General features: G+C 45.5%; 1 protein-coding gene and 1 long non-coding RNA gene across 2 annotated transcripts; one reads left to right on the top strand and one right to left on the bottom strand.

The window, feature by feature from the left end:
- Positions 1-24,607: 24,607 nt before the first annotated feature.
- On the bottom strand, positions 24,608-30,256 carry ZFP36L1 (ZFP36 like 1 zinc finger CCCH-type). The gene is made up of 2 exons (XM_078659584.1): positions 29,978-30,256; positions 24,608-27,192 (listed from the first exon to the last, which is right to left on the bottom strand). The coding sequence occupies exons 1-2, from the start codon at positions 30,032-30,034 to the stop codon at positions 26,221-26,223; spliced, it is 1,029 nt and encodes a 342-aa protein (XP_078515710.1). The 5' UTR covers positions 30,035-30,256; the 3' UTR covers positions 24,608-26,220.
- Positions 30,257-35,960: 5,704 nt separating this feature from the next.
- On the top strand, positions 35,961-93,629 carry LOC144780986 (uncharacterized). The gene is made up of 3 exons (XR_013600852.1): positions 35,961-36,085; positions 88,517-88,896; positions 93,036-93,629. It is a non-coding gene; the product is annotated as an uncharacterized LOC144780986 (long non-coding RNA).
- Positions 93,630-144,179: the final 50,550 nt, after the last annotated feature.

Here is a 144,179-nt window from a genome sequence, read left to right as displayed (position 1 = left end):
AATATCTGTCTTTGAACCGTTAGGTTTCAGAGACGATCCATTCATCCATCCTTGAATTTCTGCAAGACAGTTGTAGAGGTCTGATGGTTCTTGGTTTGGGTGAGATAAAGACACCACTAATTGTGTGTCATCAGCGTAGCTGATGATTTTCACTCCGAACGGGGTGACAACCTCCTCCAATGGGGACATGTAGACATTGAATAATGTTGGGCTTAACGATGAGCCCTGGGGCACACCACATTGGAGGAGGGTTTCGGGGGAGCGGGTGTCATTCTCCCAGACCTGAAAGGAGCGGTGGCCAAGGAATGATTTGAATGATACTGTACTGAGCGTAAGCTTTTCTACAAGGCAATCATCAGGCATAAATGACAAAAGTATGCAAAATTACAGTCGGCAAAGCAAAATACTATCTCACCTAAGAGGGTTTACCAAAGATTGTTACAGTGCAAATCATCCATACCCATAGCTTTTCAGTCCGGGTAACTAACAGCAATCTGTGAAATTTCTTTTAACAAAATACATATCTGTAGTCTTTAATACAGAGGGATAACCATCCCCTCTTAGATGTCTATTGACTTTAGCATATGCGTTTGACAATCAATATGTCAGGCCTACTGCCTTTATCATATCCATGATCATTGACTTGCCACTATAACTAACTCATTACTGCTGTGTTGAGTTAAAGCATACAACTTCAGCCCAATCAAATCCTCACTCAGGCAAACCAACATGGGGTGGAGCATAAGCCCCTCTCTTACTTGGAGTCTGAAAGCTCTTTTTTGTGATCACATAAGGTTCAACAAAAGCTGTGCTGTCAAGGCCGAATACAAAATGCATGCAGTAGCGGCGAGCACGGACCGGGGGTGGTGGGCTGGGGGTGAGGTAAGGGGATTAGAAAAAAACAAGAAAAAATGTACCGTACCACATCGTTGCTCCATTGTCCTTCCTCGGGCATGGAACAGGAAGCAGGCAGCCAGGCTCCCCTGACCAATCACAATGCTGCAATGCAGCGTTGTGGTTGGTAAGCACCTAGGCTCCCGTGACCAATCACAGCGCTGTAATAACATTAAGTTATTATCATTATATATTTCCTTTCTTTCACTGCATCAAAGCAGTAGGGCGACGCTTCTCCGCCTTAGCGGAGGAGCCACCACTGAATGCATGTGGATTACTAAAGTTAATGATGGAAAGGGGATCTGTGCTGCTGCAGACAAAAACAAATACCGTACATAATTTACTTATTTGAGACATGTTAACTGTGCCATGTGCATGCCCCTGAAAGTTCAATCTGTCCCATTGTAATCTAGATACTGTATGAATGTAAGTGAGCCTTCCCCAGACAGCCATACTGCTGCTAGATCGTGCAGCTAGATAAATAAACAAACAAAATGCTCACAGCTGTGTGTATGGAAAGTAGTTTTTTAGGTCTCGTCCTTTACCATTCCGAAGGAATGGGAAATGGCGAGAATTCAAGTGCTCGAACTGATTGTCAAACCACCGCATTTTTTCGTGGCGTTTTCTTCAAGTGCACGTGGCCACAGGCACGCGCTTTTGGCCCATACACTTTCATGGCCATCTGTTCCTCAATGTCCCTCCCACCCTTTGTTTGATCTTGCCCCGAGTTCAGGCTAATGGCCCTCCCCCAGCACAGAGCGCGCATCGCGGCCGCACAGCACATCAAAGGGCTTCTCCCAGCGTGTGCTGTGCGGCTTCTCCTCCCCTAATTATGTGGCCGGCCGTACTTGTGTTTCCCGGCCGCTCTTGTATTTAATTAGCAGCAGCAGCATTTCTCCTGCGCCAGGCCACATCAAAGGCTCTGTGCCACTTTCACCCACACAGCAACACTTACAGACACGCAACGCCACTCACACCCACGCAAGCCCACTATCATCCACGCAACACCACACTCACCCACGCAACGCCACTCACCCAAGCAACACCACTCACACACGCAACGCAACTCATCCACGCAACCCCACTCATCCACGCAACCCCACTCATCCACGCAACCCCTCACACACGCAACGCCACTCACACACGCAACGCCACTCACCCACGCAACGCCACTCACCCACGCAACGCCACTCACACACGCAACGCCACTCACACACGCAACGCCACTCACACATGCAACGCCACTCACCCATGCAACGCCACTCACCCACGCAACGCCACTCACACACGCAACGCCACTCACACACGCAACGCCACTCACACGCAACGCCACTCACACACGCAACGCCACCCACGCAACGCCACTCACACACGCAACGCCACTCACACACGCAACGCCACTCACACACGCAACGCCACTCACACACGCAACGCCACTCACCCACGCAACGCCACTCACCCACGCAACGCCACTCACACACGCAACGCCACTCACACACGCAACGCCACTCACAGAGTGCAGATTGTGGGTGCAGATTGTGGGTGCAGATTCAGGGTGCAGATTCAGGGTGCAGATTGTGGGTGCAGATTGTGGGTGCAGATTGTGGGTGCAGATTCAGAGTGCAGATTCAGAGTGCAGATTCAGAGTGCAGATTCAGGGTGCAGATTCAGAGTGCAGATTCAGAGTGCAGATTGTGGGTGCAGATTCAGAGTGCAGATTCAGAGTGCAATGCAATAGGTCTCGTTTTAACGCAAATTTAAGCTATAGGCCTTGTAAATGACAAAGCCTTTTATTTATGTTCCAAAAACCAGAACGCAAAAATAAAGGGCATTATCATTTACAATGCTAATAGTTCAGACTCGCGTTATTGCGAGACCTATTGCATTTCCAATGCTTGTCTTTGGAAGCACATAACTTCTGCCCAATCAATATATGTGGTCTGGGTCTACCAACGTGAGGATAGAGCGAAGTCCCTTCTTCATATTGCTCCTTGCAGCTGTTTTCAGTTGCTTGCATATGGTCTGGCGACAGCAGCACAGTCAAGCCAGACCTCAAAAATGATTTTTAAAATGTAAGTATACGATAACAAACATTAACTGAACCTGGGCATTGCAATAGTTGTAACGCATCAGAGCTGCAACAGATATTTTGGGTCTAGTTTGAAGTTACATGCACAAGTTGAAAAATTAGTTAAGCAGGACAAAAAGATACACGACTCAAACATTGACTAGGACATCTGCAAATTTTATGAACAGCATGTTTATTGCCAGAATTTTTTTTTTGTGTTCAAATCTTTTTTATTGAAAAGAAAGGCATAAATGAGAGCGGCAATACATCCTCAGTATCCATATGAGCATATTAGTACAATGCCGAAATAAAGATAGGTCAACACATAGGAAACGATACATGAAATTATACATGAAGTAAAATAAGAAAATGAAACAATACAATAAACATCGTTCAGGGTTCATAAAAAGGTGATCGCCAATAACCAAACAATAACAAACCATCATCTCATTATTCCTTCAGCACACAGTTCCGTATAAGCATTTCGATTAGAATTAGCCCAGGTAATACCATGTGATATCTTATCAACCCTGTAGAGTAAGTCCATGGTTATTTGCCGATACATTGAATATCGATTCAGTCACCTACGCATCTCATGGTGGATCGAAGGTAAAGGAGGCCTCATCTAAGGATAGCCATAGTTTTTTATTGGTGACCTGCCACGGTGATGAGTGCAGCGCGGGATTATCAGTGCCTCTAATGCAGGACAGCCATTCTCTCCAAGCATTAAAGGAAACCCCAGTTGCTGTCTTCCAGTTGCATAAAACAACCTTACATGCTAGCGTTAGTAGAAGGTCCAGAAGCTGTCGGTCATGGTCTCCCCCCACTGTCGGGTCTATGGCTCCCAGGATAATATAGATGAATTCTCTTCTGGGCTTTATGGCAAAAACGTGTTCGACATAATCAAAAATCTTTCCCCAATATGTTTGGAGCATGGGACAGTTGAATAACATGTGTGATAGGTCACCAGTACCCAATGAGCAGTTCCAGCATGTTGATGTGTCTCGAAGGCCAGCTTTGAATAATCTCTGTGGGGTCCAAAATGTTCTGTTAAGTATCATATATTTAGTCTGTGATAGTATCGGTGACACTTTATGTGTAAGTGCTGATGCGTGTATCCTGGTCCAGTCTATATCTATGCCGGTGTTATTCGGTTCTGTCTCCCATTTGAGTTCATTACGCCTCATTGCTTTATTAGGCGTCGGAGCAAGTAACTTATAAATTTTTGAGACGAAGTGCCCTGAGGATTGGACGCATGGTAGCATAGATTGTAGCCAGGGTGTTGCTAATTTAAATGTGCGTGTAGATAGGGCTGTTTTGAGTTAAGGAAGGCGTAAAAGTCGATCGGTAATAGGGAGTGCCTAGTCTGGAGAGTCGAGAAGGGTAGTGGCATATTATTCTCACAGAGGTCTGAAACCACGTTGATACCTCTGTCCGACCAATGGTCCCACATGGGGGGCAAACCATTAATTTTGATCAATGGGTTGCGCCAGAGGGATGCGGAAGCAGATTTGTGGATCTGCAGACCGGTCTTGTGAACCTGATCTAATCGCAGGAGGGCCCTCTTGGTATTAAGCATGATGTATTTAGAGTGCGGCAGGTGTGAAAGGTCCATTGTGAGTGCAGCAGAGAGCGGGGCCTTGCCCATGATGGACTTCTCAATATCAATCCACAAAGGAGTATAATTCGGGTGTTCAGCAAACCAGGACGCTCCTTGCTTACAGAGAAAGGCGGTCTGGTAATTTTTCAAATTTGGCAAACCTATACCTCCTTTAAGCTTAGGGAGTTGTAGTTTTTTCATGGCAATTCTGGGCTTTTTCCCTTTCCATAGGAAGTCCGTAAAAGATTTATCTATTTTATGCAAAAAGTCCTCCGTGAAGGTCATGGGGAGCATACTCGCCATGTAATTTACTAAGGGGCTGATCATCATCTTTAACGTCTCCGCTCTACCCCACCATGAGAGGAACTTCGGCGACCATCCATCTAGTAGTTTTTGTATTTTCTTATAGAGTATATCCTCATTAATTTTTAGGGTGGTTATCAGGTCTTTCTCGAATTCCATACCTAAATACTTAAAGCTCTTTGGCTGCCACGTAAGCCCCGAGTCACCCAGAATATTTTTGTCACACAGGTTATTGAGTAATTTCACTTCTGTCTTATCCTTATTCAGGGAGTACCCGGAGACACATGAGAATTCTTCAATTGTGGATAGCAATGCAGGAATGGCTTTATCAGCTTTTTCACTTAAGACCAGCACATCATCGGCGTAGGCCGTCAATTTAATTGTGCATCCTGTGAATCTAATTCCTGGAATTTCGGGGTTCTCCCTTATGTAGTACAAGAAGGGTTCAATAGCTAGAAGGAACAGGGACGGGGATAGGGGGCAACCCTGTCGTGTACCTTGTTCTAGGTGAAAAGGGGAGGAAAAAGCACCACCAGCTCTCACTCTGGCAGAGGGACAGGCATACAGGGACATGACTAATTTAGTGAAAAGAGGACCCAGATCAAATTTGTGAAGCACCGCATTTAAATACGTCCAATCAACCTTGTCAAACGCTTTTTCTGCATCCAATGTTACCGCTACAGTAGGTGTGGCTAAAAGCTTTGCCTTTTCAATAACGTGAGCCAGAATCCTAGTATTATCGCTTGACAACCTATTTTTCAGGAATCCCGCCTGTGACGGATGTATCAAGGACGGTAAAACCTTCTGGATGCGTTTAGCAAGAATCGAGGCCAAGAGCTTGCAGTCTAGGTTGATCAGCGAGATGGGTCTGTAGTTTTTCGGCTGTTTAGAATCTTTGCCTTCTTTGGGTATCACTGCAATTATGGCTTCAGCCATCGTTCCTTTAACTTCTCCTGTAGTGCTAATCTCTTGGAATACCTCCAAGAGCGGAGTAGCTAGGACGTGGGCGAAGGTCTTATAAAATGGTGCCGTGTAGCCATCCGGCCCAGGGGCTTTCCCTTTTTTGAGGGATTTGATTGCGGTAACGACTTCCGACTCAGAGATCGGCTCATTCAAAGACCCTCTTTCTATGGGACTGAGTGTTGGGAGTGTACAGTTTGAGAGATATGTCTCCATTTTTTCTTTGTCAACATGTACATTCTTAGCATATAATTTCTCATAGAATTCTCTGAAAATATTCGCAATTTTATTGGGATCAGAGCTCGGAGCGCCATTGCCGTCTAACAGAGAGGTTATGGTATTTTTTTGAATTTTAAATTTGAGATATGCCGCTAGTCCTTTTCCTGCCTTATTAGAGTCACAGATTTTAAAACGCTTCCGTTTATCAAGCCAGATTCCCGCCTTTTCACTAATAAGTTTATTATATGTATATTTCTGGTTGGACAGTTCAATTAGATCTTCAGGGTTTCTATCATTCAGGTATTTGCGTTGGAGTGTAGAGATGTCCTCCTCCAATTTCAACAAGACCGCAAGTCGGTTCTTGTTAATTGCAGAGGATATTTTTATGATGATCCCTCTAATGGTTGATTTAAGCGCCTCCCATCTCATGACATCCGAAGTGTCCCCTTTTTTGTTTGTAGCTAAGAAATCCGTGATGGCCTGGTCAATGGCATCTCTGTGTTTCGTGTCACTAAGAATAGCTTCATTAAATCTCCACATAGATTGTCGAGTGGTTGGTGTGACATTGGAAAGTGTAAGTGAGACGCAAGAGTGATCAGAAACCAGTCTGGGGGCAATGTCCGAGTTTTCAACTCTGGCCAGCGCATTTTTAGAGACGAGTATGTAATCAATTCTCGAGAACGAGTCATGTGGTGGGGAGTAAAAGGAGTAATCTCTTCCGTCAGGGTGTAGCAAGCGCCACGTATCTACCAATTGGAACCTATTGCATAATTTCATGAACGCTTTGTGGCTTTACCTGGGCGAAAGGCGCACTTGGAATCCCTATCTAATACTGGGTCAAATGGAAGATTGAAATCACCTGCTAAAATGTGAACTGCCGTGTCAGGGATGGAGTCAATCTGTTTTGTGAGGCCTAGCCAGAAAGACGGATCATGGGCGTTAGGGGCATATATTGACGTGATGAAAAACTCAGTATCATCTTTAAGTAATTTCGCCGATACCCACCTCCCTTTCGTATCCATGGTGGAGGAAAGTATCTCCACATTCGCAGTTTTTGCTACAAGCATTGCCACCCCATTTTTTTTAGAGATTGCCCCAGAGCCTATTACCTCAGTGTAGTACTTGTTTCGTAGTGTGTGAAAATGTTTCGTTTCTAATTTAGTTTCTTGCAACAGGGCTATGTCCCCACGTTGCCTACGTAGATAGTCAAGTACCTTCTGACGCTTAACCGGCTGATTTAGGCCTTTCACATTCAGCGACAATATTTTAAGATTAGCTATGGTTGTTGTCCCTATTGGGGTATCTACAACAGGAGCCATCAATTATGCAGCGTCTGATATCGTACCATAACACATTTGTATACAAGGGATTCAGATCTGAGAAAAAGCACCATACGTTTGACCCTACAGGCATGGACATACATTTGACATATCATACATTTGATACTATAGGCAGTAACATAACTCGCATTAATCACAGGGCTAGCAATTTTCTGAGGTACTGTGCGGAAGTTTCGGAATACAAAATAATACAGCACGCAAAGTGTGTAGAATAAACAAAAAGGGAAGAAAATAGAAAAAGTGAGAAATCAAACCCCCCCCCCAGTCCCCCAAACCACCCTCCTCCCTCCGCCCTTCCCCTAGTCCCACCCCTCCCTCCCCCATAGGAAAATAGGAGCATGGCGACTCGGGAACGACCACGAGGTCACCACCAAGCAAGCATAGTCAACAAAATTTAACGTTTGAGCTGCTGGAACAATCGCAAACAAGAGAGCTAGACAGCTTCCAATAACCATCAACAGGGTATAACAGTATGCAGCTTCACTTATAAACGCAATATCTTGAAGGACAAAGAGCCATTATGACTAGATCTAGAGAAAACTAATCGTATCTTGGTCTGTAAATATAAGACAGACAGCTTCCAGTGACCGTAAACAAGGTAGAACAGTAGAACAGTAGACAGCTTCATTTATAGACGCACTATCTATAAGGGCAAGGAACTATTATGAGTAGATTGAGAAAACAACACGAGTGAACAGCACCCCATCCACCAGCTGGAGACCATTTTAGTGGACAATGCAGCAACAGGCATCAACTAGAACCAGCAGACATTATTAATAAGCATTCAATAATCATTTAGAGGAACATGTCATTCCAACCCCACAGCACAGTAGAGTAGGCCATTGAATACCGCATGACACTAACAGTATGGGCAACACGAGTGCACCTGCGGGGTGCAGCAAAGAACATTTAAGATTGGATAAGGCACACATTAGAGCAGTGTATATTTGTGATTCTTATGCAAAAGGGAAATTTACAGGTCAACCAAGTCCAGTGGCGCCTGCGGTTCCATCACCTCTCTGATTCAAGAAAGCGACCTCCATGTTGGTCTCCTCCTGCGTAGAGAGCAGATGGCGCAGCCTTTGTGGGTCAGAGAATATGTGAGTTACCCCTCTTATCGTCACTTTGAACTTTGTCGGACCAACAAAACCATACATGAAACCGAGTGACTTCAGTTGTGGTCTCAGTGCAAGAAAACCTCTCCTTACTTCCATCGTCTCCTTACTGTAATCTTGTGAGATGTAAATCTTATGTTCTTTCCATAGAACATGATTATGTTTGCGAACCAAAGAGAGGATCTGTTCTGTGTGCTGGTATCTTAATGGTTTGCACACTATCGCTCTCGGTCCCTTTTGGTCTTTGGTTATCCGTCCCGGAACTCGATGTGCTCTGTCAAATTCTAATGGTTGAGTAAACGTGAGATTTGTCGCTTGTGCAAACCAGGTCTCAAGGAATGGGACACACGATCCGTAGCTGTCTTCTGATTTTTCTGGAATCCCGAAAATTCTCAGGTTCCCTCTTCTATTTCTGTCCTCTAACTCTGCAATCTTCTTTACCAGATGGTCCGAGCATAAGGTGAGATTCTTAAGAGCTCCACAAATTCTCCGCATCTTCTAGTTTACTGATTCTGCTTTCAGATTCAGTCATTCTTGAATTAATATCTTTAATGTCTTGTCTCACAGCTGCAACCTCTTCTTTGGTGGACCTAGCCAGATCTCTGACTTCATCCAGCCTATTCAGGATAGTGTCAATAGCCTCTGCCATATCTTTCTTACCTTTGATCGGTGTCGGTGGATTAAATTTCAGGCGTTTAGGGGTTTTGTCATTCTTTTCATCGCCCATTGTAGTGTACGGCAGTATACGTGCTGGAGGAATGTAGAGCAACGGCACCAATATCTCAGGCGCTAACCTTGTATCAGCCCTGCGTGGTTAACAGTGATAATGTGGTAAGGCAGCACAGGTGAATGACAGGTCAATAGTAGAACAAGGAATGCACGCACTGGTGCAGGACTCCTATTACATCGTCCGCAGGCCCCTTATTTGTGATCCAGGACAGGAGTTTGCTGTGCGCTAGTCGTCAAGCAAGTGGATCCCCAATGCATGCATCAGGCAAGAACATAGATGTAATGTCTATATATATTAGCCTTAACCGCTGCTTGATTGTGCCTGTGTTCGCTTGCATTCGTCGTAGTTGCTGATAGAGCACTTAGATTTATGGCAAACACACTTGTGACCCAAATGCATGGTCTGGGCAAAGTTCAGTGCTTCAATCATATATTTGGCAAGATTCAATGGATCTGAGCATATTATTCATTATAGATAGTGGCCCGTGAAAACAAACATCTCTGCATATCCTTGTAAATTGGCTGAGGTGCACCATCAGAACACCGTGCAGCGATGGTGTATATTCAAAAACACATGAAATTCCCAAGAGCCAGGTCAGGCGACATCATGGGCACAGATCGTGTAGATAGGGATATGCAGATCGGTAAAGTCCGCCATTTTAACTGATCGCTACCTTCTCTTCCCTTTTTTGTATGTGTGCACTATAATGTCATTCGCCTGAGCATGTAACATCCAGCGATCTGAGTAGGAGTCACCCACTTCGCTCTTACTGACGGTGTGGAGTTTGGCCGTTAGCGCGAAGCCTTCTCATCGGAGCTCCGTAGGCGGACCGGGGAGCCTCGTGGCTGCAGGCGGGTGAAGGCTCCATCAGCAAGCGCGTCCTCCGGCGGTGAAAAGGAAAGGCGATTTCCACAGCTCCTTCCGAGCGGAATCGCCTCAAACCTACATCGCTGATTAATTACGCCTTCCGACGCTCAGTTATGCGTTTTGGGCTCAATTAAGCCCGTCCAGCCGCTCCTCCTGATCAGGAATCGGTTGCCGCTTGGAGGAAGACCGAAGCTACGCCGCCATTCCTCTGGCGTCCAAGCCACGCCCCCTTATTGCCAGAATTTAATTTGAATCAAATATCTCCAAATGGCAAACCGCCAACCTTGAAATTTGTAAAAAATGTCCTCAAAAGTGGATCGTTTTGTCTGAACTAAACAATTAGGATGACCTGGCAATGCAAAGCGGCGACTCTAAGTCACTCTCTTAAACCACAATACATGCCGCAATCGTGCTCATAACTCTTTCGGTAAGAGCAAGATAGGTGAAACACTACTAGCTCCAGAGGCAATCAATGATAATCAGTTATCCAAGATTCCCAAAAATGTAGTACAACCTCTGAGTAAATTTTTCCAGCCATATCCAATGGGTCGGTAATTAGATGCATATAACCTTTTTCTTTTCTTACACGGTGGAGCAACATGGCTTCTCCGGGTATTAGGTGTTTCGTCATTTATGATACAATATTTAAACAATAAAGCTGAGGCCCATAGAAGTGGATTTGTCTTGGGATCTCGATGAACTCGCTCAGCTTAGCACGATATTTGATCAATGGTGATACGTTCAACAGGTCTACCAAATTTTCACTTACTGTCACCCTTGTTGTTTTATCGACATTGCTTGCCTCACCAGTCTGCAGTAAACTACCCTGTTTGCCATATAATGAGGCAAAATAAGAGCAATATTCTGCTCTGAAGAAAAGGGCCGGCATCTTACACACATTTTCTAACCGTTCTAGCTGTAAGAGATCACAAGTCTTCATTTTGTTGTTATGACAGTTGGATAGAAATGCTTTCTTCCTTTCTCTTAGTTGTTTTTTTTAAAATGCTTAACGTATTTACCTTCTTATTTATCTGCCCAATTGTCCTGACAGATAACCAGCCCCTACTAAATCCATTTACCACTGCAGGCCCAATTGACTTAGGTTCACTAGATTCCTAACTTCACTTTAAATTAGGCCCATAGTCTAAAAGGAAAAAAGTTCCTCTTTTTCTACTTGTTAGGTTGCCGGACACTGCACTCCTTAAACAACCAATCTTCAAAGCCAGATTAATTTCTAGAAGGTCAAGCATTAAGCTACTCCCCCTTCGTTTATCCCATCTTTTATTAAAAAATGTCCTAATAACTGCACTTGTGTGTTGATATCATCAATCAGCAAACATTTGAAAATGTGTACAATATGTCTTGCAAATTGTGCATTAAGTCACTTAAAATAGCAGTACCAAATATATTGCAATATAACACTTCCAAATATGTATGATCAACATTAAAATTCTATTAGGAAACCGCAAACGCAGTATAAGTAAATCAGTGCAATGTATGTTTAACTTTGAACCAACCAATTGTTATGTGATCTTAAAAGGGTGCAGACTTGCAGGTAGGAGGTAAGGTCCTAAAAGCCTAAGTAAATTTGTATGGGATTCAAAATGAGAAAAGGCCTGCAACGTGCTTTCTCGCAACAGAGTGATATCCTGGGCCCCAGCTTGTGACAATTATAGTAGTGGTGAATGAGGACCAGAGATGGTGGATGTAGAGGGTGGCAACCACGCAGTTGAATATATCATTGCTTGGATCCCTGAGCAGGGAGGAAAGATGGGATGAGCACTGAAAGGCATCAACCCTCCAAGCTCTGGGGCCCGGGCATCCATGCTAAGATGGATGAGTTGTCTCACTGCAGTTGAGAAGGTAAGGGGGGCATCTGGGCGTTCCTGAAGCAAAAGGAATGCAGCAACATCTCTAAGTGAGCTTGAAGCTAGGTTCAAGGTTTGCACTACAGCACATGCCCTTTGAGGAACCATTGGACTCCAGGCTTCCTAGATAAAAGGAGTGCAGTGAAGTTGTCAAACCGCAGTTCGAGGTAGGTCCTGTTTTACTCCGGCACCCTTTGGGCTTCAGACGAGGCAACATAAAGTAGCCATCCATTCCTACATTTGAGGATCACTGGAGGGGACATTCAACCTCTACAAAGATATGTTGGCATGTAGACACCTAGAGAGCCTAGACTACAGTGCACAATATGCTGCTCTCCTCTTCCAAAGTGACGGCAAACAGTGAGCTTCGATATCAAGTGGTGTCGCACCTACCTAAAATATCCCCTTATCCACCTGGGGGGAGAGATCTGGAGAATTTAAGTGTCATAAGGTGGCAATTGACAATAGGAGCCAACCAGAGCACATAGTCCATTCCTTGTCCATAATTGTTCTCCCCAAAATCTATAATGGATCAGGGCATTCTCTTGACCATGAGCTTTGCAAAATGTGCAGACGCCCACCTACCTTTAGATGCCTAGACATGTCCTTACGCCCAGGCTGTCCCTCTCCAGAGGCATGGGCTGATCTCCACCCCACTCTTTTTTTAAATGGCTCTTTTTTTAAATGGATGCTATTTTGGTGAATCTATTGTGCAATCAGAAGCAAGTCCAGCTTGCTCCACAGTAAGGACACAAAGATTCATGCTTCTTCCATGTTTTTTTCTTCTGGAGCTGTAATAAATCTGATCATGCAGGAATGGCCAGAGCGTAGTTTCTTCTTGTGGTCATGTGACCCATGCAAAAAAGAAACAGGAGCCTACATAATGAATGTTGTATATGCCTATAATTAAAAATTGGCTCCTGTTTTTTACAGATATATTCAACAATGTAAATGGACACAAGCACCAGTGTAAATTTCATCAAGACTGTCACCGGTGCTCACAGTTCTACCATGTTTCTTCTACTGAAATAGGTCACCGGATACCAGTATATACTTCTGTAGAAGCAACCAGATTTTTTTTTTTTGTGAAAGATTTTAAAGAAATGAAATGTAGATTTTAGCCTAACTTACTTCGCAGGGCGTGGTCTTAATCATTTAACATCTCAACGACAATACAGGGCTCCCATCTTTCTATCAGCAACCATGTTTTACTAAGCTGCCGGATCTAGAAAGCACTTCACCTGGGAAAAGCTGAGCACCTGGTCGCCACAATCAAGGCACTCACATTGGTAGAGGCACATCCCTTGCCAGAGTGGGTATCCAGAAGATTTATAAAGAATGCAACAATTACCTCAGTTTCCACCTTTCGTCTTTATTGGAGCACTTCAGAAAAAGACAAAAAATACTCAAAACCTACATGTTCATGATCTTTCTACATCTTAGAGATTTCCCCTTCAACTCACCGGCTCCTTCCAATAAGATGTTGTTTTATTGTATATTTCTCTCTTCTACTGACTTAACTTCTCATTGCAAACATACCTGCTCACCATTCAACTGAGATATGTAACTGGTGGCCATGCACAGTACTCTACTACCCTACTGAGTAAGGTCTAAGGTCTACTGCCTTTCTGGATAAGGTCTGCATTTCTATACAAACCATCCAAAAAAGTATATTTGATTTAAATCTCTTACTGAGAGCAATACCAAGTATCTAATTAGTAAGAAGAGGCGCTTTCTATGCAGAGTTTCCCAAACTGTGAGTCGGGACTCACTGGTGAGTCGTAAGCCGGGCGGCTGGTATTTGAAGGTGGTGGGATGGCAAATCGCAGGGGCGGGGGGGGGGGGGAGGGGAGAGAGGAGGGAATGAAATTTCAAAAAATAAATACAGACTTACCTGTTTGCCGCTGCCGTACGCCGTCGCCTCCTCTCAGTCCTCTTGCCCGCTTCCAGGGCACGAAACAGGATGCACCTGGCTCCCAGCCTCCTGATAGCCAATCACAATACTGCAATGCAGCGCTGTGATTGGTCTGAGCGCCGTGGATCGGCATTCAGCCAGAGAATGGGAGGCTGGGCATGTTGCTCATGCAGCCTGCATGGAGAACATACAAGGTGCCCCAGAGCGCCGGCTAAACATTCATGCACACTTTAGGGAGGGGACATGGATGTCCCCTCCCCCGCTGCAAAGCTGTCGGATCAGGCAAAAATAAGATGATAATAACTTAGAGATATTTTATTTTTCCTTTAATAACACTGCTTAAAAGCAGTGAGGCGACGCTCCTCCACCTTAGCGGATAAGCCGCCACTGGTTGGAGAGTCAAGCAATAAATAAAGCTGCATTTAACCCGTTGGCTGCTTTGAACTTTCTGCTCCAGTGCTGAACGTTCGAAGAAACAGGTGGGGCCGCGTCGGCCAACGGACGTGCGCAGCACTACCAAGGTAGTGCTCGCGACGACCGTTGGCCGACGGCAGCAGCCAACGGGTTAAATTCAGTATTTGTCTTGTCACATTTGCTGTCGTCAAAGACAGGTCAAATATCAGTCAATGTCTTATGACAAATTGCTATGTTTTCTTTTTAACACGGGGGTTGGATTTACAAACTCCTCTCACTTTGCAATCAGAGGGAGCAAAGTAAAAGGAATTATGCAACAGTCTTGCTGGGGAGTGTGAAAGGAAAAACTGGAGGATATAATTTTTTGTAACATAACGTCAGTCAGTCAAAGTTCTTTATTCGGTCAATTTAGGACCATAAAAGCACATATTAAAATGTTCCATACATTAATTCCAAAACTACATGATTAAAAACATACATAAAGCCAGTTCAGATGATAATACTCAGATGGAGCATTTAGGAGAGACCATTCAGGAGAATCATAAAAAACTTTTTAAAAAAAAGAATGAGACAATTTAGAATAAAACATTAAAGCACATATATAAAAGTCTGGACAGAAATGTATTTTCGGTTACCTGCAAAGAGCCCAAGCATGCATATCCTCATACCACTGGCCCCATATGTACCGTCTGAATGGCATTTACTCTTTTATAACATCTTATTATGGTGTTTATGGCCTAGCTTTTTGGCGAACCAAAGATTGCTTCACAAAAAGCCACCATCTAAGTGATCTTTGAGTAACTAAACGGTCATAGGTCAGGTTTGCAGCGAGTAGAAAAACCCAAATAGTTAGAATTAGGAATCTTAGTGATCGGGAGAACAAAATGTAAATACCTATAAATGAACTGTACACATTCAACAGTTAGGAAAGTAAAAATATCTGATGTGTGTGGTGTGCAAATTGCAATTGTATTTATATAGCACTTAATACTCCTGACAAGGGGTCAAAGCGCTTTTCGGCGAGTAGCACACTAATCCGGAACCCAAAAAGGATTAATATAAGAAAATATGAGAACATTTGTGTGGTGGACAGCAAGTCTGTTAGTTGGATTGAATAGGATAATGGAGGGATAGGAGAGGGAAGAGTCTAGAAAGTGTTATTTGGGAGATCATAGTAGTAAGATTATAAATATTCACTGAAACCAGATTTCCACTTATCAGTTGTGTGCAATGTAGTTTTATCAGTAAAACTAAGTCTGTGCACATTTGGTGGCTATTTCAATGGAAAACGCGGTCTGCAAATGATCTATTAAATCTAGGTGGGTCGCAAACATTTATTGTTCTAAAAATTCGGCCAGTTATAAAAGGTTTGGGAAGTACTGTTCTATGATGTTTAGCACTCTGTTTTCTGGTAACAAACGCTCAGTCGACCTGTGTTCACTTTGCCTTGACAGTGTGTGTAGCCTAACCTGCAAATCAGAGATGGAATGGAAGGAACCCATTCAGTGGAAGTCTATGAAGGATCTGGAATAAAAAGAAAGATCAGCATTTCCTTTCAGAGCCTAGTCAGGATAGTCCTAACTTTCCAAAGATTCTTGTCAGTGGTTCCTCGGTTTGCCACCGGAGCATGGGGTGTGGATTCTAGGCCAACTGACTGTCGCTAAGCACTGACAACACAGCAGTTTCTATGTATGTTTACAGTATTTCTATAGCGTTGACCTAGTTAAAAGACAGTGGAGCACTCTACAGGGTCAAAGACAAGCCTAAGGTCAACAAGGGATACAAGAGGTACCTGGGTTTGTGGACCGTTAATACATTGTGATGTAGTGTTCCATCAAGAGAGGTATTTTCAACTCTTTCCTAAATTGAAGCAGTGCCGGAGTGGTATTGTTGGATAAGGAGATGCTGTTCCGGATCCTGGGTGCATCCATGGAAAAAGCTGCCTACTTTTTTTCCCTTCTTTACATGTTTTAGTCTGCAGTCTGATGGTGTCCTGGCTGCTGGTGTGCTGAGAACCACCAGAGATTGTGATCTTGTCTGCAAGGTATGTGGGGGTTCTGGTCATGACTGCTTTGTAAATGATAGAAAGGGTTTTGAAGATGGTGCAGGGGAGCAAGGGAAGCCAATGGAATTCCATGAGCATGGAGATGATGTGATCATATTTCTTCAGGCTCTGGATGAGACATGCAGCAGCATGTAAGATGCCCTTAACTGGTGCCAGTATGGAGTCTGGGAGGTGGTGCCAGTGTGGAGTCTGGGAGGGCAGGGAGTGGGGAACTGCCATCATCTAGATGCAAAAGTATAATGGCTTGAAAGCAATTCTGAAGCCACTTTCTAGGACATGTGGGTTCATTTTCTCTAGAAAAGAGCGGCTGTCTTTGTGGGGTCCAGGGTGAATCCAAATTGCTTGGCATTTGTGAGAGTGGAGTTGAAAGCTGTCACGGTCTTGGTCATTGAGCCAGGTTTGTATTGTTTCTTGTTAATTCTTGGCAAGTAACAGGAATTCAGTCTTGGGTGGGTTAAGCTTTATGTAGACACGGGACATCCAGGCCTGGATGATGTGCAGGCAGTGTTTCGGGCTCTATTGTGTCACTCTCTTACCAGTGATTGGCAGATTAAAGAAATCTAGAGGTGGGGGTCCCGCGTCCTTGCTCCTGCTCTCTGAGGCACACGAATCACAGAAAAGTCTCCCCGGACCAATCACAATGCTGCAATGCAGTGTTGTGATTGATTTTGAGCGTCCTGGTTCGACGCTCAACCAGGGAATGGGGGCCTGGGCTTGTTCCCCGTGCAGGATGTAATGCAGCCTGCATGGAGAACGGGGAAAGTGTGCTTGACTGGTTTTGTGCACTTAGAAGTGGGCAAACCACTCCTCCCCTGCCCTGCTCCGAGGGCAGAGCAACCCCACCAAGCAACAGGAAACATGAAATGATAACTCAAGGTTATTATCATTTCATGTTTCCTTTGCAGTGCACAACGGAGGAGCTGCCCCTGATGGTATCAATTTTAAAAAAAAGTTTTAAGAAGTTGATTTGAGCTAATGATTGAAGTACTGTAAGAAAGCTGCGTCTTCAGCCGAGTATGGGAGGGATTTCTTATGGGTGTCCAGTATAGGTACAGAAGGGCAAGATCCATCCCAGATTTTCAGAACAGACACAGATCCTAAGTTTACATACAACGCATCTAAACAAACGTCATTTACATAGACAATAGCCTTGCTGTAAATCAGCCCTGGGGCAAGCTCATCTGGATCCAAGCTGGACTCTCGAGGGTTAAGTTTATTTTCTTCTTTTTTTAGACAACCACTGTTCATTTGGCACCAACTATAATTTATAATACTGTATGGCCCACACCAAACTTTCACAAGTGAACACTGAAACAGATCCACGACAGAGAACCACTAAAATGATGTCACGCTCCTTTTCAAAGTCACCCTTGGTAAGTTCCAAGACTGAAATGCCAATGTCCCTTCGGTCAAATGCAGTGTTTGTTTTCGTTAAACATTTGGTTTTCCTATTCCAGTTTACTTTTCATCCCACAGTGTTCCTGACACTGCACTTATAGCTGCACAACCATAATGTTGTTTGTTCAATGCTGAAATAGCCTGCTTGGTCAATTTGCTTCTGGGCGGAGGTTCAGATGGGGGCAAAGGTTGCTGCTCACAGAACAGATGCAGCATAACTAACAAACAAGCCTACAGAAAATGTTATATTGCAATGTGTTTAGAGCATGCTTCTCTACTAGGGTTTGTAATAATTTTAATTAACTCAAATGAAGTTTTTTGCGAAGGAGCAGTTAAAAAGTGGCATTGCAGAAAAATGCCTATCCTAACACAGAACTGGCAACTGTAGACCTTTTTGCCCTCATGTCTAGAAGTTTTGCATGATTAGACCTCTCAAAACGTACTGACTTCAAAATAAAAAATGTAAAAAAAAGTTGCTACCGTTCTTGCCAAGCAAACTAAAGTGAAATTGTGCAGACGGAAAGAGGAATGTAGCTCGCCATAATAAGAAATTATTTTCGAGCAAGTTTCCAACATAAGCCCAAATGAGCACGGGCTATAGAATGGATTTCAAATTATACGAAGTGGATGAATTTATCTTGTCTGAATATCCCTAAATTTTGGCATGGATTCAGCTCTCCTAGACCTATGTTTTACACCCATGCTTTGGCAGGGATTCATTTTCTGAGGGAGAATGGGGTTGCTACCCAATGCAGATATTTGGCAGAGGTCTACAATTCAAACGTTATGTACTAAGAAATATAAAGAGAAAATTAACTTCCAAAGAATACAGAAACTTAACCTAACCTGCTCACAAAAGAAAAGGTCCACAATTGGCCAATGTGATTTCCCTCCCTGTGAGGCGTGTACACTATACAATTCCTGTACCTGACATTCGTAGCAAGTAAGTTGAAAAAAAGGTGAACTTGGGAGTGCAATATGCTGTGGGGAATATATCACCAATTACATAACTTCCTTCCCAGCCTTTCACGACAGTCAGCGAACATAGCTTGTCTATTTTATTTCAATTTTGCTTCCTACTTATAATATTCAATATGCACAGCTATCCATGCAACAGACAAGATAAAACCAAGAGTAAATAATCTACCAAGCCATTGATGGGCTCGCTACCTTTTGAAATATTGAGAAGGAGGCAGAAGAAATTCTGCAGTTGCTTATGGTTTGCAGGTGGGTGGTCAACATACATGGGCCCTTTGGTTCAGTGCAAGGGTCGGGGGTAGGGATACAAGAGTTGATCTTTTTGTTCTAGATAATGCCAGACCATGAGCCACATGAAGGCCCAAGAAAAAGATCTGAGATACACCTTTAAATCCCACAGCAACCAGCACACGGCATTACTGAACATTATAAAGACAGCTAGCTTGCAATCTACGTTTTGCTCTCTATTGAACATGCAACAAAGATATTGGTTTAGCTAAAGCGACAAAGACTTGAGAATCCGAGAGGCGTGCATACATGGTAACCAAAAACCAATTCCCCACAACCCCTGCTTTTCTTAAATACTACTGGACACAGCTCAGGCAGCCAGCGGGGTCACATAAGAACATTTCACTGGCATCAGTAGTACCACTGAGACCCAGTGTTATTACTGGATATTGCAAGTAGGGCCTACTTTGTAAAGCCATTTAATCACATTCTGAGGGATGCGACAAAATGAGATAGGTTCTTCATGAGAATGCAGGTAAAACTACAGCTCTTTCAGCAACGAGGAATTATAGCGCATCGAGACATACACAACTAGCTATGCCATATTAACCTACATTTATTTGCTAGCCACAAGTAGGGTCGTTTTTTAATCTGGGATTACAAGTATGAGGCATTTTGTAGAATGGCAAAAAGCAGACGGTGGACGACTGGTGCTGCTAGCAATTCACATTGGTCTAGCAAGGGATGGCCGACTGGGTGTGGAGGGGGCGACCGGTATGAGGATTGTCAACTTTAGAATTTAGACAGTGTTCCCACTCTGGTGATGGCTGTGTGGGGCTAGTGTGCTTAACCTTTGGATATAGAGCTTCAATTGGGCAAAATGGGCAGCTTGCAGTAACAGTCCTGCCACCATATGGCAGAAGGTTACCAGCTAGCTAAGAGGGAGCAGAAAGCAAGAGAACCCTAAATAGCTGTACATCTCAAGGGGGCCTAATCACAAAAAATCACCTTTTGCACTGCATGCGATTACACAAACTGAGATTTAACCCATCGCCGAATTCTGGAGTAGCAAACGTCGCTTATGTAACCACCTCATCCAAACTCTCTAGCTTCTGAAACCTTGTACTCGCCAAAAAATAAAAAGCAGAGCTGGCACAACGTGCTAACTTTGTGTCAGACATACCTGCTTTTGGGTGGCAATGCTGAACCAGTCAGTCTGGAGTGTTTGTATGTTCAGACTATAGTGATAGGGTGTTGACTTTTCTTTGAGCCCTTGGGCCAGGCAATTCATGCCTCTCAAAGAGGCCTTAAGCATGAAATCATGCGTCTGCCTCTAAATATGGCAGAACACGTTAGACACAAGCCAGTAACCCATATAATGTACTGCATTTTAGGTACGAATCAGATGCTATTACCGGATGTAATTTACTTACTGAAACTTACATTACCATAGGAATTAACTTACTTTTTATTTCCCATACTTTTTGAATGCTTTTTTGATGTTCTCACAATAGTGGTGTGCACCCGTAGACTTGTAAATGTCCAAATGTATTATTTTAATAGAGTAGTTGGTAAAATATGTAAACAGACTTTGGTTTTAAAGGTAAGAAAGTGGAAAGGCGTCAAAATAATTATTTTCTTGCGTCAGATCTAGAAGACCAAAGAGAATTAGAATGTTGTACTGTGGGGCTCTGCGACCGTTTAGTGGTCATTGCAATCAAGCACAAGGCGCCTAGGTGGCAAGTCTAAAAAAATAAATAAAATAAAAAAAGTTTATATCCCCATTAATTGTGGGGGCTGGGGGTGTGGTTAAGGAGTGTCACATTTCACGTCACCGTGTGGGCACTGGAGTGAACTAAAATAGATCCTTATTTACGCTGACAAACAAGCAAACTAATTTAATTAAAATGACAACATGCATCTGCAGTTAGAAACTGGAAGAGCCGGTTTCCTCAGACTCTGCCAGGTTTGTGTTAAGAGTAGCGAAATGTAGGCCACCACTGATCGACGTGGCTTCTTTCCTGGTTAAAAGTGTTTCACAACTCCAGACACGTTGGTCATCTCTAGGTAACCCGAGACACCCACATTATGCATCGTTGCAAAGACGGCCTTAATTAATAGTGTGTGGCCTGTAATTATCATCAAGCAGGGCCTTCACTTATCTGCCCCCACACCTAAAAAAAAATAAAAAAAATTGCAGCCACAATTATTTACTTTTTAGACATTTACTAACTATATTAATTAATTAATGGAAAACGTATGGCTCATCGAGGATTTTTTTTTCTTTGAAAACCTTGAGCATTTCGCGTCACATTAAAATGTGTTAAGGTATTTCTCCAGGACAATTTATGCTTTTGTCCATGTGAAAAACGAGTTCCTGTGAAATAATCCTTCTCTCACACACTTGAACAAGGGCTTCGGTGTTTTCCCACGTTCTGCACCACGTGTGCCAGTTCGTTTAGGGGTGAATTTAGAACGGCGTTGGGCGTGGGAAAGGCATGGCGAATATTCACATAGTCATAACCCTTTGTGGCGTGTCCAACGTACGCCCAGGAGAGCCGGATGCAGGCTGCATTTTAACGCTGTCCACTTAAGGCACATGCAACTAACCTGCTGTGCGAGTGGCCTCTTATGCTTAAAGTTTGGACTAGATCCGCCCCTGCTGTGCTCGACATCCATAGTGCCTCATGATAACCTCTGCACACTCCAATTTATACTTATTTTAACGTTGTGCAAATCATGCAAAAGTCGAATTCCCAGCTACAATGGAAGCATTTGGCCCGACGAAAAAGTACGTCTGCTCTGTGCAGTTTGTATGTAACATGCCCCCCCCCCACGTGAGTGGGGGGGGGGCGAGGGGAACGGTGGATAAGAGAAAGGTAGAGCGAGCATCATGGGATTTTAATACCCATGTATTTAGAAACCCAGTTTGGTGTATCTAAAGGAAAGGCTATTTATCCATGTCTAACCACAGAGCCACAATCTTCTGTTGTACCACGTGCTGCTTAACAAAGGCAAGCCTGCGCGCACAAGTCCCTCCCTTAATTGCACTGCAATTGTGTGTAATTGTTGTGTTCTGAGTAATGGTTCTACCACACACCGAGCGGGGTGTGGCAACCTGCAGAGCAGTGTTCAGACTCCCCTACATGGCTCGCCTCCCCGAATAAAATGGGGACATAAAGAACAATTAGCAATACCCAATACTTACTATAATTTCCCCAAGTATTTCCATGCTCCGTGAAATTGAACCATCCCAATCGGTACATAAAAACGAGTGTAAACAACCTTAGCCAGTGATGCAACGCCGGCCAATGAAAATGAGGTTTCTGAACTAGTACAAGAGTTTGGTGCGAGTCAGCTGAAGGCCTGTTGGCTCACAACTTTAGCCATAATGTAATTGTGCACGCCAGTAGGCGTGTAAGTTCATTAAACTAATGGGAAAATCAAAAATACCTGCGCAAGAAAGAAAACAAAAAGTTAATATTTTGGGATAGTCCCTTTTTAGCAGTTCAGATTTGGAGTTCTACAGCTCCTGGCCTACACCCTTAAAAGTGAACACCGGTTTCATTGTGGCAGACACAATTAGTTTAAAACAGTCCAGAGGACTTTGTGTGCACATTTATGGCAAACACCCAAGAAATGTTAAATTACATCATTCCATCACCAAAACCTCAATGATTTCAAGGTGTGTGTCAAGAGCATACCACGCTAGGTCTGTGAGCCAGTTTCATGCGGAATTTTGGCATTGCCTCAACATACAATAGGATTATTGCCTCTGCCTGCAGTTTCCCGCCCAGTTGACCTGGCACAGGATGGTAACAGATCTGGAAGGGACCGAAGACCTCATGTATAGATTATGCTGAAGAGCCCACAAGCTAGATTTGCCCACCTCTAGTGTCCACACTTCACAGGGCGAAAGCTACATACAACTGCCAGACACCTACCGGTCCTTCCGTGTCGCCACCAAGGGTCACTAGTCTAGGGCCAGCTCCACAAGACCAGGCCTTAACCCTGCTTGTCCAAACCCAGGCTCTCCAGGTAGCTTACCTCAATGGCAGACACTCCAAACTGACTAATACACCTTGAGTAGCTAAGTCCTTCAGGCGCTGTACCCCCCCCCCCACCCCTGCGCTCACCCCCCAGCACGGCGGACCCCTCACCACCAGTCACACAGCTGCATATGTAATCCCTACCCGTAAACCCCGAGTAATTTGGTCAAAAGTGATACCTCCAAAGTGGCACAACCAGGAGCAGGTCAAGGAACAAGTAGGCAGACTGGCATCCAAGCAAAGACTCAAAGGCAGAATCGAGGGCTGTTCCCAGGATCATACTAGGTTCACCCCAAAGTCATGCACACTTACAGATTTGCACCAGTACACAAGCTGCACTACTGCAATTCATAGGACACCACTTCCACTTTTTCCTAGCTAAGTAGCACCGTTTACGTTAGAACAGCATTTGTGATGGCAGGTCACTTACTAAAGAAACCCCACTGTTTGAATTCACTCTGAACCTGGTTAGATTGTGCCCACAAGCGGAACCCAGGACTAGACACCACATCAGCATCCTTCTCAATTTCCATCAGTTATACATAAAGCACAAACCGGTTGCTTGGACCACACCAGATTCCTGGAAATGTGGGGTTTAACTAACCAGAGTTGCAGGTGGATCATTAAGTGAATATAGGAAATTATTCCTGGGGCTTTCTTAACTTATTTTTGACCTGGACAACACTGATGGGTTGTTAGAGATAAATACACACACAGAAAATTGAATTCCAACAAGGTTTCAAAAGAACAGATCTATTCCACAAGCACAAGTGATGTAGTCACCTTGTCAGTTCTCCTCTTGGCCAACAGAGGTCTCACTCAAGAGGAGCTTTCGGTTCAGTCCAGTTTGTGCAAAGAAAGCCAGCGTTCAAGGCGTGGTGTCCAACCTTGGCCCCTTAGTTTTGAAAGGTTTATAGGATTTTAGTACTTTTCCCTTTAAGAGTGCGAGCCAACAATTGTACAGAAGTGCACGAGAAAGGCCTGGTTATAAGCCAAGAGGGTAATCTATGAATTGATCGCTGGATCATAGAGACTGAACTCTCAATGGGGCAGATTTGGAAAAGCGTGTGGTGTGTAGAGGTACCATCCCACAAAACCAGACCCACATATGGAATTTGCTAGAAGACTGTGGCTATCTTGTCTCACAATTTGAGGGGAGGAAGTTTAATCATTCCCAGTTTTAAAGCAAAAATGAACTGGTGAACGAAGGGATCTGGTTAACATTTGGGGGAGCAAAGACTAGAGCAGCCTCCTAGCCCTAAGCAAAGTCTCATGAGAACGCGAACGTTTAACTTGGTACCAGTTAAACAATATGTTGCAACTGAAAGTAGTGTACAGCACTCACAAACTTGGGTACACTTAGGATCAATTGTAAATTTACAGAGGGTTGCCGCCCCCCCCCCCCCCAAAAAAAAAGGCAGCTGCAGTGATACTTAAAGATGCAGCGAGGAGACTAACTTAAGATGAAGGAAAACATGCCCCTGGGATCAATGGTAGGGTTTTTGCTACAGGCCGTTATCCACCATGGAGCATTCTTACTGAAATCTACATTAGCAAGCAGTGAAAGAGCTTGAAGAAAAAAACAACTGTCCAGCATTCTTGAAAAACATGGGGTTTATTGATTTAAACTGCAAACAGTCGTAACAAAAAGCTTTCTCTTAAACTCACACAAAGGAAAAATGTAGTGAACAGTAACAGGGAAAAAAATACATTCATGTTTTGCTTCTTATGGCGCCAGTCACGTTCACCTCTACAGGGAAATTTCCAAACTTGGAAAAAAGGAACGTAAAGACAGGATACTGCGGTTTGGAATGTCTTCAAAATTAGGCACTTTTAGTCCATCAAGGCTTTCTTCCCCCAAAGAAGCTATACAAAAAAAAAAAAAAAACTAATGTCTTGTGCACTGTTTTACAGCACAGCTTACATACATTCTACAGCTCAGTTGTAAGCGGCCTAGGACCGACAACAGGGAGGGAAAACATACATATATTTATATATAAGGCAGTAACCACATTAACTCAATTTGCAGTCCAACACAATGGCGGCAGAAGAGGATGGGGCGACAAAAAACCTAAAAATAAATAAATCCAACACGGTTTTCGCATTTTTTTAAATTAATTTTCATTGTTTTTTAAAAATAAAATAACCAAAAGTGTAGTTACAAAAAAGTCATTGTAGTATAATATATTAAACTGTGGGGAGGAGGGAAGGAAAAAAGACACTTCACAATCTTAAGATTAATATGGAAGATCATAATTTAAACATAAAAGAATATATTCTATGGATTCAGCAATCCCGATAAATATGAACACAATTACAAAAAAAAAAAAAGCATATGTTCGGCAATAAATACGTTTTGATAAGTTAAATAAGCTTTTTTATATTGTTGTGCAGTGACAAGCAAAATTTGTTCTCCAATTTTTGTTTTTGAAAGTTATACAAAATTAAAAACCCAGGAAAAAAAAAAAAGTTGGCGTGAGTGCTCTAAAGATTGGCCTAAAAGTATTCTAGAGCATACCATTAAAGCTGTCTTTCTAATGGATCTTGTTTACATTTTTCACTTGGAATGAACCGCCCATCCACCCGCCCCCTCCCACCTTTTTTTCGTAATGAGATCACATGTCTACATGGGCATATTTGTAGCACCAAAAGTCTGAGTCTTTACTCCATTCTGGCTGTCTCCCTTCCTACCCCCCACCCCACATTCATTATTTAGTCCACACTTGAGTCAACAATTCCAAATCCATCCACAGCTTTGATTTCGCTCTTGCAGACCAGGCAAGACATGTTCAAAAGACAGGGAGTTGAAGATTAGGTGGAGGGGAAAGAGGGCTGTCCACATACCAACACCACCACTAGACTTGGCAGAAACATGGCCTTACATAGGGAGAGGGTAGTGGCAAAAGAAGACACTGTATTCATCATGGCCAGTGGAGGGCGCTGCTGTTCAGGAACACTTTATTTTCAAGTGCACGTTGGCGCCCTCTAGCGCTGGAGAGGTAAAATTGTCCCAGCAATACAGTCTAATCAAGGCACTAATTGTTTTTTTTGTAAACCATTTTTGTTGCTGGTGTTGACACAATTTGGCACTTGCGTTTCAGGCCTCAGGCAGGTGGACCACTCTCAGCTTCTAACCCCCTCGACAAAGATCAGTTCAGCTTAACATTGTAATGGGAAAAAAAGGCGGGAAGAGTAGCAGGGAGGCAGTTTTAGTCGTCGGAGATGGAGAGTCTGCTGAAGATGGGAAGGCGCCTGTTGGAATCGAGGGTAGGCGAATCAGAGCCGCTGTTGCTGCTGGAGCTGCTCAGGTATCCTTCCTGGTCAGAAAGGGAGTCCTGGGGACTGGGAGGAGAGTCAAACATCTGGGGGGACTGAGACATGGGCCGGAAGAGAAAGGATGTTGGGGAGCCGGGCATGTTTGAGGATCCCAGAGGCAACTGCATGCCCATGCTGGGGGCAAACAGGCTGGCCAGCTCCTGGCTTGAGAAGGTAAAAGGGTTGCTTGCGCAGTTGGGAGAGTTGAGGAGGTCTTCGGTGCTGAGGGCCGGTGGCGGTGTGATGGAGGTGGGGCTGTCCAGCAGCCCATTGGCGGTGGGGAAGCCAGCAAAGCTGAAGCTATGCTGGAGCCGAGGCCTGTCCAGCTTTGAGTTGGAGAGCGAGAAGGGCATCTGATCCCGGCTGGACACTTGGCGCCTCTCTTCTGCATTGTGGATGAAATGGCACCTTGGCCCATATGGGCAAAATCCAATGGTATGGAATGTGCGACAGAGCTCTGTCTTGTACTTGGGGTGGCGGGTAAGGCTGCGCAACTCATGGATGCCATGGGCAAACTGGCACTTGTCACCGTACTTACAGGCACCGTTCTCCTCGAAGGGCCGGCACAGCTCTGTCTTGTAGCGGCTTGAGTTGACCTGGCCACCAGGCTTCTGTAGCAGCCTCTCACCGTTCTCCGAGAAGGAGCGGTCGCGGAACTTGTTCTCCTTGTTGCCCATGGCGGTGGAGCAAGGCTCTATCTTGAGGCTGTTGAGGAACTGGTTCTGGTTGAACTTGGGCAGCGTGATTGAGTGCCTCCTCGGGAAGCCCACCATGGCTGGTGTCCCCACAGCCTTCCTGTCCAGCAGAGAGGCATTGCTGTTCGTAGGGTTCATGATGTTGTTGTTATAGTTGATCATTTTATTGCTCTGCAGAAGGGGAGAAAAGTACACAATTGTAAGAAGCAACCCAAGCCTGCAACACCCAACACACCTCAGACCATACACAAAACCAAATATAACCCACAATTAAAATGCCAATTATAAACATAACCACTGCCCAACTCATCACACCAAAGTGTGAACTACTCCTATGCAAGATATTTTTACATTGTACTACTGTCAGGATGAGTTTGCTGGTCAAGCACACAAGTCAACTCCATTACTCTTCAAACAAACTTTTAGGAAGTGAAGAGATTGAACGATTGTCACCCCACCCAAGTCATTGAAGGGACTGCGGATTGGAAGGAGGATCACAATTAAAAAGTAGGGGGACGACTTACAGTCAAAGTCCAAAAAAAAGTCTAATTTTTTCCATCCAAAATAGAGAAAATTGCAGCTAAAATGGTTTACACAAGTTTCAGCTACCAGGATGAGGATTTTGAGCCATATAATACAACTTCTATAACCCAATAGTCCAACATCAATTTGCAGTTACTTTTTCCAGATAAGTTATCTCCCACAGGTCACTTACTACAAGGAGATGGGTTACACCTGGAGTCAGACTGAAAGAAAAGCCCAGGACAGAGGTGTCTTAAGAATCCTGGTGGATGGCCTGTACCCCAAGAGGGGTAAGAGGCATAAGCAAGCACAGGTCATTTCTAATTTCCACTTAAACAAAGGTATTGGCCAAAAAATGGTCTTTTCTTGACTGTGTGAACAGTGTGGGCTGACCATGTAAACAAAACCCACAATCGATCCCAATTAAACAAAATCAAAAGCATACAACCTTCTTAGGGTCAACATCACCCTCTCATCTCTAAATCGTGGAAATAGATTGTTTCTCGATATTTAGATCAGGGACACTGCCAACCCCACCCAAAGGGATAGAGACATGACTCCTCGTGCAATACCTAACAGTCAGAAATAAAGTCCACATTTAATGTTACAGAGAGAAGTCAGAACTAGAACAAAGGTCCGGCCACTGATAGAGTAGGAAGCAATGCCAGTGTGTGTGCGTTTTAAGTGTGCCAATGACAGCGAGGGGGAAGGGCTCTTTGTGCATGCCACCACACAAACTACCAACCACTCTACAAACTACCAACCACTCCAAATGATCAACAGCCTCCAAGACAAACAGCATAATAGTTGGATATCGAATCGTAGACCACGTTTAGCAGCAATGTGCTGAAGAAATCTGGCCTTTAAAACGTTGAGAAGCCTACGTTATTTCTACCAAATATTGAAAAACATGCGTTTTGTTTTTAAACACAGACTTCGAAAGTTGAGTCGTGGTACAGTTTAACAAATGTTGAAGCTGGTTCTGATCAAAAAGGAGATCAGTACACATATTTCAAGAATGCGTTCCATTCCCTAACATGAACCCCGAGATTAGGGTTGATATTTTGGGGCCACTTGGCAGCCCGTGAGGCCTTTTACTCTAAACTTCACAAAAAGATGTGCTTCGGGGGAGCGGTGGTAAGAGTGGCTTGCACGCAGGGACAGACAATCAAGGGATGCTAATAATATGGTAGGTGCATTTGCTAAGAGAAGGTGTGCCTTTATTTGAATTAAGGCGACTATTTACACCCCTCACTCTACTCTCCTTCTGTCCATAGTTAAAAGGCAAGCCCCTCTCGAGAGTCACCCTAAAAACGAACATACTAATAATACCTCTATAGAGTGCTGTTTGCGTTCTTGTGGAAACTGTGCACCCCACATTAAACACAAAAAACAAGCCTAAATGAACAGTCTCAAAGTTTCCGAGCAGCAGACGAGAAGCTGCTGGTAAAATGAAACAGAAAACCTCTTCCTGTCTCTAATACAAGTTCACAAATACCCACCAAACTTGCAAAACATGTAATAAGTCCTGTCGAGTGATTCACTAGCAAAAAAGATAAAGTACTGCAGAGGGAAAATAACACACCCAACACCCCACTACAAGATTTAAAACGTCATGCCAGTAGTTTAGAAATGTGGCAATATCTAAAGGAGCACCATTTCAAATAGGTAGTAAAAAAAACAAAAAAAACATGCAGAAAGTGGTAGGTACATTATATTAAAACACAACAATAAAAAAAACATGCAAACACCTCCCAAATGTACCTTGAGGTTTACTGGGAAACCGCGTTTAGGACAATCAACTAAAACTGCCACATTTTAATACAAACATAACCGGGTTGGCGTTTAGAAAAAATACACTACTAACCAGGGAAAATAGCCCCCGAGATCCAATTAGAATGAAATAAATACATACTAGAACAACGATAATATTGTCACCAACAAAACGGCAAAAAATGAACAAATATTGCACAAAATGCTGTAAAACGTAAAAATACACTCCAACACATTGCAAAAATCAGTATTGGTGGATGGGGGGTGCGTTTTTTGTTTGAAAGATTTTAACACAACAAGTAACACAAGCAAAGTTTATAAAACTAAATTGAAGCATTTTAAAAGAGCGTCCTTTATATTCCATGTACGAGAGACCATATCAGTCTCTACACCTTAAAGATACTTTAAAATGGTTTGTGTATGACAAAGAAATCCGGCTCCTATACCGTTAAGAGACCAAGTCATTGACAGTGCTTAGAAACGACAGAAAGGCGACAAAGTTGTATATATATAAACTTTTAACTTCCTATAGACGTGTCATGGGCGGCGGAACGTCCACGCTGCTAACATGAAAAACAGAACAGCAAAACCCTTCAGTCCAGTTTAAGATGAAACAAAAATCTAGGTTTAGGGATTAAAGTGCATTTAAAGTTCTGTTTACCTTGCATAAAACTTCGCTGAGGTCGAAGATGGTGGGCGACATCAAGGCCGTGGACATGTCTGCTTTAATTTTACTCTCGAAACAATAACTTAAAAAATACAATATATATATAAAAATAAGAAAATCACAGTGTTAGGGAGCGGGGGGGTGACGGCCACAGAATCCAGCTTCCCCTTTTCCTCCGGTGCTTTATTTTGTAAATTTCTCCCCTTCCTCCAGCGATTGCCTGGGACTCTTAGCAAAGCTCCCAGTCTCTGCTTAAATGCCAACTTATAAAGTTTCGAGTCTTGACGAGGGCGGGGCTTTAACTCATTTAAATGAGGAAGGAGGCAAAGGGGAGCGAGGAAAAAAAAAGTGACTGACACAAGAGGGCTGAATCACCCACCGCACTCTCAGAAAGGAGAATTAAAAAAATAAAACACATAAACACTCACACGCCTGCATAAAAAAAATAAGTCATTGGCACGACTGTTTTTAACTTTGAAATCTCCCCCCCCCCCCCCCCTTCTAACTAAAGAAGTTGCGTCCAAACTGTGAAAGGGGTTGCATATGCAAGCTTTGGATTTTTAATTTATTCCACCCACTGTTCTGTCTGCCATTTGGGGAGAAGGCGGGAACTTTTTTTGCAGCTTAAGAAAAGAAAAAAAAAAAAGAAAAAAAAGGGAATAGAGTTCGGCTTTTGCTATGCCCTTTAATTCACATTTGCTTTCCTCGGAGACCTTGCCAGATCTCTCCGTCTCTTGTCCCTTCCTATGTCGTTTGTTCTTTTTTCCACTTTTATCGTATTTTTTTTCGTAAGAGTTTTGGACATGCTTCTCTCGACCGCCATTGGCCACTGCATTAATCGAGTTAATTTATTTTTCTATATGAAGAAAGCACAGAAGTCATCAAATTCCTGAAACTGGACGTTTCTTATAACCTTTTTTTTGGTTATTGCTTCCTTGGAAGTTGTTTTAAGTATGTTTGAGTTCCTGCAGAAGAGGAGGTGTGTGTGCCAAACGTGGATTTATTTCGAGTTTTAAACCAAATAGTGTCTCAAGATTTCTTCATTTTTTTTACAGACGTTTCCCAACAGTAAGGTTCAGCGTACTTTTATGTTTATTTCAAAGAACTAGCCTTTCCGGTTAAGGGGTAGGGGAGATCGGAGAAACCTTACGCTGCTCTTTGCGCGGATATTTCTGCAACAATATGGGTATTTTTCAGCAGTTAAAACGCATGCATGATTTCCTTAAAGTCGACCAGCTGGACCCCTTCATGTCGACACCCTATCAATGGAAGTTCGATAAATTCGTAGGAACCCACATGCTGTGACGCCTCGTAACTTAATGCTTGAACCGTGGACCTGAAGTATTGCGGTAGTTAAAGTTCTTAACTGTGCGACTGCGCGTTTTGCAACTTTAAAGCGCTATATGCCGTGCAGTTTCAAGTTATTGTGCAGTTTCAGGTTATTTGCAGCCCTGGTTTGGATGCAACCCTAAGAAGCAGCAGCTGGCCCCTTTCACTACTGTTTGCAGTCTGTCAGCCCTTCCGGGAAGGAGGGCTTGTTTATTGTTTTTATTTCCTTGTGGGGGTGCTCACTTGTAGAGCTGGTCTCCCCCTTTCCTGTTTGCAGAAAGGCCATGTATATCTCCTCCCCTAATCTCTTTATATTCTTTTCACTCCTCGTTGCAACCCTAGATGCGCCCCTCCCCCTTTAAAAAAAAAAAAAAGTATAGAAGTCTTTAGCTTGGTTCTGTACAACTTGTTGCACTCTCTTACAGCCTCCCCCAAGATTGCAGCAGATGTCTTTTTTCCTGTAAAGCTATTAAGATTTATTTATTTTATTTTTTTTGCTGCTCGCTTGCTCCGTCCCCCTTTCCTGTTTTTGGCGGGATTTGAAGCTAGGGTAACGCCTCCCTGGGACACATGGAGTGGAAACGTGCCAGTGGGTCTGTTATTTGGTTTAAATACATATCTCCCCTGGATCGCCTTCATTTGCATCAAAAGTAACAAGTGTGCAACGGGGGAGGGGTTAAGCTAAACCCCCCACCGCTATCTAGAGGGAGGGGAGTGAGGTTAGAAGACGGGGAATGCCACTGCAGAAAGGTCTAACTGAAAATAAAGCATCAGACAGCTGCGTTACCTCTGGACAGTCATTCCCACTTGTTTCTTTTAGGCTACTTTCTGAACGGAAAAAATATATATATTTTAACCAGGTATTTAAAAAAAAAAAAAATAGAGCTCTCTCTCTCCTCGTTCCCACACGTTTTCCATTGACGGTTGGCTGCTTCTCTTAAAGACGTGGGGGAGGGCCGACTGAAGTCGTTAAGCAAAGGAAAAAAAAATCAAGCTGTGTGTTACAGTGGAACAAAGAAGTGCACCCCCACGAGACACACTTATGAGGAAACATACTCGCGCATTCGCCTTTAGTTCATAACCTATAATGTTATTTTTTCTTTTCCTGTTTTGAGACTACGGTGGGTGTTGCAACAGGCTGCAGGGTGTTTGCACAACCGAAACATGATGAAAAAGCACAACTTTGCACGGATGCCAGGGGTTAAGTCACACGCAGAGCAGTTCAGGAAATCACGAGGCGCATCTAGAAGTTGTGCGACCACGGAACTTTAGTTCACTACTGTGTCAATAATATACACATACACACAATTTACTTTTACCTCATGTAACTTAACGTTTGCTTTTGTACTTTGTTCACTTGTAATTTTCTCCTCATGTATCATTAACGTTTCTATTGTGAAGCGCTCAGACACCTTTGGGTAAAGTCCGCGCTATATAAAAACGCATAAAATAAATAAATAAAAAAACGATTGCACGTTTTGGGTAGAAAAGTACCAACCCCAATCCACTGCAGAAATCGGGACCACTAAAAATCTGATAATCACAGGACATACACTGGGATTGTCAGTGACCTTCATTTTAGGGAGCGTTAAACGTAGTGAGGGTGTCGCAGCCTGGTGGTGAGTTGTGGCTGCACTGCCGCCGGCGGCAGACTCTGCTTCACATGAGCTGGGACTGGGAGCTGAAACGTGTCAGGCACAGCACTGGTTCAGGCTGGTTCGCTATCGACTGGCTGATTGTTCAACCCCAGCCGCCGGGTTTTCATGTTGTGCTGCTTTCGAGAGGTCTGTACTCAGTGGTTTACCCTCCCACCCCTTCTTTTTTACGTCCCCTGGGGTGCCCAGAAGCATGCGCTTCGTGAAAGAGGGGGAGATGGACGTGTCAGATCCAATCAAGTCTCCAAAAGTAATGTGCCTTAAAGCGGCATTAACATTGCACACGCTAAACGTGAGTCGTCTTTCCAACAGGACTTGTTTTGGGGGGAGCGCATATGCCGTCCTTCAATTTAATTCTGTATTGTGAGGATTAAGGAACATAGGCTCGTACTCAGCGCTAGCCTTTCGGGGGCTATTGGCACCCTGCTGTGACCATCTGGAAAATTATGGATTTATTTCCCGCCGGTATGTTGATGGGCTATTAGGGCGCCGGCACGGGCCGGGGGATTTGCAGTGTGCAGTAATCCACACGATGTTTATTGGCTTCAAAGGGCATCGCCCGTCGGAACCGTGCCCTCTGTAAACAACAGATGCAGCCGCCTCTCGGCTACAGCCTACTCCCAGGGAATGCTAAACTTTTGGCGCCTAAGACTTTTCCAGAGGTTTATTGTAGATGGAAAATGTACATATATTACAAATTAAGGAGTGGAGACGTCTACCCAGGACTGCTCACTTTTCCATGGTATACATAATACCATGGAAGCAATAAGTACGCGTGCAATAATTGCATACATGATGGTGACTAAAACTACAAATCCCATAATGCAGTTTGCTGTTAGCTAAAACGTCGTTATCTGTGGTTTCTAATATATGCTGCTTAACCCAGTGCACTGGGGCCACGTTATAGTGGCCCTCTTGGAGTCTATGCAGGTGAGTCCGTGCTCTTCACACAGGAGCGTCTTAAGTATTCCTTTCACGTGCTTAGAAGCCCTGTTGATCACACACATGCGGAGTTATGGGCACACACGTGTAGGACACTTGCATGGAGGGCGCAGATCGTGGGCAAAGGCCCTTCCTTCCCCGTGTTTACTAAACACAAAGGGTACGACCGTTTCGTTACTTATAATTGCCACTTTTCTAAAGCAATGTTTTAAAGGTGCACATGTTGTAACTTCACAGGTCCTAAAGCGAGACCACCGAATTGCACGGGACATGCGGCTCTAAGAATGAAGGGGCTGGCTAGCACAATGTAAACATTTTAGGAACAAGGAGGGGTGGGCCCTGAGCAGGCAGGATGGGTGGCAACCTGATCTGGCCTTGCCGCCCCGAGGCCAGCCTGGCCCGCCCCTCATCTCGTTTGCGGACCTCCTTCCCATAAGTACAGCGCGTCTTCTCACAACATCAAAGTTCACAGGGAGTACTACAGACGAGCACGTGAAAAGGCCCAGCACACACCTTGGCTAGCCACACGTGTTTCGCTGGAGACCGTTAAATGCAGTGCCCTGTGACACTCGTGCTACCACAATGCACCCAAGCAGTAATCCTGGCACAATCAGTAATCCTGTCTCCCAGTACAGAGCACCGAATTGTGCATTGTCACCTCACCTCTACCCTCAGCAGCCAGGTTCGTATGGCGCAAGCCGTGCACTGGTGCAGGCAAACTCATTATGCTGCTTGTGCACCTTGAAATGGAGCAATTCTTTATATCCTTCTGGCTCCATATGAACCAAAACTACAACTCCCAGAATGCAGTGGTGTAAAAGTATAGTACAGGAAGGGAAAAGTGGTGTCCTGGAGCCATTTTGTCAGTATATGTCGAAGGCCTGAGCACTCAAGAGGGGTGGGTGGGCGGTCTAGTGCTGTTTTTTTTTTTTAAAGTTTACATTCTGGCACATGACTTCTTTTTACGACTGTTTGAGTGAACAGTGCTGCAAGCGGACGCTATCGGCTCCCAACCACTGGCGGCTCTCAAGTTTCACGCATCCACGGTTTAATTGCCTATCTACTCCACATGTTAACTCAGCATTCTGGGACTTGTAGTTGTCTTTGGACCATTCTAGAACTAGAGGTTAAAAAAAAACCCGTATGGGCAATTTATACATAGTCGTGCAAATCTCAGATGTCTGTCCGGCACCCCTATTTACATATTTCGAACCCCCTTTGGGTCCTGTTCATTGGGTGGTGGTTATCTACCCCCACTAGGTCACGCCACTAAGCGGGCCGCTTGCAACGAGTGTCTTGGGGTGCAGTTTTTCCGCGGGCATCTGCTAAAGTTTAAGAGTTCGTAACACATGCCGCACATCTGGAAGGCGTCCCACCCACAGCCATCGCGGTGGCAAGTGCCAGCCTGCTGCGCACACGCCTGGCCCTCGCTGGCGCACGCTACGGGAAGGAAGGTTCTCGAAGGCCTGGAACGCTGCTGCTACCAGAGATGGGTGCTCCTGTTGCAGAATGAGCCCACCCACCCAATGCATGCCCGGTGCTCAGTGGGACCCCCACCCCCAAGAACGCAGCCAGAGTTTCACCAGGACACGGTCTGAAAAAGATGATCAAACTACGGAGGGGTCTTATCGGGGCCACGAGTACTGGGGTCTGGTGCCAGCAGACATGGGGGGAGGGTCCTGCCCGCTTCCTGCCCCCCGCGGCCCTGCATACCCGCTCTTCGCCTCTATAATTAAACCTCTTTTAATTATCAGCTCGGACACGTCACTTCAGGGACTTTCCAAGAGTTGCCGGAGCCAGGCCTGTCCTGTTTAACCCGTGCAGCGCTGCAGGCATGGCTGAGCAGGGCGGACCCGGGCAGGCAGCAGCACGAGCCGGGACGACGCTCCTCCACTATCTCCACCAAGCTCGACCCTTTCTCTTCATCCACAGGGCTGCTCCCCCCTTTCCTCCACAGGGTTGCTCCCCCCTTTCCTCCACAGGGTTGCTCTCCCCTTCCCACCGCAGCGTTGCTCCCCCGCAGCCCAGCACCTCGCCTCTCCCTTCTTTTCCAACCCCCGTTCCCTCCACCCCAGCACAGCTTCTCAGCTCCTCTTACCTGCCTAACCGAGCTCCGAAGATTAGATTCCTCCTCAGCCCTTCGCTCCGCCTCACAGCCATTTTAAGGAATTATGGGGTATGGACACACAACTATTCTAGGAGTGCTAATTACAATATTTAGCCTTCAGAATTGTTTATAAATTACATAAACATAGAAGACAGACTGAATTGTAGCCCACACATGTAGAAGAAGAAAGACTAAAATTGCAGCTAAATCTACGTTGTATTAAATCTGACTGTAACACTATGTCGGGTGTGTTTAAGCTCTCGCAGGAACATTGAATGTTAATGATATGTTTTATAGACATAGGAAGAGCGGCACTTTAAACTTTATTTTTCTTGTAGAGTTGTTTATGTTTTACGTATCTAGGCGTGCTAAGTTGTATTGTAGAGACGGGACCCTTGGAACGTTCCAATTTGTTTTCTTTATCTTTGTGAAGTTTACAAAGCTGCTACACGTTTTGATAAAACTGGGCAGCCCGTTCTGGTGTCAGCAAACTGTTAGGGCAAATTTTTCTGTCTGCTCCGCACAGTGTAAAGTTTCACCAATGCCTCCCCCCCCCCCCCCCCCCCCCCCCAGCGATACCCCATGCCTTTGCCAAAAGGCCAAAGGCAGGGCAACTGCAATTATGCATGGGAGGGCCAAACTAAGTATGCGGCATGGTTCAGTAAATTATGCGGCAAGAAAAGACAAATTATGCTACTCATTTTGTGATAGTATTACTTCTTTATTTTTTCCTTTTTCCACTCGTTAACACTGTCTGGGCATTGGTTGCACCTCATAAGTGCCAGTATAAACCCCGAGTTTATCAATAGGCAACAGAAAGTCAGCCTTTGCAAGTGGCCTTCCACTACATAGCAACACGTCATTTTGTTTTTAGTAACTCTTGAACTGTTTGATCTACAAACAATGTTTTTAGTAAAATCTGCAGATTATGCAGCAGGCTATGATTAAGCGGGTCAAATTTATAATTGTGCGAAAACTTTGCACCTGCACACTCGCATAATTACTTTGGACTGGTGTGAGGTAAAGACTTGCTACTCCCAAATGCGAAGTTTACCTGTTTAACCACCTCCCCTGCTCTCGCCACCCTGCCAGTATAGTCCCAGTACGTGGGGCTGATCTTCCTATTCATAAAGCGGGCTGCAGTATCCTAGTACAAGTAGGGTAAAAAAAATATATATATCTGAGCAGGCATTGTTCATAATAACTTTTCTGCTACAGGATGACCTGCCCATGGATGTCCTGGAGTGGGAATGGGAGGTTGGGGGTCAGGTGTTCTGGGAGCCTTGCTCCCAGGCTTTTTTGGGTGGGGTGCCAGTATAAGGATTGCAGATGGTCTATTGTTCTAGGGGCAAAAAGTGGAGTTTAAATGGTTAAGCAGTAGAAGGTCATAGGAAGGAAGTCCTCGTTAGGGTAAGTAGGCGGCACTACGATTACCTTAGGCGATCAGTCAGTTAGTTGCATACTTTTCTGTAGTTAGGGTTGATGGGTCAGGGATGTGTGGAAAGCTTGATATGGTGACACTGGTGCCTAGGGGTAGTTGTTAAATTGTTGCTGATAAGAAGGTGCTAAGTGTAGTGCACAGGTATATTGATGGATTGGAGGCCACTGTGAGATTGGTTACGATACTGGGTGAGTGTATCTGCTGGAGGGAGGGGTGGGTGAGCAGGGAGGCTGGGAGTTTTCTGAGTTTAGTTAGCCAAGAAACAGGTTATTTGAGTAATTCTTGGGAGAATACATACAGGGGTCAAGGGATAGTTCATTGGGAGTTGCTTTATAATGTTGAAGGGTAGTTTGTGTGTGTGTGTGTGTATGTATATATATATATATATATATATATATATATATATATATATATATATATATATATATACATACACACACATACAGTTTTATCCTATGGTATTGGAGTGCCTTCCATGAGCACCAGTTACATTACACAGGGACACATTCATTTTTTGTAGGCATGGGAAGATTACGCGATTTGCCCAGAATCACAGGATGTTGAGCCAAGAGTCCAACTGGGTTCCCCAGATCCAAAGTCGGCAGCAAAGTTTGCAGAGTAAGTCTTACTGAGAGACATTGCTGTGTATAGTGAGACCTTAACGTTAGTCTGTAAGACAATTGCTGAGATTTATATAATAATAATAATGCATTTTGTAGAGGGCGACCGCTACCTCGCACAGAGGCGTCCCTGCGCTGAAACGGTCAAGCAGACAGGTGAAGTGTGAAATGTGAGGGGCTAACCTTGGCTGAATAGCCAAGTCTTTAGTGCTTCCTGAACTACCGTTCGGATTGGGTTAGGCGAAATCTATCCAGAAGGGAGTTCTAGAGTCTGGTCAACAACACTGAAAATGTTCTGCCTCCAATACGGGCTTTTGCAAATGGAGGGACACAGCAGATTCAAGGAGTTCGATCTTAAGGAATGTTTTTGTTGATGGGGGAGAATGCGTTTCCTGATGTAACAAGGGCAAGTGCCTCTCAGGGCCCTGGAATTATGAAAATATTTGTTGCTATATGCACCTATTTCATACAAGTAGCCTTTTTCACACATAATTGAGTAGTGTGGTTACTTGGGTTACACCATCTCCCCTGAATCATCATTATATCCCTTCCATGTGAGATCTACTTCTCAGCAGCAAACCATGCGACGCGAGGAAGCTTGCATGTTTCTACAAATTTCAACATTTCCCCAACTTCACATGTATTAGCTGCTGGAGTGGAAACTTTGCTGAATCCTAATGTGCACCACAGGATGGGCAAAATGCAATTGTTTCTTGGCAACACAGCAGCAGAGGCATCTTAGCTAAAATGATGTACTGAGCCTGTACTTGGTTTTATTTGTTCCCTTGGCAGTTTTTTAATGGGCATAACAATTACACTAAGTACATATAATGATATAGGTATGCACTGCCATGTTTGGAGAGGGCCGACAAACCAATGTAGAATCGCACAATCCTTTAAAGGAATTTACTGTGTAATAGTGACCCTGCATTGTGCTGATGCCCAACGTTTGGGCAGTGAACGCAGTGCCAGATTGGCCATTTATCCTGTCAGGGATTTACCCAGGTGGGCTGGAGCCATTGGAGTTTTTTTTTAAGGCCAAGGCCCGTTGCTGCTTCCCGAGGTTTATTGCAGCTGGACCAGCAGGGAGTCACGTGAGATAAAGGGAGTGGACAGAGAGGGACAAGCAAAATTGAGAGACAGAAGGAATAGGTGGTGTCAGACCTGGGTTGAGGGGACACATTGTAAGTAGGGGTTGCTGGGCCCCAGCTATGGGGTTTGAGGTTGTTTGCCATTGATGTGCCCGGATATTTCCTACTGTGGCTCTGCAGCCTGGGCCAAGTTCCACCCCATCAGCACTTGACTGTCAGAGGTAGCGATGGGGAGCAGTCACAGGCTGCTCTGGGAGGTAATTTGGGGGTGCTTGAGCTCAGAACTCAGCAATTATTCAGCAGCACAATAACTGATTGTCCATCCCAGTACTTAACTTTCAAGTAGATAAGTAACTTACTGTACATTAAATTATACAGTAGGACTAAATATTCCAAATTGGAAAATATATACGATGTAAGTTCCTGGCACTAGAGTAGGACAGCGCCTCTTCCTGCTTGTGGTCCAGTCCTCCTTTATGGCCCGGACAGTACCTTCCTTGTTTATGGTTCTAGCCTGATTATGCTTCGGTTTGGATTACCCTTGTGTTAGCCTTGCAATTTTATGCTCATGGGAGTGCTGGATCTTTTCTGGTCTGACTGATGCCCTTCCCGGCTGTTCGGGCTATGATCAGTGCGGCTATGCGCAGCTGAGCTCGCCGATGCTGAGGCTTCGCTGGCTGCCTAATGGACCATGTCACCAGGCATGTTGAGGTCTCAGGTCGCACATCAGCACTGGTGATGCTGGGACTGGGTGCAGGTTCAGTGGCTTTATGGTACGTCACCGTTTTGCAATTCAGATGCAGTGGACAAGCCACACAGCAACTTCACAACTCGGCTTCAACGACTCTGGTCACATAAGCTCATGTCAAGCCAGAACGTCACGATTCCCAACAGGAATCACACTGGAGAGTATGGGGCGATTTGCCACCAGGCACACAGATCACTCTATCCCGTCCTCTGCGTCTGCTTCAGCACTAGAATATTGCTACACCTTGCAACTCCAAGATAGTCACTCCGCTTCCACGGTTAGCAAGCTCCTTCCCTCTGTCAGGAGGCAGGCTTCTAGGTGTTTCAGGATAGGTAATCTGCTCTTGCAGCAAGGGGTGAGCTCAGGTGATGTAGCACTTCTCTGAGTAATCTGCGGAGCACTCTCTTCCTTGGTCACATTTGGTCCCACTTTTATGTAGTCAAAGCAGACAGGAGATATGGATCCATTCTCTGCACTTTCAGAACTGGTTTGTGCTGGTTCTCCTTACAATTGGCCTCACCAGGTGCTCTCCAGAAACAGCCTTTGTGTAGACTAATACTCCTCACAGCAGGGTAGTCTCCAGCCTGGAGTACCCATATTATAGGCACAGAGGTGTGAGCTTTTTGCATCTGGTTGTCATCAGTGATACTAAGGAGCGATACGTGTAAAGAAATAAGGCTTCATCTAAGAGGGCCTCTTTCACTTTGAACAGCAAATACTGCAGTCCAACCCTTCACTCCAAGGATCTACCAAATGTCCGTGCTTCAGGAAGACTGATCAGCAGTTCCACTCGCCAAAATCCCTAATCCAACACTTAATCCTCCAGGTGGCCCAAAACGTTCCAAACAACCAACTGGCATCCACCTCCAGCCATTGCAATTCTTCCAAACAATTTTCCATCCATCCCAAACTGCTTGTTCTTTGCCCGTCCCATTCCTGCTCTTTGACCCTGCCCATCTTTCCTAAATCTAATGCACGCAAATACTTGGTCAGAAGCCCTTTGCCTGACTAAATTGGACACGCCATCATGGAATGATCAAACCTTTTCTAAATGGTGAATCGTCAGCTCACCTTCCGGCCAACTAAAATGAAAGCCTACCAACTCGTGCCGCCAAGCAACCTGCCACAGGAAGTGCTTAAAGCATAAAACTGCCCCTACACATCACTTGTCCTCCAACACTCCCCACCCCTACTCTCCCAGCTACCTAAGAAACAACAAAAGCTGCAGGGTGGAGTATAAGAGAACAGACAAGCTGACCCATCTGACCGCAGTGAATGATCCCACAGGAAAGGCAGACCTTCACCATGACCTGACAGGAAGATCCTACTATATCCCCACCCCTTGACCTCTCTGACCTATCATTATTGTGATGTTAGCTCCACTATCCTGAAAAAGCCAGAACATGCCATCCTGACTGCCATGCTGCACCCCCGCGCCCATTACTGAGCACCACTAGGGACTGTTAGATATTTTTATGCCAAAGCCCTGATGGTAGAGCATTCAACTTTAAAAAAACAACTATTTTCTTATTCCTGCTTTTCGTGAGAATAAGCAGGACCGAAATGCTCAAGCATGCAGTGCAATATGCGTTTACTTATGCACCACATAGAATTCCCATTTTATCCAAAAATGGAACTTTGTCCCCAACAATAAAACGTTGAAGCGAGTGGCTGCAGTCCGGCTTCTAAGCACTCCAGGCTGGTCTTCTGCCCCTTCAGCAGGAGATGAAGATTTCATGCAATGTTCTGTCACCTCTGGGAGACTGGCTGTCAGGCAGATACCAGATCAAGAATTCACCAGATCAGCGTCCTTTGATTATTCTACAGAGCACTACCTGGCCATGAAGGAGTTGAAACTGGAACAAACCGGAATGGTGTGAGTCCCACTTCTATACACCTATTTCGGACAAGGGTTGAATATCCACTGTCTCATAATGTACAACTGGTTTGAGGTGTTTCTAATTTCAAGTGTCTTTTCAGGCTGCTCTCCATTCAAAACCTTTTTGTGGAGTGCATGTAGTACTGGGGCTGTCTGCAAACTGGACGACCTACAACATAGGCAAAATAAATCGCATTTTTTCCATACCTAACTGCAATCAGCCCAACTAAAACAGTATTTATTTAAGACACAAATGGTCCCTATGGGGGAAGTGTAGCGCTTGACCTCCCCTCCATGGCAATATTTATCAGGAACCCTTCTCACAAGTAAGGCTTGTTATGCGTTTAGTGCATTTCTTGTTTATTCACACATGAATCCTGTATAAGGAACTAGGATACTCACTAATTTCAATATTATAACATGTGCTCCAAATTAGTGATGGCGCAGTGAAAGTGAACAGAGTGAATACATAATGTGTAAATGTTATATACAAATATATACATGTGACTGATATGGAACGTATGATGTTGTATACAGCACTTGTACTGAGTGTGAGATCCACAATCAAAATGAAAACAGCCCATAGTAGAGGTTTTGTTGACGTTTCGACCCACAATGCTAAATTAATTGGAACTGGGCCCTCATCAGGACAAAGTGTTGTAGGAAGCACCAGGCAGACTGTGGCCTGAGTCCTACAGTCGTTGGTGTGTCTGGCACAATAAGGACATGGTCAGGCTTGTTCTGGTAAGCAAACAGTTAATGGTAAAATATGTTAGACCGGTTGGGCTGAAGATTAAGGTTTCCGGTATGCTAACTCACATGCATAGTGTGTGTCATTTATTCAAACATGATCTCTCTGGCCCTCAATCGAACTAGCGGCAAAAGGAATAATAATTTTCATATGCCCTTGCGTGCAGCGTCTTTAGGCATCGGAAAAGAATAGTTGTGCACAACACGCACACGCCGATCATGGCCGTTGTGTCCAGCTATTCCATTAGACCATTGGAAGCATCCCTTAAAGCATTTTAAACTGAATTCGTTTAATGTTTTGTGCAGAGTGATGACAGTTCTGTGCAGGGTGATGACTGACAAGTGCTTTTCAACGCTGCGATTCCTCGCTCGTCTGGAAAAACTGTCAGAAATCGTCAGGTTGAATAACAAGTAAATGCAGCTGTCATCTGCCCCCATGACATGCGAGACATCTTCACCTGAGCATGTTTTTAGCCAAGAGGGGCCAAGATTGTGGGGTTTGTAATCTGGAATGCAGAGCTCTCATGTTAACCAGCTCCATGCACGAATAGCTCATCCATTCCAAGTGTTATCTGTAGCATGCTGGGATTTGTAGTCCTAAAATCAGGACAAGAAGTGTCGAGAATGCAAAGAGAAAATCTGGACTGGATGAACTAACCGCTCGTGGACCTGGGAACCTTGAAAGCTCTGGGAATGGTTCAGAGATGTGCAGACCTCCGGGCAAAAGTTTGCTACTGGAGTGCATACATCCACAATTAGAAGGGCAGTTTGTCAGGCCTGTCATTTTAATTTGGGGCCACCTAGCACCCTAAGGCGGAGGCCTTACCTCTCCTTAAGTAAGTGCTGGCCATAATTGTAGCTTCTTTGTAACATAGTAAATATGACCTTAAAGTCCCAGTATGCAAAGTGCTGTTTGGTAAAAAAAAATAAACTGGGAGTGATTGAAAGTGCTGTCCATAACTGGGACCTGGCAGCTCATACTTCCAGTCTGTGCTTCCTGGGCCCACACAATTCCATATTCACACTCACAATTAGTGCAAATAAAAAGCACTGTGTCCTTTTTGCACTTTTATTTATAGGGCCTTGGATATTTCGTGGTCGAGCCCCAAAGGCGTGTAAGAGTACTCATAAAAGTTCTGTAGTACTGCTTCCGGAAATCTTCATCTCACAAATGCTTTTGTGAATGGACTCCAACCGCCTCACTATTTTCTAGGCGCTGTTTCTTTAAGAAGTCCTTGCCTGCAGCCCAGCTCGAGGGACTTGTCTGCCTGCAACATTCCCAGTCAAGGAAGTAGGCTGTTGTTTTTAGTTTGAATTACCTCCCCCCAGCTGGCTTACTGAAAATGTTTGCTGCAGGGCTGCCAGCCTGCGTGAGTGAGATTGCAAATGCATTCAGGGGAGTCTGGTTTTACGTTACCCTCCGCGACTGAAACCGGCACAGATTCCTTTTTTCTTTTTCTTTTTCTTTTTTAAATGGTGTATGACCCACATAAACGATTTGCTTGAGGGCAGAGAGGGAACTGCTGTCAGAAATTAAATTTAGCGAGACGTGTCAGAACTGTTAGACAAGCAGTTAGGCATTTTTGGGTTTCGCCTGCCGAAGGCTGCGCTCTGCGCAGCTCTTCAGCGCAGGTGAAATCCTATGTCGTCAATAAGGACTCCTGGAACGTCCCCCGGCTCTCATTGGTTAGCTCCATAAATGGAGGCTAGCCATTGAGTGCCGGATCTGTCCATCAAGGCTGGACCAGATTCGGGGGCGTTCCGGAGATTTTTTTCCCAGGGCGGAGTTACGTTTTTTCCCGTTCCCTCCCCTTTCACTGAAAGTGAATTCAGATGCGCTGTCCATTCCCGCCCCCTCCGTGTGCCTTTCCGCCCCCCTTGCTGTCCTGTGCACATTTCCCGCCCCCTCCCGCCGTCCGTGTCCTCTCCCGCCCCCCTCCCGCCGTTCGTGTCCTCTCCCGCCCCCTCCCGCCCCCTCCCGCCGTCCGTGTCCTCTCACGCCCCCAGCGAGTGCCCACCTCGCGATTTCTGCCCGCCTGCCTGCCTAGCGAGGGCCGCCGCGCTGCCCGCGGCGACCCGGAAGTACCTGGCAGGCCGGCCGGCCAATCCCTTCGCGGCCGGCCGGAAGTCCCGCACCCGCAGCCCGGGGGAGGGAAAGGGAAGCCTTGCTGTTTGCCGCTTCCCCCTGCCTGGGGGAAGCCTTTGCCGGTGTTGCCGGTCTCCCATGCCTGGAGGGAGACCGGAGAGGAGCCTGACGAGGGTGGAGCGGAGGGGGCGCGGGGAACACTCCGTATCGTCAAAATGGAATGTCACGTGGTGTACTGCCGGGACCCGGTCGCAACTTGTTCTGTTTCTGTCCAGGAAGTAAACGCTGTCCAAGCTAGAGTGAAACTGAGGTCGACACTCTAAACGGAGAGAAGGTACATAAATCATAGCATAAAGAAGCAATGCATGCCATATAGCGCCGTAGAGGTAATTACAGCAAAGTCACCTATTGCTCAAGTTTATGTCTGGCACTTGCATGTGTAGTTAAAGGACTGAGCATCATTATTGAGAACTGCTAGAGACGCTGCTGCGTACGTTCAAGTTCTTGCCAGTTGCAGTAGACTTGCGAGGTCCTCCATAACAGATGTTTACAAGGTAGCCGAGCACAGGCCAGACATTAGATTTGTAAAGTCAGTGACTGTGACGATAACCAGACACAAGTTTTGTACCCGTTCGCAGAGGCCATAGTTGACAGTGGAGGAGTTTGTAGCATGTTTAAGAGTTGTCAAAAAGTGTACATTTGGAGAGATGACTTACGAGTTAATAAAGGGCCATTTACTTGCTGCAGGAGGTAGTTGAATTTAGTTTATTGGCTGCTGCCTCACCTGCAATGAGTTCGCACTGCAATGAATCCCGTGACCGACACCGAACCAATGCATCGGGCGGCAGGCAAGACCGTGACTGAACATGGTCTGGACTCACTGCAGTGGCTGTCACATGGTGGTTCATTCGCAGTTCGCCTGCCCAGAACACCGCCGGGACCCCTTACTGTGCAGCTAGCTGAGCCGGCCCAAGCGAGCCTGATGGCCGGCGGAGATAAGGCACAGAGATAGAGGCAAGCCAGGAAGCTGGGTTGTACGAAATAATAATTGCAGCTGCACTCGCTGGTCGCTGCTGCAAAAAAGTAAGTGTGCCTAGCCTTGGAATGAGGGGCTTCATTCAGTTGCTGACGGGCTAAGGCTTAACTTAAGTGTCCCATATAATGTGCTTGCACGCACAAACGACTTGAGACAATGCATGCAGCACCTAGTGTGCTGCAGCTACTAACGGACACCATAGCCGACCTCTCCGGCGGTGCAGGAGTCAGTCGTCACGTGCATCTGCAAAATGCATTCGGAGCCTACCTAATTGGCAATAGCCATGATGAAATGAGCGTTGATTTTTCCAGAAAGTCGAGCAAAATAGCATTACGTTCATTCAAAGTGCTCCACCCGTGTCTCTAAATCCAGCACCAGCAACATGTCGGAGTACACTTTTATTATAAAACAAAATAAACATGTAATAGACTTTATGACACAAGATAACACACTCTCTTTTAATTGTATAGAACAACTACCTATCATGTGTGCCTCAGCCTCACTCTCTTGAGGCTTGCCCAATGCAGTCTGCGGCAGCTCGAGTTAATCAGAGTCAGCTATTGTGGACTATTAATTTATGATTAGGAAGCTGACTTGCCTCTGAAACTTGCAGTGAGTACTAGTAGAAATCTCCAGCAGGAGAAATACAGACTCAAGAGCAGACTTCTGCAACTGAGAGCTCCTTTTATTAGCGTCCCTCAGGACTACAAATTGACTGTCTGATCGATCGCTAGGACAGCAGTGTCTGCAGTCTGCAGCCGGTTGAGCAAGTTAGTGTTTTGCAGCAGTTTTAAGATCTTCTTAAGGAGTTTCTTGCTGCTCAAATGAGTGTCATTAGATAGATAGATCTATGTAGCTCAGGCGCTTAACTACAGAGAGATGCATGGAGCGGTTTCCATACAGGTCAAACAGCAGTCTCTGTGCGACCTAGCCAGTTGCATAACGGAAAATGAGCATTTTCTAAAAGTGATGTGTGCTTTCCCAACATAAGAAAGTACCTTTTCAATTGCCATAACTAAATACCAAGCATCTTCTCCAGTGCAAAATTTGTGGCGGTGGGCACCAGCAATCATTTTTGGGCAGTGTGTGCGTGCATGTGACTGCTCCAGAGTGTGTGTGTGTGACTGCTTCTGGGTGTGTGTGACTGTTCCAGGGTGTGTGTGTATATGACTGCTCCAGAGTGTGTGTATGTGACTGCTCCAGAGTGTGTGTGTGTGTGTATGTGACTGCTCCAGAGTGTGTGTGTGTGTGTATGTGACTGCTTCAGTGTGTGTGTGTATGTGACTGCTCCAGTGTGTGTGTGTGTGTGTGACTGCTCCAGTGTGTGTGTGTGTGTGTGTGTGACTGCTCCAGTGGGTGTGTGTATGTGACTGCTCTGGTTGTGTGTGTGTGTGGGGCTCTGGGTGTGTGTGTGTGGCTCTGGGTGTGGCTGGCACTGGGTGTGTGTGGCTGGCTCTGGGTGTGGGGCTGGCTCTGGGTGTGTGTGTGTGGCTCTGGGTGTGTGTGTGTGTGGTGGTAATTGCTGTCTGCTGAGCTCGTCCGTAGGGTACAATAGTTCTCACATTTGCGAGAGATTAAGCTATTGGCAATGTAAATGACAATGCCATTTATTTATCTGTTTTCAAAACCAACACATAAATACAAATTTTGTCATTTACAATGCCAATAGCTCTAACTTCTCCAAAGGCGAAACCGTTGCATTGTAAATGCTTGTTCATGACTTGAATCGAGGAAACACCCACATCTTATACCTAAAAACCCTTCCTTGTCTAATAAGATGTTTTGCCTCAGTTATAGGGTGAACAGATTTAGAGAAACAAAAACCGGGGCAGGCCAGAAATAAAAGTAGGACTACAGTCGTACTTATATAAAAGGCCTGTTCAAGTTTTTGCGTAGCCTTGTAAATTTGTGCCTGTATATAAGGTAGGCTTGTAAATGTGTTTGTGTGTATTTATATGTATATAGGCATATGTGTGTGTGTGTGTATATTTATATATATATATATATATATATATATGTGTGTATATATATGTGTGTGTATATATATATATGTATGTATATGTATGTATGTGTGTATATATATATATATGTATATATAACATGATCAGTGCATTGGGTAAAGCTCGTGGCAGGAAGATAGGGACACAGAAGGGCTAAAAACAACGTGCGACTTTCCTGAGCACCGGACCACCGACATGTTGCACTGTGGGACTAGTAGTCTCCTGTATTGGCACCAGTCGGCTAATGGGAAGCAGGTGAGGCTCCTACACAACTGTGAGGAGGAGCCTATTTCAACAACGTGAGATGGGGAGCACGCATTGTGGACAGTCGCATCTGATGAAAGCACACGCTGAAACCGGTCATGCAAAATCCATAAAGTTACCTTTCTGAATCCCGCAGCGTCCTTTGTTTTTCTTTCACCGTTTGGGAAGGAGAAGTGAATGCATTCAAAGCGCATTGCCTGTGAGCGCACAGAGGACCCTTCCGCTAAAAGATGGCCACGGATACATAGGCATCATTTCAGAGTAACCAAGGTATTGGACTATTTCCGTGACCCGCCACGCTCGTTTACCTAATGCCTTCAAGCTGCACTTGCACTGCGGACCCAGATAACGGTTTGAAACACTTTTGAACATGATCAGTGCAATGGGTAAAGCTCGTGGCAGGAAGATAGGGACACAGAAGGGCTAAAAACAAAGTGCGACTTCCCTGAGTACCGGACCACCGACATGTTGCACTGTGGGACTAGTAGTCTCCTGTATTGGCACCAGTCGGCTAATGGGAAGCAGGTGAGGCTCCTACACAACTGTGAGGAGGAGCCTATTTCAACAACGTGAGATGGGGAGCACGCATTGTGGACAGTCGCATCTGATGAAAGCACACGCTGAAACCGGTCATGCAAAATCCATAAAGTTACCTTTCTGAATCCCGCAGCGTCCTTTGTTTTTCTTTCACCGTTTGGGAAGGAGAAGTGAATGCATTCAAAGCGCATTGCCTGTGAGCGCACAGAGGACCCTTCCGCTAAAAGATGGCCACGGATACATAGGCATCATTTCAGAGTAACCAAGGTATTGGACTATTTCCGTGACCCGCCACACTCGTTTACCTAATGCCTTCAAGCTGCACTTGCACTGCGGACCCAGATAACGGTTTGAAACACTTTTGAACATGATCAGTGCATTGGGTAAAGCTCGTGGCCGGAAGATAGGGACACAGAAGGGCTAAAAACAACGTGCGACTTCCCTGAGCACCGGACCACCGACATGTTGCACTGTGGGACTAGTAGTCTCCTGTATTGGCACCAGTCGGCTAATGGGAAGCAGGTGAGGCTCCTACACAACTGTGAGGAGGAGCCTATTTCAACAACGTGAGATGGGGAGCACGCATTGTGGACAGTCGCATCTGATGAAAGCACACGCTGAAACCGGTCATGCAAAATCCATAAAGTTACCTTTCTGAATCCCGCAGCGTCCTTTGTTTTTCTTTCACCGTTTGGGAAGGAGAAGTGAATGCATTCAAAGCGCATTGCCTGTGAGCGCACAGAGGACCCTTCCGCTAAAAGATGGCCACGGATACATAGGCATCATTTCAGAGTAACCAAGGTATTGGACTATTCCCGTGACCCGCCACGCTCGTTTACCTAATGCCTTCAAGCTGCACTTGCACTGCGGACCCAGATAACGGTTCGAAACACTTTTGAACATGATCAGTGCATTGGGTAAAGCTCGTGGCAGGAAGATAGGGACACAGAAGGGCTAAAAACAACGTGCGACTTCCCTGAGCACCGGACCACCGACATGTTGCACTGTGGGACTAGTAGTCTCCTGTATTGGCACCAGTCGGCTAATGGGAAGCAGGTGAGGCTCCTACACAACTGTGAGGAGGAGCCTATTTCAACAACGTGAGATGGGGAGCACGCATTGTGGACAGTCGCATCTGATGAAAGCACACGCTGAAACCGGTCATGCAAAATCCATAAAGTTACCTTTCTGAATCCCGCAGCGTCCTTTGTTTTTCTTTCACCGTTTGGGAAGGAGAAGTGAATGCATTCAAAGCGCATTGCCTGTGAGCGCACAGAGGACCCTTCCGCTAAAAGATGGCCACGGATACATAGGCATCATTTCAGAGTAACCAAGGTATTGGACTATTTCCGTGACCCGCCACGCTCGTTTACCTAATGCCTTCAAGCTGCACTTGCACTGCGGACCCAGATAACGGTTTGAAACACTTTTGAACATGATCAGTGCATTGGGTAAAGCTCGTGGCAGGAAGATAGGGACACAGAAGGGCTAAAAACAACGTGCGACTTCCCTGAGCACCGGACCACCGACATGTTGCACTGTGGAACTAGTAGTCTCCTGTATTGGCACCAGTCGGCTAATGGGAAGCAGGTGAGGCTCCTACACAACTGTGAGGAGGAGCCTATTTCAACAACGTGAGATGGGGAGCACGCATTGTGGACAGTCGCATCTGATGAAAGCACACGCTGAAACCGGTCATGCAAAATCCATAAAGTTACCTTTCTGAATCCCGCAGCGTCCTTTGTTTTTCTTTCACCGTTTGGGAAGGAGAAGTGAATGCATTTAAAGCGCATTGCCTGTGAGCGCACAGAGGACCCTTCCGCTAAAAGATGGCCACGGATACATAGGCATCATTTCAGAGTAACCAAGGTATTGGACTATTTCCGTGACCCGCCACGCTCGTTTACCTAATGCCTTCAAGCTGCACTTGCACTGCGGACCCAGATAACGGTTTGAAACACTTTTGAACATGATCAGTGCATTGGGTAAAGCTCGTGGCAGGAAGATAGGGACACAGAAGGGCTAAAAACAACGTGCGACTTCCCTGAGCACCGGACCACCGACATGTTGCACTGTGGGACTAGTAGTCTCCTGTATTGGCACCAGTCGGCTAATGGGAAGCAGGTGAGGCTCCTACACAACTGTGAGGAGGAGCCTATTTCAACAACGTGAGATGGGGAGCACGCATTGTGGACAGTCGCATCTGATGAAAGCACACGCTGAAACCGGTCATGCAAAATCCATAAAGTTACCTTTCTGAAACCCGCAGCGTCCTTTGTTTTTCTGTCACCGTTTGGGAAGGAGAAGTGAATGCATTCAAAGCGCATTGCCTGTGAGCGCACAGAGGACCCTTCCGCTAAAAGATGGCCACGGATACTTAGGCATCATTTCAGAGTAACCAAGGTATTGGACTATTTCCGTGACCCGCCACGCTCGTTTACCTAATGCCTTCAAGCTGCACTTGCACTGCGGACCCAGATAACGGTTTGAAACACTTTTGAACATGATCAGTGCATTGGGTAAAGCTCGTGGCAGGAAGATAGGGACACAGAAGGGCTAAAAACAACGTGCGACTTCCCTGAGCACCGGACCACCGACATGTTGCACTGTGGGACTAGTAGTCTCCTGTATTGGCACCAGTCGGCTAATGGGAAGCAGGTGAGGCTCCTACACAACTATGAGGAGGAGCCTATTTCAACAACGTGAGATGGGGAGCACGCATTGTGGACAGTCGCATCTGATGAAAGCACACGCTGAAACCGGTCATGCAAAATCCATAAAGTTACCTTTCTGAATCCCGCAGCGTCCTTTGTTTTTCTTTCACCGTTTGGGAAGGAGAAGTGAATGCATGTATATATATATGTGTGTATATATATGTATGTATATATATGTATGTATATATATGTATGTATATATATATATATATATATATATATATATATATATATATATATACACACGCATTTAGACAGCTACATTTAACATTATCCATGGCAGGGCCTCCACCCCGAGTTCCCTTCCTTCCTTCCCACCCTGTCTCACATCTGCTGGCAGCATGCAGCCGACCCGACCTCCTCCTGTGCTGCCAACAGAGAGAGATAAATTGCTCAGTTTTTTCAGTCTTCAGAGGTACCTGTGAAAGGAGAGCATACATTTCAATTCTGCTTTGCTGAATTGCCTGCCCTTTGTCTCAAAAACTGGGACATGTATTTAAAATGAAGAAAAGTGTTGGAAGGCCTGGACAGTTCTCCAAAAACTGGGACTGTCTGGGGAAGTCAGGATTCAGAAAAATGTACCCTGCTTTGAGAAACAACTAGGGACGAATTCCATTACAATATGCAAATTCTCCTTGTTGGCTGTGAACATAATTTGCAGAGCTCTATTGGTCCATGCGTGATCAGCTCAGTCCATTAAAATCAAAATCCTTTGCATTGTGGGTCCTGTAGTCCTGTTTACCCCATTATAAAATCAGGACTGCAAGTCCCTGGACGCAAAGAATAAACATTAACCAGACAAACTACTCATGCATGGACCTGGGAAATTTGAAAACACTGAATTTGGGTGTAGGGATGATGAGGTTATCTGACAATTCCTTATCACTCGCGGGCTTTCGTTAGCAGTCCCTTCTAGTCTGGGAGCTGACCTAAAGTAATAGTAACACAGATAACAATGGTTGGTGAAAGGAAAGGTGGGCCCAGGGCAGGAAAGAAACCTGGTGATCTTAGTGCCAAGGAGGCTTTGGTAACCCTAGGCAGTAATACCAAGACCCTTCTACAATTGTTTCTCTTCAAAATGTGTTGTCTTTTGACTAATTGGTCTAGAGTTCCTACTAAATGTTTTCCTTAAAAAAAATATTTGGTGTAATCTCATTCTTCCACCTATTGGAAGTGATGCTCTAATTGTGTCCTGTTAGTAAGGGTGGAGTTGACCATGCAGGTGCCAAGGAAGGGTTCAGAAAGCCATGTATTGGTGTTTATTCTCAAACCGGGGCGGCTGTGGCTGGTCTTAAATGTCATGTTGTGTTTGTCTATTCTAGAACCTCTACAGAGCCATGGCGGTGGCTCAAAGCACAGCTGCTGATTAAAGAAGAAACAACTGCAAGGGAAGTGGCAATTGATAGGCAAAGGGTACAACTTGAAAGCTGATAGACATGAAACGCCAAGGCGTCAACTAATTACAAATTCTTGAATTTGTTAACAAATTTCTTGGGATCAAAAATCTGACTATGATGGGGACCTAGGTTATTTCAAATGCAGGCACTTTTGGGGAAATGGGTGGATTGCGGAGGCAGGAAGTCATGTCAGTAACGTAACTGGGGATCCCTACTTAATCCAGGTCTGAGAGTTAGCGTCTCCAATTTTTGATATACCGGAGAAAGTACTGGAGGTTGATGGGACACAATCTTTCAAGACCTAGGCTTTGCTTATACAAGTAATTGTTTTCTGGTGTGTTTGTTCATTGGATCCGATTTGTTAAATGAAAGTGCAAGACAAGAAATGAGATTTGCTGTTGACTTGGAGTCATTGTTCGAGGTATACCCAAAGATTTCAGAGGTTTGGGAATGAGAAATCCAGAACTGGCAATGTTTTCCTATCTGACATCAGAGCAGCTGAAAGGCAGACCATGGAGGTGGAGATAAAGCAGAGTTGGCAGGTGGGATGCTATGGTGACATGTCTCTTGTGTACCCTTGCGCAACACAGACCTTGTCCCTCGGTGTAAAAGTCCCTCCAATGATAAGCCGCTGTAAAGCCGAGATGTTTGATTTGCATGTGTGTGGACTGCACTGAGATAACCAGGGCAGTTAGCTGAACCATCTGCAGGTAACCCTTTATGCTACATGCTGTGTATAAATCAAACCTGAGGCTGCCTTATTGTTTGCATGCGCTTATGCCCTAACTCAGGTGGTTCATTTTATGTCCATCAACCGAGTGGGAATTCCGTGGCCAGTTGCAAATGGTTTCTACTGGGCGTAATTAGTAAACCTTGTGCTAAATAAGTGCTGCGAGAAAACTAAGGAATATTTTGCCACATAAGTAAAATAAAGAAAGAAATAAGCACCAACAGGGAGTTTCAGAATGAAACTGGAAACAATTGCAATGTTTTTTTTTTCATTGCGATTCACCTAATGACAAAAAAACATGTAATTCAGTATAAACCATCTGTCCTATGCTGCAATCATTTTGTTATGGCCGTGGTTGCCCCTCTCTGACTTTCTAAATATCTATCCTTCATTTATGACTCTGAGCAGGACATGCTGCCTCTGAGGTAGTCAGAATCTTTGGGCACTTATTACCTCACCAGGTCCTCAAATCTCATCACTATTAGAAGATTGTGGTTACCTTCTAGGAATTTTGAGACTGTTGGTTTCCTTTTTGGATCACAAACAAAAGTACATCAGTGCCTAATACATTTGTCCAATCCAGCCTGGATTTCTGCAACTCCAATTAGGTAGAACTCCCTACAATATGTTTTAAAGGAACCACTGGTTTATACATACATCACCCAGGTTCCTCTGTGGGAAAGTGGGGGCAGCCTGCAACTTGTCCAATGCCATCTTGGTAAAGGAAGGCCTCACACAAGAAGAATCTGAGAGGAAATGCTTAGGCATAGGTGGCACTGCCCTGACAGGGGCATCCTGATGTCTGAGCCCGTATGCCGATTGACCTGCTACTGCTTCTATCTAACTTCTGCTTCTTATTGCTGTCGGCTTTGCCATTGGATAATCTTGTATGGACCAGCCATGACCTTCATGGCTAGGTATGGCTCCATGCTCAGTGATTTGTAGGTAATAAGCAAAAGCGTGCATTGAGGAAGAAGCTATGTAAAGTTCTCTTCCTTTGTACCTTCATGAGAGACGATGCGATGCACCACATGCTTTCTGGAGGAGGTCATTTTATTAGTAAGTCAAAGTTTAACGTACCAGAATGCCATCTCTGGCTTATCTATTCATGAACCAAACTAACTTTTAAGTTGTAAAACATCCATTTACCTACCCCTAAATTCAAACCAACCTGTACAGCTCACTCGACATATGCTCCCCTTTCGCCCATTTAATCGCTTCCTTCAACCCAAGAGTTCTCAATCTCACATTCGCGTTAGTCTCCTGAATCGTATTATAACCCGGTGGTTTTCTCCACTGTCCTTCTGTTCCTGCTTTCCTTAAAAGAAGACTGACCATCCATCCTATAACTTCACTTTTCGCTTAACCCACATGCACATTAAAGATCTTAACCATGTTATTGCATTCAAAGCCATCCTCAACTGATGGTAATCTGCTCCACTTCTCCCATTTACTTTATTTTTTATGCTGAACTTGTCTTGCTTGCCTCTCAACCATGCTCTGTCTATCATTTCGATAGCCATATTTCATCACTAACGCCTGAGATAGGGGCACCATCATCTAGACTGATAACATCTAACCAAGGCAAGTGCTTTGACTCCAATCTGGTCATGTGTTTGCATCCCAGTCCCCTTTCTTCTGTAGAAATGCCATACCTCTTCACCCACCTTTATACCACTCCGGGTGGTAACATTGCTTGTAAAACCCCTGATGTTGGCCAACATCGCCATATCTCTTTCGGTCTATATTCATGGATCGTAGCAGGGGTGCAGAAAGGCAAAATAAAACCTTTGTGGACTCACCCATTTCAAACGCCCCTCAGCACCCCTCCACCCCACAATCAGACCACCTACCCCCACTACTCATCGCTGGCGCCAACCCGTCTTCTGCATTAGATAGTTCCCACCCTATGAGTGCATGAAGTAATTTGTAAGAATGTTGAATAAGAAGCCAGATCCTTGTCATAGTAAGGAGTGAAGAAGCCGATCTATAGATTTGGTTAAACAGGTCAAGGACAGAGTCCTTTCAGGTCTCACAGCAGTGACCATGTCTTCTAGCTCATTTTATGGCACTCTCGAGGTTGAATTGTTCATCATCGTTCAAAGTCCTCTGGGTAGTTCTTGAGTGCTTGGTTGCTGGCCAGTATTGCTTATCTTCTCACTTGGCATCTCGTTAAGTGCATCACTTGAGAGGGCCTTGTGTGGGTCAGAAATAGGAGGGATAGGAAGAAACCTCCATGGTGAAAGATGAGTTGCGTTGTTTTAAGACCAGAAAAGCAGAAGGGAAGGAATATCACAGTTCTACCGCTAGTGGAACATACTTGGAAATAAGTTTTAGAAAAATTGAGTAGTAGGCTGGGAAAGTCTCTGCAGTGGGGTCAGACGTACTATCCTTACTAAATCTCGCTTTAACTACAGGGAAGGTACCTCAAAAATTCGAAGAAGCTATAGTATTCCCACTGCCAAAAAGAACTGGGGCGGACCTGAGCAATCTGAGACTTCCGACCAATCTCCCAGCTGCCTTTCCCGATGAAGGTCCTGTAGCAACATGTACTTAAAACTGTCTCACCCTTCCTGGAAGAACATCAGTTGCTACATACACGACAAGCAGGCTTCAGGGCCCACAACAGCACTGAGTTGGTGATGCTCTCAGTGCTGGATGAATTGAGGCTAGCAGCTGACAAGAAGATCCCCTCAGCACTGATACTACTTGACCTCTCACAGCGGCGTTTGACACGGTGGACCATGCGCAGCTGCTAGCCGTGTCCGGCGGCTGGGAGTCGGTGGGAGGGTACTTCAATGGATTACTTCCGTTCTGGAAAACCGTCCCAAAGAACCCAACTTGGGGACTGCAGGTCTAGGCAGGGTGTCCTACACTGGGGGGGTCCCACAAGGCTCAGCGCTATCCCCCCTGCTATTTAACCTTTATCTTCAGCCGCTGGTCGAATCACTAGCAAAACTAGATTGTCAGGAGTTCAACTATGCTGATGACACCCAGCTAATAATTTGAGTCAATAACTGTCCCCAAGCTCAGCTCAATGTCCAGAATATACTACGGTTCACTATGAATTATGAATTGGATGACCTCGAACTCACTAAAAGTGAATCCTGTTAAGACAGAGGTGTTGGCCCTAACCACAGAAGCCTCACCCTGGTCAAATCTTTTCTGGCCCCAAGAGCTCAGTACCACCCCAACACCAGTACTAGTTGTAAAGAGTCTTGGCATCAAATTAGATGCCAAACTTACCCTAAAAAATCAGATGTCAGCAGTGGTGGGGAGCTGCACAAATCTGCTGCCACAACTCCGAAAGATTGGTACCCTGCTGTCATTTTCTACCATGCGCACCGTCATGACAGCCTTAATACTGTCACTGGACTATGGTAATGCAATATACATAGGGCTCCCTGAAAAAATCCTGGGGAAACTTCAGGTAGTCTTAAATGATGCAGCAAGGCTGATCTCTAAACCTCCAAGAAGAACACATGCCCCACCCCTGCTGTAACAGTTGCACTTGCTCCCTATTAGGCAGAGGATCAGGTTCAAGGGTCTGTGCATTGCGCACAAAGTCAAATCTGGAATGGCAACGAAATATATGACAGACCGCCTGAAGTCCTATGTGCCTAGTAGGCACCTTCGGTCATCGGAGGCCAGCTTAGAACCACCATGGGAGGACGGGCTTTCTCAGTCGTAATCCCCCAGGTCTGGAATAAACTGCAGGTTAATATACGAATGGAAACTGTGTTACTGCCATTTAGGAAAAAACGTAAAACCATCCTGTTTACTGAGGCATTCGGCTAAACCCATTCAGTGCGCTGACTACACTTCGGACCAATGGACCTCGGTCCACGCTACCAGCGCCTAGAGACCTATGGTGATTGGCGCTATACAAATAACAATAACAAAGTGCTTGAGGCTGGTGAACATGGTTCTAAGCAGTGCTTAATTTCTGCTGGTGGGGGCCACGCGCTTTTATTTTTTGGGGACCGACACTTATTTGTTTACATCAGACATTTCCAGAGAACAAGAGAGGGAAAAACACAAAAGGGGAAAGACCGAAGTGAAAGAAGGAAAAACTGCCACAAAGGGAGGAAGAAGGAACCTTCAAGAGTGAGCTTAAAGGGACAGGGAGTGTCTGGTAGTCTATTAAAGAGGCATGAGGTGGATTTAAGATTACCGGGCTTATTGTGTAGTGCGCAGACGGTTAATTGCACCGGCTGCTGGCTTCTGAGCAGCGCTTTGGACACCAGCACTCTTTCTTTTGCAAATTAAGCAATGAATCTAAGTATAGGAAAGCTCATCCCAAACAGGAATTGTGGGCCTGATTTAGCAGTGTGTGTCACTAGCTCTTGACAGGTCTGAAACTGCAGCTTCTGACTTTTATCCCATCGCATCATGCACTATTGTGCGTCCCTACCTCTTGACAGGTCTGAAACTGCAGCTTCTGACTTTTAACCCATCGCCACACGCAAAATAGCAGAAGTGCTCTTTCTTGAAGGAGCCGCGCCTTCTTTTAACCCAGGGATGCCCACTATGGGTCCTCAGGGAGGTGGGGGCTGATCCTTGCTAGATTTTCAATATTATCAATGAGTATGAAATTAATTCCCATATATGTCCACTCTAAGTAAATGCATCTTGTTGTAACTCTTTATTGTAGCTGTACTTATGTAGTGCTTTGCGGCGAGTTGCATTATACTCCGGAACCCAGGGTTAGCGGTAAGAAACTGGTAGATTAGTAGAAGTTTTTTCTTCTTCTTCTTCTTTTATGTGGATTAATTTGAGTAAATCTATAATATTTGTGCTCATTGAGCTCTCATGCATTTACTGTATTGTTTTAAAATGGATGGATTCATTGAGGTGATTCAGTAAAGGCAATGTTGTATGCTACCTGGGTGCTTCTTGGCATGCAAGCTTCTTAGAATTTAGAATGTTCTATCAATGTTCCTTGTTAGAGGTTCTGTGAGAATCAGTTGGAGCCTGACTGTGCTGGTTGCCAGTCTCCGTGGTTGTTAAGCTGTTCCTCTGATATATGAATAAATCCTGATCCTGGAACCAAACATACTTTTGAGGACCTGGTTATTTCACAACAGGCAAGATGTGAGGTGTTACTGGGAGTGGTGGACATGTGCGCCTGTTAGTTGAATGAATAGGCTAAAGGAGGGAAGAGTTTGGAAAAGGTGTTTGGAAGTCCATGTTATTCGGAGAGGTTTGGGAGGAGTCTGAAAGTGTAAGTATAGAGACCTACTCACACATCTAAATATATAGCAATATGTATGCACACATAAGCATATTATAATTACGCAATTGTATGTACAAGGCACTCATCCCAATCTGTAAACACCCATAAGTATATACATACCGTAATATTTAAATGCTCAGACATTACCATATGTGTAGTTTATGAATATATATTTTTTGATCTAAATACATTGATGTACACGTGCCTTCACTATAATCATATTTACAAACTGAGACATATGTGTATTATCATAGAACTGATTATTAGTGTACAGTCACTATAAATTATTGGCAACATGAAAATTAGGGGACCAATTCTTAAAGAACTCCACAAAAGTGCACCCGCAGGTGTATGTTCTTGTATTCATGCAGATTCACTACTTTCAAGAATTCCCAAGTTTACAGAAGTAGGCCTAGAAAAAGTACACTTCTCAGACGTTAGTGAATGACAAATAAATACATTGCAAAGACATTTTTCTCTGTCTAGGTGTCTGGAATAACTGCACACGTTTTGTTCAAACTTTGCTTCAAAAACCCGGTGCGGCGCACCAAATTAATGGGGATCTCTGGCAGTTAAGGTGCTAGGAAAGAACAATGCAAGCGGCCATCCCATTGTTGCGCAGTATTATGCTCAGCAGTGACACCCTGCTAACCAGTAAACCACCTACTGTAGCTGGCTGCTAGATAATAGGGTTCAAATATAGGGCCCCCGGATCCCTTTTCCATTGGCAGTTTTGATTTTACTAATGCCACTCAGTTTCTGTTATGAGAATATCTTGTGAATCAGGCATGGACCTGGCCTTCCTGTTCCAACCCTTGAGGTAGCTGCTTAAAATGAACATTGAATATTCATTCTGACAATCTCTGATCCCTTCTGAAGTGATAAGTAATTATGTAAACACCTGTCTTAATCCCTGACTAAAGAAGTAAACAGGTATTATGGCACTGACATTGGATAATTACTGATTTATTTGTAAATTGTCATTGCTAGGTGCTTTTCTAATGGATGCATTTCATTAAGTAGCTATTTTAAGTTAAAAAAAAATATAATATAAAAGTATGAGACTGTAGAAGACACAGGATAAATCTAAAAACAGCCTGTTCCAGGGGAAAAAGCAATCAATGTACATGTCAGCTGTTCGTGATGGTGCAAGACCCACTCCTAATGTCCATCCAGGAGATGCGGTGAATGTCTGCAGTAGGCCTGAGCAGAGTTCGCGAAGTTCTGCAAAGTGACCAAAAACTCTGCTGCGCTACACGAAGTTCCACAAGCGGCGACGTGCATTAGGTCGTGTTGTTCGCACTGATTTTTAGCGCCAGGTGTTTGTCCCGCCCTGGAAAATCAGTGTGGACGTCACCATGCTCAATGCAAGCGGGCTGCTGCTTCTTTCGCCGCTAGAGTAGAATTTCTTCTGGAGGAGCAGCTTCCTCAAAGCGAACGGAAGGTTTCTCAACGCGAGCTGGAGTGGCTATTCGCGCCCACCCGCATTGAGAAATCTCACTGGGAGGTGGTCTGGCGTAAGATTTTCCTCGCTAACGCTCACCAACCTAACGTTGGCGAGCACGAGCAAGGAAAAAATTCTGCTCTGTTTTTCGGAAGTCCGCGCGCTGCAATGTGTGGGACTCTGCAAACTCCGCAAGCGCAGCAGAATTTCATGTCCTGGCCTAGTCTACAGCACCAAAAGTTTAATTCCGGTTATCCTTTTTGGAGACGTCCAGTGAACAGGATACCTATTTCGGTTCTGAGATCTTTTGTGATATTATTCCCCAGGCGGCTTCTCAAATTTTGAAATTGTTTGTTTGATAATTAAGTGCAATTATTGGACTGGACAGCCTTTGGGTAGATTGAACACTAAATAATAAATCCGTATTTGTAAATCGCGAACTACTCACCCTTATAGCTCTCAAGGCGCTGGGGGCTGTCGTGGAAATTAAGTGAACTATCGCCCAGAGTCACATGGTGCTGAGCTGAGCTGCCGCCGGAGCCGGGGATCAAACCGTGTAAACACTCTACTCCGAGGTCAGCTGCCCTGGCCGCTGCTCCACACCCCTGGAATGCATGTGTGTACAGGCTTATGGGCTCAGGACTGGTGTGTATGTGCTGTCATTCACATCAGCCAGAATATATCAACTCTTCTCAAAGGCCTTTCACACTGAGCTATCACAGTCGTTATTTGTTGACACGTCAGTCTGTGAAGGAGCTCAGGAGCCTCAGGATGGTAACTATTGGGTTGACACTTGGACACGGGCCACATTGTGCAGTGGCAGCGCCAGGGGTTTTTCTGCCGCTAGAGGGCGCACATCCATGACCTGCACTTTCTCGACCACTGCCAGTCTCCAGGCGAGGCTACAAGTTACGTGAGAGAGGCAGCTTCCGTGGAAAGTCTGTTTCCTACGCAGGCATATTTTAAGCAGCTGTCGATGATATTGTCTGTACTAATAATGCTCATTTCTGAAATTAAAGACGGATCGAAGTCTCTGCAGTGCCTGAGTGCCCAATTGTGTTCCAATTGGAGTGAGTATCTCTTCGACGTCTCTCCTGATGCAAATTCCAGTTTCAAAAGGTTTTTCTGGATCAGTTTGCTGGCACACGGGCCTCGGACAAGTACAGGATGCTCTGACAATACTGTGGTTTCGCTTTGCAAGTGGGTAATGGAGGATTGTGTATATTAGCTGCTACTGAATCAGAGATTTAGCAGGGGAAACCACAAAATAAACGTGCCACGACGTTTTTAATACGCCCAATTTGTAACATGAAAAAAGGAACTTTCCACCAATACAGTCAACCTTCTGTGTTTAAATGGCAGTGCACCTGGGCCAAATGCTTTACTATCGAATTTTGATTCATATTTCGGACCGTCCCCCTCCTTCCCCCCCCCCCCCCCCCAAAAAAATACCAACAAAAAAATCAGTTCATGCCAGGCCAATAATTGTTTCACAATCTTCAGTCTAATTGAATACCTTTCAGGGCGTATATGCAAACATGCAGCGAGTATAGCTCTGCGCCTGACAGCTTGTATAGCGCCTTGTAAAGAGAAGGGTGCGCACGCGGCTCGCGCCGGGTCGGCGACGCTCGGATGACCAGGAGTAACCTGGACCCGGGCGGCCCTGCTTCTGCGTTTATCTGCTGCTGACGGGCACGGCGGGGGCAAAGGTCTGCCTGGGTCAGCAGGCCTCTCTGCCCTTCAACGTGCCAGTGTCACGAGCAGGGTGTTAAAGGGCACGTCCCCGTGACCGCCTCAAAGCACTCGACTTCATGGGGCTACCACTAAAGCGCTTTGTTTGCCATCTTAGTGGCTTATGATTTGGGCTCTTCTGAGTCAGGTGTCTGCTTTCCTCTGAAGTTTTCATGATATTTAATACAGTAGTCCACAGTTAAATGGAGGCCTAGACGGAGATGGAGAAGACCCACCCCATCTTTTGTGGCCATTGGTACGGTCCGCCTCTGAATTGATTGACATTGCAAGGGGAGTGTGAAGGGGTTCTTCGGTGTGTATTTTTTATGTGCCTGCTCTCTCCTATACTACAGTTTGCTACATTTGAGATAAATACACTAATCTTGCAATAGTGCTCCGTAGTACTGAGGATAAACATAAATTGGTTATTAGCTCTAGCAGTGGTCTATGCTGGGGGCACAGTGGGTTTTTGGCCATCTTGGCGAGGCATGCGCACATCTGTTTTTATCCACCTCTGTGCCTTGGGTTCTAGTGCTCAGGCAAAATGTGTTTTTTAGGTAGGTATGTTTTCAGGAGTCACCGGAAGAATACATACTTCACGTGTCTGCAAGAGGACAAAAAATATGCAGCGCACAAACGTGCCTGTAGGAATGCTACATTAGCCCCTGCGAGATCTGCCTTCATATCTGGGCCCATTGATCTGCAGTAAGCTGGTGTTATTAGAAAAACAACTCCTAATAGTAGGGTAACCGCAGAGGCGCCAGGTGCTGTAATGCTCCAAAATGCCCTGAGCACTGCACAGAAAATGGCCTGGTTGCGAAATTTGCCATATAGGCTCTCATTACAAGTCGCCGGGAGCGCTAGCTCTTGTGCAATGGCACTGCGGTCCACTGCACGTTTTGTGGGGTGTTTCTGGGGCTGTCATTACAGGGTCCTCAAACTCTGGACATAATAATTCTGGGCCCGAGCTGCGGGGGCTACAGACAGCTGATGTGCCCAGCACCCGCCTGCCTCCTTCATACTTTCATCTTGGGTGGGGGTAGCAGAAAATGCTCCCCCCATTTGAAGGTAAATTCTGTTTTTCCTTCTATTACCCTATGCCTCCAGACTTACCACGCTACCTTCCCCAGCGCCGAGAAAAAAAGCTCCAAGCATGAGGTACATTTTTGCAGATTTGTACGTGGGAGGGTGAAAAACGTGCAGTTGGATCTAGTATTACCAGGTCTGCCTGTTATTCCTCATTCTGGAGAAAAATAATTACCCCGGTATCTCATGGCGAGATACTGGCCCCGGTATTTGTCGCAGAGACACCGAGGAATTCATAATGAGGGCGTAGTACTGTCATGTCAGTTAGCTTTAGGTCTGGCTTTTGTAGATCATACTGCAGCACAGCAGACAAGGTGTTTGTTTACATGTGCACATGCTGGTTGCTGGTTGCATTCACATATGTGTGTGCTTGGCACTTGTAGTCATTGGAAAGCGCATGGCGTCGGGTTAAGCCCCCTCCCCCTCTACCATGCACTCTGTGTTTTTTGTTTAGCCTAATCCTACCCCAAGGAGCTATAACTTCTAGGCACACACTGGCAGCGCAAGTGGCACACAGAAGAGAACGCATCCATGCGTTTTGCCGTGGCCTCAGCTCACCCACTGGACTCAGGTTATTCCAGTTGATAAAAACAACCCAAGTCTCGCCGGTTACCCCCAAATCAGATCAGACTCCCGGCGCTTCCTCTCACAAAGCCCCTGTTTGTTGCAGTGAACTTTTAGCACGATGAACGCACATGACAGTCGGCAAGATGGTCCAGTGAGTAAAATGCACACTGCTGACATGTAGTGATCGGTGGATCACGGGTTGAGTCTCAGCAAGGCCAAGTCAGCCTTTCATCCGTACAGGTTGGGTAACTGAGTAACAGTAAATTCGGCAATGACAACATCTGTTCTTTTGTAGACCTTAGAAACAGCAGTTATTTTATTTAAAGAGCTATAAAAGGAGTTATTCTTATTATATATAGTACAATAAACATAGCAATTATGAAATGCATGAATTGTTTTGGACAGGTGCGCGTGCAGAATTAAACATACCTAAGAATCACTTCCGGAGCATTGCACAGCAAAAGGGGGTCTCTAGGAAGAAGGCATGTGTAGCAGGTTGGGAGAAGTGGCACGTGTTACTACTTGCCACCCAGAACTTCATCACCTTAAAAGCCCTCCGTTGACCTCCCATCCACGTGCTCAGGGCTTGAAGTGAGATGCAAAAACTGGGGGGGGGGGTCTCTCAAAGGGGCTGTTTCTGTCATTGCATCCAGATATATGACCCAACACGTAACATCATACCTACAAGTCACGACTATTGATTGGCCTTGCCAATGGTTCTTAGTTGCATAAGATAAATAAGCAGCAACTATGGCTTGTGTATATAATATTGAAAAGGCTTCGCTTAAAGCCCCGGTGACACCACGACAGTGTTGCTGCTCCTTAGTTTCAAAAAGAGAAGGGAAATCCAGAGAGAAAATGACTCCATTTAAAGGATTTCCCTTCCCCTACAAGGCTAACCTGGCATGCTGTCACTTCATCGACGTGCCTGCTGTCACTGCAGTCCGAAAAAAACGGACCGCCTGTGCCTGGCACAAAACAGATCCCGATAGAGACAGACCCCCTTTACAAAACTACCGGTGCTCAGCACCGGTGAGACCCGGCCCACTTAAAGCCCTGCACGTGCCCCAAACCACGTGTTATTGTACAGCACGGGACACCTACTCTAGACTGGACATTACTTGGTGTTTGCTTGAAACCAGTGAGGCTAAAAAAGCTGAGACGTTCTGTCCACTGCGTCCACTTGTATCTTTATTTTGGGAGACAAATACCCTTGGTACTCTCGGTGAATATTCGGATGACCACCTGCTGCAACTACGCTTCTATAGAACAATTTTGCAGCATATGGCATTCTGCACATGTACATAGCTGCTGTGGAGCATTCCAACTAGATTTTTTTTACGACAGCATTTTCGATAGGTGCATCATATCTTCAAGCTAGAATTTCTACGCACCAGGCAGGAAGCGCTGTATGCATGTATATGTTCACTTCGGGTTCTACTTTTAGTCAGTTAGGTCCTGATTTCGAGTTCGGCGGACGTTTTACTCCATCCACAAATGACGGATATTCCGACATCCATATTACAAATGCATAATATCCCATGACACTTGCATTTAGATAGACGGGACAGCCGTCACCTTTGTGACGTATTTACTCGTCTGCCGAACTCTCCAGATCAGGCCCGTAAGTTTTGCTGATAAGCATTGTAAATCAGCATTATGTCCACTAGAGGGAGCCAGTGCTCATCAGAAAAAAATCTGCCAAAATAACAGGCTGTGGAAGAGATCTGATCATTTTGCATTTACAGAAGCGGAGACGATGGTGAAAATATATTGCTGTAGAATTATCACGAAAGTATATCACATTTTCAAATATTTTCCCCCGTTTACAGTATTCTTTCCTTGACTGAATTTCAAGGCGCGTCTAAATAGACACCTCATTCCCCTCTCCTACTTGCAATATAACTTTGGAAATAAAGATATTTTGGCCCTGGTAGAGGGTCACATTTTGACTGCCTTTTGAGTTTCCATTGGGCTGAATGCATTTTAAGTGGGATACGGGAAAAATACAACACCAGATCTTAGAGTGATTAGGCGCTCACTGCTGGTGTCTGTAACCCACACATGACTCGTTGGTTTGTATCCTGGCGGTGCCATATCAGAAGTCCATACTTAGAACGCTGATAAATTGAGCAGCAAACACACACAAGATGATGGACAGAATGTTGCACAATGGCAAAACATTCACCCCCAGTCACTGGGTTTAATCCATCGTTATGTTTTTGCATTTGTCACCCCGAGTGGGACGGGTATGCTCAGACGTGAGTCCCGTGCTCTCCTTGCCAATGGAATCAAGCTATCCTGGCTGATGAAGGCTGATAGCCAGAAATCGGTCCTAGTGTGGAATTTTAGTTTATGTACTGAACATCATCTGCGCCATCTTGCAGACTCACGTATGAACATACACGACAGCCATTCTAGGTATCATGGTCTCCCTGTTCACGATCGATCGTTGGCGCACTTCCCTGACCCTGTAAGCATCCCCCACGCACCCTGACTGCCCCCGCTCTCACATGCACAAGTCATAAGCCCTCCCCTCCCGCATGACTCTGTCTCTGAGAATCACACCCCGCGCCTGACCAACACCTCCTTTCCTTCCATGAATACCCCTCCTTTGATGACCCCGACCTCTGAGCCTGATTGTCTGCACGGACCGCTGGTCATCCCTCAGCCTGAGGATACAGTTTATTGCTCACTACTGTATGCACTCGCTCCTCTTCAACGGAGCTACTATTGATCATGACCTCCCCACCCCATGAGATTCGATCAGGCGCACACATTCCAAAGGAATCGGCAGAACACTCAGCTGCGTGATAGCCCCCTCCTATTGTATGAGGGGTAAGGGCCTCTACTGTTGTCATATGTTGGAATGGGCCGGAACTGGGGGGGTGCCGGGGATGTCATCCTCATACTTCACAATGTCTTTGTTGTAATAAAGAGCGTTCACATGTCTTAAACCAGTGTATAAAAGACCAGGCCTCAGAGAGGCTGAGTGAGCACCTCGAGACGATACCTTGTTGTCCGATCTGACGTGTTCTGCTCCGTCGGAATAAAACGTGTTTCCTGTCTTCCTGTCTCCAGCGCCTGCCTCTTTATTGGATAACTTCGTTGGTATTCGAGGCGTTTAACGCCGGGCAAATTTAACTTAGGAAGCATCAACTAAATCGCCTGACCATTTTGTATTGATATTCATCAATTGGCGCCCAACGTGGGGCCCATCAGCGACACGTGGATCCAGTGGGAGAGGTCCCGACGACAGAGTGAATGACTGCAACGATCGGGAGAGCTCCTGTCCGATAGACCCTCGTCTGACAGCCGATCATCTGAACTCCACTGATTCCGAGCAGACCTCTCCCGAGTGATCTACGGTCCTGACTGGGAACCACCAGGAGTGCCGCGGTAGCAACAGAGAGTAGAGGACGATCGGGCGCTGGAAGCAGAAGACGAGAAACTGTCCATGCGGTCCAGGTAAGGTCGTGACACACGACGAATTGCGAAATTGATTGATTGTTTTTATTGATTGAAATACTAGTATTTGCTTTGTCGCTCTCTGAGATATTCGCTGCCTGCAAACGGGGAGGAATAGGAACATTCTATCTCCCTTTGCGGATAGTGAAGGGTAGGTAACGCGGACTTTTGTCCCCCATTGTAATCTGCCGTGCCTATTTTTCTCCCCATTGATTGATTGTTTGATTGAGCATTGAATTGTTCGAAGTTGGTTCTCTTAAGGATCTTCTCTGCCTACAAACGGGGAAGAATAGGAATATTCTCTCTCCCTTTGTAGAAAGTGAAGGGTAGGTAACGCAGGCTTTTGCCCCCATTGTAGCCCGTCGTGCCTATTTCATTCCTCATTGATTGATTGTTTGTCCAAACATTGACTGTTTGGAATTGGTTCTTTTTGGAGGTATTCTCTGTTTGCAAACAGCGTAGAATAGAATATTCTGTCCAGCCTTTGCAAGTAGTGAAAAGATAGGTAGTGCAGGCTTTTGCCCCCATTGTAATCCGTCATGCCTATCTTCTCCCCATTGGTTAGTAGTTGGGTCAACCCGGACCGCTTATTAGAGATGAACCATCCAGCTCCATTGGAAGGCACCCCTAATAAGGACATGTTCACTAAACAAGGACTAGTCGCTATAGCTTATAGTAAGTTATGGCATAAATATACCAAAAGGGACCCCGAAAGTCAGTGGCCACTGATAGGTTCTTTTGATGAAAATAGAATAAAAACGTTGGAAGCAGCTGTAAAAATAAATAAGGCAACGCCCACTATGCTCGATAGTATTGGCATGTGGCGCAAAGAAGCAGAACATCGAAGGAAAAGAGAAGAAGCAAAAATAGTGAAAGAGTTACGAAAAGCAGCCCATCTGGCCGCAAAAGAACTAGATGAAGAAATAAGAAGAAAAGAGGAAGTTAAACAAACACAAGAATCAGGACTGGCAGGCCAATGCCCTGTCAGGACCCCCTCTACGCTCTACCCGGAGGTGCCCTCCAAACAACGGGCGGACGACGAATTACTGCTAGGCCCTCCGATTATCCACATGCCCCCTGCCAGCCTCTGGCACAGCACCTGCCAGCTCGGAGTGCGGCCAAGGGTGACCCTAGCGCTAGTGCCCCGGCTCTTACGGCCTTCGCACCAGCCACAGTGGTAACAACATCGGATGAACTCGAGACTGGCAAGCAGCTAACGGCCAGATCAAATAGGTTGAGCAAAGACGAGCGGGATGGGATTGACAAGATAGCAAAGACACTGGTAGAACGGAAGGAGAGCGAAGAATATACGATGAATATGCACAATTCACATGCCGGTAGTCACAGACGGCATTTCATTTTACGGTTCAGCTACCACACCCTGAACGCATATGAGGATAGGTATCAGAATAAGGGTCCCGCTAAGCTGACGGCTCTATATAGAAGGGTCGATGTTGGAGATGGGACTGAGAGCGATGTGACGGACCTCTTCATGCAAACCCTTGAAGTCTTCCGCCACCTCGTGGAACAGAAACCAGAGGTCAAGATCCCAGTCCCTGAGAGGGTTGAGCCCCCATTAGAAGCAGCCAACACTATGATGCCTATTAGAGAAGCCGCCCCCTACTGGGTTCCCCCAAGAGGTCAGGGAACAAACGATGATATCAACCACGCAGACGCAAAAGGGAGGGTTGTGTACAATTGGGTTTACCAACCATGGGATCGGCAAGATATTTTAACTTTTAGGCAGACCCTGCCTGATTTGAGAAAGAACCCGACAGCATTTTATACCGAACTAGGCACAGCCTTGGGCTCAACCATAATGACTCTATCGGACATTGATTTGTTTTTCGGGTTGTGTCTACCGGCCGATGTGTGGAAGCAAATCCGGAAGGCCGACCACACAGATCTGTTCGGACACACCTGGAAGCAACTCATTGAACTAGATAGGCAGCGAGAGCCCGGAAAGAAACCTGTAAAAAACATACTGGAACTCCCCGACAAAATAGTGCAGAAGCTAAAAACGTTGATCCCAGAGAAGAAGGTAGACTGGTCGGTAGTCACGGCTTGCCGTCAGAAACCCCAGGAAGACGTATCAGAATATTTCTCCCGATTTGAAACGGTGTTCTCCGACTACAGTGGCCAAGACATGACCACCGCAACCGGACAACACCTATTCGTGCAAAACTACGTAAAGGGGCTATCGCAAGAGGTCTCCCAAAAGTTACAGACGAGCGAGAGTAGTTGGGGAGCCTCCAAACCTGCAGCTATCCTTCAGATGGCTCAGTATTACGAACACCAAAAGAACGAGAACGAGAGGGCGACTGAGAGAAAGAAAAAGGACTTAAAGGAACGAGTGATGATTGCTCAATTGCAGGGAGTGACTACAGGAAGGGAACGGTATAGGGGAAACTACCAGTCGAATGCCCCTAGGAATCCGCCCCCTAGAGACCGCAACCCCACACCCGGTGCTCCACGAACTGACCTCGATGAGAACCAGTGTGCATTTTGTAAAGAATTTGGACATTGGAAGTCTCAATGCCTGGCCCTTCGGGAAATGATTAAAAATAAAGAGACAAGGGACATGACAAATGGCCCCAAAACTGGAGGGCAGGGGCGAGGGCAGACCCACGACACCACCAACGACCGACCTGGCAGACCAAACACATTTGACCGCCCCCGACAGAATCAGTGCCAACAGTTCGACTGCAACAATGCTCACGACTCTGCATAGGACTGCCAGGGGCAAGGGAGGGATCCAGTCGAGCTCTGTGTTGACCAGCAAGGTCCTTACGTCACTGCTAAGGTCCTGGGTACAAAGTCTCCATTCTTGGTAGACACTGGAGCAACACGAAGTGTATTATCAAAACGACTGATTCCAAGGGCACCCTTGTCTGGCTCACACATTACATCGATAGGTTTCGATGGAACGCCCTCCACTAATCCCCTGTCTGTACCTATCCCCTTTGACCTAGGAAACAATCCCACTGACACAACATTTCTACTCTCCTCCAACTCCCCTGACGCCATTATGGGTATTGATTTACTGAAACATTTCCGAGCTACTATTAGGTGTTCCCCAGACGGAGTACGAGTCATCCTATACGACAACCCGAGCATGTCCAGATCCCGCCCCGCACGACATATGTACTCTATAACTAATGCTGACCTATCCTTGCTCGAGACTCTACCCCTGTACCTATGGGCTAGAAACGACTCGGATGTAGGACGAATGATGATCGATCCTCTACACATAACTGTTCGACCAGATGCAATACTCCCGAAACTCCCACAGTACCGGATATCGCCCGAAGGCGAGAAGGCATTGGTAGCGATTATTCAGTCCTTGGTAGATGCAGGAGTGGTAGAGGAAGTGGTTAGGAATGTCTGCAATAGCCCTATCCTACCCATTATTAAGAAGCAAGGTGAGGGAGATGAGAAAGCGTACCGCTTCATCATCGACCTACGAGAAGTCAACAAAATAGTGGTGCCACAGTACCCCGTGGTCTCAGACATCACCACCATTCTGACCCTCATCCCGTCCACTGCCACCACCTTCACCGTTATTGATCTCAAGAACGCATTTTTCTCTATCCCCATCCATCCAGACAGCCGTTATCTCTTCGGCTTCACTTTAAAAAACCGTTCGTACCGATTTTTTAGACCTCCCCAGGGCTATACTGAAAGTCCCAGCATTTATAGCCAGGCCCTCAAAAGACAGCTGGACGCTGTCCAGCTACCGGATGGAGTGGTGTTGATCCAGTATGTCGATGATATCCTTTTGGCGGCCGACACCACTCCACTTGCAATCACGGCCACTATCCAGCTCTTGCACTTTCTTGCGGAGAATGGCCACAAAGTCTCCAAAAAGAAACTACAGTTTTGCCAGCCCCAAGTGACATACCTAGGCCATCTCCTGTCCAAAGAAGGGAGGAAACGTACGCCCGACCGAATCCAAACCATCCTAGACACCCCCATCCCAAAAACACAGAAGCAAGTCCGTTCCTTGGTAGGCCTTACCTCTTTTTGCCGACAATGGTTACCAAATTTCAGTCTCATTATAAAACCCCTACTTTCCCTGTTGGCCAAAGATGTCCCTTTCCCACTCCCTTGGACCCCCGAATGCCAAGCGTCCTTTAAGGAGCTGCGGGATGCCCTTTGCTCGGCACCCGTCCTAGGAACGCCAGATTACTCCAAGCCCTTCTCCCTCTTCACTCACGAAAGGGAAGGATGCGCATTGTCTGTTCTAACTCAGCCCATCGGCGCCAAACAACACCCTTGTGCCTACTTCTCTGCCACTCTTGACCCGGTCGCCAGAGCTTTACCTGCCTGCCTTCGAGCGGTAGCCGCTGCTGCTGTCTCTATCCGCCAGAGTGAGGGAATTGTACTTTCGAACTCTCTCACGGTATTAGTACCCCATGCAGTTGACACCCTCTTGAACCAGACCAAGACCCAACACCTGACTAGTGCACGACTGACAGGGTACGAATTGACTCTACTTGCCCCCCACATCACGTTGAAGAGATGCACGACATTGAATCCTGCTACACTGTTGCCCTTGCCTGAAAATGACCCCGATGTGCCCCCCACACATGACTGTGTGACCCTCACGGACGAACAGACTAGGAGTAGACTTGACCTCCGAGACATTGCTTTTACAGACCCTGATGGAGAACTATGGGTAGATGGCTCTTGTATCGCTTGGTGAGCAAAATAACGATGGATTAAACCCAGATTTTTGACTGGGGGTGAATGTTTTGCCATTGTGCAACATTCTGTCCATCAATTGTTGTTTTTGCATTTGTCACCCCGAGTGGGAAGCGTATGGTCAGACCTGAGTCCCGTGCTCTCCATGCCACTGGAATCAAGCTATCCTGGCTGATGAAGGCTGATAGCCAGAAACCGCTCCTAGGATGCTTGATTCCGGTCCAAGGAAGACATGGCTTGGCAGTTCAGGCTGGACTGTTCCTATGAGGCACAGGGTCAAGACTGATTTGCATATGGCCATGTCTGAAGTGGGGTGGCTTGGTGAGCAAAATAATATGGATTAAACCCAGATCTGTGACTGGGGGTGAATGTTTTGCCATTGTGCAACATTCTGTCTATCAATTGTTGTTTTTGCAGCTGATAAATTGAGCAACATCACATTCTGTAATAGTAAAGTGACACACACAGCTCTAAAAAACAGCAATAGCGAGCACTTAATAAGTTGCAAGGGATTCACATCGCTGAAAAACAGCAGTCACAAGCATTTAATAAGTAGCAGGAGTTTCACAGCTCTGAAAACTTGCACTAGGAAGCATTTAATAAGTAGCAAGGGTTTCACAGCGCTGAAAAAAAGCAGTCACAAGCATTTAATAGTTACCTATAAGGGTAAACCCGAATTAGTCACGGACCTGGGTATCAAACGGTACATAGGAACAGTGGTCCCAGTGAATAGTTTAAAATACATTGAAAGAAGAAGTGCTTTTCTTAAACAAAAAGAATAAACCAGAATGAAACGTTGTTTACTTAGTGCACAGTGTTATTTAATCACACTGGGCTCATAGAAAATTCATACATTTGTTAGGACAGTGTTAATAAACGGGGCCCCAGGAGGGGAGCGGGAAGGTAGGGGTGTGGTGATTTCGGGTGAGGATAAGGGAGTGACAAATAAAGAAGTGATTCATACAATATGATATTTACGCGACAGAGAGGCTCACAAATGAGCCAAGTTATTCACATTATAACAATACTTCCAAAAGCCATGATCACATAACAAAGAACACAGTGATTAATCGCTGTTGTTGTCACTGGCTAATGTTCTCAAGTGTCGACGTTTCGACACCAATATGATTGTAGGTAAGTTAGTCCCTTATGATGGGGTCTTCCTCAGGACAGTGGTAGTGAGACGGGGAGATGGTAACCTATTCATGCGTAAGTCAAACATGCTAACTGGGCATGGCTGATTTCAGCTTTGTTTAGGCCATTGTTGATGGTGTCGAGGAGGGACATCCATTTGCATTCCCTTACATCTAGGATACTTCGATGTTTCCTCCCCTAGGTCCCAAAGAGGCCTTTTTAAGTATTAGCCAGCATAGTTCATCAGCAACCCGCATGACCAACTGGTAGAATACAGCTTGGGCAAGGAGGAGTCTGAGAGGAGTGAAGCCGAGCAGGAAAGGAACTGGAAATGGGCCAAGAACGCAGGTACCATCTTAGACAGTCTAGGGGGTGTCCAGGACAAAGAGGACATGAGTAAGGGCCGATGCCAGTACATTTGATTTGTCTCAAAGGATCCAAATGTCTCTGTAGCTTCTGGCGCATCATCCATGCCTGACAGCACTAACAAACAGAGCAACAGTGGTGGCTCCTCCGCTAAGGCAGAGGAGCATCGCCCCACTGCTCGAGGAGCAGTGTAAAGGGAAAAATAAAATGTTATTATTTTATTTTTAGTGACGCTTGGACTGACTTTAGGGGCTGGGCTCCACGCATCACAGGAAGGATGAGTGGCTGTTGCTGCGCCTAAAGTGCGTATGACGGTTTTGCTGGCTATCTTGGGACAGCCGAACAGTCATGCACACTTTGCACGTTCTCTACCGGCTGTATTTCACAGCCTGAGTGGAGCACATGCATGCACAGGCTGACAGTCACCGTCTGAGCACCGAACCACAGTGCTCAGACCAATCACAACACTGCTGCCATCGTGACAGCAGCATTGTGATTGGCTCAGGGGTGCCTGGGAGCCTGGGTACTTCCAGAAGCCCGGAGAGCAGTAGGACAGAGAAGAGGCTGCGGCTGGTGACCAGGCGGCGACGAGCAGGTACCTCTTTTTTTTTCTCTAACCCCCCACTCCTCCTCACTACGGTTCCCTACTGGCTGCCACTGCATAGCAACACGCCTGTTACAGACCCGTTTTTGTGTTTGTTGGGGAGGGATCTTTGCCATGCTTTCACCCAACATTGTAATCCTCTCAAGCAGGCCTACACTCTTGCACAAGTACCATGCACCAGCCACATGACCTGATGGTGGGCCTTCAAATGAAACAACAGTTAACTGGTCAGATGGACATTCAGGAGTCAGAACCTGTATGTGTCACTCTGTGTAACTGCTGCACAACCCTGCTCCACCTAACTCACCGAGAGGCACACAACATACCTCGTGCAGGTCAGCTGCTCATGGGAGTCTGGAGTGCCAGGTTCTGGTAAGCAGTACGTAATTTGTGAAATTATTAGAAGTCCCAGCGTTGCCGAATGCCGGGCTGCTGAATACCAAGGCTTCGTAGTTTTGATTCCACTTCATGCCTCTTTCTACCACCACCCAACACTCACTTTCTTTTTATCTCACTGTTGCAGGTTTTTTTGTCCCTGCTATCGCCTTTCTCACTGTTTTGCTATTCCTTCTCCTTTCCGCCGCTGCTTGGCCTTTCTCTCTGTTGCTCTGGGTCAAAGCATGATTATAATAACTACCCAGTCTAAAAAAAAAGGACGCCAGTACCCAACCACCGGCACAAATTAAGCACCGCTATGAGGTAAAATGAGAGGTGTCGATTCAAATGACTGATATGGAGAATGTCAAGTGGCAGTAGTCATGGTGCACCAAACATGGATTACTTACGTGGGCACCCCCATTTCCCAGACTCATTTTAAAATGCAAACATTGTTAAAAGTAACCAATATTGACTTGGCATGATTGACAGGCATTTTCTGTTGTACGGCTCAGAAGCAAGTAGTGAAGTGATATTACACATTATTTGAGCTGTTATGACATCATAATAAGTGGCATCACATGACCTTGGAAATTATGACATCATACAAAGTGCTGTCATTACCTCTCAATATTCCGAGTAAGTGGGAAAAGCCTTACAACAGTGAGTTCTGATACCCAATAGGTCATCATCATAAGCGACACCGTCCTAACTCCTAGTGACCTTGGATGGTGTCTTGAATATTGTTTTTTGTAACACTAAAAGAATGACGCAGTTATTCATTAGCTTCCGCAGTGGGGGTGTTGGGCAGCTGCATCTTCATCTCTTAATCATTGTGTAAAATAGAATTACACAGCTCATCAAAAGCTGAGAATTGTCCTGAGGAAAAGTGTTCTCCTGATCGGCATCATTTGTACCGGAACTCCATTGCTTTTTCATTGACATCTCGAGTCAAACACTTCCACACGACCCACCTGATCGTTTCTGCTGATGCCAGAGGAAAATTCTAACTGACATGACAAAAACCATCTTGCGGCCTGCATTTCTGCCCAGGAACTATCACACACCCAACCCCCCTGTTCTTTGCAGTTCACCAGAAAGCCACGAGACACTCACACCCTGTGTTAATTATTTGTTTTCCATCTCCTGCTCCCAGCCTGGTAAACATCCTTGACACCGTGATCAGGTTATCTGGACAAAGGTCTGACTGCTGGGTCTTGATCATGATAGTTAAACAATGACTTGAAAGACCCGGCTTTGATCAAGCTAGTGGACAATGACCTGAAAGACTGAGCCTTGATGAAGCCAAGTGAACAATGATTTGTGTACCAAGCTTTGACCAGGTCACCATCTACAAACATCGTCTGGATCTGGTTATCAACTGCAAATACTGCCTTGATTGAACAATAAACTAACAGCCAAATGACTGAGATGAAAAAGTATAAAAGGCTTGTAAGCTGCAGAGTGAAGCAGCAGCCTCCTCTGTCTTGCCTCTGACTAGCTTGGGACTCTGTTCCATAGCCTGGGCTATTTGAATAAATCTGGGTTCCTCCTGCAGACGAAGGCTCCTGTGTCTCCTTTTACTACGTATGAAGGGTATGGAAGATTTGGGCGGTTCCCCTGCCGCCGAGACCCAGTAAGTAGGTTATTCCGGTTCTTCATTCTGGCCATATTACTGCTTCTGCAACCACAAGTGACAAAGTGACATGGCAAGGGCTTAGAGGACAGGTATTTGTCACAGAGGCGCTGTAGGAACATAGTTTCCAAAAGACAACTTGACCACTGATTGTATTGCCTGGATGTCTTATGAGGAGGTCTCCAAAGATGTGGCCATCGGGAAGTTGAAAAATAATGTCGACCAGGAGTGCGCCACCACAACAGAAAATTACAAATAGTTTACATTGCCAAAGCAGAGAAAATTTTCAGTGGTTCATGTCCATGCCTGTAGTGCAATTTAAACTGAGGTTCACGGCAGGTGAAACATAAGTACGGACGAGTGGCGTACCTTTTGAAGAATGTGTGAATACAAAAGACGTCACCCCCTCTGAGACCAGGATGCGGGTATCCCCTAAAATGTAGGGAATCAAGTTTACCCCGTCCAGTTTCAGGTAGGATACACCTGGGTTAAAAAGGTAGCTTACACTTTCTAGTATTGTGTGTTAGTGACTAAGCGAATAGTGCAAGTATTCTCTGTCGGTGACTAGGGGAGTCACAATATCTAATTTTAGGGATCCAAAAGCCCTGAAGAATGCCCCAGACTGTATACGCTAATTGATATGGGCAGAAACATGTTGGCAGATAGCAGATGGATTTGAGTCATTACTCTCAACATACCCATCCGCGTTTAGTAACTAGTCATACTAAGTGTCCTGCTGAACAAAGGTAATAACATAGAAATTCTAAGGTATTTTTTAACTCGATCTGGATCCCCCTTTTTGCTTTGTCTAGTAGTATTTATCTAAGTAATCTCTCCTTCCGGTACAGTCTACGAGGAGGTTGAGTCCTCCCTGGTGGCATAGCGCTACCAGGGTGGGGTGAGGATACTGATGATGAAGCATGATACTATATGTATGTGAGGTTTCCTCTTCCATAAAGGATTACTTTTCCTAGATAGGAGGCACCATTTCAGTCACTTCCATAATCTGGAATCTTGTACTGGACCATATTCTGGTATACAGTACACCACTTTCTTTGTTTCAATTGCCACTGTATTCTTACTTGTGATTGATTTAAACCTGTGTGTTATACTCTTCTCCTCTCCACATGTTGTGTGTTTTGTGTATAGAGCATATGCATTCCCTCCAAGGCACATTTGGCTGATTTACTCCATGGATGTCGATTTACCAAAATGTCAGGGGTAGCGGAAGTGACACCACACACCCTTTGACCTGAATGACTTCACAGAAGTGACATCATCATGACCTTCAACCCTAAATCTTCCCACGAAGCAAAGTCACATAATCTTGATTAGATTACAATAATTTACATTGCTGAAGTTCCATAATAAATAAATAACTAATATAACAACACAAATGTCTATTTTAGATACCACATATATTAGGGTGCGGTTAACATATGCCAGGGGAACCTTACTCCTTTCGCTCTGTATTAAAATAAAATATTATGCAGTTGCTATGTGTTCATTTTAAGAATATATAGTACCACAAAACACAGAACTGTACTGGGAGCCTAAATTATTTTAAGGTTTTATTCAACAACGTATTTTTTCATGTGTTCACAATAATGAAACATAGCAACACTTGGTTTAAAAATGTGCGTTTCATCATGAGTGCCCGTTTTATGCCAAAAATTATATAGAATATGACATTGCCAGAATGTTGCCATTAGTGTTTTCCATATATCATGAGTGGTTCCCCTGACATTACCTCTAGTATGTCAGGGCCAGCATTTTGGGTGCCAGCTCCCAAATAAGGCAAAATTGTGCTCCCTTATGTCAAGAACTACTGCCAATGTGCGAGTCCTAGCATTGTGTCATGTGCCATGGGTGCCCCTTATGCCAAAGAATTTGCTCCAGTAAGCTAGTGCCAACATATTTCCATGGGTGTTCCCAAATGCCAAGTGTTACCTCTATAGTGGATACCATCAACCTCATAACTAATACTAACATTTGCACATCCAAGATTGTGTACCTGATGGTATCTTTGCTCACAGCATTATGCGTAAGATCTTCATGTAGTAAAGCTCCTTTGAAAGCATTGATCCCACATTTGTGGACTAATGTCTAAATATGGCAGTGTCAAAGAAGTCTACTAGAACATGAGATCAATGGAACCTCATGAACTTAGAGTTGTCCTCCAAAATGTCCCCTCTTCTCATAAGACACCATCACCAATGAAGGCGAGATAATGGTGCAGGGACAAGGAAGACCCATTAACTCGGTGCTTTGGGGAGATGCTGAACAGCTGACTTCCGACTGACAGCATAAGGTGACCTATACATGGCTGGGTTCAGTAAAGGTTATTGAAAACTATTGCAGCCCGTTAAGTTGGATGGCTGAAACTATTATAGATACATTGAAAAGGGATTAGGATAATAGGTTAGGGATAAGTGATGCAATATGATTGGGGCTTTCTTAACCTTCACCCTAATGCACATGCGCGGTGAAATTGTGGTCCGATGAGTGGTGGCCTATTGAACTAGGACCTGTCCCCATCCCGAAACAGACTGTGAAAAACCTGGGAGTGCTATTCGATCAAGCCCTTACATTCAAGGATCATGTCAACCAAGTTGCCGGTACATGCTTCCGGGCTATTGGACTTCTGAGAAGGGTGTTTCCATACCTACCAGACATACACAGAAAGACCTTAGTCCAGGCATTAGTTATCAGCAGATTGGACTACTGCAATGGCCTTCTTTTATCAACTAACGAAGGCCAATTGAACAAACTGCAGGTAGTCCAAAACACGGCGGCAAGGTTGGTTCTCAATGCTCCACCTAGAACTCCCTCCCGCCCTCTGCTTGCTGAACTACACTGGCTCCCTGTGCGGCAACGCACAAAATTTAAAATCCTGTGCTCCATCCATAAATGCCTGATAGGTAGGGGGCCTAAATACCTTACTAAAGCGTTTCAACCCTATGTCCCTGGGCGCGCACTACGCTCCAGCAACCTACAGCTATTGCAGGTACCCAGAATAAAAAAATCCAGACAGGGAGGCTGTGCCCTGGCACACACCGGTCCGGTTCTTTGGAACTCTCTCCCTCAGACACTGAAACAAATCACTAATCACCTGTCCTTCCGTAAGACCCTTAAAACTCATCTCTTTACTGACAGTTAAAAATATGTTTTTCACTCAGTCATTTCGAGCACGAATCTGCATAATCTATGTTCCTTCCACAGGCAAAAGCGCGGAGATACCCCTTCGGGGGTCTAGTCAGGCGCTATACAAAAACATAAATAAATAAATAAATAAATTATCTCCTGAGTTGTTTACCATAATCTTGTTCATTCTGATCCACTTTTTACTCAAACAATTATTGCATAATGACTAACCGTATAATTGTGAAATACCAATCACTGTGTATGAGTGTTGATTTGCGGTACCAGGGCTGGACTCCTTCTTATCATCATCTGCAGATAAGAGGTCATTTCACAGGTTTATCTGACTCCTAACATACTCTGTCTACCAGAGCATCACTCCCTAGAGGAGGGGCGAAATACACCTGCTAGTTCTCCTTTTCTCTGAAAAGGGTACATTTCCTTTTCGGGTTCTTCAGATGGGATGCCAATAATATTAGGGTGAACACTACAGTCCAGTAAAGTAACTTTTGCTACGGTGTCACATGGTCAAGTTTCCTAGTATTAAGACAGTCTTGTGGCCTGGTTTGAACAAGGTGTTGCCTGTATGCCAAATATATATGGTGTTACAGTAATCAATCCATTCTATTACCAACACTCATGTTAACTGCACTCTTTGTTGAGTTTCAAGGAACGTGATAATTTCCTGAAGCATGGAATGTTGGAAATTGATGTCTATTATCCTTGTGTTGTCAAACATGTGTGTAAATGAAAGATCAGTGTCAAATATGACAAATACATTTCATACTTACATGGTGGTTTTTAAGGGTTTTCGATGTCAAGAGGAGCTTAAGCCTGGAGTGGTTTCTTTGAATGTTCAGATTTCAGTTTTTGAGCCATTAAGGAAAAAGAAACATCCATTCATCCATTGTTGAATGTGAACAAAGCATTTGGTGACGTTTGATTGACTAGCTGAGTTGAGTTCCAAATTTTTTCATTATTTGCTTTACATCTGCATACATTTGGAAATGTGTCCAATAGTTCCTCAGCAGATTGGTCAAAGGGGACATAAACAAACCAAGAGATGGAGGTGAACCATGTAGTACCCCGTATGTCACTTGCAGATGGATGAAAATGAGGATCCAATCCATATGTGGTACGAATCGAGTGATCTAATTCAATGCAGGATTGCCAGTCTTTGAGACTTTTAAATAGACTGGCATTGACCATCTCATAGAAAGCTGAACTGTCTATGACTATGAGGGCGTCCTGGTTGTCTTCGTCAATTGTGATAAGGTGTTTTTCTCTCATATCAACAAGGGTAGTTTCAGTTCAACTGTTAAGTGTGCAACTCAACTTTTGGCCTTGAAGGAACTCTTTTTGCTGAACGTTGTCCTGTATTTGTCTGTTTGCCTCTTTTTCCAATATTTTCCTGGGGGAGGGTGTGTTATGTTATGTTATAACAACTAATTATGCGCACTACTATCCGGAGGTGTCTAGGCGCTCACGGTCTCGAAAAAACGGTGTCAGAAAAGCTAGTTTCTAAAATGCCATGTTTTGAGCAGTTTCCTGAACTCAAACAAGGAGGAGGACTTCCCCCCCAATGAGTCCTTTTAATTCTGGGGGTGTGCATCAGGAATGCATTGGCTGAACGAAGCGATCTGCTGGGAGAGTACCAGCTGAAAAGATCCTTCAGAAATCGTGGTCCTTCTCCATGCAGGGCCTTAAAGGCCGTGCAAAGTGCCTTAAATTTGATCCGCTGGCCGACTGGTAGCCATTGTGGTTCCCGAATGCCTGCACTAGTAGACTGATATTTCGGGGCATCCAGGACCAGTCTTGCCGCGGCGTTCTGTACTGACTGCAACCTTCTGAGTAAGTTGGATTTTAGATTGATGTACAGTCCATTACAGTAATCCAATTTGGATAACTCAAGGGAGGTCATCACAGTTTTTCTAATGTTTATAGGAATGAAAGGCAGAATTTTCCATACCATTTTAATGGTGAAGAATGCAGAAGAGACCACCTTTGAAATTTGGGACTTCATGTTGAGTTTATCATTCATAATGACCCCCAAATTCTTAGCCTTGGCCACTGGTGTAGTAGTAATGCCCAGTGTGTCCGGCCACCAAACTGATGACGACTGAGGGGAGAGGTTACCAAATAGCACCACCTCAGTTTTTCCCGAGTTCAGCTTAAGGAAGTGCCTACCCATCCAGTCGCTCAGGGAGACCATACATTCATGAAGTTTGGTTGAGTAGTTGATGTCCTTATCCACTGCTGAGATGACCAACTGAGTGTCGTCAGCATAAGAAGTTGGACATAGGTTAAAACTTCTAATCAGAGAGGCTAGTTCAGAGACATAAATATTAAAAAGCGTGGGGCTCAAAGAGGACCCCTGCAGCACCCCACATAGCAGGATGAAGGGTGTAGATTTAAAATTGCCCAGTTGCACAGTTTGTGTTCGGTCCGAAAGGAATGACGTTAAAAGGGAAAGGGCCCTTCCTCCTATACCGATGGTTTTTAGACGTTTGACCAGGCTCGTACGGTCCACGGTATCAAATGCCGCGGACCGGTCGAGGAGAACCAGGGCTGCCGACCCCCGCCGTCTAGTGTTTTTCGGATTTCCTCAGTGGTTTTTATTAGAGCCGTCTCGGTGCTGTGACCCGCTCTGAAACCAAACTGACTCTGATCCAAGATTTCGTTTTCCGCAATAAAGGTGGAGAGTTCAGTGTTTAGCCGTTTCTCAAAAATGTTAGCGGGAACAGGGAGTCTAGCAATAGGACGGTAGTTAGCAGGATCAGTTATATCTAGATTAGCTTTTTTTAAAAGAGGCAGAATACAAGCCTGTTTACATATTGAAGGGAAGTGGCCTTGCGGTAGCATCTGATTAAACACGTTAGTTAGCAATGGGCTAATAATGTGGCTGATGCTTTTGAGAATCCTGGGGGGACAAGGATCATCCGGTGATCCTGATTTGGTAGAAGAGAGAAGAGTAGATAGTTGCTCGGAGCAGGCCGGAGAAAAATCTAAGAAAGTCACTTTGCCTGCTGGTACTTGTTCTGCGTTATTAGTGACTGATCTGTGCGTGGTGAATTGGTCGTATATTTGGTCCACCTTGGAGTTGAAAAAATGGCCTAGAGTGTTGCAGAAATCTTGGTTAGAGTTGGCAGTGTCGTCCTTGGGTGCTGAGATTAGGTTCTTTATAGTCTTAAAGAGTTCCTTGCTGGATGTACCAGCCCCTTCAATTTGCGTCGTATAATACTGACTTTTTTCCGTAATTAACTTTTTCTTATAGTCAGTCAGTGTGGCTTTATATAGTTCTTTCTCTGCTTCTTCATAGATTTTCCTCCATCGTCTTTCCTGCCTTCTGCAAGCTTGCTTATCTAATCGTAGGGCCTCGGAGAACCAAGGGGGCAGATGGAACTTTCCTATTTTTATTTATCACTAATTTCGGAACAACCATTGCAAAGTTTGACTCTAGCCATGCAGTGTAATTTATGGCTGAGGCTTCTGCTTCCCTGTGCAAAGCAGATTGGCTATGAACGAGCTTGGCATCCAGGGTACTCTGGTCAATTTTATGCCATGCTCTGCCGAGAGCCTTACTGCTGGCCGTGTTACCAGCAAAAGATCGGGGCAGGTTGTAGCTAAACAAGACAGCATAGTGATCTGTCCTGGTCAAAGGGAGTAAAGATGTCTTAGCGATGGCTGGATTGTTGGTGAAAAGTCCATCCAAAGTGTGACCTGCTACATGCGTGGGATAGTGCATGATCTGCTGTAGCCCTAATCCTGTGGTGACATCAAGAAGTTCTCGTGTTTCTCTCTCCTCTGGGAGATCAAGATGGAAGTTCATATCCCCTAGGATGGTGAAGAATTCCAAATGGAGCCCTAGCTCTAATAGTGAGTGAAAAGTAGTAAGGAAACTATTTCTGGGACCGGGAGGACGGTAAATTAGTATACCATTAAATGTCTTTTGGTCACCAAAGGAAATTTTAAAATGTACTGCCTCACAATCCGGTGTAGGTATGGATGAGCAGAGGGTGTTAAGCTCATTCTTATGAATGATTGCAAGCCCTCCCCCTTTTTTAAGTTGTCTATCCTGTCTGACAACTTTGTACCCATGGGGGACTGTGATGTTGAAGACCGAATCAGATGATTGGTCATCCCAGGTTTCAGTGATAAACAGGATGTCCAGTTTGTTATCAGTGATAAAATCTCCAATTTTGTACTTGTTTTTGATCAGTGATCTAGCATTGATGAGTGCTAGCTGGAGTTCTATCATTTCCGGGGCTAAGATGTTCAATTTTTTGATGGATTTGGGCAAGACCCGGGTGCTCCTCGAGATTTTAGTTAGACATTCAGGACATTGAATATTCTCTGCACTAGGAGGTGCTTCACAGGGGAGCAGCGAACATGTCTTACTCCTATGTTGGCGGAGGGCATGAAGATTATCCCCTGAGTATGTTAGAAAGTCCCTGCCTTCAATGAAAGGTCCAGGGGTTCTGGCCCTAGGACCGGACGAGGCGCGAACGGGCGCAGACGGGCTTGCCTTAGGCGTGCCTTTGGCGCGCCAGCAACACGCCCGCTGCGCCTCCTCTCCAGCCAGCCCTTAAGTAGGTCCAGCTGGAGACTAGAGCGTCAACCTGGGCGGAAGTGCGGTTCCGGAAGACTGTAAACTAACTGGTCTTCCCTCCGCAATAAACGGTACAAACCGTGGTCGGACCGGGGAAGTCAGACAGGCAACAGGTGAGCGAGCGCGCCAAAAGTGCAAGTGCGCGTGAAATACTAAAACAATATTAAAAGCAGAAGTCGAGATTCAGTGAATAGCAGCACACAATACAGAAATGTTTTAAAGCGTAGATTTGAATGTGGCTGGAAGTAAAATAGGTTTTGAAGGTCTGTTGTCAGTTCCACTCAAGTGTCGTGTTGATTTCATGTTTTAGGATGTTTGGAACCACACCTGCAGTAAATGACACATTGATTAGGTTTGTGAAGTCAGTATCTAAGTGTAAAAAAAATATTGCTTCATGCACCATGATAAATACCATTTGGTTTGGGGGCTATCAGTTCACTATTAGAACATAAGAACTGTGTGTGCATTTGCCTTGAAATTTCCACGCTTTTGTATTTTGACTGTCAAAGAGTTAAATAGAATAATATCTTGACTTAGGCTGACAAGCTATAAACAGTGATCAGAGTACACACAAGACAAGACAAGAAGTTAAAACTGTCTGAATATTAACTTTGCTTTTACTTCAAGCGGTTCACTGCTCTATTTTGCTTCCTATTTAGGGAAAGAAAGGCAGAGTATGGTTTCAATGTTTAAAATTGTTTTGTCACAGTTCATTTATTCCTCTTCGAAAATAATAAATCCATGTCTACATCTTTAAACTTTGGAACAGGACACAGTGTATTTTGGGCCCATCTCAACACAACTATTTTCGGTGCAGCGAGTTGACGGTCACAGGCCAGATTGGGTAATGGGATGTGTGAATGGTGTGCACTCCTCTCTCAAAGTTTTTCAGTGTTTTTGGAAGGTTAGGGTTTTGGGTACACTTCAACTTTGGTCCAACTTTGTTACCACCTTTTAATGTTATATCCTCCAGCACACAACGATCACTAAAAGATTTCAAGAAACACTTGACTTTCTCTCTGCCCTCATTTTGGCAATGAGATCTTTGATTTCTCCTATCTCACCTTACTTCTTGATAACGTCTTCCTTGATCATAGATGAATATTTGTGTAACCCTTCATAGCAGATAAATGTCTCTTATGTTGGTTCAGTTTATTGTATGTATAAGTCATTTCAGGGATCAAGGCCTAACATCTGTGATTGGCCAAATTGGAGTTTATAACTTCAACTTAAACTGTTAGTGGCCTTAATTGATCCATGATGTTTAGTACAGCAATCGCAGAGAGTCGTTTCAAGCTGATCTCAAAATATTCTAATTCAGAGCAAGGAAGCTTAGATGTTTTAAAGGCGTTTTGTGGAGCACACTTTTTGAGATTTCCCCTTACACGGAAGGGTTGAGAAGCTTTTTAGCGCTATTCTTTGTGCAGATTTTGGGCCCATAAAAAGCTACCTGATAGATCTAAATTTGCAACTGAGGCTGGTCAGCAAATCAATATATTTAATTAACGTGAAACATTAGGTTTCACAATGAAGGCAGAGAAGGATTACGTTTTCAAGCCTTATAGGTTTATTAAAGGTTAAATGCTTACAGAAAGCAAAATCAGCAAATTAGTGTCAAACAATATAAAGTTAAAATCAAGTCAAGTCCTAAAGAGAAGAGGAGGAGCTAGCATATAGTCACCTCAACAAAAAGTTTAGAAAGTCAGTATTCTCATAAAGAGAGCTCTAAGCTGTCTTTTAAGTGGACAAACCAATTCTGCTCCATAGCCTACTCTGCACTAGCTCAAATCACACTATTCTAATGTGCTATACCTACACATAGTACCCATAAAATGATACAATCAGGATAGATTAAAAAGATACAATCTTGAGTTCATTAGCTTCTCAGGCTCCTCCCAAAAAAGCTTCTCTTTGTGTCCTTCAAACTCACATTTATCTGCAAGAAAACAAAATACATTCGACCAGCCTGCACTCAGCAGGTGTCTTTTCAGATTTGACACCAATTCTAACATTCCTCAATGATTGCAGCAAAATAAAACATTTGCTCTCATGAGACTGTAAGAAAAAGATCTTCGTATTTGACAGCATTGAAATTCAGTTTAATCAGAAATAAAAGTTCATGTGTCACGAAGCAAGATGGCAACCGGCGTTAGCCATTTTAAAATGCAAGCCTACATTAACTTTAGTTAATCTCAATGTGTCCCATGCCAAAAATATTCAGTATGAAAAAGCCCTTCAATTTCCTGCTGAGCAACTCTGAACCTACCCAGGAAAGAGAGTATAAAAAACAGATTTGTTGAGTCCAGTGCATAGGTGGTAGGATAAAGGTGTAAAAATGATTTTGTAAACTAGTGGAAATGTATTATATGCTTAGTATCGTCACCTGCAAACAGCTAATAAGGAATGTGTCCCTTTGGAAGTGACAAACCATTCTTATAAAGGACACATACTACTGGTCCCTAGACTTGTGAGTTGCCAAAGTGATCTATCAGGGGAAACCCAGAGTGCTGAAGACCCACTGATAGTATTTCACCTCTCGTTCATGTGGGGGTTTGATAGGAGTCTACAGGATATGTGGGGGTTATTTAGACCCTAGTGGAATATACTCTGGTCCACCATGGCAGCGGAGGGATTCACAGGCTTTTCCTGGCAGTCCCGAACAGAAAAAAGTACATAAGAATGTCTACGCTAAATAGGACAGATGGTGTAAAATAATTACAACGGCGCTCCCAAATCCGTCGGGCTACCAGTATAAGATTTAATTTGGCAAAGCCAGACATGATGGTCCAACAGATCTTAAACAGAGTGAACCGAACGTAAGTTTAGTGGACAGGGTACTTCACCACATATGTGGCACAGTTCTCTGTCCATAAAAATCTAAATGAAACTCTAGTCTCCTTTACTTCACGTTCCTCAAGGTGCATGTTGGTAAGTGCCAACAGATTTAGTTGTCTTGCACACCTTTACGCAGAGCTAATAATTGCTATATAATGCAGTTTACAATTACAGTAATTCCCACTCAACCTACTACAGAGGCTCTCTTTGGCCATTGCTGTTAGAAAATAGCCTTTTAATGTGATTGTAAGTGTCAGCAATCAAAACGTAACCTACATGCGACTGGTTTGTTTTGCAGCAATATGGTGTAATTGTCTTTCTAGAGGTGTCATGATCAGAAAAATTCTGCCCTGATTCAAGGGTTCCTAGATCTGGCATTACATTATTGCATATTCCATAATTGGTGGCTGGCTTTGGCAAGGGATCTCAGAGGACCAGGGCCTACTGGGCCACTCTCGATTTTACCAGCTTCCGAGGACTGCTTAACAGTGACATAATATACACTATGTTGTACATATATGCGGCACCATATACAAATGTAGAAATCCTACTATGTACTCCTTTTGCCACCTTTTAAGACAGGTATTTAGCTAAGAGAAGGCAGTGATAGGGCACAGCCAATGACAAACCGGTACGCCATGCATGGGAAGATGTAAGCCAACCTTGATGTAATGGAGAAGAAACAAATAATTGGCAACAACCCCAAAAAAAAAAACCAAGGCAAGAAAATTATCCATGAGAAAACTGACTGTAGGAATGTATCTATTGAAACATGTGAATGCGAGTCGGTCAGGACTCACTGGGAAAAAGTAACTGCACAGGGGAGGCTTAATCGTGTTTTTTGGTGTTGTGGCCACGCTTTCAGGCTTGCTACAAATTGGGAGCAAGTCCTATCACAGCTGGATAGAAAAGAGCCTAAGGTAGGAGTAACACAGGTGTTCTTGGCCCGCGTGCTGCTGGTGTCTTCTAGTAAAGAGATGCTTCTTGGGCTCGGGTTAGCAAGCTTTGAACTCTACAGCTTCAGTCCGCAGCTACAGCTTCACACAACACCATATCTGAACGAGGAGACATGGGGCCAAATGTAGGTGGCCCAATACCGGTCGGAAACGGCCGAAATTACCGAATTTCGGCCGTTACCGACCGGTATTGGGCATTTGGGATGTAGGGGACCCAAAAACATCCGAAACGGTAAATTTACCGAATCGGCAAAATTACCGAATCGGTAAAGTTTCCGAATCGGAAATGTAACCGAATCTTTAAATTTTCCGAATTGGTAAAGTTTCTGAATCGGAAACTTTACCGAATCGGTAAATTTTCCGAATAGGTAAATTTTCCGAATCGGTGAATAGGAAATGGAAAAAATGAATTTTGAGATGTAGATAACCTCTTAAATACCGAATTTGCATGAAATTCGGTATTTAAGAGTCGGTATTTACCATGGATTGAAATCAGGTGGTAACTAGGTGCAGGCTATAAAAAAGGCCCCAAAATGCAACAGTTTCACCAGAATGGCGGCATTCTATGTCATTGCGAGGCGGCTACGGATACAGGCAGAAGGAGAGAGGGTCTGGAGGAGGTAGGAGCAGGTGTACAGGCAGAGGATCACTCTAGTTCAGCTAACTGAGCCAGAGATCCTACAAAGGTACAGGCTGGCCCCCCAAACTATCCTGGACCTTATCAGGGAACTCCACCCACTGTTGGATCATCCAACCCCAAGGGCGCACGCCATCCCACCCCATGTGCAGGTGCTGTGCAGCCTACACCTGCTTGCATCTGGAAGTTACCTGAGTGTGGTTGCTGCGGTAGGTGGGGTGTCCCAGAGCTGTCTGTCCCATTTCTTTAAAAAATTCCTTCATGCCATGTTGCAGAGAATGCATTACTACATCAGCTTCCCTGCAACGGACAAAGACAGATTTTTATCAGATGGCGCTTTTTCCAAACATCATTGGCTGTATTGATGGTACCCACATACCAATATGCCCACCTGCTGCCACAGAGTACATTTATCGGAACAGGAAGTCCACCCACACCATAAATGTACAGGTGATCTGTGATTCCAAGTACATGATTACTGACATAGTAGCCAAATTTCCCAGGAGTACCCATGACTCTTTCATCTTTCAAAACAGAGGGATCTACGCACGCCTGACAGCGGGGGAATCCGGCGAAGGATACTTGCTAGGTTACACACTGTGTGAAACTCCCTTGATACGTATTGCAGATGGATGTGTGTGTGTGCATGTGAGTAATGTTTTTTCTTCTTACAATTAGGGGACAGTGCATATGCCCTCCGGTCCTTCATCCTCACACCCTACCTCAACCCTACAACACCAAGCCAGAGGAGATACAACAGGGCACACAAAACAACCCGAAACATTGTGGAGCGCACCTTTGGTATGTGGAAGAGCAGGTTTTGCTGCCTACATAAGAGTGGAAGGGCCCGCCAGTACACACCAATCACCTGCTGCAAGATGATTGCAGCCTGTGCAATGCTGCACAACCTTGCGGTTAAGAAGGGCACCGAAGTGGATATCTCTGATTATGAGGACCATGATGATGAGCAAGCACTGCCTGAACCACACACATCTGGAGTTGCAACACCAACTGATGGCAGACACAGACGGGAAGAGATCACACGCAACTTCTTTTAAGTAAGTAAAGAGACACAGACAGGTGGAGTATGCACCCAATGTAGTTTAATTGTGTCATGACGTAGGTTTCTAAAGCACAAATGTGCAACAAAAAGTATTTAACTTCAATGATGTCAGTCCTGGTTCACTTCACCATGAACTGGAACCTGCTATACTCCTGAGGCGGAAGCCGGGAGCACCTGATCCCTGTTTTTAAAAATTACTTCACTTGTGTCACGAATAACTCTGTACCTTTTTTAAAAACTCACGCTGCTCCCTGGCAGTTGATAGAATCTCTGTGTGCACTCGAGCGCACCGCACAGCGGATCTTAGCGCTGTCAGCGGAGCCCAGGCACCACATTCATTTTCAATCGCCATTGCCGGCGAGGAAAGAGGCCACGCCCACTCCGAGGCCACACCCCCCTCCCACTTTTTCTGGCTTAAATTATGTGCATCCATCGTATGCGCAGCGGACGGGCGCAGCGGGCGCGCCGTTGGCGCGCCGAAGGCGCGCCTAAGGCAAGCCCGTCTTCGCCCGTCCTCGCCAAGACCTCGCCTTTCGCCAGACCCCCTGCTCAAAAATTGTTCGTGTACGATAGGAACTTACTCGGCGCACTTAACCCAGGCCCTAGATGTTATAATGTAGAAGGACGCATCGGACATACCGCGCTTCAATGTAAAAACTGCAAGTGGGTTGCACCTGAGCCACGTCCAATCAGCCACAAAACGACCGGAAGAAGCCAAGCTTCACTTACCATCTCCCAGCTCAATGTTAGATCCCTGGTCAAACACCATGCGGAGGTAAGAACGCTTTTAATAGACGACAATCCTGATATTCTGTTTCTGAGTGAAACCTGGTTGAGAGACGATCTAACTACCATCCCCAATTTAGCATTACCGGATGGATACTCCATGACAAATATCAATAGGGACTCGAGAGGAGGTGGCATTGCTGCCATCTATAGATCTTCCTTTACCTGCTCCTTTCACAAAGAAAGCATAGCGGACAGTGAATGCGCACGTTTTAAAATAACCACGAGCCCGCAGTACTCTTTCTCGGGCCTGTTTATCTATAGACCCCCGGGGCCTTCCTCGAGATTTATGGAAGAACTCCTTGAGACATCTCATGCTCTAATTATTGGTTCAGCGAATTTTACCATTTTAGGGGACCTTAATCTCCATCTAGACAATACCACGGATGTCAACATCAGCAACTTTTTAGCGGACCTAGCAGCCCTGCAACTGACCCCACTCGTTCAAACTCCTACACATATAGCTGGTCACCTACTTGACCCGGTGTTTACTAACATCTCAGAAGCCAGAGCTGATGAACCCAAACCCATGGTCTGGACAGACCACTCTCTAGTCACGGTCCATATTCCTAACGTCTCCCGTCCAGTTAAAATGACTTCCACCTCATGCATGAAGCGGCCCTGGCACAAACTCCAACACCTCAACCTTGCGGACAGCCTTGGTGAGCTTAACTTGGAGGGCAGTAACGACATTGAAACGTCGTATGCAGCCTTCCAGGACTGGCTCATCAAGGGACTGGACGCGATCATACCGGCTAAGTGGACGAAAGGACGTAACACTCCCTCCAACCCTTGGTACGATGACAATCTGAAAAATCTGAGGAAAGCATGTAAGAGGGCGGAACGTCAATGGAGGAAGGATTACACTTTGGAGGACAAAAATGCTTATTTAGACCAGCTCAAATCGTATCATAAAGCCATACGCACAGCCCGCGCAGACTTTTTCGCGAATGAGATCAAAATAAGCCCCAATCCTACAAAAACTATCTTTAAAATCGTAAAAAAATTACAGAATGGAGACAAACCCGCTTCTCACATCACTTCTACTCAACAATGTGAAGAGCTAGCCACCTTTTTCACGGAAAAAGTAAAGAAAATTTATAATTCCTTCAACCACAACCTTCCAGAGGACATTAATGTTCCCAAGGTAATTCTAGACGGCTCTAGGCTCTCCTGCATACCAGCTATCTTTTGCGAGGATCTAACTAAAATATGCAGGAAAGTAAAATCAGGCGCCCCCGCAGATCCTATGAGGCCAGTATACTTTCAGAGAGAACTGGAATTTTTCCTCCCTTATTTAACCTCACTCCTTAATCTCTCTTTTGCCACGGCCACGGTACCCATCTGCTGGAAGCAGGCTTGGATTACTCCGATTATAAAGAAACCCACCCTAGACCCCTCCAAACCGGAGAATTACCGGCCGGTATCATTGCTACCATGGGTAGCGAAACTAGCGGAGGCCCATGCAAACAAAGTGCTTAATAACCACATGGCGGCAAACAACATCCTGGACCCTTCCCAACACGGGTTCAGACCGGGTCACAGTACGGAGTCAGCTCTTCTTACCTCTACAGAACACCTGCGGAAAATCATGGATGCCGGTAAAAGTGCCGCGCTGATATTGCTCGACCTCAGCGCGGCCTTTGATACGGTATCCCATGATATCCTACTTCTACGCCTGGAAAACATCGGAATCACAGATTCGGCACTAGAATGGTTCCGGTCGTTTCTCTCGAACAGATCCTTCCAGGTATCTGCCCCCCCATTCATTTCCCAACCCCAAGACATAGGACAAGGGGTGCCACAAGGCTCGGCCCTTAGCCCATCACTTTTTAACTTGTATATGCAACCTCTGGCGGAAGTTGCCAAAAAATGGGTCCTCACAATGACATCGTATGCTGATGACACTCAGTTGGTCATCAGCCTCAACGAAGCCCCGTCCCCCGATGCCACTAGATTTAGGGATGGACTGACAGCAGTGGCCAATTGGATGACCGCGAATTGCCTCCAACTTAATGGAGGAAAAACTGAGGTGCTGCTCATGGGTAAAAACACCAACAACTGGAGTGACCTCTGGTGGCCCAGCTCATTGGGTCCGGCCCCCCTCCCTAAAACTTTGGTAAAAAATCTAGGAGTATGGATGGACTCGACACTCAAGTTCCAGGCTCATACTATGAAAGTTGCCGCAACTTGCACTGGATTATTGAGAAGCCTTAATCCCATCTTAGGCTTCTTCGACTCAAAAACGAGGCAATTGATTGTTCAATCGACCATCCTAGCCAGGCTGGACTATGCCAGTGTGCTGCTATTAGGAGCCAATAAAGCTGAAATTAAGAGATTCCAACGGATTCAGAATTCCGCCGCCAGGGCAATAGTTGGCCTACCCAGAAAGTGCTCCGTAAAAGCTACCATCCATAAACTGCATTGGCTGCCTATGGAAGCTCGCATCCAATTCAAGGCCCTCATTTTTGCTTTTAAAATTCTGAATTTTGAAGGACCAGAGCCCCTGCGCCCGCTGCTCACACCCTACAACCCCCAACGCAACCTTCGCTCTAAAGGGCAAGGTTTAGTCGAGGTCCCCTATACCAAGTTCTGTCGCATAGGAGGTCGTTCCTTCAGACTGCTAGGAGCCAAGTTATGGAATTCCCCCCCCCCCACATCCGCTGCATCGACAACCTCCTAGCTTTCCGCAAAGCTATCAAAACTCATCTTTTCCCCCCCCTGTAGGTCTTCTTCTTCCTCCTAGTTGGTTATGTTGGTTCTAGCGCCGGGACGCCCTGTTGCTTGGGCAGCTGTTGCGCTTTACAAAATGCTTAACATAACATAACATAACATAATAGTCATTTTCGTCCTCGCTTTCCAGTGCCACTTGTATGGTGCTCACTGTGCTCACTTTCTTGCTGGCCTGTGGCCTCAGCGTGACGCCTGCTGCTCCTCCTTGTCTCTGGGACAAGGGAGCTTGCCAAGCTGCTCCTGCTTGTGCTCTCTTCACTCTCGGGCACATCCAGAGCAGCAGTTTGTGCTGTTTGGGCATTTAACAGCGCCTCAAGAGCACTGGTCATCCTGCCCATGCCCCTAGTGACCTCATTGCTCTTTTGGGTTACAGCCTCCTGCATGTTAATGCTTCTCCTGCATAGCAGGGATGTTGCTGTGGCCAGGCGGTTGATTGCTTTGTTTTGTGCATGTACTCGCTGCCTTTCCTTGCGCCTTGATGCTAATTCGTTGTCCAGTTTGGTGCATAGCAGCTGCACCGATTGGGGTCATTTCGCGAATCCCTGCACACATGCCTTTGTTCACATCAACTAGTTCCCTGATGCCCTTTCCTATGTCTCCCATGTTGTTGTTCAGGGACCTCATTTGGCGTTGGCAAGACCAGACGGCTTTTCCCTGCATCCTCTGGATTCTTACCATGCTCCCCTCCAGGCCACGGAACACAGTTGGAGCCTCCACACATGCAGATGCACTGCTTTCCTGGACTCTGTGGCGTCTTGCACCAGTATGGGCCACCTCTGCACTGGTCTGCAGTGTGGCAGAGCTACCATCAACAGGCAAGGTGTGTGTTTCTTCCCCCTCCATGTCACCTGCTGATGACTCCATTTCTAAGAGTGGGGCCACGACATGCCTCCTGCTTGGTTGTGATGCAGGTGTTGTCTCATGCTGTGATGCTGGCATTTCTGGGGTTGACAGCAACAGAGGGGATTGTGATCTGTCAGGGGACGCCTGCAACTCCGGAGCCATTTCTGCGTCTTGTGCAGGAGGATGGCTACTTGGTGTACCTGTGTCCTTTGAGACGTTCTGTGTACTTGGACCTGGATCCTGACTCTCCTCCCATTCTGGTGCCATGCCTTCACTCTCCTGGGAACGCCTGCGAGATGTGTCACCTGTGGACATATGAGCGCTCATTAGCTAAGTGCTACTGTCTCACAGTCACTACAATTAAATATTTCTGAGTTTAGCTTTCTTCTCTCTGCAATCATTTCCCTAACTTGCTGGTTGCTATGCTGTATGACATGGTCGTACATTTTCTAACTACTTGTACCATGATGCATTGCTCCTGTATAGTGCTAGCAGTACTGCACTGGGGTTCACTTGGCCACAAAGGGTAAGGATGATGGAATGGGGGGGAACGCTGTGCATGCGTCTTACCTTTTCTGCTTGCAGCCCTGGCTGAGCTGTCCACTTCTCCCAGTCCGCAGACGCTATCAGGTTCAATGGTTGAGGCCACCATCTCCTCCAGGTCAGTAAGGGGGGATGCTGGGTTCTTGCCTCCACCTGTTTTGGTTGCCTGCTTGTGAAGTTCAGCCAATTCTTTTTTTGTTTGGCTCCTGAGGTCGTAGAATCTCTTTTTCAGGTCCTCTGTGTTTCTGGTGGTCACTCTGACTGCATTCACTTTGTCAACTATGTCCAGCCAGAGTTTCCTTTTGGCAGATTCTGCCACAGTGAGGGACTCCCTGCCAAACAGTTTTTGGTGCACCTTCACCACCTCCTCAACAAGGACCTGCAGCTCCATGCTGCTGAATTTCATTTTCCTCCTCCTCTCTGTGTGCTCTTTCTCTTTGCTGCTTGCCATTTTGCAGTTTTAAAAGTGCACACAACCCTTTCTGCTGCTCAGGGACTCAGCTCAGCTCCAACTGCCTCTCCAGAAGCTTCTAATTAGTTGCAGCTGCCTGTGTAGCCACTTCCTGGTGGGGAGGGGGAGGGTGGTAGCACCTGATAGGCTGCCTACTTAAGTTTCACTTTTGTTTGCTTTCCGATTCGGTATTTACCGATTCGGCATTTACCGATTCGGTATTTGTAATGCATTCCTATGGGCCAAAAGGCCCATAGGAATGAATGGGGAATACCGATTCGGTAAATACAGATTCGGATAATACCGATTCGGTAAACACTGATTTTCCGATTCCGATTTTTACCGAATCGGTATTATTTACCGATTTTTTTTTTATCTACAGCCCATTTACCGATTCTAAAATACCGATTCGGTAAAATTCGGTATTTTAGAATCGGTAAATTGGGATTACCTACATCTGGCCCCTAGTGCCTCAAAGCCAATATATAGTTACCATCAATAAAAATGTAAGACTTTCAAGCAGAAGAATCCCCATGAAGAGGGCTTTATGCTGGTGGATTTGGGGGACTACAGTCCTGGTTGATGCACTAACAGTCCTTTCACTAGAGCAAGCAGCAAGGCTTAAAATAAATATGTTCTGCAATAAACAAGGGTGCTTAGAAGTGGGTCTATAGGTAAAGTACTAAGTTCTCATGTATAGATCATGTGCCCTAACAAAGCCACACCACAGCACCCATACATCAGACTGATGCCTGCTCTTATCAGTCCATAACTTGCTTTTTACACCAGTGCTATTTGTCTTTCACACCTCGATCTCAAAGCTGATTATTGTAATTTAGCTGTGCTTTTGCATTTGGACTATGTATCATTCATTGGTAGTGTAGAGATAGCTGTTTCAGAAAAAAAGTAATTATCCACCTCTGTTTTTTGCTGTTTCTCAGTACAGAACATAAAAGGCCAAACTCACAAATTGCATTTTGTAGTACGTTTAGTAGTACTACTAAAGTATTACAAAATGCTATTGACAAACCTGCGAGCATAAATCCCCACCTCTCCTACCTTTTCTGTGGGAAATCCTCACACATGCATGTTTACTACATAGGGCCTGATTCCGATGTCGGACGGACCACAGTCCGTCCAACATCGGCCAGATACTGTAACCGAACAACCTCCTGTCGTCGGTTACAGAACTGCAAGTAGGATGAGACCGAAAACTGTTCCTTCGCATGCCTATACCTTTCAATGGAGTATGCATTCCGAACGGAATGCATGCTGAGCAGGGATGCAGTTCATCCCTGCACCCGGTGGACCGGGTGCAGGGATCAACAGGGGAGCTCCTTAGATGCCCCCTAGGCTGCCATTCGGCAGCCTCGAACCCATGGGGCCCTGCTGGGGCCCCCAAATACAGTTTCCCACTGCCTTTTTGTGCCGGAAAGAGCGGCACAAAAAGGAAGGCTTGACCTAATAAAAACAATTATCACAGCTGTGTAGAATGAAAGCACTTTTTCGTGGAAGCACACAACTTCTACACAATCAAAATATGTACTCCGACTCCAAACATGTGAGCGGAGTGAAAGCGCCTCGCTAGTACCGCTCTGGTGGCAGCTGTGCTGTCAACCCAGATCATAATAAAAAGCGTACAGCGCAATTCACAGCATTCATTGGGTAAATTGAGCTGCCAAGCTCTACTGCGAGCTTTGGCATTTAGATGAAATTACATCACGTTTTGTGAATCAGAAGCCATATCAAAAGAAGAAAGAAACAAGACAGGTTGGGGTCGTAAGAAAATAAAAAATCCATTATAGATACATTGCAATATGCAGGATTTATTTCAGGGAGGGATAAAAGGTTGGGGGTTTGGAATAGTCTGAACCGTCACACTTGTAGAAGTGTGATAGCAGTTAAGTTTGAATTGTCATTGGCAGTTCGGGCAGGGTCTTTGGGTGGTGTGAGCTGAAGTGGCCTCCTGTCGAGGGCCCTGGCACTTATTTTTTTTACAAATTAAGTAGTGCGAGTGGATGATGTTTTTTTGCATGAAATGCGTTCATACGTGCAAGGCATTGGAGTGTCATAAAATTATTTCTCCTGTTTTGCATATTTCATGTCACTCTGTATTTTGGGGCATCTTGCTGCTCACAGCTTTTTTCCATATCTTTTTGAGAGCGGAACCTCTGATACCCATAAAAGTGTTTTGGTTTTGTGGCGAATATCCCAAATATAACCACCTTAACATTGACTGTCTTTGCTATGAGTACTGAATACATTTCTATAATCAGCATTACCTTTCCCATCATACTGTAAAATAGTGCACTCACAAACAAAATACTTCTTTCAAATTACATATAAAAATTCCCCTACGAGTCATTTAACTACCCCCGTGTTCAATGTCAAAGAAATTACTTTAGTTGACAATGAACATGTACATAACAAACTATAAACGTGAGGGGAACGTGGCTGACAGTCCAAGATGGAGGTCGCAAAAGTGACGAGCTCCGGGACATTAATCCGGCATTTCCTGACAGCTACTGGCGGCCCTGTAGCCCAGTGGAGTAACGCATTGGTGGGGGATCCCCAGCTGACTGTGCCCGGTGTCTTTTGATGGGCCATCCCGGAGCGGACCCGGCTAAAACGACCTGGCGCTGCGTAGAGCGGGCCTGAAAGCCTCTGCCTTTTCTGCTCCCTCAGCCTGTGGTAGGGGCTGGGCACGGCGGCATGCTTCATCACGCAAGACCCCGGATGCGGGCCTAATTTTTGTACCTTGGCGGCTGCTCGATGGTGGTTGATGGGGAGTTGTGGGCACCTTGCTGTGGATGATTGTGCCCCTCATCCCGCCAGGGAGTGTCGGACCGCTGTTTGGAGGAACGCAGCGATTTACACATCGGTGATGCAGTGAATGTGTCCGCCGAGCCTCTCCCTCCTCGTTCTCCTGGCTGTGGACCCTTAGCGCTGTGGAGGGAGGTGAGTGCCTCCGAGGCCCTGTCCTGGACTAGCAGATTGTTTGGTGATACCTGCCCGTTCTTTTCTGGACTGGAGGTCCTAATTGCCCGCGTTTGGGGGGTTACTGGGTGCTGCTGGCCTCACCGGACATCTTGGTGCAGACACTGGGAGGGCAGGTCGGCGCGGTATGTGACAGGTCTGGAGGAGCCGGTCCTTTTCTCATCTCCCTGACTGCGGTGGTGGCTGAGCACGGCTGCATGCTCCCACTTGTGAAGCCTGTGCTATAGACCTACGTGGCCGGACTTGGCCACTAATTGCAGCGGATGGTGGTGCGCTACGAGCAAACTGTGGGGGTTGATCCCGGGACCCCTCCTCCCTGCCTGTGCCTCTGGAGATTGGGAGCTCTACCTACATGGTGCAGTGGAGCACCCATCGCTTTCACGATCGTATTTTCCAGACGGGGGGCCTGCGGAGCTGTGAGGTGGTATAGATACCACTGGCCTTTCCTTCTTCCCCCTTCATCTCTTGCTGGCTACTCGTATGGCCCCTGGTGAGGGCCCTGACTCCTTGTGGTGGTGCAGCACTGGAGTGATATGCGGTTCCTTCCTTTTACCCCTCATTGGTGTTCAGATGCCCACCCAGAACGGTCCGGATACCTGCAGCACCTGACCTGGTGGGGTTGCGCCTGAATCCACGAGAGCCGCCTTGAGCTCCCATAGAGCCATCATAATTTGCTACAGCTAGGCCGGATTGTAGACGACAATGTGCAGGAATAGGACGAAGACGACGACAGACACTGGTAGGGCTGGCTTGCCACCCTCAGAGACCTCCTCGATACAATCTCATCGAACTGATGTTGGAAGTACACCTCTGCCTCCTGTTGATAAGCTGTATATGATACTCCAGGAAATCCGGGACTCGCGCTCGGCTATAGAGCAACAAATAGGCACTATATCCACTGAACTGAATTTGCTTACAGACGATCATAACAAACTTGTGGATAAGGTGAAAGACTTTCAATCAATCAATCAATCAATCAGGTCATTTGTAGAGCGCACTACTCACCCGTAGGGTCTCAAGGCGCTGGGTTGGGGGGGGGGGGGCGTTACTGCTCGAACAGCCAGGTCTTGAGCTTCTTCCTGAAGGAGAGGTGGTCTTGGGTCAGGCGTAGGTCGGTCGGGAGTGAGTTCCAGGTCTTGGCGGCCAGGTAGGAGAAGGACCTTCCTCCTGTTGTCGCTCTTCGGATGCGGGGGACGGCGGCGAGGGCGTGGCTGGTTGATCTGAGGAGGCGCTTGGGAGTGTAGAAGTTGATCCGGTTGTTGAGGTAGCTCGGGCCTTGGTCGTGTATGGCTTTGTGCGCGTGGGTGAGGAGACGGAAGGTGATTCTCTTGTTGACCGGGAGCCAATGCAGATCTCTCAGGTGTCCGGAGATGTGGCTGCGTCGGGGGATGTCGAGGATGAGTCTGGCCGAGGCGTTCTGGATCCGCTGGAGTCTCTTCTGGAGCTTGGCGGTGGTTCCGGCGTAAAGGGCGTTGCCGTAGTCCAGTCGGCTGGTGACGAGGGCCTGGGTGACCGTCTTCCTCGTCTCGGTGGGGATCCACCGGAAGATCTTGCGTAGCATGCGCAGGATGTTGAAGCAAGACGAGGAGACGGCGTTTACTTGTCTGGTCATGGAGAGGGAGGAGTCCAGGATGAAGCCCAGGTTGCGTGCGTGGTCCGTCGGTTTGGGTGCGGTGCCCAGGGCGGGGGGCCACCAGGAGTCGTCCCAGGCGGAGGGCGAGGAGCCCAGGATGAGGACCTCCGTCTTGTCCGTGTTCAGTTTCAGGCGGCTGGTCGTCATCCATTCGGCTACCTCTCTCATCCCTTCGTGCAGGTTGGCTCTGGCGGTGGCGGGGTCGTTGGTCAGGGAGAGGATCAGCTGGGTGTCGTCGGCGTAGGAGATTATGTTGAGGTTGTGTTGGCGTGCGATGGCCGCGAGGGGGCTCATGTAGACGTTGAAGAGGGTGGGGCTCAGGGAGGATCCTTGAGGGACGCCGCAGATGACTTTGGTGGCCTCTGACTTGTACGGTGGTAGGCGGACTCTCTGTGTTCTTCCGTCGAGGAAGGAGGTGATCCATTCCAGTGCCTTGTCCTGGATTCCGATGTTGCCAAGGCGCTGTACTAGGGTGCGGTGGCAGACAGTGTCGAAGGCCGCGGAGAGGTCCAGGAGGATGAGGGCCGCTGTTTCTCCGTTGTCCATCAGAGTTCGTATGTCATCGGTGGCGGCGATGAGGGCGGTCTCGGTGCTGTGGTTCGCTCGGAAGCCAGACTGTGAGGGGTCGAGGGATCCATTCGTCTCGAGGAAGGCGGCCAGCTGTTTGTTGACGGTCTTCTCGATGACTTTGGCCGGGAACGGGAGGAGCGAGATGGGACGGTAGTTCTTGAGGTCGGTGGGGTCTGCTGTGGGTTTCTTGAGAAGAGCGCTGAGTTCGGCGTGCTTCCAGCTCTCAGGGAAGGTGGCGGTGTCGAAGGAAGTGTTGATGATGTCCCGCAGGTGGGGTGCGATGACAGCGTCGGCCTTGTTGAAGACGTGGTGAGGGCAGGGGTCAGTCGGAGATCCGGAATGGACGGAGTTCATTGTTTGGATGGTGTCTTCGGTGCTGATCGGAGTCCAGGTGCGGAGTGTGGTGGTGGGTGGCGTTGTTGTGGTTGTGGCTTGCGTTGGTTGGTTGCTGAAGCTGTTGTGTATGTCCGCGATCTTGTTGTGGAAGTAGGAGGCGAGGGAGTTGCAGAGGTCTTGCGACGGGGTGATGTCATTGTTTCCGGCGTTGGGGTTGGAGAGCTCTTTCACGATGTTGAAGAGTTCCTTGGAGTTGTGTGCGTTGTTGTCCAGCCGGTCCTTATATGTATTTTTCTTGGTGGCGCGGATCAGTTGGTGGTGTTTACGGGTGGCGATCTTGAGGGTGGTCATGTTGTCCGTGGTTGGCTCCTTTCTCCAGACTTTCTCGAGGGCTCGACAGTTCTTCTTGGAGCTCTTGAGTTCGTCGGTGAACCCTGGTGTTTTTCTGCTGCAGGGTCTGCTGGGTGGCGTTCTCAGAGGGGCGAGTTCGTCCGCGCAGTTGTTGATCCACTTCGTGAGGTTGTCGGCGGCCTGGCTGGGGTTCGCTGAGCTGGCGGGAGGGTGCTGGCTCAGGGAAGCGGTGAGCTGGTCGGCTGTGATCTTGTTCCAGCTTCTTCGGGCAACCTGTTGCTGGTGGTGGTGGATCGTTGATCTTTTGAAGGTGAAGTGGACGCAGCTGTGGTCCGTCCAGTGGAGTCCTGTTGCGTGGCTGAAGGTGACGTCTTTGCTGGATGAGAAGACGGCGTCGAGTGTGTGTCCGGCGAGGTGGGTGGGGGTGGTCACCAGTTGCTTGAGTCCGAGGTTGGCGAGGTTGTCGATCAGGCTGATGGTGTTCCGGTCGTTGTTGTTCTCCAGGTGGAAGTTGAGGTCCCCCAGGAGGATGTAGTCGGCGGAGGGGAGGGCATGCGGGCTGATGAAGTCGGCGATGTCCTCGCTGAATCGTGTGCGTGGACCCGGGGGTCGGTAGATCAGGGTGCCTCTGAGGGTGGTCTTCGGGTTGGTGTGGATCTGGAAGTGCAGGTGTTCGGCGGTGGTTAGGGTGTCGTCGGTGTTGGTCGTGATGCGGATGGTGTCTCTGTGGATGATGGCGATGCCTCCTCCCGTCTGGTTGGCGGTGCGGTCCCTCCGGATGATCTTGTAGCCCTCCGGGATGGCGATGGCGATGTCGGGCGCTGAGGAGGCGTTCATCCAGGTCTCGGTGAGGAAGGCAACGTCGGGGGCTGTGGTGTCGAGGAGGTTCCAGAGTTCTACGGCGTGTCTGTGGACGGAGCGGGTGTTGAGCAGGATGCACTTGAGGTGGCTGCTGCTGGTGTTCGGCTTGGCGAGTGCTGGTGCAGGGTGAGTCCGGATGCAGGTGAACTTGCATGTGTGGCAGCTGAAGGGTCCGTGGGTGTGCTTCGGGGCGGCTCGATGACATCCTGGGATGCGGCCGGTGTTGAGTGCAATGAGATCGGCGGCGTTGTAGGTTCGTCGGGTCGGCTTCCGTCGGTGGGGGCCAGGGGTTCTGGCGCTGGTCGCGATCCGGTCGCGGACGGGCGCAGACGGGCTTACCTTTGGCGCGCCTTCGGCGCACAATCGGCGCGCCCGCTGCGCGTCAACGCTGCGCGTTCGCACGGTCGCCATATAAGGCGAAGTGCGCGGGTGGGCGGAGCAGCTGGGAGGCGGGAGCGGGGAGGGAACAGAAGGAAAAAAGGGGCGTGGTCGGCGGTAGTGGCGGGAAGCGGGGGACGGCGAGGAGGGCGGGAGACAGAGCGGGCAGAGATTACGAAGGGACAGGCCCAGATGGAAAACAAAGCACACTTACAAAACAGGCACAAATGATTGGAAAAACAGCGGGAAAACACACTAAACACGGGAAAAAGACTCTGAAACAAGCACAAATGAATGACAAAAACGCTTAACACGGGGAAAAGACTCTGAAATAAAAACAGGCGCAAATGATTGGAAAAACAAAAACAAAACAAACGACAGCCGGGTCGGCCGGCAGCGAGGCAGCTAGGCACAGCGAGGGGGCACACGCAGCAGCTAGTGGCCGTGCGGCGCGGGGGTGTCCCACAAGTGGGTCACACTCACCTGTGTCGCACGGTCGCCATATAAGGCCAAGTGCGCGGGTGGGCGGAGCAGCTGGGAGGCGGGAGCGGGGAGGGAACAGAAGGAAAAAAGGGGCGTGGTCGGCGGTAGTGGCGGGAAGCGGGGGGCGGCGAGGAGGGCGGGAGACAGAGCGGGCAGAGATTACGAAGGGACAGGCCCAGATGGAAAACAAAGCACACTTACAAAACAGGCACAAATGATTGGAAAAACAGCGGGAAAACACACTAAACACGGGAAAAAGACTCTGAAACAAGCACAAATGAATGACAAAAACGCTTAACACGGGGAAAAGACTCTGAAATAAAAACAGGCGCAAATGATTGGAAAAACAAAAACAAAACAAACGACAGCCGGGTCGGCCGGCAGCGAGGCAGCTAGGCACAGCGAGGGGGCACACGCAGCAGCTGGTGGCCGTGCGGCGCGGGGGTGTCCCACAAGTGGGTCACACTCACCTGTGTCGCACGGTCGCCATATAAGGCCAAGTGCGCGGGTGGGCGGAGCAGCTGGGAGGCGGGAGCGGGGAGGGAACAGAAGGAAAAAAGGGGCGTGGTCGGCGGTAGTGGCGGGGGGCGGCGAGGAGGGCGGGAGACAGAGCGGGCAGAGATTACGAAGGGACAGGCCCAGATGGAAAACAAAGCACACTTACAAAACAGGCACAAATGATTGGAAAAACAGCGGGAAAACACACTAAACACGGGAAAAAGACTCTGAAACAAGCACAAATGAATGACAAAAACGCTTAACACGGGGAAAAGACTCTGAAATAAAAACAGGCGCAAATGATTGGAAAAACAAAAACAAAACAAACGACAGCCGGGTCGGCCGGCAGCGAGGCAGCTAGGCACAGCGAGGGGGCACACGCAGCAGCTGGTGGCCGTGCGGCGCGGGGGTGTCCCACAAGTGGGTCACCCCTCAATGACACTCAATGACAACGTTACAACCAGAGGTGAAGGAACACGATGTGCAAATACAACAGTTGCAGCAACAGGTTGTGGCGTTGCAGGCCCGGGATGATGATGCGGAAGGTAGGGCCAGACGCAATAACCTTCACATTGTTGGGCTTCCTGAAGGTGCTGAGGGGCAACATCCCACGACCTTTGTTGAGGAATGGCTGAAGACCAGTGTAGCCCCCATCGCAGGCACCTTGCCGCTTGCTTAGAGATTGGATCTCTGCATCCCTGAATGGCCCTGCTCCCCGCACCCAGGTACGGCTCTGACCACGCAGAATCATAGCGGGCACCTCCCTGCATGCTCTCTGCCTCCTCGGATGACTCTGCTCCCCCCACCCATGTACAAAATTGACCACACGCCCACACGTCGCCTACTCGTTGTTTCACCTCCCCGTCCTTATTTCCCCTCTACTCTTGCCCCCACAGGTCGTGATTGGTCCCTGATCCTGTGGAACCCCTGACTAACCCTACTTTTACCTACCAGGCTTTGATTTCTAGATCACCCATTATTTCACTACGCCGGATCATCAACTGGTCTCGTACAGCTATTAAGTTCTCTGCCCCTGTCATCCCTCTCCTCATTGGCCCCTCTTGGTCACCCAGGGCCATTAGATTACACCCCTTTCTTTCCCAACAGTGGGTTCTCTGCCATTTAATGCCTGGTTGGACCTTTGAAGGCCATTCCGCCTGGCCCGAATTTCTGCTGGACCTCTAAGGCCGCCCGCATGACCTGATTTTTTATGGCACTACCTCAGGTAAATGTTCATTGTCTGACCTTTCCTATCCTTCAACTCTACTACTTACCTGTGCCAGGGCACTCATTCTCTCATCCTGCTCTCCTCGCCCTGTTTCTCCTATACAGCACTACTCTGAAATTAGTGACCATTGTCCTGATGATGACCTGGAATTGATCAGGTCGAAAACTCCGTTGACTACCCAGCACAGAACTTTGGCGTTGCTGTGATCAATCGATTTATCGTGTATCAAAAATACTGACTTTGTACATATCTGCATTGTATCATTGACCACATTATTATTTGTTCTTATCCTTTCGTCGTTCACTCTATTTTTTCACCCCAGTGTCACTGCGCCGTTCACTGTCACTAGCACTTTCAGTGCACACCATTGTAGTATGGTCACTGTATATATATATTATAAATTGTACTGTAGTGCTGTTATAACTACCTACAAATATCACTTTACACCTTACCAAATCCTGTTGTGGTCTCTCTTCCTTTGTTTCTCTTTTCTTGTGATTTATACTATAATTTTAATTGCCATCACCAAATGACTTCCAGTTGAGACATTGTTGCATTGTTACACCCACCGGCCTATCAGCGCTTTAAACAGTGGAACGGGCCCACCGGGTGCCGATGTGTAAACCCATCCCAGGTGCTAACCCACACCCGATGCTGGCCAGAATCCTAAATTATAGAGATTGTGATCCCATCTTGCATACAATCCAGGACACCAGCCCCGTCTATTTAGACAATACAAAAATCTCAATCTTTATGGATTATACACTGGCAGTCCAACGCCTACGCTATTCATTCATGGAGGTCAAGGCCCGAGCCTGCGCTGCAGGTTTGACATTTGCCCTTTTATTCCCTGCCAAACTCAAGATCATTTTCAACCAACGTGCCTGTTTCTTTGACATGCCTGAGAGTGCATGGGAATGGTTAGACAGGAACTTTCCTGACACTGCACGTGCCATACGCCCTACACAACTACAGCCAAAACCACCGCGCCCTCCACGCCGAAGGAGGAGGGGACTCTCTACGCAGAGCATTGTGACTAATCCTCCATCCCTGCAATCAGCACTGGAGGGCAGACGTGCGGTCCCCGTTCGGCCTCAGCGTTGCGGATTCCTAGTGCGCCTATCAGCCCTAGCCCATCTGCGGAGGTCGCCTCGGACTCTGGGTGCAGTATGGCGTTATTTCCCTCTGTGTCCAGACAACATAGCAACGATCCACTGGTTGAATAAGTAATGTGAATGTATTGTGCTCTGGGATATTGTTTCAGGCGCTCCGGTAACTGTCCATTCCCGAATGGCAAAGCATATTTCTTCATTGCATGCCATGTCTCATCTGTTGTATCATGATCCAAACATGGGCGACTCCTCTGGAGTCTGCAGGGTATGCTTGGATATTATGGTCCTGTGGCCCAGCCTGTCCTGGGTTACTCCACTTTTCATAGTAGATACTTACGTATCCAGAGTAAGCAGCCTACCCCACAGGCGAGAAGCCTTCTTGTTATATAGTGTATTATGTGTTTTGCTTGTACACAGTTTGGTCGACCGAAGTTTTGTTGTTTGACCCCGTATTGCTTTTTTCCCCTTTGTTTAAGCTACTGATCTTTTTTCTGATGTTCCTGAGGGTGTGAGGGGTGGAGCCTGTGGGGTGGTGGTGGGGTGGGGGGGGATCTATGTTTTGATGTCATGTCTGTAGTGAAATCATACACTGTTATCTCCTGGAATATATGGGGGATGGGTTTGGTACAGAAGCAGCATAGGATAGTTGCCCAATTACACCGTTGCCTGGCACAGATAGTATATCTCCAAGAAACACACTTGATCTCTTCTGAGCTTAATAAGGTGCAAAGACGATGGCTGGGTCAGTTGTATGGTACTGCTTACTCTGCTTTCTCCAGAGGAGCGCAGATTTGGCTGCAAGCGGGAGTCCCTTTGTCACTGACTGACAGCAGAATTGCCGATCAGGGGAGATATGTACTCTTACGGGGGACAGGAGATGGTATACGGGTGGTCTTGGTGTTGATCTATGTGCCTCAAACTGACAAAGATGCCTTCCTTTCCCACCTCTCACAGGCCCTATTGGACTGGACACAATATCCGTGGATATTGGGGGATTTTAATACAGTGTTTGATACTCACCTTGACCGATCACACCCTCCCTTATCCAACGTACAAGCAGCTAACTTGACTAAGTGGACGAAGGGGTGGGGACCTGAGGTTCTGTGAATTCTGAACCCTTGGGTTCCATTTTGTGCATGGTAGCCATTTTGTGGTTGCCCTCACATAGGCCATGATTGTGGCTGAAACAAGTCTTTTAAGGACATGTAGACCTTAGCTTGAGTTTGTGCTGACTCCTGTTTGACCTGAGTGAACTGACCCTGTTGCCTGAAGCTGACCTTGTTAAACCAGTTACTGCCCTTTAGCTGATCAAGATTGAAGATCAAAGCACAGGACATTGTAGAGTTTGGTATGCACACACACACCCCTTATCTGTTTTCTGTTCCTTCTTTTATGGTCTGTTTATGATATGGGTTGTGGTCCTTTTATTATGGGTTTGTCCGGCTTGTGTAAGAAGGAATGTTAGGTATTTTGCATGCTTGCAAAAGCTAGGACTGCCCCTTACTTGTATGCTGAAGTTTGTAACCCTGAGAGCATATAAAAGGCCTCTGTTCTCTGTACTCTGCAGACTACCTCATTCAGTTGCTACGGCTTCTGTGTGATGTGGCCTCACTTATTAAATTTAATAAAGATGTCTTTTCATATTTTCAGCTTCTGTGCCAAGTTCTTTTTATTAGTAAGTAATCCCTGAGAATGAAGATTACAGTTCTTCAAATGGCGCGGCCAACGTGGGCTTCATCAGAGAAGTGACTTTCTGTGGGAGTGATCTGGTCAGAGGACTGAAATCTACTGAGGAGGACAGAACAGGATTCTACTAAGGAGGTACTCTGTGCACAAGGATTCTGGAGATTCTTTGATTCTGCAGCCCAGTATATTTCTGTTCTTCCTGTTTTTGATCCTCCACATGATGTCACTCCTGACTGAGAACCTTTTTGGCGTGAGTATTCTAAAAAAGACCGTTAGGTCATGTAGAACTTGACAGTTAGAATTTGGATAACCTTTTGATTAGTAAAAATAAGAAGTACAAGTGGGTCGCTCCCACGACTTTGTTTGGTTTCTTGGTTTTGATTTGGTTATTGCAATTACCAAAGCCGAGCGGTTTGGTTTCTTGGTTTTTGATTTGGCTATTGCAAATTACCAAAGCCGAGGGGCTCGTATATCTGCGAGTGTATTGGTAGAGATAACCCCTTGAAGTTTGAAGCTAGATTAGTGAGCTATAAGATGCCTAATCTTAGCAAATTTGGGACTGTAGCTTTGGAACTTTGGAATTTGTGTTGGCCAACTTTGGATTTGTATAGGTTTGGATATGCGAATTGCAATTTGTGTAGGCAGGTAATGAGGAGATATTTCTCCATTTGGTTTAGTTGAACGGTGCACGTACGAAATGTACCTTAAGCACCACTTTAATTATAATACTTGCGTATTCCTCAGTAGTTTTTGGCATGCCTGTTCTCAAGCTCACATGGAAAAATGTGTTGCTTTTTTGGAAGGTACCATAGTGTGATGTGAAGTAAATTAGCCGGCCCCCCTGAAGGGAATATCTAAATAGGTTTAGATTTACAAACATATTTCTTCCTTGGTGATTTTGTATCCCCAGGGAATTAAAATATGACATAATACATATAAGGATCCTTTGTTCTGCTCAATGTTATGAAGGAAGATATGCAGAGCGATTTTGTTTGGTGTTCTGCTAGCCAAAGCTAGTGAATTGAGTGTATTTTCGCTTCTTGGACATACATCAGTCTGTTGGGCTGTTTTTGCAGTCTTTTTGAAACACAATTGAGAAGCGTTTCTTGTAAATATGACTTACAACTAGTATTTACAAATGGTTTGGTTTAAGTACAGTCTGTGGGCTGTCCTTGGTTTCTGTCCTGAGTATTGATTTGTGGGTTAAATGTGTGTTTAAATGTCTATGTGGGTTTCCCATTAGTGCAACTTCTGTAAGTACATAGCGATGGCGCTATTCACGAGATGCATGGCTAAAGCGCGCTGTATTGTGTGTCCTGAGTGTTTTGACCCCTTTCTGTTTATGTCTGAAATGAGCTCAATGTCTGTTCGTGGTTTTTCTTGATGTTTTCGGTCTATTAAGCAACATTTTGTAAGCATATTCTTGGGTCTGTTGCTAAATAAAATTGTCCTTTTTAGAAAGAAAAAAATGGCGCAAACATTTTGTCATGTTTCAAGTTAGGCGTCTGTGCTTGGGCTTATAAATGAATGCGTCTAAAAATGATAGGCAAGGGATGCAGCTTGCTCTTATATGTGGAATTATCAAAAATAATTGTTTATATTGTATTTTTATTAATTATGAAAAATAATTATTAAAAATAAGTGCTACAAAATTCGTTTTTTACTATTCATGGAGCTTAATGCTCATACTCTGACCTCCTAGCATTATAATTTAATTTGAGTTGTGTTGCACTGCATAATGAGGACATTAGCATATGACATCTTACCTAGCGCAGGCGTAAAAAACTCATTTTTCTAAAGATTTACATGGGATATATCTGATTAAAAATCTCTGTAATTTGTAAAGAACATTCTGAGGATGATTAATATGTATCACAAGTATAGGATATTTATTTTTAAGTGCCCCAAACATCAAAGTCGAATTTGGGTAAAATAGACCATTTAAAACAGCATTCTTGCCATTTATGATAGCTTTAAAGTGCTTTAGGCTTCAGTAAATGCATACATTTAGGTGTAATACAAATTTGCAGACGGTCCCCATTTGGGGTTTGCTTTTAAATGGCCCAGTGAGATTCATTTAATGTTGCTGAAATAAGTACCATTGCATAGCGTAATAGCAAACATCTGTTCTAAAGATGGTATGTTGTGTTATTATGTTTTGCGAATTAGTCACAGTAACTGTTTTAATAATCTAAGTATAGAAATAAATTGTAGCCCCTAACAGGAGTAATATATATATCCTGTGTTTTAAATAGGGATGGTTATTGCAGGTTAGAAAGAGTTGGGAAGGTTTTATGTCTTTTTTTCAGCCTTAAGAGTGAGGAAGAGATAGAGGGCTGAGGAGCCCGCAAGGCAGATTTTGACCTTAAACTCAGTAAGGTGGGAGTTAGGAGTAAGTGTAAACAGATGGAGAAATGATTGCTTGGAAAAGCAGGGCCTCAAAGGGTGTTGGCGCACGGGACACGCAGAGTGTCAGTGAAAGAATTTTACTTTTGGAAAGTTAAAAGGGCTTCATGTTGCAAGCTGACTGACAAGATGGTAACAGTTAAGTAATGGAATTTTTTTTTGTGTCTGTTAATGTGTATCATGTTTTGTCTTCTGATTAAAAGTTATAATTGATGTCTGTTTGTCATGAGAAATGTCTCTCTTTTGTGTGTTGTGTATTTTTTCTTTTTGCTTCTGCTCACAGATCATTCATGGATTGTTCTGGGTGATTTTAAGGCTGACAAGACACGCGAGTTTGGTTGGTTGAAAAGAGATGTGTTTTTGCGTAATTTCTTTGAAAAGAAATGTTTGTGCATTTGGCATATTCTTGCATTTTATCCTTTTATGAATTGTTCCTGCTGGTCCTGTGTGTCAGAAGTTACACACAGTAAGTTGCATTTGACAGCCAAATCTCCACTACCTGGTGATTTGCTGTCAAAAGGAGGGTGAGGATCTTAAACCTGACAAATTAAGCTGGCCCGAATATTGTTAGTACATGACCTGGTGTTGTGCGTCACCGCTCATTTATATATGCTATTGTTTTGTCTATGCTTTTTGTGCTTGATATACAGTGAGTATATCTGATGGCTTGACATGTCCGTTTTGTGCGTTTTTTTTTGCATGTTTTTGTTTTATGTTGCTGCTTATAATACTATTACAAGTTTACCTGTGTTGTGAAGGGATATACATGACGATGTGTATCCTGCAAACAGTTGGGTAGATTTGCTTTGACACTAAATTTCACAGAAAAACAGGCAACACTTCATCAGTGTATGTCAAATTTGGCTTTAATGGTATTTGAAGGAAAATAAAAAAGAGATATACAGAACCAAAGTGTGTCACATGCTGTTAGTCACGTACTGCTCCTCCCCTTAAGGAACAGGCAGCCCTAAAATTATGTATCCTGAATTGGACGTAAGGATAAATTATAGATCTGTGACTTTTGTGCATGGTGACCTAATTTTTATATTACATTAGTCAGTTTTGTTCTGCTTCCCAAGTAGTGTATGGCCTTGTACCATAAAGGAAACCAGGTTTCATTTTTCCCTGAAGAAGGAACTGGAACATTAGCTGAGATTACCGTATATGGTGTAGCGGCCAGTGGTAGAGTTTAAATTTGTGTATTATTTTGACCTTTTGTGTATCACCCATACTATTGGTATTGTGTCACATGCCTGACTATCACCCAAGCGCATCGTGCCTAGTTATTGGGAATTTAGCTGTGTCCTAGTTCCATTTCCCTTTTCCATATTCTTTTCACCAGCTAGCCCATTTCTTTATTGTTGGTGAATTATTCAGGTTCACACTTTCAGATTGCAGTAATGTACCATGGACCCCCATCTTATGTATAATTCCCTTTTGTATAACCAGACTGTTTTCCCTGATAATCTGTATTATGCGATTTTTCTTTTGCGATGTTCTAGATAAGGAATTTAGGAACACCTATATGTAATCATTGAGATAAAATGTGTTTGCCCCATTAGACGATGCCACTATGTGTGAGGACATCATTCAGATAGAATTCCCATGTCGCTATCTACCCTTAGATGGTGAAGGATATGCTCTCACACGGAAACCCAATTGAAGAGCCTAGAGGCACTGTTTGCCTACTGCCTTTGTGTTTGTATTACCTTTGAGAATGACCGTGTATTTTAACGCAGAATTGTCCCATGGCGTATGGCCACTCCTTTGAAGATTGCAGGCCACCTATTTTCAGTCCCCTTGTTATACAATGAACTGTTTAAAGCATCGCACTTGCTCCATCAGACGGCATTGGACATCACAGAACCAGAATTTCAGTGCAAAAGAGCGCCTGTCATGTACTGGTAACCTCTGACAGTGTGCAGTCCCTTGAGTCCCTTGGCCTGAGTTTTGGCCACCCAGCCCTCCCCCCTTTTTCTTTGCTCCAACGGAAGTGCAGTGCACCGGAGGATCCAAGATTGGAAAAAGGCTCTACATTCTGGTGCCCATGAAAGAGCAGCCTGAGCGTTCTCTGACACTGAGTAAAGAGTGTTGGAGCCTGAGAATGTAGACCCGGATCTGCATAAGATGATCTGTGCCCTTGATCAATGAAGAGCACACTATCTGTAGTGCCTGCCGCAGAGGATAGATATTGGTGCACTGCCTTGAGACATTGAGACTTTCAAATGAGCTGTGTGTGTTTGCCAGAAGGGCACTCCAACGTATACTGAAAAACACTATTTTTCATGGGAGGCATGAATCAAGAGGCCCATGCAACAACTGGAGCAGATATGATGGACAATAGAAGCCTGCCAGAGAGGCTTTTGAACGGACTCTAAGCATAGTTGGTTTCACAAGTGGTTTCCGTGTGATTGCATAAAATGGGTTTGAGGAGACTGATCATTATTGTTTTACTGGCATTGTTTTAAAGTAGTATTCTGTTTAGTAAAAGCAGAATAAAGTCCATTCTCTGTGGAGGAGTATTCCCTTTTCACCTCTCGCCACTGTTTCACCTGAACATATAATAAGTTACTGAAGTGCATAGGAGCCATAAAAATGTTACTAGACAATTTTAGGATCTGCTTTCTGCTTAGGGTTGTGAAAAATTATAATTTTGTTTGTAATAGTGGTCATTACTTTCTCCTGTTGTCTATATGTTCTTAATAATGTGTTTTCTAGTATTTTTAAGCATGGTGTTGTCTCTGATGAGTGGGATTGTTTTTGCTACCCAGTTGACATCTGTACCCACCTCCCAACCTATGTCTCTTCCTACTACTACTTCTTTGCATTCATTCCATACTTTACCTGAACATGAACTGGTTAGGAGGTCAGAGTTTACAAATAATTCCTTTGTACATCTTCTGCATCAACACCAGTTAGTAATGAACACCACAAATTGTTGGGTGTGTGGTTTTATGCACATACTACAGATAGAGGTATTCCCTATTTGGTTCTGTCATTTAGTTATAATGGGTCTGTATGGGCATATCAGACGATGTTTATTTATGCCAACTAAGTCTATCCCTTGTGTTCCATGAAAGATAACTCGAGTAATAGTGCCTTAGTGAAGGGAATAACGGATAATATTGATATCGATTCAGACACAGACTGAGTGATTGCCTAAGGGCAAAAGGAGGGTCTGAGGTTCTGTGAATTCTGAACCCTTGGGTTTCATTTTGTGCATGGTATCCATTTTGTGGTTGCCCTCACGTAGGCCATGATTGTGGCTGAAACAAGTCTTTTAAGGACATGTAGACCTTAGCTTGAGTTGTGCTGACTCCTGTTTGACCTGAGTGAACTGACCATGTTGCCTGAAGCTGACCTTGTTAAACCAGTTCCTGCCCTTTAGCTGATCAAGATTGAGGATCAAAGCACAGGACATTGTAGAGTTTGGTATGCACACACACACACCCCTTATCTGTTTTCTGTTCCTTCTTTTATGGTCTGTTTATGATATGGGTTGTGATCCTTTTATTATGGGTTTGTCCGGCTTGTGTAAGAAGGAATGTTAGGTATTTTGCATGCTTGCAAAAGCTAGGACTGCCCTTTACTTGTATGCTGAAGTTTGTAACCCTGAGAGCATATAAAAGGCCTCTGTTCTCTGTACTCTGCAGACTACCTCATTCAGTTGCTACGGCTTCTGTGTGACGTGGCCTCACTTATTACATTTAATAAAGATGTCTTTTCATATTTTCAGCTTCTGTGCCAAGTTCTTTTTATTAGTAAGTATTCCCTGAGAATGAAGATTACAGTTCTTTAGACCGTTGGATATATGGAGAATGCAACACATTGGTATGCGCGAATACTCATTCTATTCCTACCCGCACTCCTTACACACACGCTTGGATCATTTCCTGTGCTCCCCAGACCGGTTCCCTATGATTGTGTGCACCACATACTTGGGAAAAACGATTTCAGACCACAACCCTCTGGAGTTCGTACTTAACTGGGATCGGACCCCCACGCCGATTCCCATGTGGCGCCTTCAACGGCTACAACTTGAGGACCCAATTTACCGAGATAAATGAGCCACTACCATTACAACATACTTTATTGACAACGAGGGTATGTTGAGGTCTAGGATTGTTGAATGGGAGGCGGTTAAGGTGATAATCTGGGGAGTCTCCAAGGGGACACTGGTGGGGATTTGGCGAGAGGCCACATGGGATCTTATAGACCAAGATGACTTGTTGCAAACGCTAGAAGTGGCTGCTCAGACTGATAAAGGGGAAAAACCGAATCTCCAAGAAGCCAAGATTAGATATGCCGAGCTGTTAGAACACCTGCGGCTGATAGACTTGCGTGCATACATGCTGCACACTCACGTGAAATCGGACATGTCAGGCACACTAGGTTGATTAGGCCACAGTCCTCCCCTACACCTATTCTGGCCATACATAATAACTGCCACGAATTGCTCACCACACAGGTAGAAATTAATAAAACATTCCATGACTATTATGCAGCCCTATATGCTGCCTCTTCTCATGATGCGGCGGACACAACAGCAGCATTCCTGAATTCAGTAGTGCTTACCAATATCACAGCTGCAAAGGCTGCAGACTTGGTGGCCCCCCCTAACCACTCCCGATATCCTTGGTACAAAACGGGGAATTACCCTTAACAAGACTCCAGGCTCCAATGGGGTCCCCATCGAGTTTTATTCCACTTTCGCAACGCCCTTAGTTCCTAAATTGCTCCAACTGTACACTACCGCCTTGACAGAATGCACCTTGCCCTCTACAACTAGGGAGGTGATAGTGACCTCTTGTTGAAACCTGATAAGTCTCCAACAGATCTCACAGCGTATAAGCCCCTATCGATCCCTAATACGGAGTATAAAATTCTTAGTAAGCTCTTGGCGTCGACTGCTTCCCTTACTCCCCTCTATGATCCACACAGACCAGTTCGGCTTTATACCTAAGCGCAGCATCTGCTTGAATATATGGCACTTCTATGCCCTCTTGCATACTGCCAGAACTGATTCCCCCCGGGCGGGTCGCCTCTCCTTAGATATACCTCAGGCATTTGACTCATTTAAGTTGGTCGTATATGCTGGCTGCATTGGTTAAATATGGGATTCCCCCAGCATTTATTAAATGTGTGGAGCTACTCTATACCAGAGCTATGGCAAGGGCCAAGATGGGCACCAATATCTCCTCAGCGTATAACATGTTTCGGGGTACACGGCAGGGTTGCCTGTTGTTGCCCTTGCTGTTTGCACTTGCTTTAGATCCCCTGGCACACAGCTACATTGCACGATGGCACAATATAGTATCCCGGCTACGTCATTCTGTTTCGGCGTATGCAGACAACATGTTTCTTTATTTTGCAGATCTGCATGTGGATATGGCATTTATCGCCTTGTTGTTTGAGCAATTTGGGGAGATATCTGGTTTACGCCTTAATGCCTCCAAATCAATGGCCTTTTTATTTAACAACACATACACTCTCCCCACTCTTCAATTTTGCCTAATGCAGTTCAGGGTGGAACCCACTACCTTTAAATATTTAGAGATCCATATCTACAGAACGTCTTTGGACACCATAGATGGAAATGTTGTCCGAGATCTTAATAATCTCAGAATCCAAGTAGCGTTTTGGAATTCCTTGCCTTTAACCACTGCAGGCCGTATAGCCGTTTCTAACTTGGTTATGGTCCCTAGACTACTGCATCAATTCGCGAATCTACGTGTGATCCTTCCTGCCTGGATTTACAGAGCACTAGATACGTTATTGACATAATTACTTTGGGGGCAGGGCCGTCACAGATTGGCTCTTGCCAAAATGCAGTTAACAAGTACTGAGGGTGGTATGGGAGCACCAGATTTTAAAGCCTATTCCATAGTGGCCCAACTACAATGGTCGGCTGGCCATAATTTATTTGAAATAGGTTATTTGCCCGAACGCCTACGGGCTGGGACATTACAATCATTATTATGACCTGGAGCAAATCGGGTGAAGGACCCTCCATTTCCTTTACACTTTGTGCTCTACTATTGGAAATTGGCGATGATATTTACCAGAACACCTGTACCATATGCCCCAAATGTACCCCTGTGTGGCTTACCCACGTTACGAGGAATATTGTCTGCCACTAGAGTACGCAGCTGGGTGGAAGCCGGTGCGGGAACTGTAGGGGACTTATTTATAGATGGGACTTAATGCCTCATGAAGAATTTGTGCAGACTTATTCGGCCCCTCCTACACTGTTTTTAAACCCCGCTGCGGACACACACTATGTGCGTAGGTACTAGTTAGTGGACCAGAAAGAGCCCCCGACCTTTGGACTGTTGCAGACACTATACATAATGGGACATGGTAATCACCTTGTTAGGTGGTTATATCGAAGCTTATGGCCCCATCTGGGAGTCTCCTTGTTGACTCTTTGTCAAAGATTGCAGGCAGAGGTGACTAGGGAATTTACAGACAGGGAATGGGTTCAGGTCCTTGAATATTCCAGGCACGTCTCCCGAAATGCCCAGTTTAAAACAATACAACTGTTTGTACTGCACAGGGCCGACCTCACACCCCCGGTGATACAGCATATGCACCCCAATTCCTCATCGGAGTGTCCTAGGTGTCATAGCCTGGAGGCAGATTTTATGCACATGTTTTGGACCTTTCCCTCCCTTGTGGAATTTTGGACGGAGGTTATACAGGGCCTCACAAATCTTTCTGAGCGGTCCTCCTGGAATACCCTTGAGGCCTGTCTCCTAGGTCTCATTCCCCGCCCCAAGAAGGCAAAAGTATTGCTCCGCTTCACGAGTCTCATTTAAATGCTGGCCAAGAGACTTATCACACAGCGATGGAAATCCCACAGGACGCCACGCGAAGGGAAAGGTAGCGAGGAAGTTATAAACTGTTGGGTAATAATGGGATGGTGGACAGTACAGAAAGGATTGTGGTCAACATTTCGATTGTACATGTATAGCACATATCCGATTTTATTTTTTCTTCTCTGCTTTACCCATTTCTACGACCTATATATGTAAATGTATCCCATGAAGATGTAGTCATTGTAGTCCTATTATTTGTCATGATCCCATGTCATTACCAGATGTCTGTGATGTTAACTGGGTAATCTATACATAATTAGAATGTAATTCGATTTTTCACCAAAACTGCAAACTTAATAAAAATCTGTGTTAAAAAAAAAGAAAGAAAAGCTATAAACGTGGTCCAGATTGGTGTGCAACAGACACTACAAGTCGGGAAATATTTCACAGTCTACTGCAAGTGTTTGAACAGTGGCAGCTCCTCTGTTATGGCGGAAGAGCATCGCCCCACTGCTTCATCAGCATAAAATCATGTAAAATAAAATGATAATGCACACTTAGATGGCTCCAGGCTGGTGCATGGAAAGAAGCTGGTACAGGCTCCCAGTCCCTCTTGAAGAGTAAAACCAGCCCCCTCTGCCCAATCCTGACACTACTGGTAATACTATTCCCCAGCATGAGAGCAGCGTCTGGATTTGCGCTGGGGAGTTTGGGAGCCTTTGATCAGGAGAAGAGCTGCAAGCACCGAGGGGGCAGGCAGTGAGGCAGCAGGTGAGTTTTATTTTAAATGTATTGATTATTGCCCCACCACTTTCCCTTCTGGCAGCTGCCACTGGTCTTTAACTGTAGATACAGAGGGCCTTGGCTAACCAGCCAAGATGGTGGATGCTGTTTAGCGGAGCTCCAACCAGCCCCCAAGATAGCCTTTACCATCCTACCTGCTGTCAATCATAAACTCACCAAGCAAGTAAGGACTATACTGCTGGGAACACCTGATTGACTCCAAAGGCCGCAGTTCATGCTGTGAAATAGCCCTGGCGTGTAGGCCACACGGACCCAGTGTTCAACGGACTGGACAAAGGACGGATCACTGGCGACCATGTAGGACCATTGGAAAGGTGAGGAGAGTGAAGGGAGGGTGTTATCAAAAAGACACTGCCAGTAGGTGGACCCTTGTGAATACAAGCAGCCACTTTCATGATGGTGATCCAGCGGAAGCGGTGTAAAATTGTGAGCATAAACCTGAGATTACTCACCATACCATAAACACAAATATCAATATCCAGTTCTCAATAATACAGAGTTTGGCCCCATTGAAACGCTATGACACTTACAATTCATGAGGTCCTCCGATGGATCTTTGTAAGAGCTAATAGAGACTCAGATAATTAGAGACGGAAGCCTCTCCTTCATGAGGACCTGTAATGAAGAAATGCCTATCCAACAACAAAATCAATAACAATACACTGTCAATAATATCAATAAAGAAAGACAAACTTGAAATACTTATCAAGATACCTTTATCTAAACCAAGATGAAATTGTTAAATGCAAAAGTACATTAGAATTCATTTATACATGGTTATTCAAATGTATACTGGTAAATCACAGTTCAATCACAGTTTAAAACAAAAATACATCATAATTCAAATACCTGGCATGAGGGTAGAGAGAGAGAGAGAGAGAAACAAAGAACACATATTGCAACAACAGTATGCAATTTCAGGAATCATATGAACCAAAATTCGGTTGTAGATTTATCAGGACCGGGGCACAAGATAGCCTAGAGCACAGCGTGCAATAGCCAGAGTAGTCAACCCTTCAGCCAACAGATTTAGCCAGTCGATGAAGTGCAGGGGGAAATCAGAAGAGTTCAGTTCAAGGGAAATCAGAGTTCAGACTGACAGCATGTCGCGCCCAAGAATTGCAAGGAAAATAGACGCTCACATCTATTCTCCACGGGGCAATTATACCTCAAAATGTTAATAATTCCAGACCACAAAGTATCTTTTGCGTAGTTTGTTCAGATTTTATTTGTTGAGTCTTATGGTGTGATTGTGGAATGATCATTCTCCAGTCCAAATCATCCGAAACACTCACGTAACATCATTGTCCTTTGTCTGCTTGTTTTCTAAGAATATGGAAAATCAGTTCACCTCGGAACTAGGAAGCACACTTGCAACTTAACACGTCCAAGGGCTCGCGTCTGAGTTGGCTTGCAACAAGGTTGTCACATTTTATACACAGCAATTTGACATTCAAACTAGGAAAGAAACTGCAGTGATAATACTTTTTAGAACATTGAAGGAAATAATGAAGGACAAAATATATTTCTGAAACCTACAATGAAAGATCATAATAAATTTTGAGGCCTACATTTGAAAAACACTAAATCCGCTCTTTCTAAAGGAAAACGTGTTAACTTAAAAGCATTTGAAGAAATAATTGTATTTATTTTGTGTTTTTATAGAGCGCGAACTAGATCCACAAGGGTATCAGAATGCTTTACATGATTGACATGAGGAATACAGAGGGCCTTGGCTAACCAGCCAAGATGGTGGATGCTGTTTAGCGGAGCTCCAACCAGCCCCCAAGATAGCCTTTACCATCCTACCTGCTGTCAATCATAAACTCACCAAGCAAGTAGGGATCATACTGCTGGGAACACCTGATTGACTCCAAAGGCCGCAGTTCATGCTGTGAAATAGCCCTGGCGTGTAGGCCACACGGACCCAGTGTTCAGCGGACTGGACAAAGGACGGATCACTGGCGACCATGTAGGACCATTGGAAAGGTGAGGAGAGTGAAGGGAGGGTGTTATCAAAAAGACACTGCCAGTAGGTGGGCCCTTGTGAATACAAGCAGCCACTTTCATGATGGTGATCCAGCGGAAGCGGTGTAAAATTGTGAGCATAAACCTGAGATTACTCACCATACCATAAACACAAATATCAATATCCAGTTCTCAATAATACAGAGTTTGGCCCCATTGAAACGCTATGACACTTACAATTCATGAGGTCCTCCGATGGATCTTTGTAAGAGCTAATAGAGACTCAGATAATTAGAGACGGAAGCCTCTCCTTCATGAGGACCTGTAATGAAGAAATGCCTATCCAACAACAAAATCAATAACAATACACTGTCAATAATATCAATAAAGAAAGACAAACTTGAAATACTTATCAAGATACCTTTATCTAAACCAAGATGAAATTGTTAAATGCAAAAGTACATTAGAATTCATTTATACATGGTTATTCAAATGTATACTGGTAAATCACAGTTCAATCACAGTTTAAAACAAAAATACATCATAATTCAAATACCTGGCATGAGGGTAGAGAGAGAGAGAGAGAGAAACAAAGAACACATATTGCAACAACAGTATGCAATTTCAGGAATCATATGAACCAAAATTCGGTTGTAGATTTATCAGGACCGGGGCACAAGATAGCCTAGAGCACAGCGTGCAATAGCCAGAGTAGTCAACCCTTCAACCAACAGATTTAGCCAGTCGATGAAGTGAAGGGGGAAATCAGAAGAGTTCAGTTCAAGGGAAATCAGAGTTCAGACTGACAGCATGTCGCGCCCAAGAATTGCAAGGAAAATAGACAGACGCTCACATCTATTCTCCACGGGGCAATTATACCTCAAAATGTTAATAATTCCAGACCACAAAGTATCTTTTGCGTAGTTTGTTCAGATTTTATTTGTTGAGTCTTATGGTGTGATTGTGGAATGATCATTCTCCAGTCCAAATCATCCGGAACACTCACGTAACATCATTGTCCTTTGTCTGCTTGTTTTCTAAGAATATGGAAAATCAGTTCACCTCGGAACTAGGAAGCACACTTGCAACTTAACACGTCCAAGGGCTCGCGTCTGAGTTGGCTTGCAACAAGGTTGTCACATTTTATACACAGCAATTTGACATTCAAACTAGGAAAGAAACTGCAGTGATAATACTTTTTAGAACATTGAAGGAAATAATGAAGGACAAAATATATTTCTGAAACCTACAATGAAAGATCATAATAAATTTTGAGGCCTACATTTGAAAAACACTAAATCCGCTCTTTCTAAAGGAAAACGTGTTAACTTAAAAGCATTTGAAGAAATAATTGTATTTATTTTGTGTTTTTATAGAGCGCGAACTAGATCCACAAGGGTATCAGAATGCTTTACATGATTGACATGAGGAATACAGAGGGCCTTGGCTAACCAGCCAAGATGGTGGATGCTGTTTAGCGGAGCTCCAACCAGCCCCCAAGATAGCCTTTACCATCCTACCTGCTGTCAATCATAAACTCACCAAGCAAGTAGGGATCATACTGCTGGGAACACCTGATTGACTCCAAAGGCCGCAGTTCATGCTGTGAAATAGCCCTGGCGTGTAGGCCACACGGACCCAGTGTTCAGCGGACTGGACAAAGGACGGATCACTGGCGACCATGTAGGACCATTGGAAAGGTGAGGAGAGTGAAGGGAGGGTGTTATCAAAAAGACACTGCCAGTAGGTGGGCCCTTGTGAATACAAGCAGCCACTTTCATGATGGTGATCCAGCGGAAGCGGTGTAAAATTGTGAGCATAAACCTGAGATTACTCACCATACCATAAACACAAATATCAATATCCAGTTCTCAATAATACAGAGTTTGGCCCCATTGAAACGCTATGACACTTACAATTCATGAGGTCCTCCGATGGATCTTTGTAAGAGCTAATAGAGACTCAGATAATTAGAGACGGAAGCCTCTCCTTCATGAGGACCTGTAATGAAGAAATGCCTATCCAACAACAAAATCAATAACAATACACTGTCAATAATATCAATAAAGAAAGACAAACTTGAAATACTTATCAAGATACCTTTATCTAAACCAAGATGAAATTGTTAAATGCAAAAGTACATTAGAATTCATTTATACATGGTTATTCAAATGTATACTGGTAAATCACAGTTCAATCACAGTTTAAAACAAAAATACATCATAATTCAAATACCTGGCATGAGGGTAGAGAGAGAGAGAGAGAGAAACAAAGAACACATATTGCAACAACAGTATGCAATTTCAGGAATCATATGAACCAAAATTCGGTTGTAGATTTATCAGGACCGGGGCACAAGATAGCCTAGAGCACAGCGTGCAATAGCCAGAGTAGTCAACCCTTCAGCCAACAGATTTAGCCAGTCGATGAAGTGAAGGGGGAAATCAGAAGAGTTCAGTTCAAGGGAAATCAGAGTTCAGACTGACAGCATGTCGCGCCCAAGAATTGCAAGGAAAATAGACAGACGCTCACATCTATTCTCCACGGGGCAATTATACCTCAAAATGTTAATAATTCCAGACCACAAAGTATCTTTTGCGTAGTTTGTTCAGATTTTATTTGTTGAGTCTTATGGTGTGATTGTGGAATGATCATTCTCCAGTCCAAATCATCCGGAACACTCACGTAACATCATTGTCCTTTGTCTGCTTGTTTTCTAAGAATATGGAAAATCAGTTCACCTCGGAACTAGGAAGCACACTTGCAACTTAACACGTCCAAGGGCTCGCGTCTGAGTTGGCTTGCAACAAGGTTGTCACATTTTATACACAGCAATTTGACATTCAAACTAGGAAAGAAACTGCAGTGATAATACTTTTTAGAACATTGAAGGAAATAATGAAGGACAAAATATATTTCTGAAACCTACAATGAAAGATCATAATAAATTTTGAGGCCTACATTTGAAAAACACTAAATCCGCTCTTTCTAAAGGAAAACGTGTTAACTTAAAAGCATTTGAAGAAATAATTGTATTTATTTATTTATTTTGTGTTTTTATAGAGCGCGAACTAGATCCACAAGGGTATCAGAATGCTTTACATGATTGACATGAGGAATACAAGAGACTTAGGAGGGGTGAATACATTAGGGAAAACATAAATAAATAAATAAATACATAGATACTTTTTACCAGACACAGGCGGTCTCAGATCCCAGGGAGTATACATTTGAGATAAAAACAGGTAGATGCATCTTACAAGAATCAAGCCGTCTCAGATACCAGGGTGGGATGCCCATAGCTGTCGGGTGGAAATCATCCGGAAAACCCATGGTGAGGCCGTGATTGGAGGTAGAACAGAGTCGCTGAGGTGACTGTAATGCAAGAGTTAGGAGAGGAATTTGCCCATTAGTAATGTTTTGGCCTCCTTTTTGAAGCGAGCCAGAGATGGAATTCTTCTAATGGCAGGCGGTAGTGAGTTCCAAATTCTTGTTGCGGCCCCATAGAAGGCCCAATTGTATGGTTTTTTCCGTAAGCCTGCTGGTTGGAGCAGGAGGTCTCTTACGGGCCGGGAGTTATCGGCCCCTCTGGATATTATGACTTTCTGGGTGAGAAAAGCAGGGGAATTGGAGTATAAGGCCTTGTGAGTGATCCAAGGCAGCTTAAGTTGGATTCTGGGAGGAAGCCAGTTCAAGGCTTTAAGTGTGGAGAGATGTGGTCGAATTTCTAAAAGTGCAAATGAAAAATATAAGAAAACTATTTCATATTGCCTTTAAGCACAGTCTAATTATTTTCATTAATAAATTAGCAGTTTCCTGTAGTTTCAAATTCTACGTGTTGAGAAACATAGCAAGAAACATTATTCATTAAAGAAACCTTTTCAAATCATATTATGCTAGAACACAAACTACGTTATTACATTTCACATTAATATCATATCACATTAATAGTTTTTTCTCTGTCATGATTGACTCAATCTCAAACCAGTTTGCGACCCTTCTGCTTGCTTTTACAATGCAGTTTTAAACTCACATTGTTCAACGAGACACAATGTTAGTCATGTTTCTTAAGCATGTTTAGTAATTCACACACAATGAGCAGGATTTGACCAAGCAGAATCAAACTTAAATAATCATGCTCCATCAACGGCATTGGAGCTTGGGAAGCAATTACATATTCTATGACAAAGTACAGGACTGGTGGCTCAATTCGGTTTAAACCTCCAAATGCTGGTAAATTTCGCAGGTGGCCAGGTTCGAGTTTCGGCATTGCTCAACATCCTGTGATTCTAAGCAATTCATTTAATTGACCCGTTCTTAAAAAAAAAAATGAATGTAACGTTGTTTAATGTGTCTCCGTGCCTAAATAAAAAAAACATGAAAGTAACACAACTGGAGCTCATGTTAAGCGCTCCAATTTCTTCTGGTTGAGTTCTCGCTAGAGGGGAAAGAAACAAGCACCAGTCACAAGGGGGAGTGGGAGGGCTAATAAAAGAAATAGTACCTTAATCATAGAGCGAGCAGCGGATGACCACTAATTAAGTTTAATTAGTCAGTAATTCGTCTATGTTTTACTGAAGGAATGGAACTGACGCAATGGCCTGTGATGCCCAATCAAAAGGCTGCAAAGAAGAGTGAAGATGGAGAGAACCAATGGTAAGGGCGGACTCCAAGCCCTTTAGTGTATAAAATACCCTTTGCAGCAACAGCGCATGCGCGCTGTGAGGCGAGACTCAAAAAGGATGTTGTACAGTATTAGGGAACGATATAAGAACATTTTACTGGTAAGTATAGGCATCATTATGCTATCGATCACTGGATAAATATAAACGTTTGAAAAATGTTTGCCATTTCTGGCACATGCACAATGAAGAAGTCTGATTATATATTGTTAGATGTGTGACAATGTCACTAGCTTATGGGTGTAAGTGATCCCCATATGGGAACTGTTCTGAAATTAGGAGAACGCTTGGGCTGAATAGCATACCACTGTTCTATGTGGCAGAAAAGCCAAATGTGAGCCATTTCCCCAAACATGATCTCTATCTTTACCTCAGGGGATGCTGCAGATGGGTACACTCCCAGAGCTGGACATCACTGTGTCAGTGCTGCCCCACTCATGACCCTCTCCAGTCCTCTCAGACCTGAAAACTTTCCCAGGAAAATAACAGTTGTTTCAGTAAAACAGATTGAGGAAGGATTAAATGGGAGCATTGAGGCTGCAGTGTGGGCTGGGTGAGGGGAGTGGGTAGGCAGACCTGCCAACTTGAAGAAATAGTGTATTGTGTATGAGGAGTAAGAGGTGTGGCCTGGTTCAGCCGCAGGACCTCAAACCCGTTAATGTATGATCAGATGTGGTGGGTCTACAGAGAGGGGGTGTTAATCTGTGTAAGCACTGTTTAAGAATCACACATATCACCCTCTCAAACAAAAGAGAAACAAATGCTTCAGAGGCTGCAGCCGACGTCCTGGAGGGGTTACAAAATCCCCACTGGACATCGGCTGTGTAAATCCTCCTCATATGAGATGGAAATCCACTCTCAGTATGGGTTTTCAGCTTCCTGTGTCTCCCACCGTGTGATATTGGCTCCCCACCGGGTGACTGCTATTGTGCTAATATCGTGTGTTGCACAGTGGGGCCATGTGAGTTAGCAGGACTGGGTAGGCCTGGCACGGAGGAAGCATGCTCTCTCGTGCTAAAGGAGGGAGTCAGGTGAGGGCTGGGCTGCTCTTTCAACTCAATAATTGAACAAGTTTTGCTGCCTTGATTTTGAACCTGGTAAAACTGAGCCTAGTGCTCCAGCACCCACATAATGTGGGTGCAGGAACACTGGGCTATTTCTGAGAAGGTGAAGGGATTGCCCACCTGGGGGATTCCATTCCACCCAACTCCTATTTGGGCCCTTGGGCAAATATCAAGGAATTTCTGGGGGAACTTGCTCCTTTTCAGCATCAGCTTCTAGTTTCCGAACGCAACACATGTCAAAATATCACAAATGAAGCCAATATGCACCCAATTGGTTTCAAGATTCCTATCTTTTATACTCAGTAAATAATTACTTTTATGGCATCTTGCCTGAAAACTGTACCTGCACTGTCTGCTCACTATAAGAGTCCTACATATTTTGGCTGAATTCTTCTTGCAATGCTTGAAGAGATCTGCCTTCCAGTAACTTGAGCAAAACCAAAGGGGCTGATAGACGGAGCGTTTGAGCAAATCAAACACTCACCCCTAGTCAACTGATCTGGGTTTAATCCATCATGATTCTTAGGTCAATCCACCACCCCAGTTCAGACATGCCCATATGCAAATCAGTCTGACCCTGTGCCTCATGGGAACAGTCCAGCCCGAACTGCCAAGCCATGTCTTCCCTGGACCGGAAACAAGCATCCTGGGACCAGTTTCGGGTTCATAACCCTCATCAGCCAGGCTATCTTGAATCCATCAACTGTTGTTTTTGCATTTGTCACTCCAAGTGGGACGGGTATGCTCAGACGTGAGTCCTGTGCTCTCCAAGCCACTGGAATCAAGCTATCCTGGCTGATGAGGGCTGAAAGCCCGAAACCGGTCCTAGGATGCTTGTTTCCAGTCCAGGGAGGACCTGGCTTGGCAGTTCGGGCTGGGCTGTTCCCATGAGGCACAGGGTCAAGGCTGATTTGCATATGGCCATGTCTGAACTGGGGTGGTGTGGTGAGCAAAAATATGATGGATTTAGGCAGAGATCTCTGTACTGGGGTGAATGTATGACATTGTTCTGCAATCTGTCCATCAACTGTTGTTTTTGCATTTGTGACCCCGAGTGGGAGGGTATGCTCAGACGTGAGTCCCGTGCTCTCCATGCCACTGGAATCAAGCTATCCCGGCTGATGAGGGCTTAAAGCCCAAAACCGGTCTTAGGATGCTTGTTTCCAGTCCAGGGAGGACCTGGCTTGGCAGTTTGAGCTGGACTGTTCCCATGGGGCACAGGGTCAAGGCTGATTTGCATATGGCTGGGTTCAAACTGGAATGGCATGGTGAGCAAAAAAACGATGGATTTAGGCCCAGATCTCTGTACTGGGGTGAATGTATGACATTGTTCTACATTCTGTCCATCAACTGTTGTTTTTGCATTTCCAGTAACTAGAGGGCAGGCAGACAGCAAAGTGTGGATCTCATCAGCCTTACAAAAAAGGGCATGCAAGAATACAGAATAGAAGTGGCACCAATCCAGCTTGTCAATGGATAAAGAGTACTGTGACAAACAGCTCTAGATTCACCATAAAGATTTTTCGATGCAAAAAGGGTATTTGGCCCTAAAATAATACCACAGTAGCAAATGCACTCAGAACAATTTTTTCTTTCACAAAGGACATGATAGTCGGCCTCAACCAAGGCTAATTTTCTATAAGCTCAAGCGTTCTGTTACAAAGAGGTTCTTTCATTTAAGAGAAAATCAGTAGCATAAATGAGGGGTTTACTGTGACTTTTAAGCCACACCCCTGCCAGAAGGCACATCAATCCAGTCACAGAGACACACTTTCCATGTCATCATCTTCAGTATGCACACCTTTAAAACTCCAGATTGTAAATTACACCACACTCCGGTATGGGTTCATAAGGAATTGTCAGTGACCCTCCCTACAGAATAAATGATCAGATGAATTCATTGACTAGGTCACTGATGTGCACATGAGAATGGTGCATCCAGTAAGGCAACAGTGGGTCAAATAGTATACAGTTTAATTGGGTGGGATAAGTGACATATTGGATGGTGGTGATAAGTGACATATTGGAGGGTGGTCAAGTCAATTTATTTATTTATTTATTTTCTGACACTTATAGAGCGCGAACAATTACCCTTGGGTGTCTCGGCGCTAGACTGCAGTTATGTCATTCCTTAGAGGTGAGGAGTACTGTATTATTGGTTGAATAACCACGTCTTCAGATTTTTCCTAAACTGTAAGAGCGATGGACTGGCTTTGATGTGGTATGGTAGGGTGTTCCAGATTTTGGGGGCCGCAACTAGGAAGCGGCGGTCACCCCATGTCACTGTTCTGCTACGTGGGACCACTAATTGGTTAAGTGATGAAGATCGTAGCTTTCTGGCAGGACTGTAAGGTATTAGGTGGTCTTTTAGGAAGCGAGGCCCCTGATCCTGCATTACCTTGTAGACTATGCACATAGCTTTAAACTTTATCCTGTTTTGAATAGACAACCAATGATAGGACCTCAGAGTATCTGAGATGGGTGCGAATTTTGGTTTTTTGGACAGCAGGCGTGCGGCCGCATTTTGTACGGTCTGCAACTTTTTTGTGACTCTGGATTGTGCATTCAGAAAGAGTCCGTTGCAGTAATCTAGTGAACTTAAAACCAATGACGTGACCAGGGTCTTGGCGGCTGTGTCAGGCAGAAAAGGCAAGATTTTCCTGATTATTCTGAGTTTAAAATGGGCCGTGGATGCTACCTTATTGGCATGAGCCATAAAGTTAAGCTGGTTGTCGAAGGTAACTCCTAGATTTCTCACCTTGGGGGTTGGGCAGGGTGGGGTGCCAAATGCTGATGGCCACCAAATAGTGGGCCACGGTGGCGAGAGATTGCCAAAAATGACAACCTCCGTTTTCTCGGAGTTGAGCTTCAGGCAGTTTCCTGCCATCCACTCACCGATAGCTGTCATGCCTCTTTGGAACCTTTCTGCCACCTCCTGTCCGTCACCCTTAATGGCCAACACCAACTGTGTGTCGTCTGCGTATGAGGTTAGGCTCATCCCATGTGCTTTGATGACACTAGCAAGGTCCGACACATAGATGTTAAAAAGTGTCGGACTAAGGGATGAGCCTTGAGGAACCCCACACGGCAACGACAATTTGGCAGATTGGAATGGTCCAAGAGTGACCGCCTGAGTTCTATTAGCCAGGAAGGAGGCAAGCAGGTTTCTCGCAGTGGAGTGGATTCCCATTTTTTCGACACGGTCGACCAAGGTCTTATGGTCAACCGTGTCGAATGCTGCCGAGAGGTCCAAGAGTACCAGCAAAGCTGTCCCTCCTTGGTCCCGGATGAGTCTAATATCACGCTGCTTTGATGAGAGCAGTTTCGGTTCCATGATATTTACGGAACCCAAACTGGGTATCATCAAGCAGATTTTGTATAGTGCACTACATACCCGGAGGGTCTCAAGGCGCTCGAGGAAGGGGGGAGGTTTACTTATCGAATATCCAGGTTTTAAGCTGTTTTCTGAAGTCTAGGTGGTGTTGAGTGAGGCGGAGGTGGATGGGAAGGGAATTCCAGGTTTTGGCCGCTAAGTAGGAGAAGGATCTTCCCCCCATGGTGGCTTTGTGGATGAGCGGGACGGCGGCGAGGGCTTGATTGGACGAACGCAGCTGGCGGGTGGGGGTGTAGAAGGAAAGGCGCGTGTTGAGGCAATCCGGTCCAAGTTCGTAGAGGGCTTTGTGTGCATGGGTGAGGAGACGGAACGTTATCCTTTTGTTGACGGGGAGCCAGTGCAGGTCTTTCAGGTGACCGGAGATGTGGTCTTTGCGAGGGATGTCTAGTATGAGTCTGGCTGAAGCATTTTGTATGCGTTGGAGTTTTTTCTGTAGTTGTGCGGTGGTACCGGCGTAAAGGGTGTTTCCGTAGTCCAGACGGCTAGTGATCAGTGCGTGGGTGACCGTTTTTCTTGTTTCGGTAGGGATCCAGCGAAATGTTTTTTGAGCATGCGTAGGATGTTGAAGCATGATGATGAGACGCCGTTGACTTGTCTGGTCATCGAGAGTGAGGAGTCCAGGATGATGCCTAGGTTCCGTGCGTGGTCAGTCGGTATGGGGGCTTTTCCTAGGGCCGTTGGCCACCAAGAGTCGTCCCAGGCGGAAGGGGATGTACCTAAGATGAGGACTTCCGTTTTGTACGAGTTCAGTTTCAGACGGCTGTGCTTCATCCATTCGGCTACTTCTTTCATCCCTTCACGTAGGTTGGTTTTGGCGGCGATAGGGTCTTTGGTAAGTGAGAGGATCAGCTGGGTATCATCAGCGTAGGAGATGATGTTGAGGTTGTGTTGACGTGCGATGGTTGCGAGGGGGCTCATGTAGACGTTGAAGAGGGTGGGGCTGAGTGAAGATCCTTGCGGGACGCCGCAGATGACTTCGAAGGCCTCTGACTTGAAAGGTGGGAGGCGGACTCTCTGAGTTCTTCCGGCGAGGAATGAGATGATCCAGTCCAATGCTTTTCCTTGAATTCCTATGTTTCTAAGGCGTTGTATCAGGGTGCTATGGCAAACTGTGTCGAAGGCTGCAGATAGGTCAAGGAGGATGAGGGCGACTGTGTCTCCGTTGTCTAGTAGAGTTTGGATGTCATCTGTTGCTGCGATGAGGGCGGTCTTGGTGCTGTGTTTGGCTCGAAAACCAGACTGTGAGGAGTCGAGTGATTTGTTGGTTTCGAGGAAGGCGGCGAGTTGATTGTTGATGGCTTTCTCAATGACTTTGGCAGGGAATGGGAGGAGCGAGATGGGGCGGTAGTTTTTGAGTTTGGTGGGGTCCGCAGTGGGTTTCTTCAGAAGGGCGCTGAGTTCGGCGTGTTTCCAGCTTTCTGGGAATGTGGCGAAGTTGAGGGAGCAGTTGATGACGTCTCGGAGATGGGGTGCGATAACGGAGTTTGCTTTGTTGAAGATGTGATGGGGGCATGGGTCTGTAGGGGATCCTGAGTGGATGGAGTTCATTAGGTGAATGGTGTCTTCAGTGGTGATTGGGTTCCAGTCGGAAAGGTTGTTCGGAGGAGGTACAAGTTCGGAGGTGAGTGGGGTGGTCTCGTTTGTGGGTTGGTTGTCAAAGCTGTTATGAATGTCAGCGATTTTGTCATGGAAGAATGAGGCGAGGGAGTCGCAGAGGGCTTGAGAGAGGGTGATGTTGTTTGAGCTGGCAGTGGGATTGGTGAATTGTTTGATGATGTTGAAAAGTTCCTTGCTGTTGCGAGCGTTGTTGTCTAGTCGATCTTTGAGTGTTGATTTCTTGGCTGTCCGGATTAGTTGGTGGTGTTTGCGGGTGGCGTTTTTTAAGGCGGCTTGGGTGATAGTGTTTGGGTCTTTTTTCCAAGTTTTCTCAAGGGAGCGACAGAGCTTCTTGGATATCTTAAGGTCATCGTTGAACCAGGGGGCGTTCTTGCTTCCTTGCTTGAATTGATGTTTTTTCAGGGGTGCTAGTTTGTCGGCGGTTTGGGTTAGCCATTGTGTGAGGTTGATAGCGGCTTGGTTAGGGTTCGTTGAATAGGCGTTTTTTTTTTTGAAGAAGCAAAGAGGAGATCTGGTCGATGTTGATTTTGTTCCAATTTCTTCGCAGAGTTGGTAGAGGGTGGTTGTGGATCGTGGTCTTATTGTAAATGAAGTGGATGCAACTGTGGTCCATCCAGTGGAGGGGTGTGGTGTGAGTGAAGGAGATATGATTGCTGGAGGTGAAGATAGGGTCGAGTGTGTGTCCTGCATAGTGTGTGGGGGTGTTAACAAGTTGTTTGAGTCCAAGATTGGCGATATTGTCCAGGAGGGTGGTAGTGTTACTGTTGTTGCTCTTTTCCAGGTGGAAATTGAGGTCTCCCAGTAGAATGTATTCTTCCGAGGTGAGGGCGTGTGGGGTGATGAAGTCAGTGATGTCTTCGCTGAATTTTGTGCGGGGACCTGGTGGCCTGTAGAGGAGGGTGCCTCTGAGTGTGGTCTTGGGATCGGTGTGGATCTGGAAGTGAAGGTGTTCGGCGATAGCGAGGTTGTCTTCTGAGCTGGTTGAGACGCGGATGGTGTTCTTGTGGACGATGGCGATGCCTCCTCCTGTTTGGATGGTGCGGTCCTTACGAATGATTTTGTAGCCGTCCGGGATGGCTATGGCGATGCCTGGAGCTGAAGAGGCATTCATCCAGGTTTCTGTTAGGAAGGCGATGTCCGGAGAAGTGGTGTCGAGTAGATTCCACAGGTCGATGGCATGTTTGTGAACCGAACGGGTGTTGAGAAGTATGCATTTAAGGTGGTTGGTGTTGGATCTCTGTTTGGTGTTTGTTGGTTTGGTGTGGGTCTTGATGCAGGTGAATTTGCAGGAGTGGCAGGTGAAGGGTCCATGGGTGTGTCCTGGTGCTGCTGGGGCGCAGTTAGGGAGTCGGCCGGGGTTAAGTGCTAGGAGGGTAGAGGCGTTGTAAGTAATGCGGGAGGGGTGGGTGAGGCGGGAACCAGGGGGTCTGGCGTTGGGCGCGGTCCAGGCGCGGACGGGCGTAGACGGGCTTACCTTTGGCGCACCTTCGGCGCGGCCGCAGCGCGTTAGGTCATTGGTCATAAATGGAGAGAGGAGGGGGGCGGAGCGTGGGAGGGGCAGAAGGGAGGCGGTAGCGGGGAGGGGAGGCGGGCCACAGGGAAGCACAACAACAGTAATGGTGGTCGGAATGGAAAGCGAGATCGGGTCAACAGGCAAACCGTACAAACAACACAGAGTATGCAGAAGGTATTACCAAAGTGAGAGACAGAGAAACGACGCGCAGCTTGGCAGGGCAGTGAGGGTGGCTCTACGATACTAGGCGCAATATTCGTGTTGAAGCGCTATTGAATGAAATAAATTAGGCTGCGGTATTGCAAATGCTGTTTGAATAAATTAGTCTACGATACCACACGCAGCAGCGTGATCGGCAATGCGCTTCAGCTGTGGGCGCTGCACAGAGGAGCACGACCAGGGATCTCGAGTCGGGGAGCGACCGCGTTGGCACAGGTCCAGACGGTGTCATTGGTGCTTTAATATAATAGCCCCCTTCAGCTGCTGGTGTCGGGGCTGCTACTGGACCGGCGTGGACGCTTGTCAAGGCCGTCCGGCTTGATTGCATTAACACTTTGGTTTGTTTTTATTGAATCTTATAATTTTAAATTTTTTGTTTTTATTCTGTTTATTCAACTTTTGCTTAAGTACACATATTCACTATACTCGTATTTGACAGAGGTCTAGACACTCTGACATTTGTTAGACTTTTAACACTGGTCCCCAAAAAGCTAATACATGCAGGGGGATGCTCCTTCAGGTTCTGCGTTTAATATCATATCAGTGAGTAATGAGGCCTCATTCCTTTCGCCTTAGGTCATCCAGGACAGCCCCTGGGTGCTCTTTATGCCTCCCTCTTGCCCCACACTTCCCCCCACTTTCTGGGACAGCCTCGGCTCTGATACACAATTTTCTCAGTCTGACTACACCAATCAATTCCTATTTCCAAGCGGACATACTTGGTGCGAGGCCCGCCAGCCAGGCCCTTGCTATGTTCCTCTTTGCAACCATCGCCGTCATCATGAGCCACATCTTCTGGTATTTGGTCCAGGCCTCCTCTCCCGTTACAAACAGATTAAGGTATCACGCTTCTAGTGGGATCTCTAGGCCTGTGACGTCAGACATAACCCTGTTATCCCCTTCCCAATACTTCTGAATAATCGGACAGTCCCCCAATATATGGAAGAACGATCCCATAATCCCACAGCCTCTAGCTGTACATTAGCGACCTAGGGATCATTTAATGTAGACATTCATAAATGCCACTGTACTGGAAAGATTAGAGGGTTAGGTACAGGGAGCCGGAAACAGGGGGGAACGGAGGGAAAAAAAGAAGAAAGAAATATTAAACCAAATAATAAAAGAGTGAAAAGAAATGAATAAGGAAAGTCAAAAAGAATTAAAGAAAAAAGACAAGGAAGTAAAGATGAAATTACAGAAGGATGTAAGACAAGAGCAGCAAATGAAAGGAAGAGTGAGAGAGACAAATACATTAAATTAGTCATGCTCTCTCATGTCCCTCTGTAGTGTTCACACACAGTTCTCAAGCTTCTCTGGAAAACTCACTTGCTTTCTGGTGTCCTCCAAATTCTCTCTGGAATCCTGGGAGCCACCCATGACATCCGTTAAGAGATGTTGTGGGGAGTGAACCCAGTGGTGCACACTCGTAAGAGGCATGCTGTTCCCATTGGTGGTCACAGGCCAAAGCTCGAAGGTGCACCACAGATTTGCAGAATTTTCCAGGTCTCACAGTATTGACGGCCATGTGGACCACCACTTCCCTATCGAAGCTGTGTGCCAGGTGGTGCAACCCACTCACTTATGCCACTGCTGCATGTTGATGAAAGTTATTTAACCGTACCATTTTTATGGCACTAGATCAGGTCCTTTCTCTTAAGTGTAACTGTAGATCAGGTGTCATCCTCCGCAGTAAAATAGTGCTTTCCTGTTTTAATGAGTTGTAATTTAATGTGCGCAGAAGCAGGTGTGAATGGATGGCATCATACCTCTGCTATTAAACTGGTGTTCAAGACTAATAAATAAAAAGAACATAGTAATAATAACAAGAGGAGTTTTATTCTAAACACTTTTGTATTGCGTTCAATACATCAAAATGATTTTTTTTAATTATTTCTAAGTTAACTGGTTCTCAGCTAATGTCTCAAAAAATAGTTCTATCAGATAAGTTCTGTAGATACTTTGGGTCTGATTTAGAATTTGTCGGTTACTCCATCACAAGCATGACAGATATCCATCCTGCATCATTACAAGTGCCATAGGATTTAATGCACTTGTAATAAGGTGTATGAGATATCTATCATGTTTGTGATTGAGTAACACATCCGCCAAACTCTAAATCAGATATTCCCTGTCCCTCCATGAGTTTATTACATCTTGAGCTATCATCAGATATTGCTTTAACATAATTTTCCACTGTGTTTGGAATAAGAATTGTTGGAATTAGAGGCCTCGAGTCTTCCCAAGGGGCCCCTCTAGAGATATGCCTGCCCACATTCTTTCACTAGTACTTTCCCGTTTTAGTGAACAATCTCCCTGCTATCTATATCAGTCCTCTGTCTTTGGCACTAGTCCCTTAAGACTGGAAAATGGCCCATCTCAAAGATGTACTAAAAAGGCTTATTATGTCATTTAGATTAAACAACTTTAGACCAATCTCATTGATGCAATGTGTGGCCAAAGTCTTGGAGAAAGTTGATATGATCTGAACCGAGCATTTTGTGGAGACTTTAATCAATCAGTAGATTTGTAGAGGCTACTTGTCACCCGTGAGGGTATCAAGGTGTCTGGATAATCAATTTTCTCAGTCTTCTCCAAGAATTTTGGCCAGGAAAAAGCACTGACCTAGCTGTTCTGTCACTGCTTGATGATCTTAGAAGGACGATCAATGGTGGGGAGCGGTAACACTGATCTTTACAAATCTTTCTTGTGCCTTTGAAAGCAGTGTTTGATCTCTTGTTGATGCAATAAAATCACTCAGGTTTGAGAAGCATTGTACTAAGTCGATTTTAATCCTATCTGTTCTGACATTCACATTGGAATATTTACCTCCCGTTACACTCTGATCATAATACGCTGAGATTGGGAGAGCACCAATGAGGTCTATTCTCACACTGCTACTTTACAATCTCTGTACAGTGAATACCAGAATGCTATACGAAATGGAAGCTGTGCTGTACATGTATTTTGACAACTCTTAGCATAGCAACCAGTAGGGCTTTAACTCCTGTGAAAATAGGGAACCAGGCTCACCTGACCGTACCATGTGTCTTTTATTCATTCAGTGGTGGATGTAAGCAATTTTCATGAAGATGACTCTGCTAAAACAGAAGTCCTTTACCCAACATGCATTCTATATTAAGGGACTCCACCATCGGGCCTCCCTCAATGTTAATGAGATGGAACAGTTGGAACTTGCAAAAAATGTGGGCATTATTTGACCCTATAAGGATCAAGCAAATATTGTCAGTGGCAAAATTCTGTTGCTTTAAAATCCTAAAAAAGGATACTGCCATCGCTATAGCCACTCCTACATTTTTTGTATGTTTTATTTATCGCCAGTGGCGTAGTGAGTATTGTGGGGTAGGGGGCGGCACAAGTTTTGAGGGCGGCAGCTTCCCCCTCATTTATACATGCAGTGGCAGCGTGGCGGCAAAGGCAGGGACCACCAAGGGCGACAAAGTGTCTTGCATTATAGACGGACACATTCACTTTTTGTTAGGCACTGAGAGATTAAGTGCTTTGCACAGAATCACAGGATGTTGAGCGCCCCTGCCAAGATTGTAACCCAGCTCCCCAGCTTCAAGTTTTACCGCTCTAGCCGTTAGGCCACATCCTCGCCCCTTATCCTCTCCCCGTATCATTTTGTTAAGCAGGTTGGCGCAGTCCCACTTACATGATAAAAACAGCATCTACTTGGAGACTTCAGAAAGAATTCTAATTAAGATCCAAAATGTTTAAAGTGCTGCAGTTTGCTTAATTGTTGGCCTAAAGAAATATAACCATGTGTATATTCAGATGAGTAACCTGCAATGGCTTCTAGTGAAAACATCCAATTTATTGAAGGATCTTATTATAGTGCAAAGGCTTCCACATGAGAATATCCATCGTTTTTGTTACCACCAAGTTCAAGACGTATGTTTCAGCTAGAGTTCTGAGGTCTGCAAGTCAAAATCTTGGACAATTGCTTGGGTCATACTAGTGGCAATCGATGCGAGGGGGCTTTCTGTGGCAGCATTAAGAGTCAGAAATACCTTGCTGTACAGGGCAGATCGAGCTTTCATAATGCCTAACAAAAAGTAAAAAATGTGGGTGGTTTTCAATCCATGAGCAAAGGACTCCATTTTGTTTGTGTATGTCTATGTTTAGCACAAAGAAGCTAGGAAGCATATACACTATAGAAAAAAATAACACTTCTTCAACACAGAGTTAGAGAGTGAAACATAAGGAAAAATATTTTTTTTATCAGGGGTGGCTCAAACTGATTTGAAGGTTTATGGGACCATGGTGCAAACTGAATTTAGACCATTTGAACCAAAAGGTGCTTACCACTTACATGTGATTGAATGTCCAATCAGGCATGTCTAGATTTTATTGTTTTCCTTTCTAGAGGCAACCTTCTATTGGTTTAGCTGATTCAACGCAGTGTTTATTTTATTTGCACTAAGATTCTAGTTGAGGGCTTTTAGGTTTTCCTATTCCTTCATCTAACTCTTTTATACTTCACACAATAGGTCTTGTCCTTATCTCAAAAATACAATAAAAAAGATAACAACAATTACTCATAGTATTACACAGTATTGATGAAAATTAGGGCTATGCATTTAGGCATCTCTCATTAGAGACCTGCAAGCTGCTTCATTTAAAATTCATCCAGGACCCATAAAACTTGTCATTCAGAGTTACCCATGCCCCACTGTGGATTGAGTGGGAAGATTACTCAACTGTGTAAGCCAGGCTGAGGGGTCAACACTATCTTGTTCCTCTTAAGAAAATTGATACTATCCTAAGGTCCTTTGGACTAATAAAGACTTGTGACTTTCCTTGAAGAAGAACATTAAGCTTTGAAGGAAGCAGCATTCCATTTTAAATCTCTCATGCATGTACTTCTTGATTTGTGATAACAGATCCCTGATTTTGACAGTGGGTTATTTATTAAATACGTCATTGATGTTTTGCGTCTAAACAACTGCAAGATTTGAAGAACTCGTGAATTAATATACAAGCACCAGTCTGTTTCAGACCAAAGTGCATAGCAAATTATGCATTGACTGACCTCCAAGAGGACCTTCTCACAGCCTTTCCTGGTTACCAGCTTTTGCCTTATTTCCCTGGTCTGCCCTGCTGCATGTAATACAGTAAACTATAAGATGCTCCTGCAATGACTGCATATATGGACATTGGGTGTTGGGAACAATGCTTGACTATAGCATGTCCTCCTTCTCTAATTGACGCTTCGGTGTCAGATTCAGCAAAGCACATTCAAGAACCACAAGAACAATTTGCAGGGACCCACTGAGGTCTGCACAGTAGGGGGGTTGTTTAATGTGTATGCGCACCGACTAGCACATTTATGTACATCACCTACAATTCCCCATGTGAGCAGACCATGCAAAGATTAAACTCTGTCTTGCAACACTTCAAAAATCATCTGATTGAAAGTTATACGTGATGTATGCCAGGAGTGCAAAAGTCACATGAGATACCCACTCAATTTATTTTCAGTAGTTACTAAAGTCATGTAGTGGATGCATGGAGGCGTTGCAATCATTAAACCAATTCTCATATGGCATTTTCTGCACAAACGAGTCTCCCATGAGCGAAAAACGTAAACGGAAGAAATAAAAAAATAAATCTAAAATACATGACAATCAATAATTAGGATTTAGGCAAGATTACGCTCCTAGAATAAAACTTTCTTCCGAGTTTAGATAACATATAGGATTGTCTGAACAGATACATTATAGAATGAGGGGAAGCTGCTTGTGCCTTAATGTATCTAAAAGTGAAGTCAACATCATACATAAAATATGTTATGTACTGGTCCTGGACTGTAGCTGAATGCCCCCATTTGAACCATTCTCAATCTCGATGAAAATAAAACAAAACTAGATGTTTTCACATTTTCCACCTATTCCCTGAATGAGACTCCTTCATGGACCACATTTATGAACTGGGCAACCTGAAGAAAACTCAGGATGCCGTATCTTTTGAGGAGATTTTAATACCGCATGCAACGCAACAAAATGCTCAGTGTCATCAAACTGAAATAAATGTGCTCATGTCCAATAAAACACAAAATGTCTACTGGACTATCCTCAGGAAAGGTAATACTCTACAACATCTTCTCTTCTAAAATTAAATCAGATCAATCTCTCCTTTGGGCTAGAGTGGATGGACCATCTTGCCACCTGCTTAAATACATCTTAACGAGATTTATAGAAAACAAGCCAAAGAAACTCCTTTACCCTAACTCAGAGACCCTCAGATTGGTTACCGGATATATTGAACTCTTCTGATTCTATACAATTTCTCCATAAAGTTATCATGGACGTCTGAAACAAACTTGTCCCTTCCATCAGAGGCACACTAGGAAACACAGAATAGCTACATGCCAGTAAAAGAACCAATGAAAGACTGGAAGAAATCTCTAGGAAGGCAAAAACCCTTAATTTATAATGAGCCATAAACGCATTCAGGACATTACATAAATACCTCATTCTATCCACAAAGGCAAACTAATTTAACAGTTACATTAAAGAATTTACGAACTGACCAAAGTCTCTCTTCCTGTTAGGTTTCCTTTATGCGGTGCGTGCCCCAGGAAGCAAAAATTTGCAATCCCCTCCAACCAAAGTTGTCTAAGCTATTGGCTGCAGTGTTAAAGGGAAGTTTAAGTGTTGCTCTCTGAAAAGAATCAGGGGGAGAAATTGATGGAATTGCCCATACACAATATGGCTATTATAATATAGGAAAGGATATAAAAAGAACTGGACCAAGGTGGATGTGTGTAATGCAGTAATTCCATCAGGGTTTCCTGGTTAATTCACAGGACAAATATTAGGTCCTTTTTACAGTCACAAGATTTGCAGAGTTATTTTAAAGTTCCAACTAGACAAGATTGGAACCACATCAAAAGTCAAAGTCAGGCCAACAACACAAAGGTCGAAGGAAGTTCAACCCTTACTAAGCCTATCACCTAACCTAAGGCCAAGGAAGGGAGACCTTTCAAAAGGTAGCGTCAGTGCAGGGTTTTCAGAAGTCAAGAATTAAAGTCTATCAAACGACAAGAAGGAGACAAATAACTCAAAAATCACAGCAAACACATTGAGTACTGAAGAGGTCAGGCAGCATTCTGCTAAAATGCAGATGCAAATATGATAGCTTAGTGTACTGAGTCATGCTCCTGTTTAATTTACAGTCCTTCGGCTTACAGTACATGTTCTAAATCACAGAGCAGCATGGGAAATGTACTTGGGGGATTGTCCCTTCGCACAAGTTACCAGCATCATGTGCATGAGCCTGCAATAGGATTGCCTTGTGGCAAAGCGGTGACAGCGGTTTAGATAAAACATTATGTCAATTCAATGTCATAAAGATTTCCACTTCTCCTGCCATCATCAGCAATTTAGTACTCTTATTCTCTAGTAAAATCCTAACAATCTATAAGGAGCTATTGAACAACTCGATAAAATCTCCACACTATATCATACCAGATAGAATCATGCCTAAATGTTCTATATTTTAAACAGTTGATATTCAATACATAATGTCAATTTGTGACCATCAACAACAGTATATTGCCACATCTTGTAGTATTAGTAGTAGTAAATAGCTTTATTTCCATAAGAACATATCTTAAAAGCAGTTGAACACAATTAAAAATATAAAAAAGCTCTACAGTTTAAAAACAAGATACATTATGACAGTTCTTGATTGTTAAAAACAAAAAACTTTTTAACGGATATTAGTTGTCACCCACACACCCTATAATTCATCATTGCTAATGGGGACTAGTTAATCAATGAAGGGGGGGCGTTTTGGGTATTAAAAGGGAGACGCGGCCACTGGGCTAGAGAAGGAGGAAGGGACGCTTTAGGGAATTGCACTCAATGCTCTCGATCTGATGTTCCATGCCCATCTCAGGAATTTGGCCAGACCACATGCATACAGTGCTCGCGCATCAGACCTAAAAATGTGCAACGCTGCAGAATGGCTGCGGGTACCCAGATCTCTGCAAAGTGGTTTAAGCCAGCGTTCCCTTGGCAATTTGTAAGCTGGGCAAGCAAAAAAGACATGCGCAATTGACTCAGGTTTAGCCTCACCTTTCGGGCATAAAGGTGATGTGTGGTACGGAGGCTTCCAATGCGCAGTCAATTCGCGAATAGGCAGTGATCTTACCCTGAACTCAACAAACAGGGCCCTATCAAAAGGTTTCTGTATGATATCTAGGTATGGTTCATATCGTGTGAGGTGCTTATGTTGCAAGAACTCCTCAGTCATCCTGCCTAATTTGGGATCCAGAAAACCCTTACTACTGACCCAAGCCCAGTATACCTTCTTGAGCTCTGCCTTAGGTGGTGCAGTTCTGTTTGTCCAAGCATTTTTAAGATCAAGGTCTTTGGGATCCAGAAAACCCTTACTACTGACCCAAGCCCAGTATACCTTCTTGAGCTCTGCCTTAGGTGGTGCAGTTCTGTTTGTCCAAGCATTTTTAAGATCAAGGTCTTTGGGATCCAGAAAACCCTTACTACTGACCCAAGCCCAGTATACCTTCTTGAGCTCTGCCTTAGGTGGTGCAGTTCTGTTTGTCCAAGCATTTTTAAGATCAAGGTCTTTGGGATCCAGAAAACCCTTACTACTGACCCAAGCCCAGTATACCTTCTTGAGCTCTGCCTTAGGTGGTGCAGTTCTGTTTGTCCAAGCATTTTTAAGATCAAGGTCATACAGTAGCAATTTTAAGTCCTTTAGCCATTTAATTTTTTGCCACCCATCCATGGACATAATCTCTGACAAACCCTCTGCATATATTGTTAGCTCTGGTGTCGGCCACAACCGAGCCCACAGCAGGAGGGGACGAAGTCTTGCTGGGTCTTTAAATGAATGGCATCCTAGATCCTGCAATAGGGGCACAGTGGGGGTCTTCTGTGGAAGCATCATGAGGTCTTTTAAAAATGTATTGTCTGACATCGTTATTTGGTCCGGGTTTATGGAACCCCAAAGTTCGGCGCCGTAAAGGGCCGAACTTACTCCTCTGGCCTTGTAGATGTCGATAGCGGGGGCACTAGGTCTACTTGTTGAGGAGCGATGCTCCTTTAGTATTGCCCTCATTACCCTTTTATGATTCAGGAGCATTTTTTGCATGTGGGAATTCCAAAGCATGGAGTCGGAGATGCAAATACCTAAGTAGTCAAACACGGTAACCCTTTCCAGGGGAACTCAGTTCAGGACAGGAGGGGATCCAAGCTTTTTAGGTGGATTCAGCACTAGATACTTTGTTTTTCGCTGAATTGATAACAAGCCCTCTCGTGGTGCAAAACGACTGGAAACTGTCCAGAAGGCTCTGCAAACCCCTTGAGGTCTTAGAGATGAGGAGTGTATCATCAGCGAATAGGAGGGTTGGACATTTTTCGCCCGCCAAGGCTGGGGCGTCAGATGGTACACGCTGTATGTGCTCAACCACCCCATTCACGTACAACGAGAATAGGGTGGGGGCTGAAACGCAGCCCTGGCGGACTCCCCTATTCACTGGAATCCTTGCGCTTTTCTGTCCTTGAGAACCCCATCTCACTTGGGCAAAGTTACCTTCGTGAAGTCGCACCAGTATATCTAAGATGTTTATTGGGACCCCCATCTCAGCTAATACCTGCCATAGACGCTCCCGAGTGACCAGGTCAAAGGCAGTCTTTAGATAGATGAACGCAAGATAAAGACTGCCCTTGCCTATGCGGACCACCTTCCAGTAAAGAAGAAGTAGTCTAAAGACCTGCTCTATAGTCCTAGTGCCCGCTCTGAAGCCCGCTTGATAATCAGACAGGATCTTGTTTTCATCAACCCATTCTAGTATCCTTTCCAACACTACCCTCCCAACAACCTTTTGGACTGAATCAATCAGGCTTATGGGACGGTAGTTAGCGGGGTCGTCCCTGGGCCCCTTTTTGTAGATGGGGACGACCTCGGGTCCTTTCCAGGAATCTGGAATCGGAGAGCCGTTGTCAATGACATTAATTAGAATAGTAATGAATTTTGCCCATTTGGCCGGATCGGTCGGAAGTAGGACCCCGGAGATGCCGTCCGTGCCCGCTGCCTTTGCTGTCACTATACGCCCAATGGCAGTTTCCACTTCCAGTTCAGAGAAGGGGTATATAATATGTTCCCCCAAATTTGCTCTGAAGTCAGTAGCTGAAACTTCACTCTGTGCTTCCAGTGGGCTAGAATAAAGCTTGAGAAAATGGTCGTACCAGGTTTGGCTTGTGATGTTGCTGGTAATTAACTCGCCATCAGGTCTGGTCTTAGTTCTGATCAGGTTCCAGAAGCGACCAGCGTCCTTCTCGGCGCTGGCCGCCTTTAGAGCCTACCAGTGTTGCCCCTCCCTCTCTTTCTTGACGTAAGACACGGCCGCCTTGTAATCCTTTCTTGCTTGCTGTATCCTCGGGAGGGATTTGCTTTTAACAGCCTCTACCAGTGTGTTTTTTTCCTTCTGCAGGTTTTCATGTACCACCTATCATTACCATTAGACTTCTTGCGTACTGCCCCCTGCCCTGCTCCGGTGTTTATACAGAAAAACTTTCCCAGGATGCTAATAGTCTTTTCATACATTTTAGGGACCCTATCGGGAGCATCTTGATCTATAGGAGCCTCACCCATTTCACTTAGTGCCTCTGTCAAAGCCTCGCTAATATCGTGCACTTTCTTTTCATCGATGGCGACTTTATGCCATTTCAGGCGCCTACCACAGTTAAAAGGAACCACTTCCAATGTTGACATTACATTTGCTGTGTCTGTGGGCTCAAAATTGGGAGCCCACAGAGGTTTTAAAGTTAAGCAGAGTGGATTGTGGTCGCTATCGACGGTCGGTGTTATCACCATATCCATCGAATGTCGCCATAGGTCGTAGTTTAGTAGGATATAGTCAATCCTCGAGGAGTGGTCTACCCTATTGTAGGTATGAGCCCCATTGGGATCAGACAATGTCCTTCCATTTGTTGCCCTCAGGCCGTATTCAGCTGCTAAGGAGTTCAGCTGAAGGGCCAGTTGGGTCCACCTTTTTATAGGGGGGATGGTTAGCAGGGGAATACCCCTGTTTGCATTGTCTTCATTGGTGTTAAGCACATCCTCGGCTGCTAGAGGCTCAAAAGTACAGTTGAAGTCACCCGCAACCTGGATTTGCGAATCGTGGGGACATTTAGAAAGTTCTGAATCCAAAGATGTAACTATCGGAGAATGTGCTCCTCCTTTTGTTCCTCGGACGTAAATGTTAAAAATGTACAAGGTTCTGCCTCTTTGGTTTTCCCTGATGGTTAGCCTTAGTATATCAGGGGAAATGCAGTGGATCTGTTTCATTGTGCAGTTTAGAGAAATACTAATCCATATTAGGAGGCCACCCGAGGGGCGCTCCTTCCCTGTTAGCGGAGGAACTGCTGGAATGCAGTAGGACACGAAGCCAACTTTATGATGGGGCACCACACTCCATGTTTCTTGGAAGATACAAATTGTATAGCCTTCGATAAAACTATTCCAATCTGGCAGAGATAGTTTCTTTGGGATACCAGCTATATTCCAACTAAGAATCTTCACACTTGGGCCGGCCTGTTTAGGATCCCCCCATTCAATTGATGGTTCAGGCTGGATGCTACTCGAATCTAGGGAGGACTCTACCAGAGAGGGATTTGCAACTGTGTAACTTGAACAAGACGCCCTTTGCGGTGGATAAGAGGGTTCCGATGCGAGGGGCCTGGTCTGGCTAAGTGTGCACTGTTATGTTATGTTATGTTATGTTAATGGCATTTGTAATGCGCGCAGCTGCTCCAGCGAAGGAGCGTCCCGGCGCCCTGTGGGACATTAATGTCAATAGAAGGGTTATAGTTAAGAGCTAATACAGGATCATATATGTGCATAGTTGATGTTTGTGGGATTACAACTAGTCAGTCGTTCTCACTTAGTTTTGAGCCTCTAGATAACTTTTGGACCTCAGCTCTCTTTATTGGACTTGAGAGCAGTAGAGAAGATCTAAACTGGATACCTGAGGTACCAGGTGCACAAGACCTGTACTCCAAAGCCAATAGGCCATCAGCCAGATGGGGGAGGTCAGTGTAAACTCGACCGTATCTAGTTGTTGGTCACGCAGAGAGTGCCTTGTTGCCTTAACAATGTCCTCTCTGATTATCGAGCGGCACCCTCTAACATGCCGAATCCAATGAGTTACCTTGTTACTTAGAGAGTCCCCATGTTCACGTCCCTCTGGATTTGGGACGTTAACCATGAAAACAGACTGCTTTGGGAGTAATGGGCGGGGTAGGTGTCCATATGGTTGTCGACCTGTCACTGCTAGATTTCGCGTGAGCGGCTGGGATGGAAAAAGGGCTGTTTTAGTGTGAGTGGGTCCGGGTGGAGCACGAGTTTGCTTCCTGGGTTGATCCAGTATCATGGTCTCCCTAGATGGTGCTAGTTTGTGTGTTGATGTTTTTTGTGTGGCTTGCGTGATCGCTGGGACTACTCTGCCTACTTGATCTGGCTCCCTCAGCGGGGGGTTTGGGGCCTGGTGGGCGGATGTCATAACACCAGGGATATGGTAAGATACTAGGACTTCCATTGAGGCTCTCAGATCTATAACCAGAGCTTTTAAATCCTTCACCTCTGTGGTTAGTGTATTTATGATTGTTATTAGGGTCGCAATCTTGGCACATGCCTCTGCTCCGCCCCCCACTTGTCACTCGGTTTGAGCTTCAACCGGGCCCTCAGATGACAGAACATCGGGAGAAGCCGGGTCAATGGACAATGGAGCGAAGCGGTTAGAGCAGATTATAACTGTGGCCTCCAAATGGGCCGGTCTGGCAGGATTCAAGGGCTGAGATGGTATATCAGGGGGCAGAGAGGTTCCTGGAACAAGGCTAGGATCTTTCAAGATTTGTTCCTTGGGGTCAGTCTGATTAATCGGGCGAGATGATTTGTGGAACATCTGAGGTATATGGATATTAGATGGTTGGGGACATATACCTCCCGCGATTTACTAATTTCTAAACTTGTGACAGGATCTCCAAGTAATATATCTCCACATTCGTAGACAAGTGATTCTATACGATCAATGACATCAGATTTAAACGGCCTCTTGTTATTTTTCTTTACTTTCTTAGCTTTCCTGGGTTCCTGTACATTATTCGAAGCCTGGATCCACCCCAGCCCCCTTCATAGCTTTTCTTTTGCCCATATTGAACGGTCCAAGAGATCAATAAATCAGGTCCTGAGTTCACACAATGGGCAAGAGTACCTTGAGGGATGGTCACAGGTTCCCGGGTTCATGCAGTTCA

The sequence above is a fragment of the Lissotriton helveticus genome, chromosome 9 (genome assembly GCF_964261635.1).
Source record: "Lissotriton helveticus chromosome 9, aLisHel1.1, whole genome shotgun sequence".
NCBI classification, from domain to species: domain Eukaryota; kingdom Metazoa; phylum Chordata; class Amphibia; order Caudata; family Salamandridae; genus Lissotriton; species Lissotriton helveticus.
The sequence above is the reverse complement of the archived record's forward strand: the minus strand, read 5'-3'. Positions and strand labels throughout refer to the sequence as shown.

Excerpts from the sequence above, each read along its gene's own strand:
- ZFP36L1 (XM_078659584.1), bottom strand. The coding sequence starts at position 30,034 with ATGTCCACGGCCTTGATGTCGCCCACCATCTTCGACCTCAGCGAAGTT. Across the intron at positions 27,193-29,977 it reads TCAGCGAAGTTTTATGCAAG|AGCAATAAAATGATCAACTA; the intron begins GTAAACAGAACT and ends CCCCTTCTGCAG.